The following is a 121,462-nucleotide window of genomic DNA, read 5'->3' on the forward strand; positions in this document are numbered from 1 at the left end:
ATCTAACTCTTAAGGAAAAATAATATAATGCTTACATCAGCCTATTCTACATTGACAACTCCAATATACTATCTAGGCACACATGGAAAATCATTAATTTAATTAGAACCTCGTCTGATTACGTATAATATCGATACACCTCTTAATGCTCTTGTTACTCTTATGACTTAGCCACACTTCACTTCCCTTATCTTAAAAGTTAGGATCTCTCATTTGTACCTCTCATATTCATTGCAGCTAACATCTCAATACCTCACCTACTCTATGTCAAGTCTACCAACCAGATCAGATCTCAAGACTAACATCATCACCCTCATGTTGCAATTCTTTTTATCACGACACTCATCGCAAATTCAAGATTAATGTTTATTACTAATCCCAGATATCAACTTGATTGCTCGCTTACTATACTAACTTACAACTACTAGATAAAAATTAAGAAACACTCGCCCACTAAAACCTCATAAAAAATAGTCAATAGTTATCCCTCAGTCTTCATACTTACAATTTACCGTCACACTTCCTTTCACAACTTAAGTAACATTTACCTATTCACTATAAATCATCGCCTAATTAGTACTATAACCCTCTGAATATTATAGGCTCCTGAATATTATAGGCTCTCCCTTAAAAATCATATGCCTGGCTTAGATCTATCACCTTATGAATACTATACTTTTCTATTCAACACCTACACTTGGTCGTTACGAACACAATGGCACATCATCATAAACTTCTTTCTAGTTAAAGTATATTTTTAATCATCCTAACTAGTAACTATTCCTCTACCTCATATCATGAACTTTATACTAGATTTTTATTCTTTAGTATACTCACAAAGTAAAACTCATCATTACACTTACTGGTTTATGACTACAACAACATAATTTACCTCATCATTATCTCCATTTTTTATATTACTATAACTTTGCATGTATCCTATTAACCCTGGGCACTTTTACTACTACTGCTTATAACATCGTAAGTCATACTGTCGTTTCGGATAAAAATACTACCCAAGCTCTAAAACACATTTCCTCATAAGGGTCTCAAATGAAACAAGGTTTAGAGAAGAGAGTCTGGGAGTAAATCTCTCTTTTAGCTCGAACGCACGATTCACATGAATAAGAGTGCATTTTTTTCGAATCAGAACACTTAAGCTCACTCACGGGCTTCTCTCAAGCCCCTCTGCAGTCTCATGACTTTCTCAAGACTTTTGATGAGAGTAACTCATCGATGAGGAAATGACTTTGCTTTTCAACTACCTTGAGTATGGGGGGTAGTCAAATGAATCTGAGAAACGCAGGAGTTTGAATACGTTCCTTATGACACACCTCTATAACACGATTTAGAGTATGAAAGAAGGGAAACTTTTGCTAAATATTTGTAGTCCCTTATTTATAGAAATGGGCCCTCACAATCATAAATAAGATCCTACTTAACACGGCTTCATGGACACTTGAACTATGTGCTCTGATACCAAATTTGTCACGATCCGAGCTACACCCTGGATATGGCCGGCACTCAAGAACCATTGTTGGCCCTCAAGCGAACCTTCATCTTGGCTGACTACAAGTGGAACACTAACTCAAGCATTATGAATCACTAAATAATTAACCAATATGATTAGTGTTTATAGGTTGGGAAACGGAAGGAAAAAAGGGCACAAAAGCAGCAGCTCGTGAAGTGAAGATTGGGTCCAAGTGCGAGAGCATGAATGCTCAAGTGTCAAATAGAAAAGGAAGTCAAAATGGAAAAATACACTGATCTATATCCATTCAGCGTCGCGGAGAGGGATTTAATTATTTCACCACACGCATATGTTCAAGGCAGAAGACTGTATATTCTCTCCGCATCGTGGAGAGGATAAGTTGATAAAGCTGAAATTGCAATACACCTCCGCATCGCGAACACAAGTCCTGGATATTTGCTGATTTTTCTCAAACTATAAATAGACTCCAATTTTATTATTTTAATTATTCTTTTTCTCATTTTTGGAGAATGACGACTTGGAGAGCTATCCCTTCTATTTTAGGGTTCATTCCTAATATTTACTTTATTCAATTTCTCTTATGATTATTGAATATTTTAAGATTGAGAATCGTATAATGAGTAGCTAAATTCCTTTTTTCTAGGACTACAACTACGGATTGATTGTATATTGTTAAATGTGATGGTTTGATTTTGGTTTTCGTTTGAATCACTCTTTTGTTCTTAATTTAGTATTTCATGATTGACCACCATTGAAATAAATTCATTGTCTGAATTGAACTCAGGAGAGGAATAGAAGGATAGAACGTGGGACAAAAGGAGCACGATCTTCTCTAGAATTAGGGTTTATTTGTATCTAGGATAGGGATATACCTAGAGACCTTACTTGGTTAATAGATAAGATAAAAATGTAATGTTCCGTAAGTGGTTCAGTCCCGCTCAATAATGTAGTTAGACTGCCAATTACGGTAGGCGATTAGAAGTCAGAGACCATGCTCATACATTTAACCCTGTAGCAGTGATTCGATAACTAGTTGATGTCCATTATATGATATAATATGCATGAATCCAAAGCAGGCAGCAGCCCTGGAATTTCCTAAGTCATTGTTTTAACTCCAACTTGAAATTGAATCATATTAGTTTACTTAGTTACTTTAAATAATTGATCACTCAGAATAATGCATAAATCTTTCTGGAAACACTTGCGTTAATTTATAATTATTGAAAAAATCACAGATAACCTAATCTTAAGTCTATGTGGGTATGACATTCGGCTCTTAAAAAGAGCTACTTTATTACTTGCACGATCATGTACATTTGCGTGTGCGTTTGGGCGCAACAAGGAGCCCTAAGTTGTGGAAGACGATTACTTATGTAACAACCCTCTCAGAAGGATGCTACCACTTAAAGGAGAAATCTAATTTATTGCGACATTTAAAAGAGATTAACAAAGGGCATATTGATTCTAGTCTAGTAGAGGAATTAGGTTCATAGAAAAAAAATAGTTAAAGAAGTGAAACCTGCTCATTTATACGTTAATTTGATGTCAAACTGAAACTGCGTAACATTTTATCCTATGGCGGAAGAACCCTTCCAAAATAATCTAAGCAAATAACTTACTAGGTTTTCGTGCATATTTCATCCTCACACTTAAAATAATATAAAAGAATATTACCAACTTCCAAGTACAAACATTTGTCGATTCATGCTTCACACAAACATTCAAAACAAATAGTAAATTTCGTGTATTACAAGACTTGAATTTGCACACCCCAAAAAGAACAAAACATATAGCCATACTTATATTACAACCCATGGTGACATGATCAAATTAGCCTTCAAAATTTCATGTAAATGTACAACATATAGATCATGTACAAGTCCCAAGATTTATGCAAACTATAGATGCCTATATGCAAATGTGATCTTCCCATAAAACTCGCAAAAACTCTGTCTCCTATGGCCAGCTTCAAGTATCCCCTCGAACGTTCCCTACGATAGAAACTATTCTAAGCATAAAACTTAGTGGTGTAAAAACTATATCTGTGGAGCCGCTAGATTCACAAAGTTACCTTTTAAAAGTCATGGACAACACAATAGAAACATAATAAATAAATCAAGTAAGCAATATATTAAGGGTATCAAGTTCTATACTTAAAGATCCAAGTGTCAAGAACGCTCATAGCACCATTTCCCAAGAGATCCAATATTAAGGCTCGCCCGATATATACATCATACCTTCACACCCAGCATAACCAAGTATCAAGAAGGACCGAAGCCCTGTATCAAGAAGGGTCAAAGCACAATAATCAAGAGAATCAAGAACCATATTAAAACTGGGTTCCTAGTTCATACTTAAAATGGACAAGTTCCATACTTAATACGAACCAAAAATCCAGAGTCAAGATGGAAAATAATCTGAATTAATAGGCATGCCTATAGTGACAAATCAAATCCACAAGAAGGACAAAGTCCCAAAAAGAATACCAGGTGATCAAGCAATTCGTACAAGTGGGTGAGTTACACAAGTGTCTTGAAAGTCTCAGAGAATATCAATACGACAATACAATGTGACAAGAAGTAACCAAGGTATCGAGATAACCCTTCAAATATACAAGCAGATAACAAGAGTACAAGTACAAGTTTATATGCAAACCTCGGGCTTTAGCATAGAAACAGTCCAACAAAACTTCAAGAATTCAAACCGTAGCCCGATCAACGTATCAAGGTTCTCAACTTGTACACGAGTATATATAACTTTAAAAATACAATTAAATAACTTCTTTAACTTCTATTAGCTCAATAATGTTGACGTAAAACAGGTTCATCATTACAAGTAAGCCTAGCATGTACAAATACAACTATGCTCCCAAAACAGTGAATCTGTCCAGCCTGGTACCTCAAGTCGCAACTTAGATTTGAAAAGGAAAAATGCAAAACTGGACTTTATATACTTCAATAAAGATGTAAGTACATCTCTTAAGGTTGCAAATAAATAAAAATCACCACAAAATATATTTTGTACAAAAAGATATATTGAAAACATTAACAGTTGATCATACAGGATTTCAAATTTCAAAATCTGAACAGAACTTGCCCTATGTTGTGTCCCATATTCCGAATCCATAACAGATAAATTAGAGTTTTATATAAACATAAGAGTTGTAGGTATACAAATTAGCTTTCCAAATCATATTTATTCAGTGTAAACGAAGTTCTAGAGAACGAGATATGCATAAAATACCAAACTACCTAGCTCAGAAACTGATTTCAGCACTTACCAAAGAGAAGGGTGTGTCTCGAATTCCAGCCAAAAGGACCAAGGTTTTCTTTAAATTTTGTGAGTAATCTGGTTAGAGGAAGTTCTACCGGTTTCTTAGAGTTAAGGAACACAAATTCTTAAAGAGGAGGTGTGAAAACATATATTGTAAAAGTGATGTTTATCACTTACTAGATATAGCCAAAAGTCAAAGTTGGTTGTCCAAAAGTAAAAAGTTTGCTGCCCAAAAGTATACATATATCCCAATATGTATATATCTCACCTCCCTTCCAAGTTATAAATAATTCCAATTAGAAAATTACATAAATACCCCAATATAATACCTTAAATTACAATCACAATTATGTTAAGCAAGTCTGCAAATATCATAAAATTTCAAGTTCCCAAAATGAGAATAAAATATTTGTTGTAATTAAGCAATGGTGTATCGACATCCGACTCTTGGTTAGTATTTAGGGGTGTTACAACTTCTGGGCGGGGATGGGATTTATTCATAATTCGGATAAAATTATAGGCCATTAGTAATTGATAATTGTTTGCATTGCTTATTTTTAACCAAGAACAAGTCAAGACATTTTGCAATGGGAAAGCTCGGGCTATTTAGAATTTTCAAGTGATTTGATTCGAGGTAGGTGATGGTTTTATGACTCCAATTATGTGTGTATGCATGCCTACTGTTATGTGTGTATGCATGCCTACTGTTATGTGTGTATGCATGCCAATTATGTCTGTATGCATGCCTACTGTTTTGTAGTCTCATTTGTGCAATGCGTGGTAAGGAAGCATATGAAATGAACTTGTAACTGCAATTTGTGGGTTCAAGTGGTCTTGTTCAATGTTCTATGTGATTATGCATGTTTATTGTGCTATGTGATTATGCATGTTTGATGTGCTTGTTGGTTGACTCGGGTATCATGTCGATATAGGATATTATTGGTTGGCTTGAATACCACTCATTGTAGGGAAACATATGAAATGAATGTGTGATTGTAACTTGTGGGTTCAAGTGGTCTTATTCATTGTGCTATGTGATTATGCATGATTATTGTGCTATGAAATTATGCATGCTTGATGTGCTTGTTGGTTGGCTTGGGTATCATGTCAGTACATGATATTGTTGGTTGGTTAGGGTACCGCGCCTAGTATGATTATATACGGTTGACTCGGATACCACGTCTGATAGTTTGTTTTGAGTTTCGTAAAAGGACCAAGTATATGCTTGAGGTTCCATGAGAGGATCAATGTTTGTATTATGATCATGTGAGACATTTTTATGGAATTGGTTGATTCATGCATTGTTGTTTTGTGACATGTGACTGAGAATATCAGTGTGACTGATAATTGTTGTTATATTGTATATTGCTTTGAGTTACTATTTGGTAGAGAATTGTGTATATATGTATATTTCACTGGTCGTGTGATCCTATCAATACACGATGATTTGTATACTAATAGTGCACTTGTTTTATTTCTTATTGAGTGCACCGAATCTTCCAGTAGATGATCCGAGACTTCAGTTGAGAGACACTTGATCCAAATTCAAAGGTGAGTTACATCTTTCGAGGTGCAATGAGTTCTTCCTTGTTTCTTGTCCATATATTCGTACATAGACATTAATAATTGACTTTATATTTAGTTTCTGGGTTGCATCCCCAATTGACTATTTTAAGTTTTATTATGATGACTTTCAAATCTCATGGGTTGCTTTCCGCATTTAGATGTTTTGGCTATTGGGTCGAGTTTATGGGGACCCAATTCTCTAGCTTACTAAATTGTTTCTTTATTTATGATGAACTTTGTCTCTTTAATTGGTGTTGCGTTGGTTTCGGGTTAGACTTTGGTTCTCCCACCATTTTGTTTAGTGTGGTGTTAATCACGACGGTCAAAATTGTGACACAAAGTTTATAAATCACCGTTGTTAGATTTAGAATAATTTAAGAATTGTTTTAAAATTATTTCATTAGGCTATTAGCTAACAAAATTTTCATCTATAACTATTTTATAAACCTACTCCATTGTTTCCTGCTTCAGTATTTGTCAATGCAACCATAGATGAGTGTTCATGTTTTTATTTATTAATTACAAGTTGAGACTTTCTTTAAAAAAAAAAAAAAAATATATATATATATATATATATATATATTTTATCATTTTCTTTATTTTATAGAACTTGATATTTTATAATGTCTTTTATTATTTTATGATTGAATATATTAATTTTGCATGAGACATCTCATGTAGATACATATTTAAAGGCCTAAGCCATCGATGACCCCTTGAAGTTGGCACGAAGTTTCAGTAAGATACCTCAACTGGACAATGTTTATTTTAGACACCTCATGTACGGTACCGCTATATCATTTTGACACTCTTTTTCCAATCAACAAAAATATATGAAGAATGTGTGTTACACTCGCAAATGACGTGTAAAGTGACAAATTAAACTATGACATTTGTCATTTGTGTCAAAAACAATTCTTAAACAATAAATTTTGAGTAAAAATAAAAAGTAACCAATGAATCAATGACATATGGATTTTTGCCCAAATAATTTTAAAAAAAAATTATCCAATAAAATTCCCTCACCCACCCCCACCAGTCTTCTTCTCCAAACACCCCAGTCCATTTGCAAAAATACCCCCCACCCACCCCACCCATTTTGCAAAAATATCTGCACACACCCCGTTCTCCCCCCCGCCCCCCAAGGTGATTTTCTTCTCCAAATACTTGCAAAAACATATGAGAAACATGCCAACCTACACATTGCTCCATTATTAGTGCTTTTTTTTAAAATATCTTTTTGTTTCTTTTTTCCCCTAATTAGCAGATTCACAAAAATAAAAATAAAAATTACTTCTATGTAAATATTCAATCCTTTTGGGAAAGAATCTCATAAATTAATTTACTAGTAAATCTTGAAATGGGTATATTTCTAAATTTCTAAAACAATTTTCATCATTTTTCAATTGTTTATGGTAACTATTTTGATTCACCATAGTTGGATGTTCGCCATTTCTGTTGTGTCGTAATTTTTCTATTTCTAGAAAAATCACTTTTTTGAAATGTTCTAAGTATAAAACAATTTGAGAAGTACTTAGAAAGAGTCGCCACTTAATTTTTTAAAGAAACTAAGAAAACTTATAATTTTCAAAGATTTAAACAGAAAAAATCATTTGAAAATACCAAAGAAGGTTCGGGGTTCAATTTACACTTCGAGAAGGGTTTAAGCATTCGAAGTGCCCGCTAACATGCGGTTGACCTGCGACTTGACTAAAATATATTTTTGACTAATTTTTAGAAAAAAAGTGTTTTAACATTAGAATAACTTACAATATATGATTAAAAAATAAGTTAAATAAATGACACATTTTATTTCATTTTTTTTATTTTTTTATTTTTTAGAGAAAGAGGTCCAAAATGAAACATTTGACACGAAATACAAGTGATTGAAACATCAATAAAACTAGATTAATTAGAATTTATTTTATTCACTTTGAAATAATAATTTAAACCAATTTAATAAATTAAGGAATACAAATCATTTTTTAATTAATTGACTAACCTTTTTGAGAAAAACGGCTAAGTATATATATATATATATATTTTTTTTTTTTAATTTAATTGGAAAAGTTTTGACTAACATTTTTAAAGTTTATTTAAGAAAAATATTTTAACTAAAAATAATAATTTTAAAAAAACGAGTATAATATGAGTAAATGAAGAGGCGTTAAAACATATATCTTAAGAATAAAAAGTTTAACTTAATTAGAAAGTATAATTTGATCAGCATATTTGATTAATAAAATAAAATAAATATTAAAAGTTAACCAACACAAAGAAAATAACTTATCTTTTGGGGAATCTAATTAAGTTAATTAAAAATTATAAAGTTAGAGTTAAACAACAAACAATAAATAATCATAATTAAATAATTACATAATTAAAGAGTAAGGAGGAAATGAATTTGGGCCAATTTCGCTGAAATTTTGGCCTTTAAACCAATCCCGTTTTTGTATACACCGACTGTATATCAGTGTATATGAGCGCATATATCAGCTCTTTTCATGTATCTCTTGCTTCCGAATACATGTATTTTGCTCCAGCCCTGTATTCCTACGTTTTTGACCTGTATATCAATGTATACAACTGTATACATCTTGTATACTACCCATTTTGGACGTTCGGAGGTTTGCAATTTCAAATTCCAGCTTTGTGTCCTGCCTTCAATCTGTTCATCATCTTTTCTACTTGCAGTGGGACTTTCTTGGAGCAACGAACTAGGAACAACGAGCAGGGGAAAACGATGATTCTTCTACCACGAAATCCGAATACTAATCACAAAAACAAGAGACTTGGGACAGAATTTTGACCCTTTTTTCGAAAACTTAAAATCAGAGAACCAAATGATAAAAATTCTTGAGTGTACTATGACTATCGCCAAAAAAAAAAAAAAAAAAACTCAAACTTCAATGTCTCTTCCTATGCCCCCCTTTGAATGAAAACTAAGAGGGCTATTTATAGAAGGGCGAAAGGGCAGATTTAGGGGGTAAAACCCGTTTGAATTTTGAATCTATCCATTCCTTTTCGAGCCAACAGTGGCAGGGATGGGGAAAATAGTGACTTCCGCGAAAAGGGGACGACGAAGTGATCGATTAGGGACTGCTAGGGTATGGGTTTGTAGAGTAGTTGGATGAAATTTTCGGATGCAGCGCGATTTCTGCTAGGATTTCGTCTGAGTCTGGTTCTGCGAAGAAGGAGAGTAACTGGGTGGGGTCGTCTGGCTTTGCACGCTGTTGTGGCTGAAGCGTTAATATTTGGTGGGTTATCTTTGAAGTGGATTGGGCCGGGTCAAAGGAGAAAAGGGTTGGGTCGGCTGGGAACTGCTGGAAGGGGAAAAAAATTAGCAAAAGATGTGGGCTGGGAATTAATTTGAATTGGATTGGAATTGGAATTGGGCTGATAAATAGGCCCAATTTTGAGTCTTATATGGGTTTAAGACTTTATGAAAAGTGGCTAAATGAATTGCAAAATTAGCCACCTAAAGTTTTTAAAATTTAGCCAATTTGAGTTAAGTTGATGACTTCGGCTAAACTTAAATAAGACGAATTAATATAATTAACTAACGAGTTTCTTAATCTTAACGAAATAAAATAATTAATTTACATATAAACCAAATGATTTAGAATTATAACTATAATTCAAACTAAACTAATTTAATAGAATATTTCATTAAGATAAAATCCTTTTGAGATAATTTTCGATATTTATAAAATAACGTGATTGTAAAAATATACATATTTATTATTTAATATTATTAAAATTATTAAAGGACGAAATTTCTTTAGAAATAACTTGAAAGTATTTTGAATAATTTTATAAAACTCATTAATTCAAAATTTATAACCATCACTAATAAAGTATTTAAAATATAAAGTCTTTTTGAGATGATTTTTAAATACTCATGAAATACATTAATCATATATATATATATATTATTTAAAAATTATAAAAGTGACAAAACTATTTGAAATAACTTGTAAACTATATATTTTTTTGAAGTTTTTATGAAACTAGTTATTATAAAATCGTTTGAAATTGAAGAAACTCAATGATTAATTTATATATTGGAGGGCCAAAATTGGGTGTCAACAGTTTCAGAAATGGTGGCTGAAAATGGGAAAGAAGAAGAGAAAAAATTTAAAAAGTCAACTAAAAAGGTTTTTCACATGCAGTCAATGAGTGTATTACACTCACTAAGCAATGTAAGCAAAAATTGTTAAAATGACACAACGATACCCTACATGAGGTGTCTAATATGAACACAGCCCAGTTAAGGTGTCTAAGTGAAATTTTGTGCCAAATTTAAAGGGTTACCGATGGATTAGGCCTTAATATTTAAAAGTTCACTATTGCAAAGCTAGTTATCTACTAGAGTTGCTTAAATGCAGATTGTAAAACTACATTAACAAATATGGGAGGAGACTAGTATTTGTATTTTTCACACCCGCTTAGAGATTGATTTTCTCCGCTCCATTCCACATAGCCTTAAATTCGCCCCGCCCCGTCCAATATATTGCCATCCCTAAACTCCTTAATCCTCTTAGAAGCTTAAAAAATAGGGGTTATTTTCTTAGGACTTTTGAAACATTGACCAAGCACAACGAACTACTTCTAATGTTGGTAAAAATGCATTTTAAATTGTTTAGTTAAACACAAACATATACTTTCAAAAGTACTTTATTTCTAAGAGCACTTGGACAAAAGAACGCTTTCAAAATAAACATATTTTGAAGTTTTATCAAACAAGCTACTCTGATCAAGTGTGAAGTTTAAAAATGAGTTATATATATATATATATATATATATATACACACTAGTTTTTTGACACATGTGTTGCACGTGATTATCAATTCCAAAAATATATGTTATAATAAATAATATTGCTTATTTAAGCGAAGATTTGAAAAATAAGCTTAGCAAAAATTATAATTGCAGATTCTTTTGTGAATGTTCAATGTGGATCGTCATATATATCTCTTATTCACGCAAACCTATGAAGATGGTCAATGGAAAATTTTATTAGTTAAATGCAATAATGTATATGTTTATTTCAATTTGATGAGGTTCAATCATGTAATTAGTCTTATCTCACTAATATTACCTTATAAATAATATTTGTTTTGTATTTTTTTTGTCATCTAACCAAATGTGTTTTGCATGTGTATTCCACGTTAAATTGTTTAGATGCCATATGAACATGTGAAGAGAATAACTACATTTTATATAGGGAAATTGGTATGAAATAACAAACTATTAATTCAAATTAAATGTTATAGCCATAGTTTATTTTATTTATAATTCGCAACAAACATCCCATCTTTTTGTCATCTGATTCGGTATACAAGTAGCCATGCATTTTCGGTATACAATTAGTCATTTTATACATTTCGGTATAAAATGTATAAAATGCGTTTGTATTTGTATAATACAAGAGAAAAGTGTATATACAAATACAAATACATATATTTTCGTCATATACACTTATAATTATATAAATACAGATCTTATTATACAAATTACAATGTATAAATGAATTTATACAAAACTGAACAATTTGTACAAAATTGGATGTACCTAGCGAATTATACAAATCAAAAGATCAATAGCAAACATAAAATTTGTTATGGAGCACAATTATGCAAACCATAGCTATAATATATAAATATGATTTTTATGTTTGCTATATGTGAAAGTTGTTCTTTTATATATTCACATATTTTCACATTTGTTGTGAGTTTTTTTTTATTTTTAAAAGAACTCGAAACATTTTAAAATATTATATTTTGAAGTTAGAAGATCTTGTTAACTTGATAATACATTTGTGACATATATAATACTTTAATTTAAATACAAATACCTATCCAAATATAAATATATATATTTGCATTAATGAAAATATTTATCTCATAAAATTAGCTATTAAATAAATAATGAAAATTCAACTAATACAAATGCCATTTTTTTCGTTTACCAAATATAACTCTAGTTTTGTTTCAAAACGTATATAAAACCACTCTTCTAATCTAGCTCACAACTTCAAGTATCGCTCACGGTTTTATACATTATTATTGTATAATTTTTGCAAGAAATATGTTCATAACTATCTATTTTATATAAAATTCATATTAGGTTTCTCAAAAATACATCTGATTTTCATGTATAAAATATATATCTAAATCGTATGTACATTGTGAATTTATGATTCTAATAAAGTACACATAAATTGTATAAAATATTGGAAAAAAGGTCTGAAATATATTTGAACTTTAATCGAAATTATTGTAACAATACCAAACTTTGGAAAGGACTTTTTTGCCCCTGCACTATTTAATAGTATATTCTAAAGGTATATATGTGTCCACGTAGACATCATAAATATTGCATCATTATAAATAGAAAAGTGTCCATGTGAACACATATATAGATTTAAAAATACACTATTAGATAGTGTAGGTGGGTAATAGGTCATGCTCAAAGTTTGAAATTGTTATAATAATTTCAATTAAAATTCAAATATATCTCAAATAATTTTTCCTAAAATATATAGATTAATATATTATATTGAGCTACTTAACGTAAGTATTTTCTCGTGTTATTAGAGGTAAGAGTGTAATTTTCGCCAAAGGCCAAAATAGGGCAATAAATCCCTCTTTGCTGTATTGAAAGAGCTGTAACTCGCCGGTGCGATTCTCCCTCTCTCTCGTCGGAGAGACGAAGAAGATAACATACACAGAGAGAGGAATGGGACGAGAAGGAGATTGGGAGTGTAGTAGTTGTGGTAATAAGAATTATGCATTCAGATGTTTCTGCAATAGGTGTAAGCAGCCTCGTCTCCTTGTTGACAACAAAACTCCTCATGATTCAAAGTGGTTTCCTCGAATTGGCGATTGGATCTGCACTGGTTTGTATCTTTCTATAGTTGTATCTGTTTTTCAGTTCTTTGATTGATTGTGCTAAGTTATGAAATTGTACTAGTAGTATATATGTGAACTTACTGATCGAGGTGATGTAGGAGTTGGATTTTAGTTGATTAGCATCGATAGCCGGTTTGGTCAAGCTTTTAAAATCAGTTCATTTTGTAAAGTGTTACCTCAAAGAAGTACTTTTGGTGAGAAATGGAAGCTAAGTTCCTGCTCACGGCTCATGTAATAAGCTACCCTCCAAGTAATAAGAAGTGTAGACCAATTAGTTCATAACAGAGTTGGACCCACGTGTGAGAGACGTTAACCCATGTATATACCTAATTAAGGATCATATAATTAAATGTGCACTCTTAAACACATAAGCTGAGTTGGTGCATTGGCCCAACATTGTTCATTGCGCTTCTTCGCAACTCACAAGCAGAGTGTGCTGAGTTCGATTCTAGTGTTGCATTTTTTTTTTAAAAAAAAGGCATATTAAAAGCCTCAAGTGAGATTTGAACTAGCAACCTCAAAGTGTACACCGAGGTCAAGACCATCCACCATAAGGTGAACTATGTTAGCTTCTAAAAAATGACTTATGCTAACCTTCGGGGTGGCCCAGTGGTTTGGGCTTGGGACTTCTATGTTGGAGGTCTCAAGTTCAAAACCCCTTGCCAGCGAAAGCAAGGGGTTAGCCTTCTGGGTCGAGCTCGTTGCATCGGGCTTGCCTACTGCGAGTTACCTCTCCTATGTGGTTTGCGATCTATTGCATAGGGGCGGGGATTTTACCCTGTGTGCACCCAAATGATAGCGGCTGCTGGTTTCCTTTGTCATAAAAAAAAAGGACTTATGCTACCCTCCATAAGCACTTACTTTCTCCCAAAAGTTTGACCAAATACAATAATTGATTCTCTAACAATACATTTATGATATCAATATATGATACTTTTGAAATGAAGGAGTGAAATAAGAGAAAATTGGGGCACTTGGATGAAAGGACATAAAAGTTACTTTACTTAATGTGTTGGCAAGGGTATTTTGTTGATAAGCATCTATAGCCGGTTTGGTCAAGGTTTAAAATCAATTCATTTTGGAAACAAGTTTTCAGAAAGTACTTTTGGTGAGAAGACAGAAGTTAAGTTCCCTCTCATGACCCATGTAACAAGCTACGTCAAGTAAAAAGTGTTGAACAATTAGTTCATAAGGACTAACATTGTATAACCATTCATCAATGGATGCTGCTTCTCAGATTGGGTAAAAAATGTAAACCTATAGCTGCAGAAGTAGGAATAATGGCACCGAAAATGACTGTTTTTGTAAAGTACCAATTGTATTTGATCAATAAATTTGAAAAGCACTTTTCAATAGCTATTTTGTTTGACCAAGCTCTTCAAAAGTGCTTCTACGTGTATTTATCTTATAAGTGTTTTTGAATAACTACTTTTAGGAAAAAACTGCTCTTTTTAGCTTCCGAAAAACAACTTATGCTACTCTTCATAAGCACTTATTTTCTTCTGAAGCTTGGTCAAGCACTATATTTAATTCTCTAACAGTACATTTTATGATATCAAATATTATAATTTTGAAAAGATAGCGAAGCAGCGAAATAAGAGAGAAACTGGGGCACTTGAATGAAAGAACATAAAAGTTACTTTACTTAATGTGTTGGCAAGGGTATTTAGGGGAACCAGAAAATGGACATTAATGCTAATCTACTATAGGTGAGTGACTTAATTTGATATAAAACAAAGTTTAATGACTTTGCTACATAATTCCTCATAGTTTAGTGCTCTTTTAAGATATTTATTCTTTTAAAGTCATATAGGACTACGAAAAGTATCACTAGTGGCTTGTATTTTGATATTGTTACATCATTTCAGTGGCTCGTGAGTGGGTGTGGGGTGGGTTAATGCCAAAAGAGGCATAGTCAATGCGAGGGAGTGAAATCAAGTATGTCTATGGTAAAAGGTTGCACTAAAATTCAACTTTTAAATTGATAATGCATTTCCAAAAAATAATTAGTCATAAAAAAAAAAATCTCATATAAGCATATATTTTTTTTATAATTTAAGTTGAATTTTAGATTTGGTTATTTTAATACATGTCAAAAGTTTGATTTTCAATATAGTTATTTATTAAAGCATTTACGGATCAAGTTAAATTTTTAATTATATTAAATGTCATTCTAAATTGAATGAATATCAATCTAAGTGAAGGATCTATTTATGTTTAAAACTGTAAGTATATTACTATATTTTTCTTTCCAAGTTAAATGATAGATTTATTTGAGCAAGTGAAAATTTTGATCTAGTTACTATAAAGGAATTGAAAGATTTTGGTACGTAATTAATGACCCATCAAGTTATATTCAGAATACTTAATCACTAATTGATAAATTTCATTTATTATATTAAATAATTTACCTATTTTATATTAAAATGTCACATTTGGTTACCATAAAACTCAGATTTGAGTATCAATTCAATATAAATGTTCTACTATAATTTTCATTATGAAAAAAAGATTACTTTACATTACAATATTTGGCTTGAAATTTTTAATTATCATGGTGAATAATTTTCCAATTTATGTGTATAAATAGTCATGAAAGATTTTGGTATGTAGTTAATAACCCATCAAATTATATTCAGAACACTTAATCAATAAATAAATTTCATTTAGTATATTAAATAATTTACCTATTTTAAATTAAAATTTCAGATTTACTTACCATAAAGCTCAAATTTGAGTATCAATCCAATAAAAATGTTCTACTATAATTTTCATTATGAAAAAAAGATTACTTTCCATTGCAATATTTGACTTGAAATTTAATTATCATGGTGAATAATTTTCCAATTTATGTGTATAAATAGTCATGATATTTCATTTTTTTGCAAGTCACATTTCTTGAAAACAATTGATCAACATATTCTATTGTATGCTAGCATGGAGGGTAAGAAAACAGCAGGACGCCAAAAAATTCCATTAGAGAAAATAGAAAAAGAAGCTGCTCGATATGCCTCATTTTCTAAACGTCGTTTAAGCTTATATAAAAAAGCAAGTGAACTCGTTCGAGAATGTGATGTCGATCTTAGAATATTTATTTCTTCTCAAACCGGTAAACCGTATTCATTTGTTCATCCGACTACGAATGCAGTCATTGATCGTTTTATAAATCCCACAACAGTAGATCTAGGTGCACAACTCGTTGCTGCTGAGGCACGCAACAAGGTAATTCAATACAATGATAGGCTAAATGAATTTGATGCAAGGGAAAAAGCTGCAAAGGAAAAAATACGTTCTATGGATCAAATGAACGAGGCTAGAGTTAGAGGTTGGTGGGAGGCCATGGACCAGTTCAATGCTGTGGACATAACCAAGTTCAAAGAATGGCTAAATACCGCTGAGGGTTTGTTAAATGTCCAATTGAAGCAGCTAGAAAATGGAGCTTCGTCCTCTGTACAATCCCCACCAGAGGATGGAAGTAATTGATCTAGTGCTTCACTAATATTATCGAATAATATATCTTATCGAAGCCCTATGCATCAAAATGAAAATTTAAATTCATATTATTATCTGTGCTTTATTTTTATATTTTTATATTTTTAAATTTTGTTATTTTGTTTCAATAATGGTACGTACTACATGTACTTTGCAATGATTTTTATTAAAGTTATTTTGTCTATTAGTATTTTTTGTCTCCTACATGTTAGATCTCTTAATATTATATTATGCGTTTGAATTATACGCACGACAACATATCAATTTTCAAATGTGTCGTAAAATATATTTGAAGCATGTCATGTCAAAATAGTCATTTGAAAAACTAAAGGCAACTAATAGTAAATGAAAATTTTGTCTATTGTAAAGTTTTTTAATGTAAAGCAAAGAATTCAATCAATATTTCTAAGGACTTCATGCTTTTAAAGTAATATATATAAATTGGCTGCTTGCCAATTTGTTTTTTTTTTTTGATAATGGTAACTGTATATTCACACCAAAAAGCCCATCAGGTAAAAGCTGATGGGGTGGGATTTACAACCCTAGAGGGCATCATCAAGACCAAAATCTAGATAGAAACTTTACAATTGTCCTATGAAATCAACTAAGCTATCTATCTCCCCCACTATTTCTTGTTTACACCAAAAATACAAAAAACTTATACTCTTCATCTTGATCTTTTGGAGACTGCTATCATGGCATCTTCCATAGGGTCCACCAGACACATGCCAGAATGCTTCTCCATCAATTTTCTTGTGATCCTCTTTTTTTTGTTTAAATTAGTAATGTTGTATTCCTCAGCATTAAGGATATGTTGTTGACCTCCAAAAATTCTTACATAGAGGAACTAGGGAGGCTAATTACAAAGATCCTAGCATATCTACTAGTTGTTCTACCTCCTTTATACATTCCTGTTTACACCAAAAATACAAATATGCAATACAATTTTCTTTAACTTTCTGTATGGAGTTTGATTTGTTCTCATAGCATCTTCCATTTCTTTCCTTCCATATTGACCACCATATGCAAGCTGGAAAATTCTCCACCACTTTTTTTGGCTTTTACTTCCTTTTTTCCTAATCCAGCAACTCAACAGGTCAGCAGTATGCTCTGGCATCGTCCAGCTATTACCAGTGAGCCTCAAAAATAAAGACCATAGTTGACCTGTGACTCCACAGTGTAGAAAAAGATGGTTGTTGGTCTCATTTGTCTTCTTGTGATCCTCTTCTCTCCACTCCTTCCCAACTTTGCAGCATATCAAATGAGGTCCTTGGCTTTACCCAACTTATCCCAAGTATATAGAAGAACATGTTCCACAGATTTGTGGCTGTTTTGCAATGCATGAATAAATGAGTGTTTATCTCTGCCTCTTGCTCACACATAAAACACCTTGAGCAAATCTAGATACCTCTTCTCTGTAGTACTTCGTGGGTTAAGCATGCTCTCCTGGTCGCCAACCAAATGAAGCATGAAACTTTATGGGGTATTTTGACCTTCCAAACCAATTCCCATGGCCATTTTGTTGTCATTGTCTGTCTAAAATTCAAGCTCCAGTAACATGGTTTCACCGTAAAGGACCCTTTGCTATGTATCTTCCAGATTGGCAAATCAGGACCTACAGTTGTCCCTGGGAAGGCATTTAGAATCTGCAGGAAATCTGCTACTCTGTTGATTTCCCAATCATTTAGTGCCCTCCTAAAAATCAAGTTCCACCCTTGAGGACTCCACAATTGTGCCACCTTATCCATCTGTTGCAGGCTCAAGATGTATAAGTCTGGAAAAGTAGTCTTCAGATCCTCTTCCCCAATCCATAGTTCATTCCAGAAACTTGTCTTTTCTCCATTACCAATTTTGTACTTCAGGTTGTTATTGAAAGATACCCACATTCTTCTAATTGTTTTCCACACTGAACATCCAAAAGTACCAATCACCTCCTCAGTAACCCAGCTAGTTTGAAGCCCGTATTTCTGTGAGATGAAACTCCTCCATAGTGCCATATCTTCACGACAAAATCTCCATAACCATTTCTTCAGTAAGCTTTCATTGTGTGCACCCAACTTCTTTATTCCCATTCCACCCTGTTGTTTGCTAAGGGTCACCGTATCCCATTTGACAAGATTGTAGCCCTTCTTTTCCTTTTTGCCTTGCCATAGGAAAACTATTCTTGCCTTATTTATTTTCTTCTCTATGCTCCTTGGTAAGGGGAATAGACTCATCATATATGTAGGTTGGCCATCCATGACTGTTTTTATAAGAGCCAGTCAACCACCCAAAGACAAGAATTGACTTTTCCATCTAGCTAGTTTCCTCTCACTTCTTTCCAAAACCTCACTCCACATTTCTAGTTCTCTGTGTTTTGCTCCAAGAGGCATTCCTAGGTATTTAGTAGGAAGGGATGCCACTTGACACCCTAAATTCTCATCTAGAAGCTGCATATTGTGCACATAGTTAACTGGGTAAAGTCAGCTTTTATGCCAGTTAACATGAAGTCTTGAAATGCCCTCAAAGATGGTTAGGATAGCTCTCAGATGCCTTATCTGTGGGACTTCTGCTTCAAAAAAATACTAGGGAATCGTCTGCATACAAGAGATGAGATATCTCCAAAGCATTGCCCATGTTTCTGTTAGCACAGAAACCTCTAATCCATCCATTCTCCGTTGCATTTCTGATCATGTAGTTTAGTCTCTCCATTGCTAGGATGAATAGAAAGGGTGACATAGGATCAACTTGGCTCAACCCTCTCTGTGATTGAAAGAAACCCTCTAGATTGCCATTTATTATGAGAGAACATTTCACAGTGGATATACAAAATTTGATCCAGTTAATCCATTTGTCGCCAAATCCCATATCTCTCAATACTTTGAGGAGGAAAGCCCAATTCACATGGTTGTAGGCCTTTTCTATGTCAAGCTTGCATAGCACTCATGGTATATTTTGTTTACCCTCGAATCCACCAACTCATTTGCCAGAAGAGTTGCATCCTTTATCTGTCTGCCCTTCAAGAAAGCCATTTTGTGTTCATCAATTAGGATCCCCATAACTATCTTCAATCTTTCAGTGATCAGCTTAGCTATGATTTTATAAACTCCTCCAATCAGACTTATTGGTCTGAAGTCTTTTAGCTCTTCAGCTCCATGCTTCTTAGGGATAAGTGCTACAAAATTAGCACTGAAAGATTTCTCAAAAAACTCATTCTAGTGGAAATTGGTTATTGTTTGCATCAGGTCATCTTTCAAGGTTCCCCAACATTCCTTGAAGAAGTGCATTGTAAAGCCATCTGGGCCAGGGGTTTTGTCACCATCGCACTGCTTGATAATACCCAATACCTCAGTTTCAGTATATGGCCTTGCAACCTGTCTTGTTCTTCCGGAGAGATTCTGGGGAAATTAGCAATATCAAAAGTTGGCCTCCAGCTTTCTGACTCAAGAGTATAAGTTCTCGTAGAACTCAATTATGCTTACTTTGATTTGTTCTGGCTCTTTGATTTCCTCCCCTTTTACTAACAATTTATCAATAGCATTGTATCTTGTGTGCTGTTTCCATCCTCTGAAAATTTTGTGTGTTATTATCTCCCTGTTTAAGCCATAGAACTCTAGATTTTTGTCTCCACCTAGCTTCCTCATTTTTTGCTAACTTTTCCAGCTCAACCAGGACTGTTGCTCTAACCATCATTTCATCTTCGTTTAGATTCCTTGTGTTTTGAGCCAAATCAATATCAGCCAATTCAGCTAGTAAGTTGTTCTTCTTGGTGCTCAACTCACCACAAACTACCTTATTCTCTGATTTTTTGTTTTAGCTTCCTGCTTAGTATAAAATCAGGGCATCCCCTCACTTCAAATTCACTCCACCACCTCTGGACTTGTTCCCAGAAACCATCTACTTCAAGCCACCAATTTTCAAACTTGAAGTAGGATTTTTGCTTTTCCCATTCACCGCATTGCAACAAAATAGGACAATGGTTAGAAGTTACTCTTGGCATAACCATTGCATTATTGGCTCTTTGGCTTTGGTGAGCTATGCACTTCCTGGTTATTTCTCTTTTTTTTTCTTAACTCACTTAGTTTCTTTGTACATCAATTAATTGCCTATAAAGAAAAGCCAAACAATGAGATTGAATATAGGGTGCATTATAAGCGTATGTTGTCATTAGGCAAATTATAGAATCCAAATGGACTAAATAAAAATGATGTAAATGATGTTCATGAGCAAATTATAAACCAAAAGCTACTAGTACTTGACTATTTTGAATTGTCTTTACCAGATATAGTGGTGGACAAGATGAGGAAAGCGAGACTAAGATGGTTTGGACATGTGAAGAGGAGATGCATAGACACACTAGTGAGGAGGTGTGAGAAGTTGGTTATAGAGGGTACGAGGAGAGGCAGTGGTGGGCAGAAGAATTATTTGGAAGAGGTGATAAGACAGGATATGACGTAGTTTCAGGTTACCAAGGATATGACCCTAGGTAGGAGGGTATGGACGGCAGGTATTAGGGTAGAAGGTTAGTAGGTATTGTAGTGTTGTCTTGCTTAGGGTGGCTGGTGTGTGCGATGGTATTAGTTGTGTTATTGTAGTTCTTGATTTTTATTTTTATCATTGTTTATTATTGTTTTTTTACTATTCTACCCTAGTAGACCTTTGCACTGTTTCCTTGTTATTTGCTATATTCTCTTCATTGTCTCCTTTATACCAAAATGTGTTGCACTTGAGCCCAGGGTCTTTCGAAGTAATCTATCTACCTCCACGAGGTGGTGGTAAGGTTTGCATACATTGTACCTTCCCAGACCTCACTTGTGAGATTTCAGTGGATTGGATATGTTGTTGTTTACCAAATATAGTGGAGGTTGTTATGCATTATTCATATTTTAAGAGAGATTGATTTGTTATGTTAAACTTTATAAGAAACCTGATTTCAGCTAGGTTGAGTTTTTTATGTTTTCTCCTGTCTGTTTTCATCTTGGATGGCGGGGTTGGCGTGCGTATTCTTGGCTTGTTTCCTCTTCCTGGATGCAATGTGTATTGCGTGTGTGTGGGAATGCTCCATTAGGTTGCACTAACAACAATTATGCATCAAGAGAAAAGTGCAAAAAATGTGGACAACCAAAGGAGGTAGCAGCAATGCCAGCAATTGCAATCCCTGGAGCATCTCTCCCATCTCATACAAATTATTTTGCCAGGACACAAGGAGGTATGGAACAAAGGTTGAACATTGGGTTCTTAGGACATGGAGCTCTCCAACAACTTCCCTTGAGCTCTAACTGGTCTCTGGGGGAGGCTGGTCAATACCAAAGCCAGCCTGCTGATCGGTATAGACTGCTGCAAACTCCTGGAGTTTCATATGCAAGCCAAACGAATCAGCTGCTTCCAGTTCCAAATGGATGGCGTAATGGTGACTGGCTCTGCAGTTGTGGCTTTCACAACTACTCTTCTCGAGCTCAGGTATTTGCAAATAGAACACTAAATACTTCCAACGTATCAAAAACCATTTTTAACTGGCAGTTTCATGTGGATGCCCATCTGCTCTTGTAGTGCAAAAAATGCAATGCTTCTGCACCTCCAGCTTCATCGTCTTCTCTTACCAGTACCCCTATAACAGGTTTGCACATCGTAAATCTTTCATTGGTTTTCCATTTAATTAATGAGTATAGATCACAAGCTTATACTTTTTAAAGTTAACTGAAAAAAAAAAAGCTTATACTTTATCCAAAAGAAATATATATATCAGAATGCTTATACAGTCACTGTCCTTATTTTAAATTTTTGTTGTGACCCTCCACCTTAGCTCCCCACTTTGTGCTCCCTTGGTTACTCAAACCTGCAACCTCAGGGTTGGAGGCTGAGGGTTCTTACACTTGAGCAGCCCTCGCTTGTCACAGTCACTGTCCTTGCAGAACTCTTTTTAACTATTTCTACTTTATAGCTGGCTAGTTCTGACTAGTTTTCCCGGTTTCATTTTAGTTCCTGCCAAACCATTGGAACCTATACATACAAAACATCTATTGAGCAAGGGCTTCCAATTAATTTTACTTGTGTTTGGAGGAAAAAGTGATGTGAACATTTGGACATGTTGATGTTCCTGAGCTGAATCTTTATTTAAAAAGAATTATATTTTTGCTGTAACATAGTTGGAAGTTTAAAGGGAAGCCGTAAGTTATGTTGCTTGGACTTGCTATTTTCTGGCTTTGGCATCTGTTATCATCTGTTGTTTATTATGCTTGAGTAGGTGATCTCACTATTTTGCTGATGGTACTGTTCCTTACTTGTATGCTCAGCACCGGTTTCCTATTAGTTGTCATGTTTTCTTCACTGCTGTTTCTCCTTTCCATTATGTTTTTGATTTGCTTCACTTCAGCCAAGGGTCGTTCGTAAACAGCTTCTCTACCTCCACGAGATAGAGGCAAGGTTTGCGTACACTTTTCCCTACCCAGACCCCACTTTGTGGGATTTCACTGGGTATGTTGTTGCTCTTTGGCAAAGAAAATTGTGTCTGTCTTTTTACCTGCACATGTTTGCTTTTAGTCCAGTAATCTGTGCATGTAACTGAACTAGTGTGATCTCTCCTGTCTTCCCTTGCACAATGAAGCTCTTGGAACTAAGCGATTAGCATCTGAGGAACTTGTTCATGATTGGGACAACAAGAGGCTGAATGCAGGGCATGTAAGGAACCATCTTCTGGTATTGATATCGATAAATTGATGTTATGGATTGTTTGGTTGACATTCTTATATTCTTTTATTTGAACTTATAGACATTTGGATATCAACAAGGCTATCCAGGAGCAGAATGGATGGGGGATTCAGGGGGAAATCAACTAACTGCAATCCCAACGATCTTCCCTAGAGAAAATTCAATGGTGCTTCCTTTGCAAGCCAACATGCAGATTCCTCGTGTACCAGCAGCACCTACACTCCTTGGTAAAGGGTAAGATTTTATTATGTACTTTTGCTTCTGGGTTATTTAGACTGACTAGTGGAGGCAGCAGAAGATACTCACATTTGTCCTTCAAACTGACTTAGCACTAGGATCATTTATTTTGGAAAATAGTAGTGCAACAATCACAGGATAATACCCCCCCCCCCCCTCCTCCCCTCCTCCCTTTGCTGAAGTGACATCAGGTTGTTGAGGATTATTGGTATTAGAGGAACAATTTTGTTGAACTTTGTTCCTAAACACCACCAAATTAAGAGGCCGGACAACAAGCCATCATCGAGAGTTTTTTGTTCCAATAGGAACAATTACATATTCTAATTGTAAAAAAGGTGAATAGGCTGTGAGGCAGGCATATATGACATCTTTACTAGGAATAGGAAAGAGAAAAATGGACAAGCTACAACTCGAAATCTATAGTTGCGAATGAAGGGCAAAAGATAAAGATAAGGTTAAAGTTGCCAATTCAAAAAATAAATAAAGATAAGGTTATGCTAGTGGGCTGTGTTACCTAATATGTGTGTTCTTCGCATCTGCTTAAGTTTTGTAGAACAGAGTTATTCAGTACATGTGCTAGTGGGAGGTAGCAGGTACCAGGTACGGAATTTGTCGAGGTGCGACTAATGGCATGGACACCACTGTCTTGAAAAAGATAAAAATGTCTGAAGTTTGATGTGATTTGAGGGTATTTTCAGTTTGTTTGTTTCCTTTTCTTTTTCCTCTTTTTAGCTGAAAATTCCTTTACTTATCCAATGACCACATTGAAAGACAACTGATAGAGGGCTTCTAGCAACCTAACAGGGCTTGTTGTACCTTATTATTAAGGGATATTCGTGCAATTACCCATTAAAAATATATCAATCTTTTGTTTGCACAACTTCATCTAATATGTTTCAGATCTGTATTATCACGATGCAACTGGCAAAACCAACTGCAAACTGATAATGCAAGATGACTAGCTCCAGACGAAATAATCATCGTCTACATCTAAGTACAGTGCTAGAGACCATTCTTTACACTCATTTTTTAAATTGTGTTGTTGGATGTTTTTCTCAGGGCAAAGCAATGGCGTGATGGGGACTGGATGTGCACAAATTGCAGTAATCATAACTACGCTTCTCGATCAAATTGTAATAGGTATGCTTCAAACTTGATTAATTAATTCTCAATTTGTTCAGAATTTTCTTTTCATAAAGGAGAAATCTCCGAGGGTCAGTGGTGCACCTCAATGGATAATGGGCTTGCTTCTGTACCCGTCTCCATTTAACTACTAGGCTTGTCTGCGGCAAGGTTTGAGCCAATGATGTATGCTTACACTCACATCACGCGTTGCACTCTTACCACTAAGTTAAAGTCTTGGGGGCTGCTTAATTCATAATTCTGTGAACCGCTAGTAAGCAAATGCTGGTAAACCTCAGATTACCTTAACTTCACTTCGATTACTCCAGCTTAGTTGTAGTTTCTGTTCTTTAAGGAGGTACTAGCAATTATTTTTAAAATTGCATTTGGGCATTTCATATTGCTTTGTATTCTCATTGTGATGATGGTCTTCTCAATCACATTTTCTTTTTTCTGATTAAAAATAAAAGGTTTTTCAATCACATGTAAAGTATTTAATGTTTAAAAAGATTCACCCTTCGGAAGAACAGAGGGAGGGAAGCGGTGTTGGCTTAACTGCATCACCTGAGATATGTAGGCCGAGAGACAAATATGGAACTGAGAAAACTTGATGAGGAATATCTATTTTGCTTGCAATCTTGATCCCCAACCATCCATTTTCAAAACATATATTTGTGTCTTGACATCTAGGACTTTTGCTTGTACAGGTGCAAAAGTGAGAGAGACGTGCCAGCTCAATCTGTTAGTGTTGCATAGCATTTGAGTTATAACCAACTTGAATTTGTTGTAGCTTTACAAGATACATTGGTATCCTCCTTTAAACTTTTTATCATGTTGTGTGTAGTTTTAGTAGATTTGGTGAACATCGAATGATGTACATTAGTAGATATGGTGTAAATTGATTGTTTTACCAGTTTTGCTTCAGGTGACCAAGGTACTCAAGAGAATAGTATCAGTATGTTCTCTATTTTATCATTGAACTGTTTCATCAAATACTCTGAGACTGATATTGCAAACTGTATCAACTTGAGTCATCTGATACATTTATATTGAATTGTCTGTTTTCCTGGTGAAAGCGAACATGAGATGCAATTGCTTCCTCTGTCTGTCTCTCCAGTCTGATGTATCTGAAAATGATAGTCTATTCGAGTATTTGCCAGAGGAAATCATCAAATTTGATACACAACAAATGAACAAGAATATGTTGATCATCTTCTCAATTCACATATATACATCAACAACATACCCCACTTGTGTAATTGCACTTGGTATGTTGTTGTTGTATACATATTCAATGTGTACAATTATGCATATTTAAAGAATATTGAACTAATTTACAGGCACTCTTTGTCTAGATTATAAAACAAATGAACCAACACATTCCCTAATAAACAGAAAACTTAGTAACAACCAATTATTCAATGGTAAAAATCTTTTCTTGAGACCTCTACCATTATCCTTATTCTAAATTCAAACTTAACATCGCTTTTGTGGTTATTTTTTTTTGGTTTCCCGCCTGGTATCTGTAATTGGGATCGGTGACTATATTTGGATTTTTTATGGGAAGTCCCACAATGGGGGTAAAATTATCCTTAACAAAGATGACTCCATATCCAGAGCTCGAACCGTTTGTATGAATATTAGTGTTCTTGATTTCCCTTCTTCTTGGAAAACAATCCACTAATCAAAGGGATTAAAGGCCTCATTTTCCTTTTCATTTTCTTCTTAAGTTGTGAAGGACTAGTCTCCATTTCTTTATTTACATGATCTTTGCTGACAATGATCCTTGTGAGTAAAGGTGTACTAGCAAATTTAACAGACCTCTTTGTCTTGAACTCTATCTCATTGTCATCTTCCTCTTGAAACTGTGTTCTGGCTTCAACTTTGGATGACGGATTCTCGATGAATTTGAGCTCTTCATCAATCTCAGGATTATCCAGCGCTAACGGTACTTTCTGCTTCAGTTCTCTTGTCTTCAATTGCTGTATCTCTCTTTTTGTTAGTTCTAGCTCTTCTTTTAAAGATTGAAGGCAATGCGCCATGAATGTTCCTTCTTCTTTACTTTTCTGGAGGTTTTGCTTTGTTTCTTCAAGCTCTACTGTTACTGGTGATTCAACTTTAGACTGGTTCTGTTCACCACTTGCCTTGCTCTGCACCTGAGATAGTTGAAATAATTAAGCTTCATGCACATACATTAGAGTTGAGGGCTTAAGTAGTTGTGTTTAGAGTGACAAAACTAGTCGATGAAAATAACGCCCCGTTTATCTATTAGCTTAGTTTATTTTGATCTGTCCAATTCAACCCAGAGGGTTGGTTTATGGCTTGTTCGCCCATTTCAGCCTAAGTAATGACCTGTCCATTTATTAACACAACTTATTTTGATCCGTCTAAATTCAGCTTTTTGACACTTTTAGTTGTTTCCTAAACTTATATTTCTCTCTTGTTTTCAATTTCATTAGCATTGTTGTTTTCATCTATGTTGCCTTGTGTAGTTTCTTTCATACAATAACTACGTCCCCAATCATTAGCAAGTTGGGGTCGACTATATGATTTTTTGCTTGACTGCATCGACTCTTACATGGTTAATTCAAAATGAAGTGTTAAAGTCAAAAGGAGAAGAAAAAGAACCTCTTTGAGTTGCTTGGCATAAATTTCTCCTGCCAAAAATTTCTCTCCAAATAACATGACTGCCTCCTTCACTGACCCGAATGGCTGCCTCGTATCGATCTCTACACGTCCCCGCACCACCAGTCCTCCTCCTCTTTCCATTTCTTACTCAGTCAGAACTCAATATGCAGGAAAAAAGATGATGAAATCTGGTGTTTGTCATTTGATGGTCTGAGTTTTGAATATATATAGACATGAAGAACTAAGAAAAAAAGTGACCATATTGTTTGTTACAAAATTGGTAGTATTATTACACTTTTAGTTATTACCTAATTAGAAGGTTAAAAAAATCATTTAAGATAGTATGGGTGGAGAGTTTCATATCTTGGCTTTCACTTCACTAGAATTATATCATATGTTTGTTAATTGATGTTGATATTGGTTTCTTTGTTAGTTGCCCCATCACATTCCAAATGCCTACTAATTAAACAATACTTTATTTTACAAAAACAAAAAATCTATTATCTATTTAGAAAATAGATTTTTCGCGGCTTAATTATATACGTCAGTTGCGTATGTTCTCAAACGTCTTTAAGTTAATACTATAAAATATCTATTAGTCTAGATTGGAACAAGGTTGAGGTTTTACGGCTTATTGGGGCTAATGTGTACAGTGTATAATTAAAAAAATGTGATATATTTTTAAGTTGTTAACTTATCTACATAATTAACACTTGAGAATAAACATAAAGTTTTCTTAAAATTTGACTTGAAAATATCTAATAAAAACATTATTATTTTTGTGTTCAAATATTTAATTAGAATAAGTTATAATTTGAAGATCAAAATGAAATTTAAGAGATTGTCGAGGTATTAAGAACCTATTTTCTATTGGCATGGGGCAATGAAAGTTGTGGTTCATAATAACCCAAAGCCCAAAGTGGGAAGCAAAAAAAACAGAAGTTGATGAGAAGGTGACCACACTGTATTACCCCCTTTTTGGGTGTTTTAAGGAAGGAAAATATTTTTTACGAAAAGTATTTTTTTAAAAAATATAAAATGTCAATTGTGGAATATTTTTTTCTACTTTTACTAGAGAATTTAATTTTTCTTAAAAAGTTATTTTTCAAAAAATATAATTGATGAAAAAAAAAACGAACACATGCTTCTTATACTCCCTCCGTTTACGTTTACTTGTCACAGTTTGATTTGGCATATCCATTAAGAAAATAATTGTTGATATATGTATTTTACCAAACTATCCCCTATTAAAGGTCTTGGAAAATAAGTATTTAATGATGAGGGTAAAATATTGAAAAAATTTATTTTAGGAAAAAATGACAAAGTAAAAGTGAAAGTATTAATGAACTAAAAATAAAGTAGGAGACTTCTATTTCAAGAGTTGACCCCATATTCTATATTAAAAGCTAGTGGGGAGTACTTACTATGAATTATTGCTACTAGACAAAGAATTGGTTAGTCCATCATAATTTTTAGATTATGATATTATTGAGACGAATTTAAAATATAAATTTAAAATATTTAATTTTTGAGGTTCTTAAATGAAAAATTAATTTATCGCACTTCTAAAATAAATGGATTTGGATATAATATTCATTGAAGTTTTAGTGGATTTTCATACATCTAACCCTTCTAGAAAAGTAAGACATTCCACATAGTTTGATCAATTCAAGGTGGAAAATGGGGTTGCTCCCTCGATAGAATAAAGTTGAGCCAAAAGATTTCGATTTAAGATAAATTCATGAGGGAGTGGTAGGTCTTTAGGATGTACTCCAGTCTTTAGAAATTGATTAATCGGTAAAAATAAATGTACTTGATGTTCCGTCCAGGAGAGACTGAAGTGTTAGTAGCCCTGCCAAAAAATGATTCTGATAGTGAAAGAAAACTCATATACACACCACTAATATGCTTAGTGCCGTAGTTATATTAAGTTCGAATAAACTCATTGTTATGTTGCATCCGCCACCATATGAACTCATCAATACTTGATATTTACACCAAATTATTTCAATCATTAGTAAGTAGTAATAAATGGAAGTAGTAAGTAGTAATAAATGGAAGGAAAAAACATATAAATCAACCATATATAGTTCAAAGGTAAAATAGTATACCAAAGACATAATTCCAACTTTTTCTTTAAGAAAAAAAATATTATCTTGTGTTTGCACATGGATAAAAACAAAAAATTAAAAAAGTGAACTAGATGGAAAAAAGAAATGGATGAATATTTTATTTTTATCTTTTGTTTTTATAAATAAAAGCATTGAAATATATGTGTTTTGCACTTCTTCTTTTTTTCCCATGTGAGTCACAAATGTTTTCCATAATTAATCCATTTTTTAATATTTGTTTTTCTAAAGTCATGGTTGATAGTCTTAACTCTCAACTTTAGGGTGTGTTTGACATAGACAAAAAATATTTTTTATGAAGAATGTTTCTGATTTTTTTTTAAAAAATAAGTAATTTTTATAAGAATGACAGTTTTTTATATTACCTTTTGAATATATCATAAATTTAATATTTTAAAAAATGCAATAATTAGGGTAAATTAGAAATTAAGTGAAAAATTATTTCTTAAATTTTTAAACTAGACAAATAAAAATAAACATTTGTTTTAGTATAGTAGATAAGTAATCGTGAACAGAGGAATAATTGGTGTATCTTTGGATTTAGAAAAATTCATTAATTTTGATCGTTAAAAAATTGCCATAAAATTATTTACTTTGGACTGGAAAACTCCCTAATTACCCAAACATTCCTATTTACTGATTCTCCCTATTGTTTGAAATAATAACATTTTATCTCACTATTTAATAATTTCATAGTAGAAATTTCAAGTCAGATACACCTAGATACATGTTTTTTGCTACCAGATACACTGAACTAGGGAGAGAGACAAGTGAGAACACGAGGGAGGCAAGTGAGATTATCTCACAAACGAATCACACTAGATACAACTTAGATACATGTATCTTATGTGATTCGCATGTATCTGGGATACCAAGTACGCAAGCGAGATGGGAAAGAGGCAAGCGAGATTTTGTCTATGTATCCCAGATACACGCGAATTCACTTGGATACAGTATATCTACAACAAATTACACCTAATTTTTACTTCATTTATCTGAGATACATGTATCTAAACGTAGCTGAACATAGCTGGAAGTATCTGAACATATCAAAATCAGATAAGACTTATAACATTACAAACCAGCGTGTATCTAAGTAATTTGCTCCGAATTTCTCTAAGTTGAACATTTGTCTCTTTTAAAACACCGACATTAACACTATAGCACCACAAATCCACAGACAATCAATTTTTGGTCCACCTGTAATAGTGCACGTTTTTTTAAAAAATTAATAAATTCTAGCAGCTATTTTATGTTCATATTTGAAAAACATTATTTTTATTTTCACAAAAATAAAAGTAAATTGTAGAGTATTAATCACCTAAAATAAAATGATGAAAAGTCACACGTTTTACTGTTCTCTTTAATTTTGATGTGTGAAAAGAAAGCTCATGGGGAGATTTATAAATATATATATATATATATATATATATATATATATATATATATATATATATATATATATATTCAACATGTTTCATAAAAAAATAATTATTTAATCAAGGGAAAAAGGACAAATATACCCCCGAACTATTGTAAAAGGTATGCAGATACCTTCTGTCATATTTTTGGAACATTGGTGCTCATGCCGTCTAAAAACTAGAGCATATATACCCTTTATACTAACGGACATATACACGTGTCATAATCTTATCCACAAATTTGACATTTATTAAATATCAGATCAACGGATAAGATTGGGCCACGTGTCCCTATTTAGTCTTCAGTTAGAGTGAAGTGTATATATACTCTAGTTTTTGGATGGTAGGGGCACCAATGTCCCAAAAGTATGACAGAGGGTATCTGCATACCATTTACGATAGTTTGGAGGTATATTTATCATTTTTCCCTTTAATTAAACCCCAAAATAATAAATAAAAATATATAGTTTCATAAAAAAAAAGTCTCATTTGTTTACGAGTGTGTATCATACTATAAGAGGCTCTTTCATCAAGCTTTACCTAAATAATTACAATAAGCATTATGAGTTTCTCCATAATGGCACATGAATCACTTGTTAGACTTTTCTTCTAATATAAAATAAAACGTTAAAGTCGACTTTATATTGATGATTCAAACTTGAGACTTTTGATTAAAACTAAAAAAAATATACTTATTATTTTATCACAATCTATGTTAATAGATCATCACACACTTAAATATACAATCTAAGCAGACATAAGTCATTATTACGTTCGATTCTTACTACTACTCATTTCGAGAAAAAAACTTTATGCGTGTAATCATAAAAAAGAATGAGACGCACCCACACATGAAGAATTTATGTAGTCTAAGTCTACAATTTGTATTTTAATTCAAAGTGGTATTTGGTAAACCTTAGATTTTGAATTTTATAAATATATAGTTAAATAATCATAAGATTAAGAATATTCTGGTACTAGTGCTTTTCTCTGACATTTTTTAGCTTTTAATTTAAAGTAAGTTTGTGAAGTTTTTAAGAAAAAGTTCGCATAATGTGAATGCTTTTTGTGCTAAGTACTTAAGTAAGATCCTATTAGTCAAGAAGATACTAACTATAATGAAAAATAGTGAGGTGAAGTGAATTAAACAATTCATTTTAATTAATATTGATCTAAAATTGAGAAATTAAACTCGTTTAATTTAAAAATAGCGAGATGTTACATGTAGCTTTATCTCATAGAATTATAGAAAAATGACAAAAACAACACATTATATTTAGGATAGAATCAAAATAATCCCTTAAATATATTCTTAAAAAGTTTTGATTATCTAATTAAGTATGTCAAAATTGAGTCCTTTTGATTTCCATCAAATATTTAACAAAGTCTGATTATTCAATCTTAACAAAAATTATGAAAGAAAAAATTTGACAAGAAATTCCAGATTTAAAAGTTCCAAAAACTACCCAAAATACAAGAAATACAATAGCAAATATTACACATCCAAATATGAGTTCATTTTAAATCCTATTTTTTTCATCATTCCCCTAAAATAAAAATAAAAATAAGAAATATTTTCTCAAAAAATATTTAAAAGATTAAAACTTCTCAGGAATATATTTAAGTGATTACTTTGAACCTTCCAGACATGAAAGATCATTTTTACTGTCATTTTATCTAGAGTGGTCATCTAATTATATGAATTAAGAAGAAAAAAGAGATATACTCCACTAGGTTGCAATTTTCAACGTATAGGAAGATGACTTGGACTTGCAAAACAGATATAGAAATTTGAACTTGTCAAAAAGACCAGGTCAATACCATGTGGCAAGGACAAGGATTGGACATCAATTACTTCATACTCCCTCCGTCAATTTTTATTTGTCATGTTATGTTTTTCGAAAATTAATTTGACTAATTTTCAAAGTTAAATTAGATTACGCTAATTCGATATTTTAAACAAAAAAATTAGATATTCAAAAACTATGCGAAAAGTGCTATAAATTGTAATTTTTTACATATCAATATGATGAAAAAATACATCGTAAAATGTTAGTCAAAGTTTTATAGTTTGACTCTAAAAAAGAAAACTATGACAATTAAAAGTGGACGGAGATAGTACTATGTAATTATTTTTCTGTCTCAAAATATTTGTCACTTTAAAAAAAAAAAGTAAATTAGATTCATTTTTAAAGTCAAATTTAGATTAATTTCATATTTTAAAATTAAAATTTAGATATTTAAATATAATATGAAAATATTATGATTTATATTCTTCATATATTAATGATAAAAAAAAATATATATAGCTTAAATTATTGGTCAACGTTCATAAATTTGAGCTCTCAAAAAATAAAATATGAAAAATATTTTAGAACGAAGAAAGTATAACTAGAAAACAAGGTATAGTTGAGATTCTTTTGGGAGGTATATTATTATTGGATATATTTCTCATTAGTGACTAGAATGTGAATACTTGTGTGTGATCAACAAGAATAGTGATAGAGTGATAATTATGTCTTCATTTTTAATCAAAGGTCTCAGGTTTGAGTCCTTCTGAATATAGAGTTTCCTTTGTTTGGAAGCATTTTATCTCTCAATGTGAAATTTTTTGACCCAGATTCGGATATTGTTAGACTCTAATATGAATACTGAACACTGAATAAAAAAAATTACGTGAGATGGGGTGGTTTTTATTGGGGGGGGGGGGGGGGGAGCACGACAAATATTAGTTGGAGTCTTGGACTTGTCACTTTAATTAATAGTGTTTGTATTTGAATAAGGCTAAAACCACTGGACTAGTGCTACTATCTTTTTACCAAACTTAAAAAAATGTTTTTTAAAAAGAAATATTATGCTCAATTTGCATAGATTAATTTATTTGTGTCAGTCTAAATTCATAGGACATATTTATTTTTGTCTATTTTAAAAGAAATATATTTTATTTTTAAAAAAATAAGTTTAAACTTTCACTATTTTTTTCTTAAAATTTATGTCTAATTAATCACAGTTATATAAATTGAAACGTAAAAAATATTAAAGTATGTGAGTCATTGCATAATAATTTAGATTAACGTGCTTTAGGGTCAAACTTATCGCTTCTACACACTTTAGAATTATTTTCAATAATTTTGTGTATTAAAGTTTAAGAACATGTTAGAATTATATGAATAACACCATATAAAAGCTTAAATGTTACTAATTTAGACAGTCTATATTTTGTATTTATCTTTTTTTGCTTGAACTTTTTTCAATATTCTTTTTGTCTACCAAAATATTATCGTGTTTTGTAAAGTACTACAAATATCAATTCTGCTTGGAAATCCCACCTGGAGCATGAACAATTTATCTTGGGGATCCAACATCGCGGTCTAATTCTGCTACCATGTTAAATGAATTTTGCGTCTAACTTTATCTCAAGAGTTAATTTAAAAGGTAAGAATTATCTAAGCCATATAAAGCGTCTAAGAAATTTGTTCATCTCCTATGTGAGATTTCATCATTACCATCTTAATTACGTCATACCCTATAAAAACTTACTTAAGTTATTTATTTATTATTATTTTCGTTTCAATTCATTTGACCTATTTTGAGTTGTCATTGGAGTTTAAGAAGAAAAAAATTGCATCTTGTGCTCTTAAATTAAAGATATGTTAAATATACTAAATTATTCTTTAATTTTATAGTTTTAAACATATTTTGAAGAAAATTAGAATTAAAAAATTACTAAAACAAAAAAATATATTTTTTAAACGAACTGTAAAAAAAAAAGTAAATCAACCAAATTAAAACCAGGGATTATATAAAAAGTTGAATATGGACTAAGACTCTATAATTGATTTATATATAACCTATGATGACTTCACATCTAAAGTTTGAACATCTTGTTTCCAATCACAAGGGGTTTGTTTGTATTATATAAAATAATTAGTTGACAAAATAATATTTTAATTATAAGGCACCAGCTGTACAATTTTAAATAGCACATTGTAAATCCCTCTTCCTTTTTTTCTTTAAAATAAAATTTTCTAATGTAACACCATTGACTACATCCAAAAATCCCAACCAAAACAATTATTTTAAAATTTGTATAGGAGATTCATAGAAAGAACTATGTTCTTAACTTATATGACTGTCAACACATACTCAAAAAAAATATTATTTTGAGGTGGGGTTTAGGTGGTGTGTGAGAGTGCATCTTCCAACTACATACAATCAGAGACGGAGTCAGAATTTCAGGTCTATGGATTCTAAATTTTATAAAGAACAACGATTTTAAAAATTATAAAACGCAAATTTTATTAATGAGATGCTAATCGTGTTTGAAAGTATTACCTTAGATATTGTTATTGTAAAAACTTGATTTAATAATATAAAGATATGAGTAATTTATTTTAAAGTTCTAAAATATTATTTTAAAAAATGAATAATTTTTTAAATATAAATTTTGAACATTATTACTATAATATTCAATATTTTTCTAAGTGAGATTAAAATTATTAGATTCACCATTAATATTTTGGCACCTAAAGCATGTAGTGTACTAGTTTCAATACGACCTTGAACCACTATTGCCTTCAAAAGTTAAAATTTCGAAAAGCAAACAACAACTATTTAACATAATCAATTATCAATATGTGGATAACCCTAGAATCAAATATTAAAAGTTAATTTTTGAATAGATAATCAAACAATGTAAAAGAAAACAAATAAGAAAAAAAATTGAAAAGGAAGAGGCGAGAGTACCTAGTACATACCGGAGATGGTAGCAATCAGATTAACAATAGAAGTTAGAACCCTAACTTTTGAAAATAAATTTGGATCAAAGTTTTTGAGTGTTTGAGTAGAAACCAATGGTTAGATGTTGTTTTAGAGTAGGACACAAACACTATTTTTCTGTTTATTTTCATTTACCAATTTTCTGTTTTTTAAAAATAAATAAATAAATAAATATGTAAACCTATGTTATTATCTTTAGGTTAGAAATTAATTCCAAAAACACTTTTTTAATTTACCAATTTTCTGTTTTTTAAAAATTTCTTATATAAACCTACGTATGTTAGAAATTAATTCCAAAAATATGGTGCTCAATGGGTTCAAACCCACGACGTGCGGACCGAGGGATTTCACTGGGTGCACTAAGATCACTGGGCTACTCGCCTCACTATGCTTGTGGGTTCGCAGTAAATTTATATGTACTTTATATTTGATATTTTAATACGAATATAGGATCTATGGAAAAGTCAGTGAGTTCGTCCGAACCCCCTTCTGATACCGTAGATCCGCCCCTGGATACAATAATATACTACTCCATAATGTGATTTTCCTAAAACACTTTTTTTTTCGTTTTCCACTCGATCATATTGGAGTCTCGACTAAATTCAGAACACACTCTATAGGACTCATTCGAGGGTGGCACTCCCAACAGATTTTTCACCATATCCAGGTGTTTGCAACAAATTTTAAACATATGGAAAATAAATCAACCATAAATAAAATATGAAGAAACAAGAATATTTTGTTGATAAATCAATGCGGGTACAATTTTGTTCTTCCATTGATTCTTCTCTCATAAGATATTTATTCATGATTCGAGGGTCGTTAGTGGCGTATATCCCAAACTTGGATGATTTGGACTTGATTTCTATAATTCGAGAACAGTTAGTGGTGCATTTCTCGAACTATTATGATTTGGACTTGATTTTCATAACTCGAGGGTCGTTAGTAGCGTATTTCTCAAATAGATGATTTGGATTTGATCTCTTTATGAATATTCCATGAATTTGTGGTGAAATTTTTGAGATTTTAATCTCTTTATGAATATTTCATGAATTTGTGATGGAATATTTGAGACCTCTTGTTAAGGGTGAAACAGTTCCACTATTGCACCACAACCCATGTCGATCCTAAAACACTTTATTATACACTCAAAAATTTCTATAATAATAATAATAATACTCATTTAGAAATTTTTGATAGATATAGGGATTGATTATTACACACATATAACAATATTTGACATTTAAATAGATAATTATTTTTTTACATAAAACCTATTGTTTTAAATATTACAAAAAAAATAACAAAATTATTTAAATTTTTAAATCTCAAAGATATGTAGACTTCACTAATGTAACTAACAATTAAAGAAGATTAATACAATTTCAAATATTTTGGGGATCCTCTAAGCTCGAAGAAGTTGTCAGTAAGTCAGTCAACCTTTAATAGAGATTTAAGCTCTAAGACATATTTGATAATAAAGATTACAGCTATTAAAAAATTAATACAATTTCAATAATTTCATAATTAAATGTTAGAGAGATTTAATCTCTAAGACATATTTTATAAACTACCTAAAAATTAATTTTATTGGAAACTTGATGGAATAGTAGCTTGTTTTGTAGATTTCAATTCTTGTAATGAAAGAAATATATCATGCATAGTGTATTAAAATATATATCAAAATATTTTATCAAACTCTCTAAAAATGTTATTGATAATCTTATAATTTCTAAAGATGATTAACTTTTATATTTTATATGACCAAAAAAAAGATATTTGTTGTAGGAGTTCGAAAGGAGGGCGTGGGGGAGGGGGTTGTAATTTTCCAAATAGCACTTTGTTAAAAATTAACGTTATTGTTGTCAATGGCGAAGCCAGATTTTCAACTAAGGAGTGTCAATATATATATATATAAAAATTGTTAGCTATGCAGTGTAATTTTCCGACGAAGGGGTGTTGGTCAACACCCCTCAAATGTGGCTCCGCCACTGTTTGTCATGGGTAATGATTTTTCTAGAGAGCTAAAGTATGATATAATTTTCCGACGAAGGGGTGTTGGTCAACACCCCTCAAATGTGCCTCCACCACTGTTTGTTATGGGTAATGATTTTTATAGAGAGCTAAAGTATGATATAAAAAAATTAATTTTGCGAAAATCGTGATTGTTATAATAAAGTATTGTTACATAAGAATGATGTTATAAAGAGGTCAACATAGATATAAATTTCTATTTAAATATAGATATAGAATTTATGTGTGTTGCAGAATATAAACCTGTCAAATATGTTTAGTTCAATCATAACATATTGTCCTCTTACTATTAAACCAACATATTAAAATCAAAATCAATGACATTGCTAAAACGGTCAAGGGGTTCATTTGAATCTTCGGATATTATAGTGTGAAAATAAGCTAAAATTGACATTTTCCGTTATGATTGATGTTTGGATTTTTGTTTACATAAGAAACGATTCTAGTACTGGAGTAATTAATGATGTTTAAAATTTATCTCAAATCTTTTTAGAAATCTCTTATATAAATTTTCAGCTCTGTCGTTAAACAATACACAATAATTTAATTTTCATCTTTTATTTTAATTATGAATAATGTGATATAATTATTTAATTAAATATGAACTTAACATCAACTTATTATTACGATTTAATAAAACGGTCGGCTGCATATTAATAGTTGGTGGATAAAACACAGGCCTTATATTTTATCTAAATTTCATAATGGGTATGTATTATTTTATGAAATAGATGTTGGTTGTCAATAGTGTATGGATGTTGGAGATCAGTGAGCTCGTAATGGAGAGACACACTAAATTGAGACTTTTAAACCTATAAATATGAGGCTAGGTCCCTTCTCTTAACTTAATCTAAAAAGTTTCTACATATGGTGTCACCCGTCATAAGCTAAAAGGGAGAAATATTCAACTTAGTTCGTTTTCTGTTACAGGTTGCTATGATGGATAAATGTACAAACCTTTTTCTACATTTATTTCATTATATTATAGATGTTCATGGTCTATGTGATTATTCTAGTTGTATTTCTCGATCAATCTAACACTTGGTATCAGAGCATATTGCAATAGATTTATGACCCTATTCATAAATAGATTGAAGTACTAATTAACTGCAAATTTGATAGCAGTTGATTTAGAAGCATAAACCCTAATATAAAGTTCTTGTGTCATGATTGTTAGGTTCTAATTTCAATTTGTAGTTTACTGGCATCTTAATTTATTCATGTATAGGATTCTAGATTTATATAATATTCTCTGAAACCAAGTGTTAGATTAATTGAAAAACACAATAACAATAATTGTATAGATCGAGAACCCCTAAAATATAGTGAAATACGTATATAAAGATACACACAATGTGTATTAATATTGTTGAGTTAATTCTTCCTTCTATAAATGAGTTAATTCTACCTTTATATTAATTAAGTATAATGCAAATGATACAAAATCAATTACGTTACAAAGGAGATGAACATACATATCTGTTCCAAAAAAAATTTAAAAAAGATTTTATGTAAATGTAATGTAATGGCTTTTTAATATCATTTACATTCACAATCTGTTTCTCAAAATTAACTTGCTTCTTTGCAACTCATCCCCTTACAAATCCTATATAAGAAGTGTCTTTGGTGAACATAAGAAAAAACACCAAAAAGAAAAGAAAGGGATAAGGGTCTGAAAAATATCCAACTTTGATCGAATTTGATGTTGCAATACTAAACTTTCATGAGGACCTATTACTTCTTTAGACTATTTAATAGTGTATTTTTTATCCCCCTGAACTATTTAATAGTGTATTTTAAAGGTATATATGTGCCCACATGGACACATTACTCTTTATAATTTTGCATTATTTTTTATATCAACGTGGGCAAATATATATGTTTAAAATACAGTATTAAATAGTCTAGGGAAGTAATAAGTCCTCATAAAAGTTTAGTATCACAACAACAAATTCGACCAAAGTTGAGGTATTTTTTAGACCCTTATCCCAAAAAGAAAACATCTTCCTCCTTTCTTCTTCTTAAAATATTTTTAACAAGTGATTTTGGACAATCTCCAAACTTTCAATCACGAGTGCACGTGTTTGAAAATAACTGTGAAATCTTGAGGAGTGATCGACTACAACGATTTGCGTCGGAGTTGAACATAAATCGCTTTCAAGATAATGGCTTACCACAATATAGTATTTGCGATAAGTTATTTTCTATTTTATAACTCGTGTCCAGTATCAATATTGTAATATTTTCCCCTACAAATATTGTTGTTTTATGATGTGATCAACAAAAAGTTAAATATAATGCCATTAGTGAAGAATATTAATTATCTGCATCAAATAGTTACACCTAACTAAATCATTAATATTAAAAATATTAAATTAAAATACAAATGTATATTAGTTATTCATGATGTTAAATTAAATATATATATATATATATTATTTTATTTTTTTATTTTTATTTTATTTTTTATATATATATTCATTGGTTTAATATAAACACCCGATACATATAAATTTTATTATCATTAGTTGTTGAGATTTTTCAGACTAATCATATACATATACTATCCAATATCATTTGAAGCAACATATATTTAGGATGAGAGTATTGGATAGGAGAGTCTTGAGAATGAATAGGCGCATTGTTTTAAAAAATGAATCTTCAAATGCACGAATTCAATTTTTTTTGAATTATAATGCATATATCAAACACCAAATAATCTTTTTTATTAAAGTTAAGGGTTTCAATTTTATTTATATAGTCAAATTACAATGTAATAAATAGATCCTATATATATATATATATATATAATACGATTAATCCCATCATGCTCAAGCTATTATTATAAAAATTGTGTGAGGAAAGAAAATTCTTAAATTAACGGTGAGGTCTTAATGTATACTATGTGTCAAAAAATAACACTACAAAAAAATCCTAAATTGCCAACAGATTTTACTAACGAATTAAGTTAGTTAGTATTCTACTAACAAATTACCAACATATTTCTAACTGAATTATATTTTAAAACTTAACAACGAAATTCTAACAGATTACCAACCAAAATCTTACTAACTAAGTATTTTAGTTGGTAAATACGGCGGGAAAAAATGGCGCCAAATTTAGCAACATTTTATCAATGGATTACCAACTGAAATATTACTAACGCACACCTTTTGTTGGTAATATTACCAACGAAGTATATATCGGTTGGTAAATATGACAAAAAAATGTTTATATAATTTATTAACATATTACCAATGAATTACTAACCAAACATTTACCAACGGCAAGATTGTGTTACTAAATTTACCAACCAAATATAAATGTGTTGGTAAATTAGTAACGAAATGTAATTTGTTGGTAAACTTGCCAATCAATATCCAATTAGTTGAAAATTTTGCCGACGAATAAAGATTGTAGTTAGTAAATTACTAACATCATTAAAACAGTTGGTAATATACCAATCGATCATTAATCCATTGGTAAAATTTACCAACATATTAATTATTAGTTGGTAATATTACATATGAATGTTTAGTTGAATAGTAACTTTTACCAACTGTGATAAAATTTATTGGTAAATTATTAATTCCTAACTTATATTTGAATAGTTGGTAAATTTATCAATTGAAGTTAAACATTTTGGTAAACCAGCGTCTAGTGTTGAGGCTTTCTTGTTCAGTTTGTGTTGTTAGGAGTTTTAACTTTTAAATTTTAGCCAAAACTTGACTTTGGTCGATATTTTTGGTAAACGTGCTCAGATTAGAACTCTGTCAGTGTCATTAGATTCGAAAGGTCATTTTTTATCTAACAGGAAGGTTGGTTCAAGTTTTGAGGCTTCCGTTTTTTGTTTGTGCCATTAGGTGTTTAAATCTTATGTTTTGGCCAAAATTTGACTTTGATCAATATTTTTGTGAACGTGCTCAAATGAGAATTCCGTTAGCCTAATTAACTCCAAAGGTCATTTTTTTATCTAATAGGATGGTTGGTTCGGATTTTGAGGCTTTCATTTTTAATGTGTGTCATTAGGTGTTTTAACTTATAAATTTTGGCCAAAATTTAACTTCGGTCAATTTATTTGATAAACGTGCTCAGATGAGAATTTCGTCAGTGCAGTTAGATGCGGAAGGTCATTTTTTATGTAATAAGATTGAGGGTTCGGGTTTTGAGGCTTTCTGTCACACCCCAAATCCGGATGTGATGGCACGTGTCCATTTTTCACCGGACACGTCAGCCTAACCCAACCACAACGATAGAGAAGTAGAAATACGAGAATAAAAGATAATAAATAAGCGGAAGACTTTAATTAACACTCAACACTACCCAGAATTTGGTTGTCACATGTACAAACCTCTAAATACAGAATTCGAATAAAAATATACAAGTCTCAGAGTATAGTTCTCGAATAGAACAAAACTGAAAGTAAAGATAACTTAAGGGCACGTCTGGATTGAACCGCTACCTCTCGAGTATGTCCCGAAGCTCAATCTGCTAAAGAAAATACTAAGCCAAATCTGAGAGAGCTGTCAACCTACACAATTGTGTAGAAGCAAGGGTGAGTACCGAAAACCACAGGTACTCGCAAGTAACTCTAAACTAAGCAAAACTAGCATCTACAAACAACTCCTTTCAATCCCAACCGAACCACCGAAACTTCAATCTAGCAGCAAACCAACCAACCTATACTAAACAGATCATATTCAACAGCCAGAACCAACAGTATATCCTCATCAACCTCACATCAACAAATAAGAGCAAGTATATCAAATTCCACATAAGAAGGGTAAACCGATACAATCCACACATCACAGACAAAGATAAGGCAAATGCGATGCAAAATGCAATAATGATGTCATGTAGTCGTGATGCATGTCTGTCCTACGATACACATCTGTTGACGTAATCAGTCCGCGCTGAATACTCAAATCAGAACCCATGGGGGCCACACATGGACTATGTATCACCGCCGGAACCAGATCCCATCGGCATTCAAATCGCTAGCCGGAGCAAGTCCATCTCATATATCTCTAGCCGGAGCTAGTCTCAACTGTGTCTCATATCCATCCATCCTCATATCAATGTCTCAAAACTCATGCAACAGATAGTTCACACATGGGATGAATAATGAATATGCACATGTCATCAATTACAATCATATCACGATCACATCATAGTATTACACATCATCTGTCTCAATCACAACCATATCACGGCCACATCATAGTATTACACATCACCTGTCTCAATCACAACCATATCACGATCACATCATAGCATTACACATCACCTGTCTCAATCACAATGTCTGTATCAATCATAGCCTACTCATGCTCTTCTATCCCCTCAATATCAGTTATCACATGACTTATTCAACAATTTCAAGTCACATATAACACATTTAGCTCGTTTTATTCCCCATCTTTCATTTACAACAATTTCAATCAACAAATAAAACCCATCCTCAATCCCCATTACTCCCAACACAATTAGGAAAGTAGTCATGCGTAGTCTAAGAGTTTTACAAAGTTTGGAAGCCACTTGCCTTAAAACGAACTCCAAAAGTTATTTGACTTGAGCCTTTCCTTTTCGAGTATAATCGGGATCATGATAATCTATTCAAACAATTATTCACAATCACAATTCGAGTCCAATGACAGCAAAATCAAGAAATTTAGGGAAAAAGGGCAAACGGTCCAAAAGTCTCATACCAAAAAATGATACCCAAATCTGGAAATTTTCGGTGTATAATGATCCTTAAAGTATTTGGAAGCTAATGGTGAAAGCCAATTTGAAAATGGAGTTGAAATCAATTCACAAACTCAATTTGAAGGAAAATCCACGTTCTTGAAGAAGCCTAAAATATTCGGATCCGAAACCCCGACTCGAAAATGAAATATCTCTTGAAAAACATCTTACCCATGCTTAGATAAGTTCAAATATGAAATTTCATCAGAAATGGAGTTAAGATCGACCTTGAAATTCTCAATTTATCAAACTTTAACTTTATCGGGAAAGTCCAAATTGTACGCGGTTAATATGATGAAAATAATCGATGAATCAATAATTTTATGTTAAAATCAGTTTACCCATAACATAAGGATCGTAAATATACCTTTTTCATCAAAAAGGGAGTCCAAATCGATAAAACCCCAATTTTTCCCAAGAGGTTTACAGATAGGAAAAAAAAACAGATAAAGAAATTATGAGAAAATGTCGAATTGAAGATTGAATACTAACCCTCATATTAGTTCAAGAAGAAACCCGTAAGAATCACTCCATTCCGATCTCTAAAACTCCCGATATGCTCAAAATACCAAATGAACACACTCTGAGATTTTTATAACAGTACATGACTGTTATGCACTAGAAAAACAGCAGTTAATCTTTCACTAAAAAGACCGTAATTTCCTCATACGATAGTGAAATGACCCGATTCTTTTTTGTAAATGTCTTAAATAATGATACGGACATGCTCGTTCAATCGGAGCTCAATTTCATGCTCGTTTTCCCAGTTAAATATCATTTCTACTCGCTAAACAATAATTTCTTATTTGCGATAAAAGTCCAATCTCGGGTTAGCGAAAATGCACCAAAATTTGTAGATAAGTCCTATATTTCATGCTCAAAATTTCAGAACCTTCGGAAATTTTTTTTGACCTTTAAAACTAATAATGAACCCTTTAGTTGCCATAATTTGCTGAAATAGTGTCAAAGCATCCAAGAAGCTTAAAAGCTCACCCAAAACTCATTTGGCACTTCCCGAACACAAACCAAATACGCTACTAGCTTGAAAATGACATTTCAGACTCAATGAAATCGTCGGAATTTGAATTTGAGGTCTCCTTGACCCGGTATCCGATAAGGCGTCAAGAAACTAACTTTAGGCTCAAAAACTCGAAACGCACTCGGGGCCTCTAAAAATTCAACCAAGACTCATTCTAGACTTAGAATCAACCCCTGAATCCAACGGTGCCCTCGAAATTCCATTTCGAGCACCGAAACCTCGTTTGTTGACCAAAGTCAACTCTTGATCAAAATTTCACAATTTTAGCAACTTAGGACCTCAAATCTTCGTTTTAACTCCAAATTCGACTCCGTAAATTCTCATAGACCCGTTTTGACATTCTAAAACTGCTGGAATCGACGAAAATCCGATTCGAGGCTCGAAACTCCAAATGTCTCGAAATAGCACTTTTAACCAAACTTTAACTCTTAAAAACTCAACTTTCCAAAAACTCAACTTTTCATCAATTTTCCTCCAAACCAACTTTGAAAATACAACAATTAGGACTCGGGGCAACTATCGGGAGGGGTAAAACGGTCATTTTATGAAAATTTCCAAAAATGACCTTTAGGGTCATTACACTTCCATTTTTAGTTTGTGCCTTTAGGTATTTTAACTTTTAAGTTTTGGCCAAAATTTCACTTTAGTCAATATTTTTGGTAATCGTACTCGAATTGAAATTCTGTCACCACGGTTAGCCATATAAGTTCAGTTTTGGTCTCATAGGATGGTTGGTTCGGGTTTTGAGACTTTTATTTTCAGTTTGTGTCATTAAGCGTTTTAACTTTTAACTTTTGGCAAAAATTTGAATTAGGTCAATATTTTTGGAAAACATGCTCAAATTTGAATTTCGTCAGCGCAGTTAGCTCTGGAAGGTCATTTTTCGTCTTATAGGATGGTTGATTTGGATTTTGAGGTTTTCATATTCAGTTTGTACCGTTAAGCGTTTTAACTTCTAACTTTTGGGCAAAATTTGACTTTGCTTAACATTTTTTTTAAACGTGCTCTGATGAGAATTCCGTCAGCGCGATTAGGTTTGGAAGGTCATTTTTATATCTAATAGGATGGTTGGTTCAGGTTTTGAGGCTTTCATTTTCAGTTTGTGCTGATAGGCTTAACTTTTAAATTTTGGCCAAAATTTAGATTTGGTCAATATTTTTGGTAAGCGTGCTCAAATTAAAATTTTTGATATAATGATGTGTCATATTGAGATTAATTTAACTTGTTGTCATAGATTTTGCATTGTTTCATTCAAATATGATTTATAAAATTGATATTAATATTTTTGGATTTATATTCGTGCTCTTAGATTTTTAAATGCAATAAATTAATAAATATTTTACTATTGGATAATCATTCAGTTAATAATATTTTGAACATATTGTCAATCAATTGCTAACATAACATTGAACTTGAATGATATATTACCAACAAACTAACAATTAATTAGTAAATTTATTAGAAAAACAAATAATCATACTAACATATTTAAGATTTATTACCAACAAGGGTTGTGGTGGAGTGGTAAGTACTCCTACATCCTTAACCAATAGGTCTCAGGTTCGATTCCCCTGGATACAAAGTCGCCTTGAATGATATATTACCAACAAACTAACAATCAATTAGTAAATTTATTAGAAAAACAAATAATCATACTAACGTATTTAAAATTTATTACCAACAAGGTTTGTGGTGGAGTGGTAAGTACTGTATCATCCTTAATCTAGAGGTCTCGGGTTCGATTCCCCTCGGGGACGGAGTCGCCTTTGTTAGGGAGCGCTTTACTCCCCAATGTGGGACTTCCCGGCGTGAATCCGGTTTTAGTCGGGCTCCGATGTGGGGTACCGGACACCAGATGGGAAACCAAAAAAAATAAAAGTATTTAAAATTTATTGGTAAATTACCAACAAAGATTTACTATAATTACCAACAGAATCGAATAATGAAGAAAAAAATTTACTAACTCCTTTTCAATTCGTTAGTAAAGGTACTAACGATATACTAACCAAAAATTAGTTGGTGAATTTACCAACAGAAATTTCAGGGCCATGTTTCAAAATTTTGTAACAACATCTTAGGGTGTTTACCAACCGATTTTTGGTTGGTAAATCGGTTGGTAAGTTTACCAACAAATTAAAATCGGTTGGTAATATTTACCGACGAGCCTTTTAGCAACAGATTAATATAAGTTGGCATTTGGTTGGTAACTCAATTTGCCAATCAATTTACCAACAAATTTTTTTGTTGGTAATTGGGGTTCCTTTTGTAGTGTAAATAATACTTAGAATGATAAAAATTATATTAATTACATATAATTATATCATAAATTCCATGTAAAATAATGAAACTTTATTTTCGACGTAAGAAAGAAAGGAACTTTGACTCATTCTTGTTAGCTTATCCAAAATAATAAACAATCAATTATGTATACACAATTTTCATTTAAAAATGGTGTTTGACTAAAATATAAGAGACTATTGTCATCATAAGCTTAGTTTATATTTCCTATTTATTTTCTTTGGGTGTGTTTGACACTATGAAAATCATTTTTTGAAAAAAATATTAAGAAAAATGTTATTTGATTGATGAATGAAAAAATAAAATAAATGATAGGTTAATAAATGAATAGGCAAAATTAAAGAAGGTCTTGATAAAATATTTGAATATTAGAGATCAATAATAATATTTTATTGTTAGTTGAAATAAAAAATATGAAGTATATAATATAAAAAAAAATAAATTTTACCACGTTTTCAATTTTCATGCAGCTTGCATCTCTTTAAAATCCTACGAGTTACTTCTAGTGAAGTCTAAATGTTTATTTTGACCACAGAAGAAATTTTTTGGTGTTTATTTATAATAAATAATAATAATAATAATATAAATTTATTTCATGTAAGTATTGACTGTGATTTGTATTTATGTGGATTAGACTCGAGCATTTTGATATGAGTTTAAATCCTATGTATTATTGATATAAAAATATTTATACAATCAATTAACTTATGATGTGATTATATATAAATATATATAAGCACTAAATGGTAGGTTAACAAAAATTGTAACTAATATGTTATTACAAATTTTATTTCTTTAATACGACAGATAAAAAATCATTGATAGTAAGAATTTTTATAATATTACTTTTTTTTTTTGCTTTATTAATATGAAAATTATAAATTAGAATGTATATCTGATTATTAAGATATTTTTAAATTTGAATTTCTAATAAATAATGTTTGTTTATCCTATCAGTATCTAAATTAAACATGTAAAGTGTATTAAAGATTATTCTCAAAAAATATTTGAGATTAGATAGTGAAATCAAGAAGAGATGAAGAAGCCATTTTGACCAATTACTCAACTCAGTCATGAGAATAACATTTTAGACCTCCAAATGTGTATGTATAATAACTTTTTTTTTAGCTATATTCATGAATTAATCATACCATGAAATTCTATGAAAGAGTGTATACTTAGAAACACGACAAGAATTAGGGGTGTTCACAGGTTGATTTTGGTTATTGGTCAAAATCTAAATTAAACCAATTTAATCAGTTTTAAAATTATCAAAATCAAATCAAATCAAATATAATATACATTTATCGGTTTGGTGGTTATCGGTTTTGGTTTGGTTTGGTTCGGTTATTCGGTTATAAACCATACACAAAAATAAAAGAAACAATTCATTCAAAATATGAAAAAAGTGACAACAATCCATTCATAACGAAAAATAGTTAGAATGACTTAAATTACTGAACTCTTGATCACTAAATTTATTATCAATAAAACTTTAAAATTCATTATATTGGCCTAGAAGGAAGAAACAATAACATTTTCAGTCCCACAAAGAATTGTCATAGACACTCATATACATGAAATCAATAAGATAAATGTTTCATCTTGGACGTTTTTGCTTTCAATAAGTAAATTATAAAGAAATTTTAATGAAAATATGTATAAGATCTTTAAAATTCTTTATAAAAATAATATATTAAGTATGTATATTAATAAAACATATGTATATAATTCATCGGTTCGGTTCGATTATTTTTTTGAGTTTTTCGAATAAAATCATAATCAAACCAAATACTATCGGTTTTCAAAAATCTAAAACCAAATCAAACCAAACCCAAATAAAATCGATTTGGTTCGATTTTTCGAGTTGGATCGGTTTTTATCCAAACTGTGAACACCCCTAACAAGAATAATAGAGAATTTATTTGAATTTCTGCCTAATGGATGTTTGATGGAGGTTGAATTCTTGTAAAGGTGGTTGGTGGAAAGAAGATGACGATAATAGTAATTGTACAATAAAAGTTGATAATTGTGATTATTTATGGTGATAGTGCGTAATTGTGTATAACAAGTAGAAATTAGTAATTACATAATTTATAAATAATAAAATTGTGCTAAAACCTCAATCTCTCATAAAATTTTAGCGACTAATATATTAATAATTTTAAGCTTTTGTACAAAATTGTAATAATTCTTGGATTATTCAACTTCATACTTCAAATTTTAAAATCATTTTAATAATTCGTCAATCATAATTTAACAATGAAACTCACACCTAGGGGTGTTCACGGGTTGGTTTGGATCGGTTATTGATTAAAACCAAAACCAAATCAATTTAATTGGTTTTAAAATTATCAAAACCAAACCAAACCAAATATAATATACATTTATCAGTTTGGTGGTTATCGGTTTTGGTTTGGTTTGGTTCGGTTATTCGGTTATAAACCATACACAAAAATAAAAGAAACAATTCATTCAAAATGTGAAAGAAGTGACAACAATCCATTCAAAACGAAAAATAGTTAGAATAACTTAAATTACTGAACTTTCGATTACTAAATTTACCATCAATAAAGCTTTAAAATTCACTATATTGGCCTAGAAGGAAGAGACAATAACATTTTCAGTCCCACAAAGAATTGTTATAGACACTCATATACTTGAAATCAATAAGATAAATGTTTCATCTTGGACGTTTTTGCTTTCAATAAGTAAATTATAAAGAAATTTTAATGAAAATATGTATAAGATCTTTAAAATTCTTTATAAAAATAATATATTAAGTATGTATATTAATAAAATATATGTATATAATTCATCAGTTCGGTTAGATTATTTATTCGGTTTTTTTGAATAAAATCATAATCAAACCAAATACTATCGGTTTTCAAAAATCTAAAATCAAATCAAACCAAACCCAAATAAAATCGGTTTTAGTTTATCGGTTTGGTTCGGTTTTTTTTGTTTGGATTGGTTTTTATCCAAACTGTGAACACCCCTACTCACACCATATTTTTGAGTCTTCACATTTAATATTAATATGAATTGTGGTTGAATGGTTGAAATCCCTCTACTCTTATTTGAAATTCTCCTAAAAATAAATCAAATTGTAATACACATATCGAATACCTAACGAGTACTTACTAGGCCGTGTGGAATACGCTTGCAAGGAGTGGACTTGGCTTCTACTCCCCAAAGCAAAACACACCCTAAAAAAAATCTTCAAACTACAAAAAAAATGCCAAGAACACCATAGACAAAAGTCACAAAATAGAAAGAAACCTTTTAAAATTTTTTTTTTCATAAAATGTGATTATTTTTTTTTCAACTTTCACCAAAATCCAAACTGGAAAAAATAGGGGGGTTTTTCATAGCAACCCCCTCCCCCGCACCCCTAACCCCCACTCCGCACCCCCTACCTTCCCTCTTCCTTCTTCCAAAAAAAAAGTCTCTTTGACCACCACCATCATCAACACCTCCCACCCCCCCCACCCCTCTCTTTCTTCTCTTCTTCCTCCTATCTACTTCAAACTTTCCTCTTAAATCTCCATTATTGTTTTCACATTCTCACCCAAATAGGGAGCTTCTCTTTTCTTTTGATTATATGTACAAATACATTTGTCTAATGATCTAAAAAAGATTGCATTTTTACATCATTTGACAAAATGGGTGGTTGTTTATCAAGCTCCAAAGTTAGTGGGTCAAATAGCAATACCCCTTCAACCAACAATACCACCACAAACACAAACACAACGGTAAATGTTCATCCAAACCGCAGGGAAACCTCAAAAGCACCTTCAACAACGGTTGTTAATTCAAGAAATCAAGAAGGGTCGAATTATAATCGAGGTAAAGGTAATATTAACCAGAAAAACCAACAAAAACAACCTAGGAATTCACAGCAGAATGTTAAGCCAAGTTCAAGAAGACAAGGTGGGGTTATTCCTTGTGGGAAAAGAACAGATTTTGGGTATGATAAAGATTTTGAAAAGAGATATACAATTGGGAAATTGTTGGGTCATGGTCAATTTGGTTATACATATGTTGCTACAGATAAATCTTCAGGAGATCGTGTGGCTGTCAAAAGAATTGAGAAAAACAAGGTATTACCATATCAAAAAAAGATATATTTTTCCTCTTTTGTATAGCTGATTTCATTTTTTCTGGTTAATCTTAGCAGCTTAGTTGGTTAGTTCATCCTTGTTGACTAGTGTTTGATTCCACACCTTGTAATCCCCTCCCCTGAAGTATAAAGACTTCATTTTTCCTATTGATTTTCACATGTAGGGGTTGTGGACAGTTTTTGCTTTTGAGTTCTAGAGGATTGTTTGTGTTCTTGTTTTGAATCTATTATGTGTTTCTGAGATGTTAGATTCTGATAGAGATATTTGGAAGATGGCAGTCATCAGTGATTCTGAAATCTTCTTTAGGCTCATCTTGTTCTTGTTGACACAGTTGTTCGGTTCTTAGAAAAGTATATCCATCAGCCACTCTAGTGTTGGTTTTGTTGGTAGATGCCTATGTTTTTTTAGTGCTATCTCATTCTATTGTACTAGCTTTTTCTGCCTGAAAAGGAGTATCTTTGGTGGAATCTTGATTTTTCCTGCTTAAGTAGTTATTGTAGATGGTTAATTGGCTAGAGACTGAATCTGTCCATGTAAACAGACATCATATTTGAAAAACATAGCTGCACTTGGTGGTTGATTGCCTTTTTGGGATTGTGGACTTGTAGTGATCTGAAGTCAACGAACTTCAGAGAATCATAAACTGAAGCCAATGCTGAACTATTGGCTTTCATGAGCAATTCTGCTGTTATTGTCTTGCTTAGTTTGCTGGAAAATGGATAACTGACCTGGTTCACATAAAAGCTGCTTTCTAGTCTATAGAGCACTTGCAGAATCTCTTATTTCTTATGGGTGAATGACTTCTCAAATGTTCGATTATCAATTGATCCATGGTGCAGCAAGTTTATGCTGTTTGCCTGTAAATTTAAAATTTCCTGGGTAAAATGTTCTGCCTGCTTTGTCTTCTATAATCTCCTCTCATCAGATCTGGAGTTTTCACCAACACTATAGGATGATGGGCCTATGAATTTTGAAAATACGAATTTCGAAGTGTTTTTTTTTGTTCTGTTGTCCAATCTTGTTAACTTTTACATTAATTGTATGATTATCTAGTCTTCCGTTTACCAGTCTATCACAGTTTCAATGTATCGTACCAATTCATTTTTTGCTGCAGATGGTTCTTCCCATTGCGGTTGAGGATGTGAAACGAGAAGTCAAGATATTGAAGGCCTTAGGTGGTCATGAGAATGTGGTTCAATTCTATAATTCATTCGAGGATGATAATTATGTCTACATTGTAATGGAGTAAGTTTTTTTAAAATCTCTCAGGTCCTGGTTTATTTCCCTACTACTAATCCTTCCACTTGAATGGCAAGTTAAGATTTTTCAGTTTTTGTTTTCTTTTAGGTTATGTGAAGGTGGAGAACTATTGGACCGAATTTTGTCCAAGTAAGTATTCTGAAATTACCAGTTTCAGTTGATTATTTGTGAGTTGCAGAACCCCGGCCCTTTATTCAAATTGCTGATTATGAAGTTTTACTGATAAGGGTTGACATAATTTGTCTAATCAGAAAAGACAGTCGGTATACCGAGAAAGATGCAGCAATAGTTGTACGCCAGATGCTAAAAGTAGCAGCTGAGTGTCATTTACATGGTTTGGTGCATCGTGATATGAAACCTGAGGTGTGCAAGCAGTTCGATACTACTTTTGGCTTGGTAATACTCTGCTTGATATTGCTTTTCTCAAACAAACTTTTTTCCTTGTAGAATTTTCTCTTTAAGTCTACAAAGGAGGATTCACCATTAAAAGCCACAGATTTTGGTCTTTCAGACTTCATCAGACCAGGTGATTGGTTCTCTGCCACAGATTTTGGTCTTGCTGAATTACTGATATTCTTAATACATCTGCCTAGTTCTTCAATGATCTGGGAGGCTATTGTTGTGGTTTTCTCTCGTAAAGTTATAAACTTATCATAGGAACCTTATATATGCAGGGAAAAAGTTCCAAGACATTGTCGGCAGTGCATATTATGTAGCTCCAGAGGTATTAAAGCGTAGATCAGGACCTGAATCAGATGTGTGGAGTATTGGCGTAATTACATACATTTTGCTATGTGGCCGTCGGCCTTTCTGGGACAAAACTGAGGATGGTATATTCAAGGAGGTGAGTTGCTAATATATTACGTGTAATTTAGAAACATCCAATTTTTGTTTCAACTTGGGAAACCTAAAGAAAGGATATCACAATTTTAGGGCTCTAATAGGGTCATGAACTTGCAGTTTTTGTATAAAAGTTACATGCATACCTTTGTTTGTCCTTTCAATAGTGTTTTTCAGGTTTGTTTTTACCTTTAAGTGGATTTTTGAAGTTAACACTCCCTTAATAAATCTCATCTCTTAAGTTACCAGTTTCAAAAGAAAATAAAAATCTCATCTCTCTTGGAATTTCAGAATTTCCATTCACTTTTTGTTGCATGCTCTCGTAAACATCTTAACTTTGATACTGTGATATTTTTTTTTTTGTGGACATTTTACTTTGTTTCACTTTATTCTTGAGTGATTTTGATCTAAAGTTTTCATCGTTTTCTCTTTTGAGTCAAAAGAAGCTACTGCTATTTATTTTGTTCATAATTCACTTTTGGTTGATGCTTCCTGGGAGAGGCTCTTATCTGAAGCATTTTTCTTCCTACAAGACATTTAAGTACTTTTACTTCTTCAAGAAGAACAATGTTTATATTGTGTAAATTCTTTGTGATTTGCCTGGTTTTGAATAGTTTCTGTAACTTTGCTTCCAAAATGTTAAGGTCCTACGCAACAAGCCTGATTTTCGTCGCAAGCCATGGTCTAACATAAGCAACAGTGCTAAAGATTTTGTAAAGAAATTACTGGTGAAGGATCCTCGCGCTAGACTTACTGCTGCTCAGGCCCTATGTAAGTAATATCATCCTGAATTTGTACTGTTAAGTTATATAAAGTTTCTCATATCAGCTAAGGGCTTTCAAGGGGTACATAAAAATCTTGGACCACTCCACCCATTTCCTTAAGGTTTTGAATTGGATGCTCAGATTCTTTCACATGGTATTGGCACCAACTTTAGCAAGCCTCATTCCACATTAAAGTTTGTGTAGGAAACCTAGAATTGGGAGTGTTATCAAAAGCAAAAAGCGCATAATAGCTCTAAGGTTTGTTGGGGATTTAAGCGCTAAACGCAAATAAAGCATGGGCTTTAATAAAAAAAGGTGCAAAGGGAGAAAAAATACAAGTACATATGTTTAGTTCAAGACTAATGATTATGAGCATGAATGACAAATATTTGTACAAAAGAATTGTATCTTTTTTACAATAAAGTAAAATATCAATGGCTTAGTGTCGCCTCTTCAGAATAGGCTCATTGGCAAGGAGAAGTGTGCCTTAGAACTTTGATGATAACACTAAAGTGCACATTAAATGAGACGAAGCGCTCAACATGTTATGAGCCTCATTTCAGGGCTTAAGCGCACCTTTGACAACACTGCACAACAGAAGGACGTTAAACCTTAAAAATCCCCACACCTGCAATACAAGAGCATCTGAAAGGGTCTATAATCATCATCTGTCTTAAGGTTTCGTATTGGCTCTTCACGTTCTTTCACAAGCACCAATTTTTCTTAGTGATTTTAAGGTGTTATGGTGATGAAAAACTCAGTAGCGCAAGGTTCACTTAAAAAGATCTGTACACTTTACTTTATCCATTTCATTCACCTACTTCATCAGCAATGTTTGGTAATAGATATCAATCATGGTTCTCCGTTCAGATGTACAGCTTCTGCATTTTGATAACTTATAGGCACAACTTTCAGATATGCAGCATATGCTTACTTTTTTGTAGTGCTTGGAAATAAGAGCATTATGTCGTAGTGTTCGAATAAATTAGTAAACAAATGTTACTGTGGTCGTTCCTTTAAATTTATTGATATAATGAACAATTGTTTTCAAAATTATCTACTCGAACATCTTCAGCACATCCATGGGTCCGAGAGGGAGGGGATGCATCTGAGATTCCACTGGACATTTCTGTTTTATCCAACATGCGGCAATTTGTCAGATACAGTCATCTAAAACAGTTTGCTTTACGGGTAAGTTCATTGCTTTCTTATTTCTTTGACCTTTTGTGAAAAAGTAACTTCAGATATACAAAACGTAAATTTCTGGATGCTGTTTCACTATCTTGCAGGCGTTAGCTAGCACACTTGATGAGGAGGAGATCGCTGATCTGCGGGATCAATTTTCTGCAATTGATGTGGATAAGAATGGTGTCATCAGCCTCGAAGAAATGAGACAGGTATTGCTCATCTTTCATGTTGGAGCTTGTTTCGTCCTTGCAACTCTCAATGGCCATTGGCAAACATTTGAGACATCTCTATTTTGTGTTATCTTGATGCAAAAAAAACTGTATATATGCCTTGATCAAAAACATTGTGTATGCATATATATATATATATATCGTCATCTGTTTGGTGACTTACCATATTCATTTCTAATGCAGGCCCTTGCGAAGGATCTCCCATGGAAAATGAAAGAATCACGAGTTCTTGAGATTCTTCAAGCGGTAAACTTATTTATCTAGGAATGAAGCATCAGAGCAAAACATGACATCTAATAAATAATAAGATAATTATTACTAAGTATAACGCTTTTGTTGCCTTAGGCTGTTGCATGTTTGGAACTACTTTAATAATGTAGAACAAGAAACATGTTCAAAAAAAGGAAGATAATAGCAAGGAATAGGAAGCAAGTTCTTTAGAAGTATTGGTTACAAATGCACCCGTCAGTGTTGTCTAGCAGTCAATGAAGTGGAATGAAAACCATGAAAGACTAGAGTTCATATCCGGTAAGAGGCCGAACATGTTAGGTGATTTCTTCCTCTCTGTCTGAGCATTATTGGGGCGAAGTTACCCGGTACTTGTGATGGTGGGAGGTGGAGACATTCAATGGAATAGTTGAGGTGTGTGCAAGAAGATCATAGCAAGGAATAGGTGCAAGTTCCTTAGAAGAAATTGGTTATCAAATGCACCCAAGAGTGTTACCTAGTAGTTAATGAAGTGGGATGAAAATCATGAAAGACTAGGGTTCAAATCCAGTAAGTGACAGATCACGTTAAGTGACTTCTTCCCATCTGCTTGAGCCTTATTGAGGCAAAATTACTTGGTACTTGCGATGGTGGGAGGTAGAGACACTCAATGGAATAGTTAAGGTGTGTTCACGCTTGTACTACACCATTGCTAAATTGGTGACCAAATATTTGGGGGTTTTCTTTGTGTCAGATTGTATATTCCAAATTGTTCCTGCACCAATCCTTGTTACAAACTTTACTCAATTGTCAATGCAAATATTGCTGCCAAGTGCCAACTAATATAATAATCTTTGTAGCTTTCATCATATGCAAGTTCATTACTTTCTACTATATGGTCTCTTCTGCAGTTCCGAAACCTAAAGTATTTTGTTCATTGCTTGACAGATTGACAGTAACACAGATGGGCTTGTTGATTTTCCGGAGTTTGTGGCTGCCACCCTACATGTCCATCAGTTGGAGGAGCATAATTCTACAAAGTGGCAGCAAAGATCACAAGCTGCTTTTGAGAAATTTGATGTTGATAGAGATGGATTCATTACTCCAGAAGAACTTAAAATGGTTAGTATCGTAGTATGTGATATTTTTACTGTCTTCTCCCAGGAGCAATGGTTCATAGTATCTTGGATGTCAGTTATTACCATTAAACATGTCGTTGACCAACCCTACCAATCAATTAAACTATTAACTACCCCTCAATGCCAAACTAGTTGCTCTTTATGAATCCTCTGTGTAATTTAGATGATTAATCATTGAAGGGGAGACTTGGTGTAACTAGTAAAATTGTTGCCATGTGACTTGAAGGTCATGGATCGGACTGTGGAAACAACCTTCTGTAGAAATGCACCGTAAGGCTGTGTACAATAGACCCTAGACCCTTGTGGTCTGACCCTTCCCCGGACCCTGCGCATAGTGGGAGCTTAGTGCACCGGGCTGCCCCTTTTATCATTGTTAGATTATTTTTATGCTGGTAGTCACTTAGGATTGAGCCGTGGTTGATTGGTTAAATTGATATTTCTGGTGGTCATCTATCCACTGCAAACCTCCTTTCTCAGGCGCGAGACTTGATTTGCTTTGCAAACCTCACTGAGACGGAGATTGGACAACTCCAAATCAACGCCCCCTTTGGCACCCCAAGAAAAAGACAGAAAAGAGAAGAAGCGAGAGTTGCTAAGAATTATAGCATGCTAACTCAAAAAATTACATGCTTCATCACCCTTAAGAGTGATCCACGGAGTTTAGAAGGCTGTGATTGGTCCAAAGGGCGGGTCACAGACGAATTTCTCGGTTATCAAAAAAAATTAAAAATAACCACATTAATATTTGGCATTCACTTACATGATGCTATTCTTTGCAGCACACGGGCTTGAGAGGCTCCATAGATCCACTTCTAGAGGAAGCAGATATTGACAAAGACGGAAAGATAAGCATATCAGAATTTCGTAGACTTTTAAGAACTGCTAGTATGAGTTCACCAACGGTGAGAGATTCACGGGGTATGTAGCTTTGTAAAGATGTATAAAACGGAGAGATGGACAGTGGGCTTCATCAGAAAATTTTTGTGGGAAGACGATGCTTGTATACATGTTCTCTTGTGCTTGTGCAAGTGTGCTGCATGTTCTCTACATGGATGGCTTCCGAGATGATGGTATTTAGAGACGTGTAGCTATCACGTGGCACTTTGTAGCTAGCGGTCGTCGTGCCAAGTATGTTTGTTGAGTTTCCTTTGCCCCCTTCATAAAAGAATTTGGCATGAAGTTGCTTCTTTTCCCTGAACAACCAGTTACAATGTCTTGTAATCTGGTAGTTTTACTGTATATTCTGTCACTTTTGTGAGTCTCCAGGTTAAGTAAGTACTCCCTTCCAAATTCTAATATTATGTCATCACTATAAATATGCCATCAATGTAAATTGGCTGTATCAAAAAGGTTTGTTCTGTTCAGAAACTGTTGCCCATTTCTGTACCATCTTTAAGTACTTTGCCAATTAACATTGAAATAGTCTATCGAAAACAATCTTTCTCTACCCCATAAAGATGTAGGGATATGGTTTGTGTACATCCTAACCTCTTCAGATTTCACTTGTGGGACAACACTGTTATGTTGTTGTATGAACTAGTTTGGGATTGAGACGTTATTTATTATGAGAGGATACAAAAGCTAGAGTTGTGGGCCTGTGTTATATGCACTATAATTACCAAACATAGCAAAAGTTTTAATAAATTACCAAATATAGTGAGAGTTAATGAGTAAAATTTACTCTCTATCACTGATAATGTTATATTACTAATACATAGCGAGTTTTGCCACATTTGGTAACTATCCAAACTATCGCTATATTTGATATTGGGACAATTTCAAATATATACAATAAAGTAATTAGTTTACAACAAATATAAATATGTTTTATTTACATAAAAACTAGTCAAAAGTCATATAAACTATAAAAGAGTAAATGACATAAATAGTCCTTCAACTATAGGAGTAGGTCTAAAATGGTCCCTGAACTATACACTTAACAGATTTAGTCTTTTAACTATTCAAAAATTTGTCAGTTTTGGTCCCTTAATTATACACTTACCGGTTTTAGTTCTTTAACTATAAATTTACCGATTTTAGTCCTTTAAGTATTCACAAACTTATCAAGTTTGGTCTTTGTCCATTTTTTTTAATACAAATAGCTTTGGTTTTTAATACGCACCATCCTAAACTTTGATAGTTTTTGTTCGAGAAACTTATCATGCATCATGCTAATCAATGCGAATTTTATTTAATTTACTGAAATTTCTTTACATAAAATAAAATGAATAGAATAATAAAATTGATCTATTTTTAAAAAAAGTTTAAAAAATTGCAAATCTACCATTTTATAAATCACCATTTCTGAAAATTAAACAAATTCCGTTCAATGAAATCGTTGGAGTACAAACTTTGAATTTAACAGATAATAACTTTTTTCTTTTTATAATAAAGTTTAACATATTCAAGTCATTAGTAACAATAATATGCTTCATTTTATCCTCTGTTGAATAAAATTATGATTTATATTTTCTTTCCTCGTGAATTTAATTTTAAATCGTTGAGGTTAAGGTTTTTCGCGTAAGGTTAATTTGAAGAAAAAGTAACGGAGAGAGAACCAACAGAAAAAGTTGCTCAAGGATTTAATTTCTCGAGGCATAGATTCTGTTAATATAAACCTAAGCTATTTGAATTAAAAAAATGGACAAAGACCAAACTTGATAAGTTTTTGAATACTTAAAGGACTAAAATTGGTAAGTTTATAGTTAAGGGACTAAAATCGATAAGTGTATAGTTAAGGGACCAAAGCTGACAAGTTTTTGAATAGTTGAAGGACTAAATCTGTTAAGTGTATAGTTCAGGGACCATTTTAGACCTACTCCTATAGTTGAGGGACTATTTATGTCATTTTCTTCTCAAACTATACGTATACAATGTATCTTGTCAAAAGTCATTAAAAAAAATATATTAACTATACGTATATGAGCTATACATTGGCTATACAGATGATACAATCGAAAAGTTGAATATTATTTAACTATACATGAACTATATACATTGACAATACATTATGATATACTAAAAACTGAATATTTTTAACTATACATGAAGTATACAACTGACTATTCAATCTTGATCAACTCAACATCACCTCAAAACAATCCCAAATTTTAGATATAAAATCTTTTTAGTATTTCAATTTTTTAAAATATATAATTTGCTTAAAATGATTCACGTTTGCGGTACGTTGAATTAAAAAAAAAAAGACAAAGAAGGAGACAAAGAGAAGACTAAGGGGTCGTTTAGCCATGAATATGAAATCATGATATGAAATTATGACATGAAGTTGAAGTTTTGTTTAGACATATGATTTGGACTTTTTTATGGTGTATGTTTTTTTCATAAACATAAAAATCCACAAGTTGTAAAACTATTAAAATTATCCCAATTCTTTATACAATCTTACCAAATAAACAAAAGTCAATAAAGGCATAATATACTATCACAAAAATATTCTAAAAATATACAACATTAATTGATCAAACTTTAATTCAATAATAAAAAAATAAACTTGAACATAAGTTGTAGTGTATTAGTCTTTAATATAATCTTCCCATATACTTCCTCCATTTCAAATTAATTGAATTGTTGAGACATTTTAAATTTTTCAGATTAACTTAATTGTTCAGTTTTCAAGACCACTTTTAGAGTGTTCTTCCAATTTTACCCTTCATTAGTTAGTATTGAAATTAGTGATTAATTAATATTTAATTATTTTAATCATAAATTTGAACATAATTAATAAGGGTAAAAATGAAAAGTTATGCCTAATTTATGTCTTAATCTTTCTTTTCTTAAATAGTGTGAAACACCTCAACAATTCAATTAATTTGAAATAGAGGGAGTAGTACAGACAATTTTCTCACATTGAACTTACATTTTTTGATCACATGACCAAGATAACGAATCAACATTATTACTTAGAGCCATTTATCGATCAATTTGATTTGTAAATAAATTTGAGCCATTTACCCCTTTTTTTGGGTTTTTGGAATGGGCTATTTTGTATTGGGTGGGTCATGATTAGAGCCGTCAAAATGGGCTTGGCCCGCGAGGCCGGCCCAACCCAGCCCTTGAATTAAGTGGGGTTGGGCTTAATTTTTTTGGCCCATTTAGGAATGAGGCTTTTTAGCCCAGCCTCGTTTGGCCCGTAGCCTCGTAGGGCCAACCCGCAAGCCTCAGAGGCCAGCCCGTGGGCTATTAATTTTTTAAAATATTTTTTATATATATTTTTAGTAAAGATTTTATCAATAAATATTTTTAAAATATCAATATAAAATCAAGACTATATTTTTTTTATATATCTTTTACATTTTAGGATCATTAGCCCACTAAATTTTCTTATTAGCCCAAGTTCATTGCTCCATTATAACTATGAATCTTTGACCTCCTTTACTTTTGTTTTATGCCTAATTTTTCACTTCTCCTTTATTGTCTTGTTTATGAAAATAATGATCATGTAATGTTTTTTTTGTTCGGATGAATCTTATGAATGTTGTATCTTGGCTATAATGTATTTGTTTTGTAAATATTCACTGAAGTATGTGTAATTCATGAATGAATTTATGTATGTATTGATGTCGTGTCCATCGAACATCGACGTTTGTATCCTTTCTAAGAGAAAAATGTTGTCCGTTTTTTGGTTGAAGGGTCAACCCGTCCCAACCCGTGGCCCGCTTAGGGCTGGGTTGGACTGCTATTTTACCGGCCCTTTAATTAAAAGGGCCAGCCCGTCCCAACCCATTTAACTCTCTAGCCCGTTACATTTTGACAGCTCTAGTCATGATTCATGAAAGAATGCTTTTTCATACATCTCAAAACGACGTCGTTTGTTTCCCCTCCTCCGTACGAAGAGTAAACAACAATGAAGGAAAAACTGTTTTCCGCACAGTTGCTTTACTACTACTGACCTCCATTGTCGGTTCTGCAATCTTCTGATGAATTGAATTGCATTGGAAGAAGAATGAAGATAGTGACGTACAACGTGAACGGTTTAAGGCCACGCATACAGCAGTACGGTTCACTTCTCAAATTGTTGGATTCACTTGATGCTGATATTATCTGTTTTCAGGAGACTAAGTTGTCGAAGCATGATCTTAGAGCCGATTTGGTTCGTGCTGAAGGTTATGAGTCTTTCTTCTCTTGTTGCACTCGTACTTCTGATCGTGGACGCTCTTCTGGATATTCCGGTAAGTTTCATGTTTAATATCTCCTTTTTTTTTTTTTTTTTTCACATTTGTGTTAGGGCTTGTGTTTGCAATTTGAAAAAAAAAACTATTTTTTTTAAGGGTGAGTTTTGGATAGCTTTTAAAAAAGTGCTTAAAGTTTAATAAAGAAATGGACTTTGGGTCTAAGGCTATCCCAAAAGCTTTTTGGGGAGGGTTATACAACACCATATAAGGAGCTATGTGGGAGAATCCAACACCCTGCACAGTGCACACCCAAGAGGACAATATAAGGTGGTGGGATGAGCTCGACTCTGATACATGATAAAAAAATGGATTTTGGGTTTAATTCAACCCAAAAGCTTGCTTATGAGGTGGGAGAGGATTTTCCAACATAAAAGGAGACCAAACACCCATCACGATGTGGGAGAATCAACACCCTGCATGCCTAAGACCAGATATCTGAAGCTCAGTTGCTCGGACTCTCCAAAAATGTTGCTGCACTAGTGTCGGATCCTCTAAAAATGCACTACTTTTGAAGGGTCTGACATGCACCTAATGTCATTTTTGAAGAGTTTGACCAACATAGATTTGGAGCGTGTACAATATAAGGTGGGGCCCTACATCGGGTAACTAATGAATTGGGATAAACCTGAGACTCTGATAACATGATAAAGAAGTGGACTTTGGGCCCTAACTAAACCTCAAAAACTAGCTCATGAGAGAAGAATTGTCCAGGTTCATATAATGAGACCAAACACCCATCCACAACCCATGTGGAAGAATCAACACCCCTTCACAAGTCCTAGACACCAACTTTAGGTAAACAATGAATTGAGATATGCCTGATCCAGATACCATGATAAAGAAATGAACTTTGTGCTTTATTCAATATCAAAAGCTAGCTAATGAGAGGAGGATTGTCCAAAGAGACCAAACACAAATCAACAATTTTTTTATTGGAATGAAATATGCCCGAAAGAAGTGGAGAGTTATCGAGTATTGGAGCGGAATATGAATTAGAGGGGAACATATGTAGAGGATTGATACAAGTGGCCTAGGTTGAGGTGGAGGGCCTGAGCGAGAATTTTCACTAAGGGGATTCAAGTATAAAGAATTAAATACACGAAAAAATCAAGGAGATTCAACATCTATTTTATATACATATAAATAATTGTGACGTTGTATACAACATTCAGCCTCCCTTCTTGAGGTGTAGTTGATTGTTTGATAGGTACTCTAAATTTGCATTATTCCATTCCGTGTCAATCTCAGCTGAGTTAATTTTTTCAATGAATTGTAGCTGAACTGATCTTAACCGATAGGGAAACTTTGGACTAGCTCAATTACAGGGTGCATATGGTATGGATGAGCAGCTCATTTTTGATAAATTTGCAGCAACTGAAAATAACCTGACACTGGAAAATGATTTCATCTGAGAACATTTTCGTCATACCTACAACACCCTGCATCTCTCTCTGTTTTCATTGTCTTTAGGATTATAAAAGTTTCTTTGCATGGAGGGCAACTGTTAAGGTTGTAAATGGAAGGGTTGATCAGATTCCTTAATCATTTTGTAGTGTCAAATTAAATTTCCTTTGTCCCTTAATTCTCTGAATGTGTCAAAGCTGGAAATTATTTTTTGCCTTTTTATTTTTTTCTCCCTAAAGAACTCGTTGAGTGCTGTTGATGTTGATGAAACATAGAGTGTCTTAAGTCTTATGGATTGGAAAGAAAATAATAAAATCTTGTGGATTGTGGATAATGTGTGATCAACAAGGATAAGCTACGCTTGGTGAAGCTTAAGGAATTTTTTTCTTGTATAATTTTTGACATTTCTCTTAAGACTTGGTATGTCTGAAGTAGGACAATGTAGCTAATGAAACAAACGATCGATTTTATGTCTATTTGTCCAGGTGTTGCTACCTTTTGTCGTGTAAAATCTGCATTCATGAGCAATGAAGTAGCTTTGCCAATTTCTGCAGAAGAAGGCTTCACTGGTCTCCTCGCAACATCTAAAGGATATGAACCTAGAAAGGAGAAGTGCCCTTCAATAGCTGAAGGCCTCGAGTGCTTTTCTAGAGATGAGCTTCTTATAGTTGATAGTGAGGGACGTTGTCTGATCACTGATCATGGTCATTTTGGTGAGTACATGCTTTCCACGAAAACGACAGGGATGTCTGATTCTTAATAGTAATATAAATCACAGTCTAAAGTTTTTTTTCCGAGCCTTGTCCTTCTCTTTTTTCAACTCGCTATGTGATATAACTCTTCAATTTTCTTAAAAAACTTTTCCTTAATGTTTTGTTGCACATTCAAGTATCTTATTTCCTACCACAGTTTGGTGATTGACAAATGTTTTCTTCTTGCAGTTCTATTCAATTTATATGGGCCCAGAGCTGTTCAAGATGACTCTGAAAGAATCCAATTTAAGCTCACATTTTTTAAGATGTTAGAGGTAATCAATTCCCACTTCGGTTTTCAAATTATGAGAACCTGAGAAGTGATATTTTCTCCTATTTTCGAATATAAGATTAGCTTTTGCTTTATTGATGAGGATGTCTTGCACCAAATATCTCAAGCATCCTGTATTCTTATGTGTTGTGTTGTTTTCCTTATTGGTCATAAGTTCACTACAGAGGTCCATTTGAAGTTTTAGTTGCACCAAATCTTAACACAGATTATTGGAATGAATGGGACCCAAATAGAGCAGAAAAGATATGGAGAATTCATATAAACAATCCCAACTAATTTGGGATCAGAGTGTATTTGATCTAAATGTTAACGTAGAAAAGATTGCTGTCACACACAACATTAAATATGGTGGGTGCAAAGGCTTAGAAAATGGATCTGAGTACTTCAGAAATCCTATTTGGACAATGTTGTGGGAATCCAATGTAGTTGCCTCATTGTTGTCATTTACCTAGGGATCAAAATCTCGACCACGGCATGACTGTGGCTTTGGAAAGTATCTGTGTTATCTGGGATGTAAATTTACAATTCTTTAGGTGGGAGAAGGTTGTTGTTGAACTCTCTTTTTTTTATATTTGTAGTTGTTCTAGTCCTTTAGGGTGTAATGGCTGAAGGATTGAATATATATGGATGTAGTATATGATGAAGGATGTTTGGAATCCGGGGAGCTAGTATCATGCTTCAATTGCTTGCTTGCTACATGGTACATTAGTTTTGTAGGTTGGTTTAATAACTTTTCGGAATAGGAGATGAATCGTAGCAGAAATTAGGAAGACTCCTACTGCAAGATGAAGAATCTTTTTGGGATTTCAGTTTTAGGAGGAACTTTCTAGACTGAGAAGTGTCGTAGTTCCAAAATCTAGTTGAGCTACTTCACAAACAAGGAACACCACAGAATAGCCAGGATGTATGGAGGTTGGAGGGGGAGAGGGGCAATGGATTGTTTTCTGTTTGGTCATTCTATGAGAAACTCCTTGTTAGGAAAGAGGTTGCATTTCAACATAGATTGGTTTGGATTCCAAAGGTACTGAGAAAGATGTGTTTCTTCCATTCACTTCTAAGAAGAGGAGTGATATTGTCGGTAGAGTATCAAAGGAAGAGGAAGGTTACGTACATTAGTTGGTGTTTTATGTGTAAAAGCTCGAGTGAAGGCGTCGACCATCTCCTCCTTCATTGCCAGGTACCCTTGAGGTCATGGTGAGAATCCTGTTGGTTTGGACCATCTCGAGTTATGCTAGACACGGTAAAAGAGTTAATGTTCAGTTGGAATTGCGATAGATGGAAGAGAAGACACAGGGCATAGAATGTTGCTCCACTAGCTCTTATGTGGGTCGTTTGGAGAGAAAACTAGGTGAGCTTTTGAAGATGTTGAGATGAACTTTATACAATTGAGGAATGATCTCTCCCTTTTTTGGTGCACCTATGAGGTTCCTTTGTGTATAGAAGATTGAAGGTTTTTGTAGAGAACCATATCTTTTTTGTAGGTTTTCTACTCTTTTCTATACTAACTGTATATGGGCGTTTAGAGTCCATACGTCAATAAAGATATTACTTCATCAAAAAAAAAAGGAAAAAGACATGGCTAATTCCTCAAGGATGACTTGGTCATTCTTCTAGAGCTCTTATCGTTTTTGTGGCATCTTGAGCCCTCTTGGTGATAGAAACTAGATAGGTGGCTATGGTTGGTGTCATCCTTTGGTGTGTTTGTTTACTTAAATTTCTCCTTTCTTTTAAAGAGAAGGATTGGAAAAAACAAGTTACCTACTATATTTTTTATAAAGGGACAAGGAAATGAAAGCATCAATTTGATTGATGTTTTTACTAACATGCTTTACGGCCGCTTATTTATGGTTGTTTAATGCTACTTCAGTGACCTGTACTTCTCTTTCTATTTTGTTAACCAATTATTTCTGCTATTTACACATACGTGCTGTCTTTTCATGGGTATTATGTCTATTACCATACTTCTTCATTGACTGCAGAAATTGCCTGTTATGTACATTGTAAACCTGCAATTCTGAACTTCACACTCTTTGCTTCATACTAGTAATCTTTATGTAGAGAAGATGGGAGTGCCTCATGCATCAAGGAAGGAGGATTATTATTGTAGGTGACCTCAATATTGCTCCTGCTTCCATAGATCGGTGCGACGCAGAACCTGATTTTGAGAAGAACGTGTAAGCTGTTTCCTGAAATTTTTTATATGCAATAACAGTTACCAGTTTAAAAAAAATAATATTTTTTATATGCACTATATAAATTAATTCTTTTGTATCATCTTTTAAGAACAATTCATTTTAGTAAATAGTTAATTTTCCCTGCGTTGCAGGTTCAGACAATGGTTTAGATCATTGCTAGTGCAAAATGGAGGGCGTCTCCTTGATATTTTTAGAGCAAAGCATCCTGATAGGTTTCTCTCTTTCTATTTATGTTTACTTTTGTAATTTCTTAATCCTCACTACACGGCAAAGGGGAAATGGGAGGAAATCATGTCCGATGTTAATTCCTATCTATCTTAATCATTCACTGCACATTTTTTCTAAAAAAGACACATGGGATGAGTTTTTCTTTGATTCTCAAGGTTAATTAAGAAGTAAGAGTATTCATCTTGATTTCCTTTAAATTTTGTATTTCTTGTCATCTTATTTTATGAACCTTTTGTTGACTTCATCTAGTATTTTGCTACAGAAAAGGAGCCTATACTTGCTGGTCACAGAGTACAGGAGCCGAGGAATTTAATTATGGTTCTAGGATTGATCACATACTTAGTGCCAGATCATGCTTGCATGGTGAGGAAACTCAGGAAGGGCATGACTTTGTTACTTGCAATGTTGCAGAGTGTGACATATTGATGCAATTTCAAAGGTGCAAACCTGGAAATACGCCAAGGTAAACATTTAGCTATTCATAATATGGAAATTACATAATTGCGATCTGTAATTATAGACAAGTGAGGATAGTTCTGAAAGATAATAATTTTACTTAGCAGCTCTATGTCAGTATTCCTTAGTTTGATCAGATAACCTGGATGCTTTGCTGCGATGGAAAGAAATGTGCTCTCTTAAATCTGTCATGTTACAGTTTCTGTTTGATCTGTCATGATGATTATAGCAAGTAAATTCCAACTAGTACCCTTAGTTATCACTCTTTTCCCGTGAAAATATATAGTGCAAAAGAGAACCTCTGGCAGTACCAGATGAGTTAATCACATACATGATATTGGCCAACTTTTATTGGGTTTTCAATTGTTCATTATTGTTCATGTTAGCAACTGTTATCACTCATGGTTGTCTGGTAACATGGTGATTGAGGATCTGGCAATCACACTTTAGATATCTACACTCCACAGGTGGAAAGGAGGGAGGAGCATCAAATTAGAAGGTTCTGATCATGTTCCAGTTTACATGACTTTAGTAGATATTCCTGAAGTATTGGAGCATAGCACCCCGCCATTATCTACCAGATATCATCCCCAGGTCTTTGGGAGTCAAACTCTTGGTGAGACTTTAGTCAAGTTACATTAAAATATCAATTTTCTTGGAGACGCTCTTGTGTTTGTTTAACTGGAACTTTTTTGATATAGATATCTCCTCACACAATTCACAATCACTTTATATCAAGTTTGATGTTATTGTTCCAAAATTAATTTCCAGAATGTTATAGAAATCTTTTGCGTGATGTGCAAATAAAAAGTATTGGTTTAATATTGATGGGGGTAGGTAGCAATCAAGCAGCAAACAATCGCTTGCAGCTAAAGCTGTTTTCTTCTTCTTTGGGCTTGTGAATGCTGTTATTTGGAGGAATTTAGTTAACTGACGGCTAGTTAATGTTCATGCTAGTTGCCTAGTGGATCAAATCAATCTCTTATTTCTTCTTCAAGTTTAAATCAATTCAAAACAGAAAGAGTAGAAGAGAAATCAGTCACTTAGATTTTCTTTCTCTCTCTCTCATTCTAAAATTAAATTAATTCATTTAGCAAGCTGTTAGTCTCAATTACATTTTGTCTCCCAGAAGAGAGGTCATCATAATATTGAAAACTAGAGGAAAGTCCTGGGAATTTTACTTTGAGAAAAATTAATTTAACTTATATCTTCTATTATGCCAAAGGCTTTTAAATAATTAGAAGTCAGTTATTGCAACCAAAAGGATCATGTATGATTGCCAATAAAGTGATGCGTGGGGTTTGTGATGTACATATACATTACTATGACTGATGTTCCATGTTTGGTCAAGTATAACTAGCTGAGTCTATCCACTCACCTAGTTGAGTTTATTTATCAGTCATTTAAAGGGTGCCCTCTTGACCATCATGTAAACACTAATAAATTATGTTCAGTTTGGTTTTTGTAAATATGGCGCAGCATTGCGCTCTGTGTTCAGTTTATCACATTGTAGTTTGTCTTTTGAATTTCCTTCTCAAAAGTGCAGTGTCAATGTTCACGAGAAGGCAAACAACTGAGCAAGTTATTTCAGAGGAAAGTGAAAGCCGTCAGATTCCAAGTCAGGAAGACTTTCTCTCAACTCCAGAGAAATATGGTAGTAGAGCTTCTCAGATTTCGGTGCTTGGCTCTCAAAGCAACGCTAATATTCTTCCCTGCATTGCGACCAAGAAGAAAGCGAGGCTTGGTCAGGGGTCTCAGCTCACACTTAACTCATTCTTCCAGAAACGCACACATAGAAGTGAGACTTCTAGCAGCAGCTTTGCTGATTCTAAACTTTGTCAGACAGACATATCTTATTCTCAGATTGAGCCTGATGGAGTGCCTTCTGCTGCTGATGAAAGTGGCGCTTCAAAGGACTGCAGATCAAGTGCAATTGACAATAATCAACATAAGTGCCAGCTAGATGCATGCGACTCAGATAAAGAGAAGAGAAAAGTGGCATTACAGGAGTGGCAAAGGATTCAGCAATTGATGCAGAATAGTGTACCTCTTTGTAAGGGCCATCAAGAACCTTGTGTTCCTCGGGTCGTTAAAAAAGCAGGGCCCAATTTGGGCCGCAGATTTTATGCCTGTGCTCGAGCTGAGGTATGCTCCATTGTTAGTGGATTGAGTTTAATACTTGGTAGCAATGGCGTAAGATATTTAGAATTACCAATTTAAGTTCTCTTTTTTTATGAAGTAGTTGTTTCATTTCTGGAATCAAGAAGATGGAAGTTACAAAAGTAATCAGTTGTTATCTTGATTACATTGTTTCACAGTTCAGGCCCAGAGAGCTAACCAAAAATATACAGAAGAACAAAAAGTTGAGGGATTAAGCTAGATTGAGTGAGCTGGATAATCTAGGAAGATAACAACACTATTTACAGGGGGGTGGGGGGAGTGTTCCGGCTAAAAAGATGCAAAAGGCATTTACATTTGAGAAGGTTGTTTGGAGTTGAAAAGCCATAAAAACATGTTTGATTCCTTTCTTTCTATAGACACCAAAAGATACAGGCTGGGATCATCTTTCAGAATTTCCCCATGGTCCTGTCAACTTTCCATTTACAACACCCTTCCAATAGCATCCTATACCCTAAGGTGGAGTCCAACTTAATCCAAGATTGATCGACATACTTTCAGCCACCGGATAGTGTAGGAATAAATGATTGATGAACTCTGAGTTGTGCAAACACAAGTAGCATCTATTGATCAATTGGAAGTTCCTTTTACAGAGATTGTCTTGAGTTAAACAGGCTCTTTTGAGAGCTATCAATGTGAAACATATAATCGTTCTCGGCAGCTTTGTCTTCCAAATAAGCTTCCAAGACTCAATGATTGCATTTGTTCACTAAGGTGTTTGTAGCCTATGTTGCTCGGACTCTTCAAAAATACCACCGGGTGAGTGTTGGATTTTCTAAAAGTAGTGCATTTTTGAGGATCCGATACGGATGCAACACCAACTTTGAAGAGTCTGAGCAACATAATTTGTTGCCTGCTTTGATGGTATAATAATGGAATATCAGGGTTCAGGAGAGACACAATGGCCATGGAGAACTATGTTGCTCGGACTCTCCGAAACTGTTGCCGCACTCGTGTCGGATACTCCAAAAATGCATTACTTTTGGAGTAGTTGAGACACCCGTTGGTATTTTTGAATAGTCCGAGCAACATAGATGGAGAATGATTTGGAAATCAAGGCTCCCCCAGAAGTGACTTGTTGCACATGAATTGCAGCATGAGGGTTGTTTAATGCAGGACAACTTACAAAGAAGAGGGATCTGTATTGCGACACTTGTGATCAAAATGTGTCTCATTTGCTTTTGCTTTGTTAATGTAATTGGTAGTTGTGGTGCTAATTCCAAAATCCTTTTGGGGTACAATGTGAAATGCCAAATTCAGTGAGAGGTGCACTGGAATGTTGGGAGGAGCAAAAAGTTAAGGACATTAAAAGGTCTTGTGTAATCCTTCCGCTCTATCTTTGGAATGTGTGAGTAGAACAAAATCTTTGATGTTTTGGAGGAAAGTGTAAGACTGCGCTGCTTGTAATATGGGACTTCTGCTGTCTTTTGGTTTCTAGTGTAAATAATATAATATACATAATCTGGGTACTCTTATGAACTTTTAGGACTCTGTTTTACTTAGCTACAAGAGTTCCAGTGTTATTTAAATGCACTCTCATCATTGTCAAGATAATAATAATAATAATAATAATAATAATAATAATAATAATAATAATAATAATTATTGTTGCATTGTCTGGGTAGTATTTAATAAAGTTATTTCTCTACTTATCAAAATGAAATGAATGATGAGCACCCAAGGGTGTGGCCTAGTGGTCAATAAAGTGGGTTGAGCACTGAGGTCTCAAGTTGACAAAACACTAGGTGATTTCTTCCCATCTGTTCTAGCCTTGGTGGGAGGTGTTAGGTATCCTGTGGAATTAGTCGAGGTGACGCAAGTTGGCCCGGACACCATGGTTATAAAAAAAATAAAAATGAAGTGGATGGCAGGTTTTATCGTTGCTGTAATTTTCGCGTTTATCTCTGTCGGAAGATACTATGGAGCTGAATGTGAAATTTGCATCTCTTTCTAATTTGTTTGACTTCATATCATCTTTGGGTTTAGCGACCACATTTTTGACATCCTAGAGTCATTGTATTATTTGCAAAGAGAATGAGTGGTAGTCTCAAGTCTCAACTCTCATGAGGTCTTTTCATGTAGCATCCTATGAATGGTGTAATTTATGTCTAATAGGAGATTTGCGCATGTATCCTTCTATTTTCCTGAATTTGTTTTTACAAAATCCACATTCTCTATCTCAGGGACCTTCATCAAATCCTGAAGCAAATTGCGGTTACTTCAAATGGGCTGCTGTTTTAAAATCCAAGGGAAAAGGAAAATGAAGTCTCCACTGCATATATTCACCTACATGATAATGAGAGTTCAGGTTAGCAAATTGCAGTTACTTCAAATGGGCTGCTGTTTCAAAATAGATTCAGTTTTATTTTTGAATCGGTATTAGCTGAAATTATCTAACATAATTTAGATGTTTATTTGGGCGAAGAGTTCTTCTTTTCTTTCTGCTATTGTATTCTTTGACATAATTACTTTTCAATTAGTCATCTTCTTTCACAACTTCACATTTCCTGCATGCGGGGGTATGAATTTCACATATGAAGTTTTTGGTTGATTGTTGAGCTTTCTAGTATTAATTTAATTGCCTGGAGTTCTTAGCTTATCAAATAAGTGAAAAGATGGATGATGTCTAACTGTCATACATATTATCATGTCCAAGATTTTAGAAGGAAATCATTAGTGACCTTTACAGAATTTTTATGTGTTACTAGAATTACCAAGTTTGGAAGTGTGAGAAATATATGGGAAAGATATTATTGAATTGTGTATCTAAATTGTTACATTGAGACCCTATTTATAGACAATACATTGAAATCCTTTTCTAACTAGGATTCCTATTCTTCTTCCTATTCTAAGTAGGAGTATATGTACATATTTCTATTCTAACACTCCCCCTCAAGTTGGTGCATACAAATCATATGTACCTAGCTTGTTACAGATGTAATTAATACGAGGATTTGTGAGGGACTTGGTGAAGATATCTGCAAGCTGATCATTTGACTTCACAAATTTCGTAACAATATCTCCTGAGAGTATCTTTTCTCTGACAAAGTGACAGTCAATCTCAATGTGCTTAGTCCTTTCATGAAACACTGGATTTGATGCAATATGAAGAGCTGCTTGATTGTCACACACAAGTTCCATCTGATCAATTTCGCCAAATTTTAGTTCTCCCAGCAACTATTTGATCCAGACTAGCTCACAAGTTACTGCTGCCATTGCTCGATATTCTGATTCTGCACTAGATCGAGCAACCACACTTTGTTTCTTACTCTTCCACGACACCAAATTACCTCCTACTAAAACACAATATCCGAATGTCGAACGTCTATCAGAGGGTGATCCTGCCCAATCAGCGTCTGTATATCCAGTGATATGCTCATGACCTTGATCCTCATAGAGTAGTCCTTTACCAGGAGCTTACTTTATATATCGCAAGATACGAACAACTGCTTCCCAATGACTATTACAAGGGGAAGTCATAAACTGACTTACAACACTCACAGGAAAAGAGATGTCAGGTCTAGTTACTGTGAGATAGTTCAATTTTCCAACGAGCCGTCTATACCTTTCAAGATTACTAAGTGGCTCCCCCTGTCCTGGAAGGAGTTTAACATTCGGATCCATAGGAGTGTCAATAGGTCTACATCCCATCATTCCCGTCTCCTCAAGAATGTCTAAGGCATACTTGCGTTGAGAAATAACAATACCTGATCTAGACTGAGCAACCTCAATACCTAGAAAATACTTCAATCTGCCAAGGTCTTTAGTCTGGAAGTGCTTAAAGAGATGTTGCTTCAATTTGGTGATACCATCTTGATCATTACCAGTGATAACAATATCATCAACGTACACAACCAAATAGATACACTGATTTGGTGCAGAATGCCGATAAAACACAGAGTGATCAGCTCCACTACGAGTCATGCCAAATTGTTGAATAACTGTGCTGAACTTCCCATACCAAGCTCTAGGAGACTGCTTCAGACCATAGAGTGACCTACGCAATCGACATACAAGGCTACTAGACTCCCCCTAAGCAACAAAACCAGGTGGTTGCTCCATATAGATTTCCTCCTCAAGATCACCATGTAAAAAAGCATTCTTAATGTCCAACTGATGAAGAGGCCAATGACGAACGGCTGCCATAGATAGAAAAAGACGGACAAATGCTATTTTAGCCACAGGGGCGAAAGTGTCGCTATAATCTAGCCCAAATATCTGAGTATACCCTTTGGCAACAAGGCGAGCCTTAAGCCGATCAACCTAACCGTCTGGACCAATTTTGACTACATAAACCCAACGATAACCAACAGTAGATTTACTTGCAGGAAGAGAGACAAGCTCCCAAGTACCACTCTTATGCAAAGCAGACATCTCATCAACCATAGCCTGCCTCCATCCAGAATGAGAAAGTGCTTCACCTGTAGTCTTAGGAATGGAAATAGAAGACAAAGATGATACAAAGGCATAATGGGGTGATGATAGACGATGATAACTCAAGAAGGTATAATGAGGGTTAGTATTTCGAGTGGATCGTATACCTTTTTGAAGTGCAAGTGGTTGGCTAGGAGGAGGCAAGTCCGCAGTACGAGCAGGGTCTGGCGCAAGACATGAATCATCTGGTACTAGAGCTGGACGCGGACGACGATGATAAGTTAGGAGTGGTGGCACTACATCTGGAGATGTAGAAGTAATCGCAGATTCCTCAAAAGTTGGTACAGGTAAAACCTGAGGTATGGGTAAGACCATAGAAACATTAGGATGATCAGAAGACGTATAGTAAGGCTGAGACTCAAAGAATGTAACATCAGCGGACATAAGGTAACGATGAAGATCATGTGAATAACAACGATACCCTTTTTGAACTCGAGAGTAACCAAGAAAGACACATTTGAGGGCACGAGGGGCTAATTTATCTTTCCCTGGAAGAGATTGTGAATAAACAATATCGGACAAAAGTGATTTATTACCAGAGATATGATCAGAAGCCCCTGAGTCCATGACCCATGATCCAAGAGTACTAGACTGTGACACACAAGCAAAAGAATTACCCGCAACAGAAACATCAGGTTGTGCAACCGAAACTACTTGTGGAGACGTTTGTTTATTTGCACGATATTGAAGGAACTCATCATATTCTGTCTGAGCAATATGAGCATTATTGGATGGTTGATTAGGTTGAGCACCATATGCTACTGGTCGAGATGTCTGTTTACTTGCGCGATTTCGAAGGAACTCATTATATTCCTTAAGAACAATAGGATCATAACTGGGTGGTGGACCATGCAAAATATAACATATATCACGAGTGTGTCCAGGTTTATGACAATGACTACACTTGGATCGAGGTTTTCCCAAACGCCCTCCCCCTCGCCGATTCTCCATAGACTGATATGTACGCTTTTCTGTGGTTTGAGATGCAAGAATAGAGGAGTCATCCACTTTGTGACTGGAAGGTGCAGCAAGACAAAGCAGACGAGAGAATAATTCATCAATTGAGGGAACTGTAGGACTGGCTAGAATCTGGTCACGCACAGAGTTATGGTCAGTAGGAAGTCCAGCAAGTGTAAGAACTAGAAACAATGTATGCCTTTGCTCTTGTTAATTTTCCACGTTTGTAGTGATAGGCATCAATGTTTCAAATTCCTCCATGACTGCCTGTACTTGTCCCAAGTAAGTAGACATATCGGATTCTTGTTTCTTTAAGTTGGTCATCCAAGATATCACATCATAGAATCGAGATATGTCATTAGTGTATAAAGCACGTGCCTTTTCCCAAACTAAATAACATGTCTGGGATGGGCGAAACAAGGGCATCAACTTAGAATCAATAGAGCGCCAAAGGAGACTACATAATTGGGCATCCACTTTCTCCCATTGTGCTTTGGCTTTTGCACCTTCGTCACTAGACTTTGTCTTTTCATCTTCAACCCAAGCATTGTTTGTTAAGTGATCGTGAATACCTTGACCTTTGCACCACAACGCAACTGAAGAAGCCCAAGCTAAATAGTTTGAACTTCCCATTAATGGTTCTGAAGTGATTGTAAGGCTTGAACTTCCAATCCCCGTATTTTTGGAGCCAAAAACATCACATCCGAAAGACATTTTTCGAAATTTGACTTGAAAAGAGCTGGAAACTGCCGGAATCTACCCACAGTGGCTTGAAAAATCTGATTTCACCGGGAACTCGCCGGAAACTGCCTGAAAATCACCGGAACCCTAATTCCGGTGATCAGATCTAGAGAAAACTGAATGGAATCTGGTCGGAAATACTGGGCGACCTCAACAGAAGAAAACAGCTCACAAAAAGATGACTGGAGCAGCAGTCACGCGCCAGCGCGTGGACAGATCTCGCCGGGAAGTTTCCACCTCCGACCGGCGCGTGGGGGCGCGTGGGGTGTTGTTTTTCGGTGGATCTGATTGGGGTCTGGTCGCCTGAGCTTCCCGAGCCTCGTGATGGTGTTGTCTTTCGCACAACACCTTCAGAACGAAAGATGACACAAATCAGTCCCAACCGTCGTCGCCGGAATTTGATACGATGACTTAAAATTTCTCACCAATGCTCTGATACCATGTGAGAAATATATGGGAAAGATATTATTGAATTGTGTATCTAAATTGTTACATTGAGACCCTATTTATAGACAATACATTGAAATCCTTTTCTAACTAGGATTCCTATTCTTCTTCCTATTCTAAGTAGGAGTATATGTACATATTTCTATTCTAACAGGAAGCAAAACCGTTCGTCGCATTAAGTTGGTCATTTTTAGGTTCTTAAGTATATTTTCCATGCTCTGAAGATATTGATTTGGTTTGAGAAGTGTTCATAAAACAAAACCTGGTGAATTTGGTTGTTAGTTTCAAGCTAGAATGATGTTGATTAGTTAGACATGATTAATTTTCTGAATTTACATGAATGCTTTCATTGAGATATGGATATTTTAAGAAATGGAACTTTGTTATAATTTCTGGTTAAGGAATTTAATAAAGAAAATGTAAGCTCACATAGGATTTGAAGTAATCATGTTTTTTTTTTCTTGAGAGACAATAGTCAGACTGGCTTATTAGACAAGAGGGGTTGCTCGGATGGTAAACACCCTCCACCCCCAACAACAGTGAGGTTGTGGGTTCGAGTCACCAAGGGAGAAAAAGGGTGGGAGCTTCCAAGGAGAGGTAAAAATAGACAAAGGACTGACATATTGGGACACTAAATAATTGACACGACGGAAGGGTATATCTGGGCCATTTGTGTAAAGACTAGAGTTATAAATATTTCACTTTTTCAACGAAGGGTATATCAGCTTTACAGAAACCAATTGAATTGCTATTCATTAATGGCTCAAAATGTCTATTAAGCTACCTGACTTTTCTGGCCACTTTCTTTTGCTTTCTCATTATAATTCTATGTCCCATTCTTCAGTCATCGTGGTGTATACACTTTAATTACAAAAGAGTGAAGAAAATATAATAAGTTGTACATTGTTCATGTTAGGGAGATATAGTAATCTACACAGCATGCATCTATCAATAGATTCCATCCTTCAAAAAACATTTCGTAGAACTTTTATTACTGATTAATTCCTTCTTTAGAAAAAACTTTCATTACTTCTTTCGTCCCAATTTATGTGGCGTTGTTTGAATATCGAGAGTCAAACATCTTAATTTGAACCCTAAATCCGGACACATAATCTTTAAATACTTTGAAAGAAACTTCAGTATTTGGAAACTATGCAAAAGAGTACTTTAAGACACAATAATTAACAATTCAAAGTATATATGTTATATTGAATAAAAAACTCGTTTGACCTCGAAATTCGACAGGTATCACAAAAATTGGACGGATGGAGTAACTAATTGACAAGTATACAGATTGATTGGATTGGTGCAGTGGAATATTCCATATTTCATTTTGTCTCTTAATTAACAACTCCCCAACAATAATATACTCTTTCCAAGCACTACCATTTCACTTTCCTCTCCTCCTTGTGATGCAACAATAGTATACTCATTTATTGATCTATTTTGATACTTGTTTGTTTCTAGAGACGGTAGAGTTATTCCCTCCTTCTCAAATTATTTGTCGTTTTAGAAGTTTAGGACAAATTAATTATTTTCCTTATTTCACCATTGTAGTTATTGTTCTTGAAGACTACAAATACCTCAATTATGGGGTGATGTTATGGTGGTTCAAATATCAACAAAGGGTAATATAGTTAAAAATTCTCCTAATTAATATTTTTTAAGGGGGTGGAAAGGAATCACGACAAATAATTTGAGACAGAGAGAGTGACATATATGAAGTTGTGAAATACATTAATTGTAAAGAAAAAGCCAACTGAACTGAAGTATGATGCCAAGAAAAAATATTATATTCAAAGTAACTATAGTGCGATAATTTTATGTGCTATAGGTGACTGGTATATTGCTGTCAGATTTTGATCCAAGTTGAGTTGTATTCTCTAGCCTCCTAGTTCTATATATATATATATATATATATATACTCCCTCTGTTTCAATTTATTTTTCATTATTTCTTAAAACCAGACAATCAAATTGAAACGGAGGGAGTATATATGAAACAAAGATAAGGTAAATTCTCCTTTCCCACCTTTTTTCCTGTATATCTTATTTGTAGTATTGCTTAAGACATTAGAAAATCTTTATCTGAATATCGTGATATAGCAACGTTCTTTTCTTGTTTCACAGAACTTAGCATCAATAATTAATGCCACAAAGGAGTGGTTTTGAAAAATAATAGAACTTTCATCATTTAAACTAGTAGTTAGTTACAAAACATTTGAAGGAAACACTGCTAATATAGTTAGACTTGAGCAGAAGATTTAGTGTAGAGTTAGAGTTGAATACCTGACTTGTCTGGCCACTTTCTTTTTCTTTCTCATGGTTATAGCTTTGTGTTCCCATTCTGCAATCATCCTGAAAAGCTGTATCGGTTTGCGAGTTGATGACATAATATATATTAAGGATATTCCAATAATGAGTCCACAACCGTAGCCCATCAGAACCGCTTCCCAACTTATCTCAAAGCCAGAATCTTCTTCTTGATCATCTAGTGTGGATGGAGTCGTTGATTGTGGTACATGACCACGACCACTTCCACCACAATCTTTTGAAATTGGAAAGCCTCGCAATTCATCATTCCCTTCAAATGAACCACTTTCAAACGTAGCAAACTGGTTTCCACTAGGGATGCATCCAACGAGATGATTGTGAGAGACACTTAAGAATCCAAGAAATGTCAGAGATGCAAGTTGCACTGGTATCTCTCCACCAAGTTTGTTAAATGAGAGATCCAATGATTGAAGCACTGATACACTTCCAAGTGATGTTGGTATATGGCCTTCCAAACTATTATGAGATAGGTTCAACAGAACTAGTGAGGTGAGATTTCCTATAACACTTGGAATGTTACCTTCAAATCTATTGCTTGAAAGATCAACGACTCTGTACATCGAAAAAATTCTAACCAGTTCTATGTTCATTCCTTTTGATGAAATTGTTATGGAATCTTTGTAATAGTAATCTCCAATATACATTGGGGTTTTCATGTTTTCATCAACTTTCTTCATGGCTTGAAAATTCTCCAAAAGATGTGTTGGTAAATCCCCATAAAATCCATTGGATGAGATGTCTATAATTCGAAGTTGAGGAAACAATCTCTTAGTCTTTGATGTTCTGATGGGTCCATGCAATTTATTTGATCTCAAGATCAAAACCATCAAGTTTGGTAGAGTTCCCAACCACATTGGAAATGTGTCATTCAACTCATTGTTTCCTAAATCAAGTACTTCCAGTCGCTTGCTATTGATCAAAGAATGTGGGATTTCCCCCTCTAACTTATTTCCACGTAAATTAAAGCTTCTGAGTGGATTTCCAACACTAAAGTTTGTTTGAATTGTCCCACTAAGATTATTGTAGCGCAAATCTAAAACCTCAATTGCGCTCATGTTACCAAAACAAGGTGGGATTGCTCCATTCAAACTATTACTTTCCAAATCTAGAACTCTCAGAAATTCTAGTTTGCAAATAGTCGAAGGGATATGTCCGCTAAGCTTATTAGGTGATATGTAGAAGTTCTCTATAGAACTTGGTGGAATAGGTAGTGACCCTTGCAGCAAATTGGAGTGCAAATCCAAGTCATAAAGAGAGTAGAGCAAATTAGACTTGACTTGATCCTTATCAGCCCATGAGAAACTATTATATGAAAGATTAAGTGTGCCTAGTCCACTCAAGTTTGAAAACATGCTAAAATATAGATTATCACTGAAATTGTTTGATGATAGGCTAAGAAACATCCAAGTTTTCCTGGTTTAGGAGTGAGTTTGGAATGGAACTTTGCAAGTAATTTTTTTTTAGATCTATCCAAAACAGTTTGGATTTGAACTCCTCAAGTTGGCCACTGAAGCCGTTATTGCTCAAGTCTAAATATTTCAGGGACGGAAGGGAGGATATCTAGGATGGTATCGTTCCATTCAAACTGTTTGATGACATCGAGAGTAGCTGTAGGCTTTCACATCCACTAACATCAGAAGGAATTGGACCTGTTAGGAAATTGGATTGAAGATTTAGTGATTCTAGTTGTGTCCAATTTTCATTGAATAGTCAAACAGGTCCAAAAAAGTTACTCATGGGTTCAGGTACATTTGTAAAATTCACACCATTTAGAGATAAATCCTTCAGAGATGCACTGCTATTCCATTTGGTTATTGGAAAGCTGACTGAAAGTTGAGAATTCCTTGATAAATCAAGCAATCTCAAGTTTGGAAGGTGGAAAACTCTTTCAGGTAATATCCCATATAATTGTGTGCACAGAAGACGCATAGTTGTTAAATAAGAAGAGAAATTTGGAGGAATGGTTGAAGAGATGCCCATATTGGAAAGCTCAAGCTCTCTTAATTCGGTCAAGTTCTTAAGAAGCTGTCCAAGTTTGTGCGGTCCAAGTGTTAAACTAGTTGAGTAACCATAGATACGAAGAGAACTTAGTTTAGAAAGATTAGAAATTTCAGAACGTATCTGACCTGTGAACGTCGAATAGGATAGATAAAGATATGTCAAGCTAGAAAATCCACCGAAATTAGGTGAAATGTTTGAGTCAGAGAAATCATTCATAGATAAATCGAGCCTTTTGAGAGCAGAGGGTTGGAAGATGCTACTGTTGGAAAGGAACTTGCCTTGAAGTTGGCTACATCTGAGGTCAAGCTCAATCACTTCGCTTGTCGTCTCATCACAATAAACTCCATCCCACGAGCAACAATCCGTGCTCGTATTCCATGAAAGTGTCTTTGGAGAAAGACCTTCACATTCCTCAAAAGTAGAAGCAAAAGGGTTGATGACAAACATCTTCTTGAATTCTAGAAGAGCAAGAGCTTAATATATACACGAGTTTGATAATGTTAGCGCATGAAAGATGAATGATTAGACCCACACCAGTTTGTTTATAGAGATTAATATTTTCAGGTGAAATACGTTATAGAAAATCACATTAATAACACAGATTAATCACATTAATATATACACATGTTTTAGTTTTTATTTGCCTTCAGTTATAGTTATAGGGATAATTGATGTGTTCCACACACCCACTTCTTTTTTCCCTTTGTGATTTTAGTTCTGATAACTTTGTATATGTATATGTTTAGAAATTTCTTAAATATTTATAAATATTTTACTATGAGCCCAATTATTAGTGTATATATTAATTTGACTTCTTTTATTGAACAAAAAAAATTGTCTAGATTTTGAAACCAAGCCGTTGAAATTCAGAGATAATGAGCATAACTCTCTACCGGTTTCCACTTAAGTACTATATCTAGTTCCGATCAAGATGATGAGCCTGACCATCTTATCTATTTTCATATAAGTAATATATCTAGTTCTGAATAAGATGATGAACTCGATAATCCACGTACTTAGTATTTAATATTTAGTTTCGCTTAGCATAGTGCTCAAACTTACCAAGAAGTGACAAAAATAAGATGAGCTTGACCATCTTATCTATTTTCATACAAGTAATATATCTAGTTCCGAATAAGATGATGAACTCGATCATCTACGTATGTATTTCCACTTTAATATTTAGTTTCTCTTAGCATAGTGCTTGAATTTACCAAGTAGTGACAAAAATAAGAACTTTCTTAAAAAAATAAATATAACACAAGCGACTCCGCTGGGGATCGAACCCAGAATCTCTGGTTTCGTAGACCAGCGCCTTATCCATTGGGCCACGGAGTCATGTTGACATTTGAAAGTGAAAACATTATATAACACTTTTACATCTAGTATTCCAATGATAATTTTTTTATTTTATTTTTATTTTTATATTGAGTTTCGGCTAATTTGGATTCACCTTGTGTAATAAGGCCTATCTAAGGGGAGGGAATGTATTTTCTAACATAACATTTTTCATATCTAAGCTTCAGCTCGAGACCTTTGGTTACAATTGCAGCGACCCTATCCATCCTACCACAACCTTTATCAGTGATTCCAACGATAATTTCTTCTTCTTTTTAAGTTTCTCATCTAAATTTGATTTTTGTATTGGATCCTAATTAATTTGAATTCACATTGTATAACTCTTATTTAAGAAGAAAGGAAGTGTTTTCAAACAAAATCTTTTTTCATACCCAAGATTTCAACTGTAGACCTCTGGTTAAATTTGAAGCGATTTTATTCATCCTACTACCACCCTTGCCGGTGATTCCACCAACGCTTGAACTCCATTGACTCAAGCAGCCACAAAAATCAAAACAAATTAAAAACTCACTACCTTTACTTTCTTCAATATATATGTTTTCCTCCATTGTCCTTTAATCACTCCCCTAGAGTTGTTTTTTTGTATTAGAAAAGTCCAAGTAAATCATCAGTAATTAGCTTATTGTAACACTTAATATAGCCAACAAATGTATAATGCATTTAAATTTTCGATTTTTAGAGATATAATATGCAGTGTGAGGGCTAAGGACTATAGAATAATAACATGAAATATCTATACACATAATTTTCTCAGCAATAAATTACATGTGTTTTTTTTTTTAATTTTAGTTTCTTTACATTATTGGTGTTAATTTAGAGAAATACTATAAATTTCTTAAACGAATTACTCTTAGCCCTTCACCCAACTAGCACATTCTTGAATGGGAAACTTATGTGAATGTACATTTGGGTTCTGAAAAGTCAAAAATATTTATTTTATGCAAAAAGTGCTTATTTAAAAAAAATTAAGGTGTTTGACTATGTTTTTTTACAATAAAAACAAGAGTTTTTGAGTAGAAATAGAAACTATCATTCATAAGCTAAAACAAGAGTATGATGCGCGCAGGCCTCGGCTGATGTCGCCTGACCTTGTCTGACGTTGCATGCCTGATGCGTTCAGACCTTGGTTGATGTCGTCTGGCCTCGGCTGACGTCACCTATCTGATGCGTGCATGCTTAGCTGATGTCGCCAGGCCTACGCGTGTGGGACGCCCATGTTGTCTACGTAGACCCGTATGCATCTCGATATGTCACTTGGGTTTAGGATCACACTCAACATCCCAAAAAACTTATGATGGTGATCATTATTGGGCCCTTGACATTTCATTAGGCATGAGAAATGAACTAAACGTCACAAAAAACCTCGCAATGAGACATCGTTATTGGACAACTTATTGGTCGGCATAGAACATATAGTTCAACACTTAGCGGCAAAATAGTAACATTTCATTTACGATGTTATTCTCAATACTTATTTTTCTAACACTTAACGTTTTTTTTTCTTCCAAGGAAGTAAGCAATACATAAACCTCGCTTTTGAAAAGTTAGAAATGATTGGATTTGAGGTTGGGGGATGAATCAGAGCGACAAAGGGCTGAATCTCAGTGGATCGTGCCAGCAAGGCCACTCTGCCACGTACAATACCCCTTCGCGTATTTAAGTCATTTGCGAAGGATTGTACCCACCGCTCGATGCAAATTGTACTTCAGGTCACTACGACGCTTCCGTCGCGACGACTTAGCCAACACATGTGCGCTTGGGGGCCATAGGCCCCTACTGTGAATCGGCAAAACGGACGTCGGGCGCATGCGTTGCTTCTAGCCCGAATTCTGACTTAAAGACATTAAGTCATAATCCAACAAACGGTAGCTTCGCGCCACTTGCTTTTCAACCAAACGCGATGATCAGTTGTGTGAATCAACGGTTTCTCTCGTGTACTAGGTTGAATTACTATTGCGACACTATCATCAATAGGGTAAAACTAACTTGACGGTCTAAACCCAGCTCATGTTCCCTTTTGGTGGGTGAAAAATCCAACACTTGGTGAATTCTACTTCGCAATAATAGGAAGAGACGTCCTTCTCTTTTGCATGTGGATTAGTTGATGTCTATCATTATTGTCAGAGTGACATCAGAAATGCTGTAAATTACAGTATTTATACAATGAAAATACATCATTAAGTCGATGTTGTGTGGTTGATTACATTTTTTACTGCATATATTTCCTCAAGGTAAGTTTGTTATCAACCTAAACTGCAGAATCTTCCTAATCATGTTTTTTAGTTGAGAGCAGTTTTAGATATAAAAAAGAGTCTCTCTAAAGTAGTTTATGTATAAGGAAAAGGATAAAAAATACTCCTCAACTTTGATTTATTAGTTAACTATACCCCTATCGTTAAAATAAAATTATTTATACCCTAGCCGTTACTAATTTCACCATTTATACCCCTTAATAGAATGGAAAACCCAAAAAATCACTCAATTTTACTTAAATTACCCAATTTTAATCCGACCCGACCCGACCCGACCCGCCTAATAATATAACCCATTTTTATTCATCTTTTAACCCTCGCTTCTTACCCATTTTTGTTCGTCTTTTTTGTAAGTTTATTGCATTGGAGTGGAAAAGGAAAACTTGGGCTCCGCTGCGGCTTGATGCTAATAGGCCATGTCTGTTAATAGGCCATATCAGGCGCCAAGATCTTAGACACAACAATGGTGCACTCCTGCACATGAGATTGATCATTAAATTCCGAAAATATTGTACCTTGTTTATGAAGAACTTGTCAAACTAAAATAGAGAAACTTTTCCTTTTTCATTAATTTAATATATATAAATGAAACCTTTTGATTTATAAATAGAAAGTAAAATTAAGTTTTCTGTAGCCACTCTAGACAGCGGTATTTTCTCATGTATGTTCAACTACAACAGTACTTATTTGTGCGTTTCTGATAACATAAATGCTTGAGTTGCACTTAGAGTGGTGGAAAGATTGTCAAAGATCACCTTCCACAACAATTCTTCTACTCCATTTCCACTGGCCAGTACTGATGTAAAAAATGGTCAAAATAGTCAAGGTTCAGCTTACTAGAGAACTTCAATTTGTTATATTCCTTGGATTTTAGAGGAGAAGAACATGCAGGTCTTTCATAGGAACAGACCGAAAATATTTCAAGTTTAACTCACAAATAAGGGTCCTAGTTCATGATCAATGTACAACATTATAACCTATCAATCAAATAGATGAGAAAAGCAATATCTGATATGCAACACTTACAAAAGAAAGCAAGGGGGAAGCTGAAAGCCCAGATGAGAAATGCAGGTGACAGACACCAGAAAGGTTGTAAAAGTAAACTATAGACCAACTAGTCCCCATGCAGTTACTGACCTTTCAGAAAGCATACTCTCATAGTCTTCATATCATCTATTTCTAGATAGCCATGATTGGTGGTACAGGAAGGCCAAATTGTGTTTTCACAGACATCTTTTATGCATGTGGCATAACCTCCAACAGTAATCCAATCAAAAGAATTATTGCTTCCACTACAGATTCTGGAAAACTCTTCAGCTTTTCTCAATAGCTGATGCTTTGCATAACTGACCATGCTTTTCTGAAACAAATTGTACTATAAGCAGGATGGCTCTCACAACAAAAAGACCACATCTCAAATATGGATATACAAGCTGTGGTTGAGTACACTGGGTATGTTTCTTATTAATTTACAGCAGTTTTGATGTCACTCCGACAATAATGTCGGACATCAACTAATCCACATGCAAAAGAGAAGCATAATCAGTGTCTTGCAAAGTCAGTCTACCTAAGTACAATTCACTAATATGGTCAGAGCATAAAGGGATGCATCTCTTATTCAAATTCTCGTGTATAGCACCCATTCCTGGAACCCACTTACTTCGATCAAACGAATCCAAATTAAGAAGATTCTGAAGTAACCTAATTCGGTAGACAATAGTATCTCTTCTGTCACAAAAATGAGCAGCACAACAGTAAGAGGGCTCATCAGAAGCTAATCTAATCAATGTCATCCCCAGAGAACCATCCACAGGATTTGGATCAATGAGATCATTATCTCCCATCATTTTGACTTCCCTTTCTGTGGGAAAATACATTTCTTCGACCCCATCAACATCAGAAACTTTCAGATCCTTGGTGTAATGTCTGATTGCTTCCTTCTTTGAGGACTCATGCTTCTCTGCTAAAGTCAAGATGCACGAGAATCTTAAATGATAAGATACTATAATCTTCAACTTTCTGAAGTTGTGGCAGCAGCAAAAGAAATCAAGCCACCTTCTCCCAATACCAGCATACCACTTGATGATATCAGCATCTTCAAGAACCATAAGTAAGCTAATCGGCCTAGGACGGCCCATATTATTTGTAAATCCAATCAGTTTGACTGCCTTCTTAACAATTTCTAAGGGCGCCTCAACTTTTAGGCATAACTTTGTCAGATCTGCCACCGTTTGATCAGAGTATTTCCGCTCCTCTTCTTCCTCTGCTATCTTTACTTGTTCCTCTAACAGCCTTTTTGCTTTGATGGGATTTAAGTACCTGTCAACTTGCTCTTGAAAGTTGTCATAAGCATCTACGAGTTCAAGGGGCAGTTGATCTCTGATCCTTTTCAAAGAAAGGAAGTCACCAGCTGAGAGCATCCGGTGCCATTCCCAACGATCATCGACAGATTCCAAAAAGTCTTGCATTACCTCTTCAGCCCAAGAATCAAAGATTTGGTTGACTTCACTCTCAATCTGGAAATCAGTTTTGAAACCATTGGCCCGCTTCATTTTCTTAAATACATGACTGAATATTTTCATTCCCAATTTCTTCCTATTACTCTCTTTAGCATTTCTCAACTCCACAGCTCTAACTTCTTTCTGCCGGAGGTACTTCTTCCTCGCCCTAATCGCCTTTTGTGACATTGGTGGGTGCAAGACAGACGGCTTAACTGCCTGAAGCTCCATCCCCAAAAATTCTATCTTCTCAGAAGTAGCACTATGAATAACAGTCTTAACCTTATCAATACCGAATTCCATATCTCTCTCAAGAATCTGCACAAGCCTACTCTTCAAATCCAAAGTCATCATCTTTGTCCCCGACGTGATGACCAATATCTCATCCAAATACCTAACTGCATATATCTTCAACGGCTTATAGAAAGCATTCCTCTGATATCCCTCAGCAAGGTCATTAGCATCAACTCTCGGATTCTCCCGACTCGTTTTAAGCCTTAGTTCTTGAATCTCCTTATCGAAACTATTAAAGTAAATGTTAATCAAAATTGAACTCAACCCACATTCTTGAGGAAACCCTCTACCTAAACAACAACCACCCAATTGAATACTCATTATTTCAGACTCAAATAACACTTTTATCAAGCCAATCAATGCCTCATCACTAATTTTCTCTTCCATAACCCTACACAACCTATCAACATGCTTATTTTCAAACTTTGCAGTATTCAAGCAAACAGTAAACCACCAACTGGGGTTCTCAACAGAGTTCTTAAGGTAACGAATAGCGGTATGTCTTCCCATATTAACACGTCCACCATAACAAAATGTCACAAATCTATCATCATAAATTGATTCAAGAACCATTCTTATAGCTTCAATAACTACTTTAAGCTTCAAATTAGGAAGCACAAGTGGTTTACCTTTAACTGAAGATGGAGGGATAGTAAAGCCGCAAACATTGACATCAAATTGATTTGTAGAGAGGTGATAGGAGAGTTCTTGAAGTGAGAAAAAATGAGTTGAGACAGAATCAAGAGTGAGGGTATTCTTGTCATTTGGTTTGAGATTGCGGCAAGCTGTGAGGAGGAAAGAGGGTAAAGAGACAACGTTTTGGAGGAGGTTGTGAAACTTGCCATGGTGATACTGAGAGAAGACGAGGTTTTTGATGTCTGATTGAGAAAGGATTTTTGTGGGGTTTTGGTAAAAGGGGGAAGATGAAGAAGAAAGGGTTGAAAAGTGGAGTTTTGGAAGTGAGAAAAGTGTAATCTTGGAAGTAAAGTGCAGTGTGGTTCTTCTGAGCATTTTCAGTTCTAATTTGAGGTTTGCTGCTGTAAATCGCCTCCGAGTGAAGAGGAACTGGTGTTGAAACTATCAGCTCGGCGCTTGAGCAGCTGCCACCGTCACCGGCGGCGGAAGATGCAGGTGAGATGAGAGATGAGTTTGATTTCTCCGACTAGGATCACGACGGAAATCACCGGCGACGAAATGTTCAATGTGCGGAAAAAATTTTAAATTTGTCTTTTCTTCTATCATATTTAATTACTTTTATTTTTGTTTCCCTTCCCTCTTCTCCCAAAATATTTTTATTTCTTTACTTTATTGAATGATTTTTTGAAATTCTACTTGTAGAGGATCCACATGTAACCGTCGATATTTTAAAAGGGGGTGAAAAATATATATAGCTTTCAAGGAACATTGTGTTTTCAATGTGTGAATGATGGAGGATCAGTTGGTTTCATTCAAATATTATTGGCTCGAATGAGTGTAGATGTTTTGAAGGAACTTCTAATTACTTCCATACACATATTTAAGTCTAGATGTTTACTAAACCTTTTTGCTTGGAGATGTAAATAGCTTAGTAGATCTTTTAGATTTTGGAATTTGCATATCAAAGAGAATCTAATGTGAGGGACATAAACGATTGACATTTTGTAGTCTCACAAGCATCAAACTCTTAACGAAATTCCAGTATGATTGATATCTTCAAGCAAACAACGTAACCTTCTTCGCGGCCTTTATATATAGTGAGGGAGAAGAACTTTGTAAGGTATGACTAATTCATAACACTCTACCAGTCATGAAAAGTGCCTATAAGGCCGGTCCGGATCGATCATAAACGGCAGAATTCTCATGCTATTTTTCTCCGACTCATCAAAAATATCACCATGTGCGTGTTGGATCCTCCGAAAATTCGAACAAATAGATGAATATCATGAGTGCTCAACGAGCTGCAAGGTGGAATGTGAAAGACAAAAGAGGCCATTGGCGCATACCTCTCAATATACTCGGATGCCCCACGCTTGAAATGAGTTCCACCAAAGTTGATCTTTCTCATGCACCAAATTTTGTCCACCTTTCACCTCTGCAAGACACTATACTTCACATTGCTGTCCCAGCTATCATGAACAATTAGTATATTTTTTCATAAGCTATCATGTAGTGTATGTTGAAACATACCAACATGGGAGATTTAGTTTTGCATAGTAATAGTGAGATGTAAATCTCACACCTCTTAATGAGTCAATTCCACTAGGCCTAAAATGAATTCCTTTGATTTCAAATTCATGACGAAATGAAACACGTTTGTGAGCAATCCTGATTTGTGTCGTACATGATTTTTTTCTCCAACAATCGTGAAAATAATCAAAGATGAAATCATAATTACGCGATTGTGTGGCATTAGCTTCATCGTCACTACCATTGACAAGTACTCCATGAAAAATTTCAAGAAGGTGAGGGGGGTCTTTCTCAATTATCACATTTTCTTTCATTTTGATGTCCTTTTGCTTATCGTAAAACATTTGGAACAATATCTTTTCTAAAAATATATTATTATCATACTATACAATGTACCTCCCCTAAAAAAATCAATAAGTAAATAATACTTACTAGTATTATAATAAAGACATCACTTCATCATGTATAAAAATAAAATTACTTTCAAATAGCTAAATAAAATATGATAATTTTGAGGCATATTACAAAAAAAAAAACATGAAGACCAATGATAAGTGAAAAAGTAATTTTTTTTGCTATGTATTTTTAAAAGAAATGTTATGTAATATATGATCACCCTCACGGTGTTACTAAATAGTAAATATGCGATACTATAACTTGTTATTTAAGTTACTCTCAATCTTCTTATTTATATAGATTAAAAAACTATTAAGTATCATTAATTTATTCAAGAATTATGAGGGTCAATAATGTTAATTAAAGAATTTAACACATAATTTGTGTAAGATCGGTTAGGCGAGCCCCAAACATTGGGCATGCTTAGGGCGTACAATTGGGTGCTTAGGACGTAAGTTTTACAGAACTAAGCCTCACACTTGAGTTTCAAGACGTTTTGCTAGTACCCCGCTCCGAGCCCAACATCTTTTAAAACACCGATTGATATAATATTGGTTGAAGTATTTTCAAATCAATTAACAAACATGAATTGTTACTCTCAAAAATAATATGTTCGAAGTACAGAAAATATCATAAGAAAACCTAACTTAAAAAACATTAAATACGACTCTGCTGGGGATCGAACCCAGAATCTCTGGTTTCGTAGACCAGCACCTTATCCATTGGGCCACAGAGTCATTTTGGTAGTAATGGTGAAACTAAATGAATTAAATTATATAGTAAGTACTTCAAGTGTATCAATTATTTGTGATAACTAACATTCTATTTGGATCGGATGATTGTTATATATTTTAATAAGGATAAACTATCTTATTAGACATACATCACTACTATATATACTAATATTATCTTTACTTTTAAACAATTATATATATTACCACTTTTAGTATTTTATACCATATATTAATATATTATTTGAAAATACTATTAGATACTCACATCCCTTAAAACTATTATTGATTAATTATCTGCTTAAATAACTCTGTCACTCCAAATCAACCACTATCTCTTAATTCTCCCCTCCCATGTTTATCACTCAATTATGTCTCCTACTTTCTGATTCAAGAATTTCACCTTACAATTTCATTTCAACAATAGTTAATCTACTCTCTTCTTCTCAAGATATCATCACCACAAATTCTCCTGAACCCAAATATCATTTTGTATTGTTCATTTATCATGAGTTCCAATCACAGTAACTACTACAGAGAAAACTTTCAATTCATAGTGGTCTTGATTGTTTATCTCCAAAAGAAATGGATCTTAGTTTTGATTATGTTATGCCACAGTGCAAAAGGATCAAAGGGAATATTGTAGAGAGTTTTTGTTTGTTGGTGTTCTTCTAAGACTTTCTTTGGTTACTGTGATATGGATGTGGTAGTACCAATATTACTTTGATATAGCCCTTGAAACATGTGTATCCAATAAGCAGAGGCGAATCCAGGATTTTAAGAAAACGGGTGCACCATTGCTTTAAAGATAAGATAAAAAAAAATTTATAATAACAATAACTAAGCGAGCAATACATAAAAATTACATTACCACAAAAAATATCATCAGTTTACAATTGTACTCGACGAGACTTCATATTTTGAAAACGATCTATAATAGCATCATTACTTACATTTTCAAATATCTTCCGCTCTATCTTACAAACCAAGCAGAATTTGGAGCATTAAACCACTCAGGATTAAATTGCCAATTACTAGTCCCAAATGTTGTTTTAGGATATACACGAAGTTTTGGTTGATAAGGCCCCATCAAAATATAATGTCTCCTCACAACATCTCGAATATTAGAATCATATTCAAAGATGGGTTTTCTTTCTCCGGGATCCCGTTTGAGACATCCAACCCCAAGAATACAATCAACATTTGAAGAAGAAGATGTAATTGTCTCTCTTTGAGCTTCTGGAGCTACATGTGAACTAACAGATAGATCGTTATTAGAACGTGGTTTCTTAATCAAAAATTTATCCATTTAGATATTCAAGGATAAATGTTCCTACAAATTCAAATAACTATTCAACTTAGTCACAAATTTAATTAGCAAATTTAAAATAAAATAAGAGAATCGCATATCTTTCACAATAAAAAATAAGGGAATCACACCCTTGCAAGTTCAAATAAAATAGAGGAATCACAATCCTTGCAAATGTAACTAAAATAGAGGAATCACATCCCTTTCACATTTAACAATAAGAAAATCACACATTCATAATAAAAAGAGGACGTATGCCTCTTTTGCATTCGAAATCACATATTCATAGAAAGAAGAGGAATCACACCCCTTTCACATTTAAAAAAATAAGGGAATCACACCCATTTCACATTAAAAAAATAAGGGAATCACACCCCTTTCACATTAAAAAAAAGGAATCACACCCTTCAAAATTGATAATGTAATATGAAACACATTTCTTACAAGTTACATCCGCAAAATATGTAAGTTTGAGATAATCAATTCTTTAGCTATTGATGATTTCCTATTATAAGTAATGACAAGATTTTTTTATATGAAAACCCTAAAATTAAAGTGATATATACATACATATATATTTTTTTTATCTTGTTAGTTTGTATATTAAAAAGAGAAATCATAAACTAAAATTACCTTAAACTTTGACAATGATGATTTCTCTAAATTCTTGACTTGAAGTTGGAGACTTGAAGCTTCTTCTTTGTGTGGAAAATAGAAAACAAATTTGAAGAGAGAAGAAAAATATTGTTGGAACTTGAAACTTGAAAAGTGTGTGGAAAGGAAACTTTTGAAGTCTTTGACTTTTAGAACTTTCAGAATTTAGCTATTTTGTTTAATGAAAAATGTGTTTTTAGTTAATAAAAATAAATTGCAGCGAATTGGGGCTGCCTGGGATCGAACCTGCGACCTGTGAGTTGAAATTTTGCAGTGGTACCAGTGAACCATCCAACCATTTTGAGAACGGGTTCAACAAGTTTTAATTTAATATATTCTTTAATAATTATAGAAGTAATATATCGAGTTTAGTCGGATGACCACGGGTGCGGGTGACCCAAAATTAGTACATAAATTCGCCCCTGCCAATAAGTAGTAATCTTAATTAATATCCGAGTTGTATTTTTAGTAATGAGGTATCTGAACATGTATATATATGTATCCACTATATATTAAATTTCGGATACATGATTTTTAACAACACAATGATATTAATGATACGACAGATACTCTACAGTCGTGATTTGTTCATAGATTCATGTGTTTCAACTACATTTCATATTTAGATACACATAATTAAATGTATATGCTTATTATGTATTCGAGATACATGTTTTTGGATATAACGTATGAAATTTAGATACACATAATTAGATGTATATGCTTCTTCTTTTTGTATATTCCATATTTAGATACACATAATTAGATGTATATGTTTACTATGTATTCGAGATACATGTTTTTGGATATAACATATGCAATTGATATTTGATACATCAAATTCATACTAGATACATATAAAAGATACATGAAATTAATATATATATATATACATAAAATTAATACTAGATACGTATAGCAAATACATGAAATTAATGCTAGATACTTCTATGATACATATGAATGTACTTGTATGGCACTCATGCATCTAAATGTTTAGTTTGTTGGATACATCATATATTGATAATAGATACATCAAATTAATGAATTTATTATTTTAAGAGTAATAATTTGAAATTAATCAAATTACATTACCAAGATATACATGTTTTATCTTATATTAATAATATTAATGAATTTACTATTTCAAAGAATAATAAAATGAAATTAATTATCTATGTATTTTGAAAATCCTCAATTACTCCTCTAATTAAGGAAATAAGTTACAACCAATTAATTTAAATAAATAAATTTTGTATCTCAATTTTAAAATTCGACAGATACATGTATCTCATGGATTCGGACTCATGTATCCTAATCATAAAATATGGTAGGGGAAGTAATAGTTGAAACTATTGGGAATCTTAATAATTAAGACTTAAACTAGTGGGATTTATGGGATTTGCCCTTTTCATAATGTATTGTATTGTATTATATAGTACTATGTTATTTTAATATATATAATATTTGAATAAAATATATTATTATTATTTTGTCGATACATAATATCACACATCAACAATTTGAAGGATAAATCAACAAGAAAAATATAGTACGAAAAAAGTAGGGTAAAAGATACGATAGGATTATTAAATAATAAGTAAAGAAAAATTAAGATAACAACGGGACCACACAAAATCTATCGTCACACAAAATGAAAGTTTTCTTTATTACCTAACGATGTAGTGGTAAGGTCTGTGTACGCATGACCCTCTTTAGACACCATTTATGAGATTCCACTGAGTATGTTGTTGTTGATAATGATATATTTAACCATATGATAATGAAATTTAAGTAACAATCAAAAACAAATATATACAACCACAAATATAGAAAGCTTAATCTCTCCAAAATTATTTATTTAATATTTTCACATATATAAAATTACATTAAATTTATCGTTGTAATATTTGCTAGTGGCACTTTGTTTTTTTTGGGTAATTGTGTTACCTCCTCTTCTTCTCAGAAATTTCTGTTGCTAGCCAGTTCTTGGTTCCTAATTGTATTTACTATAACTATCAACTTGCTTTTATGTTTCCAAAGGGGGCTCGAGCCATTTCTTTGCTAAGAAAGAACTTGTTAAACCCTCTCTTTTGCCCTTTATTGCTTAAACGAGAGTCTAGTACATTAAACTTTTGTTATATGTGGAGTTCAGAGAATTGGACTTAACTATATAAAGGTCTATTGCCATTTATTACTTTCGTTATGTTTTTTCTTGAGTTGGGGGTCTATGAATGGAAACAATGTCTCTATCTTCCATGGTAGTTAGGGGCAGAGTTAGGTGGAGGTTCATGGGTTTGAACGAACTCGCTAAATTTTTCGTAGATCCAATATTTGTATTCGAAAATTAAATAAATATATATATATAGTAACTTGTGAACCCCCTAATAACATTGATTGACAACTCAATGGCAAGGAAGGGACGTACATTGAAAAGGCTTTTCAGACTAGTGTTGTGGGTTTGAACCCCGAAAAAGGAAAGCATGTTTTGCGATATTTTTCTCTTATGTTCTAAAATTTAGAACTCCAAACTCTTAATTCTGGCTCTACCTTATTTATTAATTGGTAGGTGCTAATGTCAATGTATACACTAACCTTTTCCAAACCACACGTATAAATTGCACTGATATGTATAGGGATGGCAATTGTGCGGTGCGGGCTGAGTTTAACCCACAAAATTTTTAATCCGCCTCGCCCTGCTTCGCATAACAATTTTTTTCATTTTCAACCCGTCCCACCCCGCCCCGCATAGACCCGTCCCACATAGATCCGCCCCGCATAATTTTTTTAATATTTAATTTTTCTAGTTAAGTTTGATACTAAAAATAAATTCATTTTTCATTAAATTGTTTTAATTTAATAGGATGGTGACTTAAAATTTTAGTTTTTAGAGGTCAATTGGGAAACATGTCAGAAACTGTGTTATTTTTTATTGAACCATTTTCATTTATTATCTTGAATATTTTAGTAGCTTTAATGAAATTATCTCAATAAATAATGCTCTATCACTCTTATAACATGTAAAAAGTTAAAATTAAATTTGAACCCACATAAAATCACATATACCCGCAACCCGCTCCGCCTCGCATTTATTTTTAAAAAATCCACTTCAACCCGCCCCACATAACCTTAAAACCGCCCCGTTTTGCATAGCCTTAAACTCACCCCGCCTCGCATTTATTTTTAAAAAATCCACTTCAACCCGCCCCACATAACCTTAAACCCGCCCCGTTTTGCATAGCCTTAAATTCACCCCGCCTCGCATTCGCTCTGCTCCATTGTCATCCCTAGATATATGTAGTTATTGGTTTATATAAGGGGTTAAGTTGAAAGATGTAACTCAAGTAATAATCATATAATAACAATGCAAGAAATGTAACATTTACTTTTTTTTAAAAATAAAAAAAAAAAGATACTGCTGAATTTATCAATCCAATAATTCTTTTGTGTGGGTCATTTTATTCTGCAAGGTTTTTTCCTTTTTGGTGCGTGTGTGAGGGGGTGAAGAAGAGATGACATGACATGATATTATAGCTCTATAAATTAGAATACATAATTTATAAACGTGTCGTTTGAATTTGATCTTAATTGATATTTATGTCTTCGAATTTTGGATTTATTTAAATATAGACTATAAACGATTAAATCAAAATTATATAAAGATGAATAAGTAGACATTAGGGGTGTACATGACCGGGTTGGTTCGGGTTTTTCAAATATCAAATCAAACCATTTGTGTAAAAAATTTAAATTTATAAACCAAACCAAACTAATAAAATTTGGATTTTTTCGGGTTTTTCAAATACCAAACCAAACCATTGTGTCAAATTTTTAAATTTATAAATCAAACCAAACTAATAAACCTCAGATTTTTTTAGATTTTTGGATTTTTTCGGTAAAGTTTGCATACAAACATATAATTATCTTGTGCTCCAAATATTTCTTTAGTCCAACCAAAATACAATTATCCAAGGTGTTTCTTAAGAAAATAACACAAAATATGAGATGAGTACTGATGATACTAAAGTAGTCAATAAAAAATAATAATGAAATCATCATATAAAATAAATATTGCAAAGTCATAATGAAAATGATCATAATTTAAAAGTACTAAATCATGCTAAAATAAGTTTAATAAGTATTAGTTACATTACTAAATATTTAAGGAAAATTAAAATTAGATTATGTATTTTAATTGTCTAAACCAATGTAAAACTAAAGAACAAATATTAAATATTATTGTCATTCTGAGTGTTGAATTGATTTTCTTTTTGCATTAGTATTAATTTGATTTTGATTCAAGTTTTATTATAATTATCAACATCTATGAACTATAATCTTTATTGGACCATTCCGAATTCTAAGTTTTAAACTTGAAATAATATATTAAAAGATAAAAACTATGAAATAGTATAAGAAATATTTTAAAATTATATCAAAGTAAATATTTTTATGTATAAAATAAAATTTTAAAATTACATATATAATGTTGGGTTGGTTTTTTTTAAGTTAAAACCAAACCAACCCAAATATAGTCGGGGTTTTTTTTTTCAATACCAAACCAAGTCAAACCAAACCACTAGTCGGGTTTTTTTTTCGGTTTGACTCGATTTGCGGTTTGGTTTGGTTCTCGGTTCGATTTTGTACACCCCTAGTAGACATACACATTATATTCTACATAGATATACAAATCAGTTTAAGTGTATCTCACACGAAATGCTCACGTAGGGCGCATGTGTCTACATGTTCAACTTTATACAAGTTTAAGTGTCTACTTATACACACCAAAGATTAAACGATAAAAATATCATCTCAAATCAAATTAAAAAGTACATTTATGTGTTATGACAAATTAATAACTTTGAGCTATTTCTTCTTCTACTTTTGGTATATATGAGCTATATATTCCTATACATTCCCTCCATTACTATATTGTATTGATAGATTAAAAAGAAAACTAACTTATATACTATTTTTTGCATATTCATAGTGAAATTTTGTGCTTTGTTATGGGTCACTTCAAGAGTGATTATTGAGTACCGAAATTCAATATCATTAATTAGAAATCTCAAATTTTTGATAAGGAGCATTTTCTCTCTAATGAATTTTATGTGATGCAGATTTAAATTAATCAAATCAATAAATTTCAACGAATAGTAGATCTTCAAACTCTTTTTTATTTTTTTTATTTTTATGATTCACCACCAAGTTCTTTTGTGTTATAATAATTAAGCATATAGTAAGGTTCACAAGAAAAAAACATGCATCCAACAAGTAGGACATAAGCCCTCTCTAGACCACTCAAATAATTTTAGAATGTCCTTCTTAGTAATATAATATTTCCAAGAAATTCTTTGTTATCAATTATCTCTAAAAAGAGTTGAGTGACCATTTTACACTGACACATAGAAAGTGTCTTTTTCTTCAATCTGCTTTTGAGTTCTCAGATTCTTTCCGTTATAACAGTAACAATATAATTTTATAAATTAAGTCTGAAATAAGATAATGTGTACACAATTTTATATTGTGAAGAGGCTGTTTTCAATTGACTCTAAATTAGAGTAAGATTCTTTAACGATCGTTTGACTTGAATATAAGTTATCATAAAATTTGTTATGATGAGATAGTTATGTTGGGATCAGTTATGATAAAATTCTTTCTTATTTAGTGTTTGGTTTGTTGTATGTAAAATAATAATATGCATTGCATAAATTTTAAGAACAAGTCATTTGATTACAAAAATACCCTTCATTTTATTTAGTTTTTATATTTTCTTTGTAAGTTTTAGTTATTCATTCCTAAAAATAAAACTTTCATCTTATTTAGATTGAATTTTTTTGTGTGTGCATTCCCATGATAGTATTGTATGTATAAAATTTTCTTCTTATTTAGCTTAAAAATAGAACTTCCATCTTAAGTTTGTTAAAGTAAAAGAGAATTGATGAGAAATCAAAATATAAATAAACAAAAAAATTAGTCAAATAAATTTATAAATAAAAATTATATTTATATAGTGTACTTTTTAATAGAAAAATATGAAGAATTATCATAAAAATAAAGAGTAGTGAAGATTGTGAATGTTATTTTACATGGTATTAAAAACAATACAAATATACATGAATGTGAAAATATGTGTAAAAAGGGTTTAAAGGGATGCTTTTGTCATTTACATATTTTATCTCGAGATAAGTTATTTTGGAATTACTATACCACCTAAGGGGATGAATAACTTATCACAGTACTAATTATTAATTCTGAGATAAGCTATTCTGGACTTATCAACCAAACAATAAATTAAGTGACACTATAATTTAATCCCAAAACTATTTGATATTATGTTTCACACGAAAAAATCCGGAAAATGTAGAATGAAGTACCTTTTTTCCTTTTTAACATATTATAATGTCTTGTTGGTAGGTTGAATTATTAGTTCAATGATTAGGATTGAGGAATATTATAATCATGAATCCGTGAATGATATAGAGGACAATCAAATTGTAGTTTGCAAATATGGTAATTAGCGAGAAGATCAACAAATAATGGTAATAAGTTGATTTCTGAGATAACAATTCGATTAATATGTATTATCTCACAATTTCTTTTATTCCAACTTTTTCTAATAAGGAAAATGATTTTCTGAAATACTCCCTCCGTCCCATTTTATGTGAGGTAGTTTAACTCGGCATGGAGTTTAAGAAAGAAGGGAAGACTTTTAAAACTTGTGGTTCAAAATGAATGGTAGAAATTTGTGTGGCTGTAAATCATTTCGTTAAGAGTAAAATAAACATTTTATAGTTAAATTGTTACTTAATATAGAAATGTGTCATTTTTTTGGGGACTGACTAAAAAGGAAAGTAAGTCACATAAATTGAGACAGAGGGAGCAATAATTACTGAACATCTGAAAAATCAATTTTATTCCATCAATAGCAAGTCAATTTGCAATTGTGAGTAGTTTTACCATCACTAATTAGGTTTTTACATGTAAGAATAAATAAAAGGGTAATTTTTATACATGCACAAATGTTTACCAAACGGATAGACATATTGAATTAAGAAGTTTATTGGTTAGTCTAATCAGCTTATAAGCTTAATCAAATATCTTCATAGTTACTATTACAATTACTGTTAAAATGAGTGTCATTTTAGACCACTTGAGAGATTTTGTAGCGATAATAACATATTCAAGCAATACACTAGTCACTCCTAAGTTCGGTGAGTGGGATGTCAACAACCGAGCTTCAATTGAGGGATTCACAATAATCAGAAGTAGAATCAAAATTCAAAATTTATAATCAAATTATTTATAATCTATTTTAGTTATTAAATTCACAATTAAATATTTATTCGCTTATCTTTATTTCAAGCTTTTAAAAGGCACATTTATATAAAGCCTAATTAAACAGAGATACTTTATGACTTAGATCAACTCTTGGTAGATGGCATGTTTAACTTCATCATCTTTCCGAAAAATTTTGGAATATTTTTTATAGAAAAAATTTCCTTATTTTACACCCAATGTGAACTTCTTTGAATTCTGATCTAGATGTAAAATCGTCTTTATTAAGGTGTGCATTATTTTTTATATAAATTTTTTGGCATGAGTAACTCAATTTTTTATCGATTTTTAATTATATAAATATCGAACGTTGGATAAAAACAAAAAGAAACACATGGGGATGTGGACAAATTTATCTCTTTGGATATACTATATGTTATTGCTATGGTGCTTCTTGGAAACATCAGTGTAGCAAGATGAGGCCAAAACTATACCAATCAACACTCTCAATACAGAGATTGATGTAAATATATTTTTTTAATTTCTTATTCTATTTTTTTGATATTTAGTTTGAGATTTATAATAATAATAAAGTTCAAATGTAAACTTTATAGATTTCTATATTATAACGATTTAAAATAATACACAACTCCCAATTGATCAAAGAATGATAAGCACATGTACATATTCTAGTTGTAAGTTGTAACACCTGATTTTCTTTTTTAGTTTCCTATGCGATGTATAATTTTCACTTTATGAAAGCTTAGACGAACTCAAAATTTATAATTTATGAGTTTCTATAATGAACTTTTAAATAATATATAACTGGCAATTGATCAAAGAATGATAAACACATGTAAATATTCTAGTCATAAGGCATGATTTTATTTTTTTATTTTTTATTTGATGTTCAGTTTTAGTGATCTATTCCCATCAGTGGCGTGGTGGATCTATGATTTTCATTAAGGGGTGTCAATGATTGTAATAAAAAAAATTATAACAAGGCTAGTAGGGCATGAACACACAACCTCGTGGATTTTTTTTCAACCCCTTAACCAATAGACTAAACCTTCAACTTGTTTCAAGATGTGTCAATTCTTGTATATATATTTATTAAATCAAAATTTAACCTCTATATACAATGTAATTTTCCGGCAAAGGGATGTCGCTTGATACCCCTTGACCACGGGTGGATCCGCCCCTGATTCCAACATAGATGGATTAAGAATATAAAGTTTAAAATTCAATAATATACAACTTGTTGAGTTCTTAGTCAAATATATACAACAACAATAATACCATGTTCAATGTAATTCTACAAGTGATATTTGGAAAGATATATAGGATACATGCAGATCGTATTTCTACTTTTGTAGGGTAGAAAGATTATTTCTGATAGACCCTCGACATAACAACGCATTATGAAAAGATGGAATAAGAAGACGTGTTTGCAGAACGAACAAGATACATGTAGAGAAGGAGGAGTTGGCAAAGTTAGACAAAATTGGAATGGGCATAAGAATATGTATTGATGTACCATATCGGCTAATGCTCCCAGGTTGATGCAATGCATTCCGTCAGTTGACTGAAGACTTGATTGTTGGTATATCGATCGATCCAACACGGATTGTAATAGGAGAGGTTATAATATATTTTTCTTTTTTTGACAACTCTTTAATTATAAATTTCCACATAATTTAATATCATAACATTAATGACATATTGATAGTTGATACAATATTCTACCTAGCTTTAGCTTAAAATCATAAGATTTTTTTTTAAAATAATTAATTTCTTAATTTTCGTGTTAGATTAAAACTAGACAACAAAATTGAAATGGTGAAAATAATTAGTATATTAGAGCTCGTATCTTGTCATGTCTCAACATTTCTGGGGCATAATATTAGAATTTGATAGCGCCATATTTTCTTAATTAAGCATGTCTAAACATGCAATTATTATAAGTATTTTGTGCTTGCCGGAATAGAATTATATATGAAAAGAGCAACGAAAAATGTTTTTTTCTCATCGAGTATTTGTTGTCTTGCACTAATTTAATTTATGTACACTATTTTAAAAGGAAAAATTGACCGTTCGATTTTTGTGGAATACACATCAAAAATCGATGATAAATTGTTTTAGTTGGTATCAATAACCAACCAATGGCGTTTGACTTTTTCAATCGCACTTGATTGGTTTGTTCTTTAAAAAAGTATTATTATTTTTGAAAAATGCTAACCAGATTTGGTCGGTTTTCAAATTACACAATTATAAAAAGCATCATCTGAAAATCGAGCTTCCGTCTTTAGTGTGATGGATACTTCTTTTATCACTAGATCATTGATGCTTCTTAATATTTATACATTTCGAACTCATTTTTTTGCGAAAGAAACTTGCGAATTAGGTCAATTATTTATTAAAATAATGTTGCAAAAATCTACCTAATTAATTCGTCCATACACTTTTTATTTTTTTATTTTTTTTTAAAAAAAAAAGATAAATCCAATCGATTTTTATCGGTTGATTTTCACCATTTTTTCGTAATGGTATTGAATAATGTTGTCAATCAAAATGTAAATTTATTTAAAATTTAAACTGAAATTTTATATAAGTATCCACTAAATGACAAAAAAAATCATTTTAAAGCAAACTTGCTTATTCCTTTTTCTTTATCAATCTCCTTCCTTCTTTGTTGTTTAGCTAGATAGGAAAGGTTTTTATTATCTTTATTATTGATTCATCTTCAAGGGGACCATATTATAAATTATGTAAACGTGAAAACAAAAGTGGTCGAGTTGATTGTGTAGTCGTACACGATCTAGAGGCAGAATCAGGTAGGATCAAAAGAATTTATTTGAAATTTCGAACTGCCTTTAATTTTTTTTTTTGTTCACTTCACTTCTTTATATTTTGAATCATCTTATAAGTTAAAATGTTGACTCCATTTTTATTTATATATAATTAAAAATATTACATATATATATATCAATTTTTTATTGACTTTCACGTATGCTTATTTTTTCATGTTATGACCCTTTTTTTTTACTACATCCCTAAATCAAAGCTTATCTAATATGATTTACCTTTTTACTGTGATTGGTAGATTATCGCACTAAAACAAAATTCATAGTACGCATACATATCTTAAGGATAGTGCCCACAAGTCCCTTATCAACAAAAAGTAATAACAATTGGAAAGAGTTCACGAGAAGTATTCAATTATTGGGAATTGGCTTTATATTTAAAAATTACATAAAAAAATATTATATATAGTATTTACAAATAGAAGTATTCAGTTATCGGGAAAAAATCAATATACATTTAATATCAAATTAAGATCAACTAAGACAAATAAAATTACCACGACATGAACATTCTTTTTTAGCAAGAATTATTGCAATAGGATTAATGCATTCCTTGTGAAGTATGTGTGCATGTAATCCTACACATTTATTTGTTGTCGATTGGAAGTTGGAAACTGATATTCAAAAGGAAGGATTGCTTGATTATATTATTAATTTTGGAATCGATATATTTTGTGGTAATTGCGTTGAGTATTGCCCAACAAATTGTTTATCAATTACCCAAGAATATAGATATTACAATAATTGATAATTAAAAAATTTTAAAATGCATAAATTTTTTATTGATTCTCAAAGTTCTACAATGCCACGAAATTAGAGGGAGTAACATATATTATTTAACAATTATTATAAATTATAATAATTAATAATTTAAATATTTTTAAAACATGTATAAATTTAGCTGACTCTCGAAATCTATCAATGTCACATAAATTATAAAAGTAAGCAAAAATGAAATGGCATAAAATAATTTTCACGCATTGCAGTATCCATTAAACGACACAAAAAATCATTTTAAGCAGACTAATTGTTTATTCCTTTTTTTCTTAATCAATCTCCTTCCTTTTTTGTTGTATAGCTATATAACAATTAGCAAATATCTTTATTGATTCATCCTCGAGGGGGGGCCAAATTATAAGAAAATTTTTGAAAACGTGAAAAACAAGGGTGGTCGAGTTAATTGTCTAGTCGTACACGATTTATAGGCAAAATCAGGTAATCAAAGGGATTTATTCGAACTATCTTCGACTTCTTCATATTCTAAATTCTTTTATTAGTAAAAATGTTGATTCTATTTCTATTTATATATGATTAAAGATTTTTTTTTTTTTACATATATATAGGAAATACTAAATTCTCTTTCATTTTTTTGTGTGCTTATTTAGGCCTCATTTGTTTTCATTAAGATTAAGACCTCTGAATCTGAATGCACGTCTGAACATTAAGATTTGCATTAAGAGCTAGATGTCTAAATCTGAATACACATCTGAATATTAAGATGTTGTCTTCAAATCTGAACACTGAATGATTATTATTTGTTTTCAATATCTGAATGTGCATATGAAATCAAACATTATATTAATAAAATGTTATAAAAAATTCATTTCAACAAAAAATATTACTTTTTAATTAAAAAAATATCATAATCATCAAGCATCACATAAAAAAAATCATGAATAAAAAGTATTTTATAGGCACAATATAATATCGAAAAGTTCAATAAGTATGATAAATACTAGTTGAAAAATAATAAATACGGTATCACATTATCAACACCTAACATATATTTTGGCTAATTGGAAAAACTAAAGAATTCTTATCTTTTTTCCGATAACCTTAATCCAATTCTCTAACTTGTGAATTGGATACTTTCACAAAATATACTTGCACATGTATTGTATAATGACTCTTCCCATTCAAGTCCATCTAATTTTTTCATATATTCTTCAAATGTAGGTGCACTATTTTTTTAATTAGTAACTCCAGAGCAGTAATCATCTTCTCATCAATTTCCAATTCAGACGAATAAGTTTTTTTTCTTCCCCAAAACTTTTTTCCAGCTGAAACTGAAGATTGGGATGGAGAATTATAAAGAGCTCCATTATTTTTGTCACCAACTAGTTCAACAACAATAATATATTAGTGTTATCTCACAAACGGATTTGATGATCAAAGAGTCTCAATAAAATTATTGGCCTAAGACAAAATTCTAATAAGAGACCTCAAATATGTATACATAGTTATTATTTTTAATTATTAATAGCATTTTTTTCACTCAAAAACCTTGATGAACATCAATACACTAAACATATTATTGCAACAAGTGTTCTTGACAAACATTAATACACCCTAAGAAAATTATTAATATAAAAAAATACTTGTAAAAATTATGAAAACTTACCAGTTCAAGAGGAAAAAATTGGTGTTTGATTGAGAAAAGAGAGGAAGAAAGTTTGTAGTTGTGAGAGCAAAAGTCACCAAAGACCGCGAGAGGCGATACATTATTATTTTATAACTTATTAAATAAATCTAAATGATGTTAAGACTCTCCTGTAGATCTGATCTGTCTAGATCTTTTCAGATCCATTAAGAGGCTTTTCGAAAAAGAAACAAATGGACTTAATGGGCTGAATCTGAATCATTCAAATTCAGACCTAAAAAATAAACATTTAATAGACTGAATCCGAATGATTAATATTCAGACCTCCATTAAGTGCAAACAAAAGAGGCCTTCTTCATAGTATGACCCCTCTCATAAATATTTTGATTCTAATCAGTGAAGCAAAATTTATCTAATGTAATTTACCTTTTTATTGTAATTAATAATTATCATACTGAAGAAAAATTTATCGTACGTACATATCTAAAGGATAATGACAACATGTCCTTTGTCAATAAAACAGTGATAATAATAATTCATGCATGGAAAGGGTTCACGAAAAGTAGTTCATTTTATCGTCCTATAGTAATATTTATAATAATGAGGCCAAGCAAATGTATTTATATGATTTATCACCTCTTTGCATTATTGGACTCGAGAAGGAATCTAGGATTTTTGTTTTGGTGATGTTGATATTAACGGTGAAGTGGTGGAGTTGGAATTTTTTATAATTTTTTTTTTTATATTAAAGAATAGTTTGTTGGACAAAGTATATTTTATGTTAGTAAAGTTTAGAAATGGATCGCACATGTGAGTGTAACGTAGACAATTCTATTGTAATATATACCTTAGTTGATATAGTGATGTTTTATTTATTCCTTTTTTTTCTTTGCTCAAAAACCTATTTCATCCATTTCATTTTATTTTTTTTGGAATTTGAGGGTAATTTACAATCGTTATAACTTCTGCGAGATCCTCTGTCTTTCGAGTGAGTATTTTATGATGAGCATTCACTGCGCACTGAGTAAATCCACCACTATGTAAGAGCCTGAAAATTATTCTAGAGATGTAAACTGCACTAGACAAGCCATGTGCCCATGTTTATATATTTAAATTCTAAACCGTTCTCGACTAATAAAAATAATAATTAGGGAAAAGAAATCTTAATCATAATAACTATTGCCATGACGGATATTGATTGAGTGTTTGGAAATGCAATGGTTAAATATATGAACAAATGAAAATAAGAGAAAAGAGGAAAAAGAAAAAATTAGAGGATTTTTTTTTAATGGTTAAATTGGAAACCGAATAAATTATTAAAGACCAAGTGAAAATTAAGAACAATTATTTTATTAATGTAATATATTTCAAATTAATAAATTAAATAAAAAATATATTAAATTAAATTGAATCGATCGATAAGACCAATTAACAAATCCCAAAAAGCCATCGTGCTTACCACTACTCCATCATTAATTCAATGTGAACTAGCAGTTCAAGATTCATCACCTGATAATTTATAATATAATCAATTTAATGTGAGTTCGTGTAATTAAAATAAATTCGATAAAGGATCACAAAAATCTTAAAATAATCACACTACTAAAAAATCACTACTTTTTAATTAAAATTTTCTATTGAAAAATATTTCGGGCTAGTCTCAATTTTCCACAGATATTTTAATTGAATTATGAGGAAAGAAAAAAGTCCAAAGGTTATTCTTAGTATTTCAAAGAAAATTTGTTTTTTACCATGCGTTTTTCCAGTGAACTAGTTTAATGAAAATGAAATAAAAAACTCATGTTTTATAATACAATTTTTTTTAATAATTCGTGATTGGAAAAAATCTTTGTTTAATTCTAGTAATCAATATGTATAATGTAATTAAATACCCAATGATTTATGGTACGATATTTGAATAATATTGGTATTCGGTTTTAAAATATTATATTACTATCATATTAATTTGATTTGGTATGGTTTGGTATTTTGAAGTTTGATTTTGGTATTCTACGGTACAATAAATCAGTAATTATAGTTAATTTGTTCAATTTCGATTAATATATACTCGTATAATAGAGTATTATGATTTTGACAATTAAAATAGTCTTAGTTGTATCATACTAACATACATGTAGAAATATATATTCAAAATAAAGTACAAACAACTCATTTTATTAATCAATTAAATTTTAAATACATTTAAATCAAAATAGAGTAGTCAAAGTTTCAACTTCTAAACATTTAGTTTATACTAATACTAGGCTGCATATTTGTTTGTATTTTAAAATAATTATATGTTTTTTACGTAACATATACTTCGGTATGGTATTTGATATTTCTATATGTTATTTCTATATACCAAATACCATATCGAATACCAAAAAAAAAATTAAACGTATACCATATACCATATCAAATACTATAATATCGAAATCACGGTATTAAAAAAATTAATATGATATGATAATTCGGTATATACCATACCATGGCCACCCCTACGTACACTAATATTATAATATTAAAATTTTGACATAGAAAAAATTGATATTTCAAAATAGTTCAGTATCTACCGAAGTATGTATAGCCTTACGAGTTAATGGTAAAAAACACACCTAAAGACTAAAGCATTTCGATATTTTGAGTTTCATACATAAATATCATGTGTGTAAATTCCTAACTGAACTTTCACTAAATGTTTATTGAAACATACTTAAACTAACTATTAGTTATTCACTTTTCTTACCTGGAATTTCAAGTATGAAACTCAAACGATCAATAGTTTAGCTTAAATGTATTTCAATAAACATGTTATAAGTAATAGTTCAGATAAAAAAACTCACACATATAATAATAAAAATATAAAACTTGAAAAATTAAAATATTTTAGACGTATTTTTTATCTTTACGTTAACCATACATGTTATGATTAGAAGGGAATTAGGCCCATAGTGTTTTCAAAGTGCTACATACCGTTGTGCAATCAACAGACATGGAACTATAACTGAAACATGCAAAGGCTAATCAACAACTGCGCCAGCCAGTCTCCAAGTGGGCATGTTCAGTTACAAGGACATGACATAATAATTTCATTTTATTTTTTTATAATCGTGACGTTCAGATCAATATATACGTATTTCAATTAATTTCATAAGATATTTATTACCTTTCACCGATAATAAGTATTAAATAACTTATCATCAAGATCAGAACATATGAAAAGAAATCACCTAACTCGCTTCATTGATCACTAAGCTATACTTTTTAATAACCGAAAAAATAACAATTTCGTTATAAATAAAATTATTTTACATTTATTTTATACGCTAGGTATTGGGTCAATTAAGAGTAGGACCACAGATCGAGGCCATCAAATAATAGTATTGTGCAACGAAGAGATCGATAACCCACATACGTCGTAGTGGAATAATTAAGATATTTTCACTTTTAATTAGAGATTTTAAGTTTGAGACTTTGAAAATAAAATTTTTCTTATGAAAGTGCTATGAGAAATGAGTGATGTAATGCGTAAATTTGAGTTTAATCCAATTTCGATATAAATATCGAACATCGAATAAACATCTCAAAAAAATAAATGAAGAAACCTGCCAATGCGCAGCAGAATCTGGCATGTGACAGGTTAGTTCATAAAGTGAAATATATCCCACATTGTCTGTGACCTAACTTTCTGATCTACATCAGGCCATGCAAGCTGTTTTTTTTTCCTGTGATTTATATTCCGTATTCGATTAAATTTGAATTCGTAAAGCTTATTTTTTAAAACGCCACTTCCAATGAAAAGATTTAAATTCTCAAAAACTAAAACTCAAAATATCTCAATCATCTCTTTGCAACTCATATTAATCACGCAAAGGTTAACTAAGATGAGAATTAACATACTGAGTCAACCATTAAATAACTGTTTAGTATTAAACCAATCAAACTCTTGCACACACAATACCCTCTAATTATTGACTTTAGCCGAAAGAACTTGCACGCGAGCTTCAGCTATTTCGAGGACAGTCAACTACTAGACGGTTCGATTAGTCTTTCTTCCTATATTCAAGTCAGATGAATAAATTGCACGTCAATATTGTTGCGGGCCTCCACCAGAGTTTCCTTTGACTTCGTCCCGCTCAGGTATAGTTCACCATCTATCCGATCCCGACAAGTATGTTCACTCTCGAACTCTTCCAATGGTGTAACCCTTAGGGTTAATTTTAAAAAAAACAACAATAAATCTTAGTCAGATTAAATTCAGATTTACGTATTGTAAGGTCTATATTTTCAATAAAATTATTCTCATTTTCTAGACTCAAACTCGCCACATGATGGAGAAATCGCAATCATCCAAATAAAAAAAAATGCTATTAAACTCACAAATCACTCCAATAGCATCTCACTCCAACTCCATTGCCACATCTTCTTCACTCTCCAATATCAAACTTCTCAAATGTACACAAATCTTCCATTAAAACTCACAAATCCAAAACTCCACACTTCATTTTTCTAAGTTCATTTCACCATTTTTCGCCTCCAAAACCTCGAAATGAACTGAATACACACTTCATTTTTTGTATTTTTTGATCTAGCTCGTTGAATTAACTCTCAAATCTTTCGTTTCAATTTGTCAAATTTCTCCATTTTGATAGGATTTAATGGCTGACATAGTGAAGCAGATCTTGGCTAAGCCAATTCAATTAGCAGACCAAGTAACAAAAGTAGCAGACGAAGCAAATTCATTCAAACAAGATTGTGCAGATATCAAATCCAAAACAGAGAAACTAGCCGCGCTGCTCCGTCAAGCAGCGCGAGCTAGCAACGATCTCTACCAACGCCCTACGAAACGAATCATCGAAGATACTGAACAAGTACTCGAAAAAGCCCTATCAATCGTGTCGAAATGTCGAGCCAACGGGCTCGTTAAACGTGTTTTCACTATCATCCCTGCTGCTGCATTTAGGAAAATGACTTCTCTACTGGAAAATTCGATCGGTGATGTATCGTGGCTCCTCCGTGTTTCTGCATCGGCGAATGAACGGGGTGATGAGTATTTGGGGCTGCCGCCGATTGCTGCTAATGAACCTATATTGTGTTTGATTTGGGAACAGATTGCGATTTTGTATACTGGTTCATCGGATGAGAGATCGGATGCTGCTGCGTCTTTGGTTTCGTTAGCTCAGGATAATGATCGGTATGGCAAGTTGATCATTGAAGAAGGTTCGTTGAAATTCTCATTTCTAAAATACATGATAGTTAATTATAATTTGTTTGCGCTGCTCAGACTGAAATGGACTAAACATATGGATCCCAATAATTTATGTGCTTTTTCTGGAATTGAACCCAGGACTTCTGTCTGCTTTGATATAGATCTAAATTGTGTTGAAAAGTTTTAAGATATGTCATATTAGAACTTTAAGGCATTTTAACGTAGTTAATTATATTATATCTGAACAGGTGGAGTCGGACCGTTGTTGAAATTGTTGAAGGAAGGGAAATTGGAAGGTCAGGAGAATGCTGCTAAGGCAATTGGACTTCTTGGACGCGACCCTGAAAGTGTCGAACACATGGTACATGCTGGCGTTTGCTCAGTGTTTGCGAAAATCCTCAAAGAAGGTCTGATGAAAGTTCAGTCAGTAGTGGCATGGGCAGTTGCAGAGCTCGTTTCACATTACCCGAAATGCCAAGATCTTTTTCAGCAGCATAATATAGTCAGGTTACTGGTTAGCCATCTCGCGTTTGAGACGGTTCAAGAGCATATCAAGTATGCTATTGTCAGCAAAGCCACTTCGATTCACGCTGTTGTTTTGGCAAGTAATAACAATAGTAATGTGAACAAGGCGAACGAGGATGATGGAAAGATTCGTGTTCCACATCCATTAGGGAATAATAAGTCTAATCAGATGCATGATGTGATTACCACCACTATGTCGATGAAGGGTCTAACGAAAACCCCTCAGGAAAATCTTGTCAATGGTGTGAACCGGACGTTGAATCAGCTTAGCAAGATTAACGGAAATAGCAACGTGATGAAGCAAAATCATGTCAATCATCTGCATCAGAACACTGTTTGTTCAACCGGGGCGAGTAATAAAGGGAGGGAAAATGAGGATCCTGCTACCAAGGCTTATATGAAGGCGATGGCTGCACGAGCATTATGGAAACTTGCCAAGGGAAATTCCTCAATTTGTCGCAGCATTACTGAATCACGAGCACTGCTTTGCTTCGCAGTACTCCTGGACAAAGGAACAGACGATGTTAAGTACAATTCATCTATGTCCATAATGGAAATCACAGCAGTGGCAGAACAAGATGCTGATTTGAGACGGTCAGCGTTCAAGCCTAACACAACAGCCTGCAAAGCTGTTGTTGATCAATTACTGAGAATCATCGAAAAAGGAGATTCAGACTTGCTTATTCCATGTATCAATGCTATTGGAAACTTAGCTAGGACTTTTCGAGCAACTGAAACGAGGATCATTAGTCCATTAGTCAAGCTACTTGACGAGCGCGAACCATTAATCTCCAAAGAAGCAGCATTAGCCCTTACAAAATTCGCTTGTTCAGATAACTACCTTCACAAGGATCACTCCAAGGCCATCATAAACGCCGGAGGGACAAAACATTTGATTCAACTTGTTTACTTTGGTGAACAAAAAGTTCAGAGTCCTGCATTGCTTCTACTTTGCTACATTGCGTTGCACGTTCCTGACAGTGAAGCACTTGCTCAAGCCGAGGTACTGACAGTGCTCGAGTGGGCCTCAAAGCACGCGTACTTGAGCCAACACGAAAAGGTAGAGAGATTGTTGCAGGAAGCAAATAGCAGGCTTGAACTATATCAATCTAGAGGATCAAGGGGATTTCATTGACTTGTAATAATGATAAAAAATGTGTAGAATTTGTATGTTGTTAGATTAAATTTTATGTTATCTGTTTTTATTTTGCTTTTGGTTTGAAGTGTACATAAGATTTGTCTTTTTAACCCTGTTCTAGTTCTGTAGAATAAACTCCTAATTAGATCACCATTTGATTGTAACCTTTTTGTTACAGAATTATCTGTATTATTGCACAATAGACTCTTGTGGTACGGTCTTTTTCTGAATCCTGCGTATAACGATAGCTTAGTGCACTAGGCAGCTTCTTTAATTTACATTTTTTTTTCTGGATTTCTTGTTCTTCTTATGGGGATTTATTTCATTATTTTTCCCATTTGGTGTTCAATCCCTGCATTGGAGTCCAACTATTCTGGATTCACCCATCTACTAGTTGGAATTAAGATTCAATCTCTCTGGTCCCTATTATATGGTGTTTTTAGTTTCACATTTAGTCCAAAATAAATGAATTTTTGCATGATAAAAAAAGGTATTAATTTTTTAAACAAAAATTTTTTGATTCAAGAAATCTCTAAATTTATATGACCAACCTCAACTAGTTCAACAAACAACGAGTCATATTTAGATTAATTGATTTATATTTGGTATTCTTATAACAATATAAGCTATATTTTTCAGAGGCAAAGCCACGATTTAGATTAATTACTTTATACTTGGTAGTTTTAAAATAAAATAAGCTTTTTTTTTTTTTTAGATTAATTGATTTATATTGGTATTCTTATAACAATATAAGCTTTATTTTTCAGAGGCAAAGCCACGATTTAGATTAATTAATTTATACTTGGTAGTCTTAAAACAAAATAAGCTTTTTTTTTTTTTTAGATTAATTGATTTATACTTGGTATTCTTAAAACAAAATAAGCTTCTTTTAGATTAATTGATTTATACTTGGTAGTCTTAAAGCAAAATAAGTTTTTTTTTGAGGTAAACCGCGATTTAAAGTTTATGATTTATGAATTTGCTATTGAATTCATAGCTCGTTTTAGTTATTGAGTTTGTAATGAAATATTCATATACATATTTAAATGGATTTCCTAATACAACATAGAATTTGAATAAAACTTACTTGTTACGATCCCAATTAGTTTAAATCTGCATTACGTGAAATTCATTAAAAAAAGTATTTTCTATTAGAACTTTTTCATTCTCATGACTCGAACGAATGGATGGTAATGTTTCCCATTAATTTATTTGATAATGGTGATTTTACGTACGTACTAATGTTACATAACAACCTATCATTGCCACTAGCTGCACATGTATAAAAATTATTAGATGAATAATTCGTAATAACATAGTTTTAATAAGTGAGGCACATGTCCACCCTTCTATAATTAATGATATTTATTATTCATATCGATATGGGTTATAATGCGTTAGTGAGATTTTAATCAGAGGTTTTAAATTGATATTTTTTTAGAAAAATATTTGTTGGGATGCCACTTCATGAATAGACCTTATAATGCACGATCTGATTTAATTGAATTTTTAATACAAGCTCCAAACATCGAATGAATAACAAAAAAATAATAATTCATTATTCATTAATATATTATGTCCCCTATTATATGTATTCTTTTTCTTGGATATTACACTCTTTGTCTCAAATTAACTTAACTACCTTACTATAGCTTAAAATAATTTTATTTTAGTAATTCAAGATTAAAGTTGACTATTATTTTCAATTATACACTTCTTCTGTCTTATATTACTTGTCCATGTTATTTCAAAAAAGGTTTTCCAACCTTTAATTTCAATTCTTGATATTGATAGTGATATATAAGAACAAAACGATGATTCACATTTTGGACTACAAAGTTGCTCATCAGATTTTACTTTTGGGAATTGGTAACTTGAACCTTATATATTAGTCTTCACTTCTTCAGTCCTTTTGTTAAGCTTTACGTTTTGGTATAATAAAGTTATTTAGCTCAGCTGCAAAATCTGTTATTAGAAATGTTTCTTGTGTTTAGAATCATAACACAAGATATATCTGGTAATATATATAAGAAGGGACAGGAGAATATGGTACACAATAAGGATTATATCTCATCGGAAGGATGTACAGGTCAACATTGCCAATGGTGGAAGACACAATGATAATTGAGTCAATCAAATATTTATGATTTTTTAACATAATTTTAATTCATATACATGATATGAAATTCTTTTTATTGAGTTTCCGAGAATTCGTGCCTAAATTTTTGTATTCATTCAAGACTTTAAGTATCTATACCCCCACCCCCTACCCGCCTTGACTTTTTTGGGTGATTTACGAGAATTACTATTGAAGTAGGTGATTTTGAACTTTTGACTCTACTTATTTCTTAGGCAAAATTTCAAATTTAAACTTTAAAGATTTGCTTATAAAGAAAGTAACAATCACAAGTTCAAAATCACTTATTTTCAAAACTATTGAATGTAATTTGTGGACTTCTCCTTATTTGAACTTTTGGTCCAAGTGCCTTTATTGATGGAAAAATTACTCAAACACATATCTTATTATATCATAATCTCTAAAATTTTCTATCATTTAAAAATATTTCAAAAATTCCCTCTCGGATACATAATTTTCCTCTCGCTGATATATCCATATTCCTCTCGGATACATCCCTTTCTTATGTATCTAGATCTTATCCCCTCTCTGATACATTCCTCTCCTTTCGGATACACCCTCCCCTATGTATCCGAATGTCCTATCCCCTCTCTGATACATCCCCTCTTCGATACATACCTCGCATATATATATTCGGATGTCTACTGATGTATCCGGAAGTTCAGTGATGTATCTGAAAGTCTAGTGATTCTATAAATTTTAAGGGACTTTTGTTATTTGAAAAAAAGTAAGAAAATAATGCAATTAGCTCTTAACATATGAGATTTATGTAAATTATACCTTATTGATGTAGTCCACTAGAATAATTAGAAATGGGCCTGAGCACAACATAACACAACTCTTAATGAAAGAAGAAGAAAAAATGTCAACAATAGAACTTATTTATTTAATTTTAATTAGGAAAGTTATTTTTACTTATTTAAGGAACTTATTTTTATAAAAATAATAAATTAATTAATCAAACATGAAAAGAAATCAATGAACTTTTCAAAAATTATTTTTCTTCATATCAAACACAACCTTTACAAAAGAAATAATCATTCACACCCTGAATAAATGATTAAGAAAAAGGTTGACTAAGTCATAAAATATGATCACGTAACTTTATTATTGTACCCATGAAATTACAAAGTTATATTTCGTCACATTAAAATAACTTAATTTTATAAACTATAGCAATGAAATTATTAAACACTTTTCTCACTACTTCACTAACTTCTTGATTATCCACTTTGCCTTCTCTGTTTGATAAAAATAATAATTTGTAATATCAATATGAATAAATTGTAATTTTAATATTAGAAGATTGTTTTTGAATTTTAACGTGTACATCCAATTTATATATCGGTCTCTCCAAGAATATGAATCTCCAGAAAAGATTTTCAGTTCAATTTGTTTTTTTTCCCTCTCCACTCGGACCAATCCACCGACTCAGATTATCCATTGACACGAACCTCAATGACAATGAATATATTAAGATTTGAATTTTGAATTGAATTAATGCCTCCCTCAATATATTGAAAAATTATGAATTTTACCGAGAAAAACAATATATTTATATGACAAAATAACGCTCACTAGCTATTTTTAGCCACTTAACTGAAAAATAATTATTGTTGTGGTATTTTAAATTTTGCCAGTAAAATTTAATGACGATGTCATAAAATATTATTTGTGAAATTTGAAACAACAAAAAATGGTTATATTTTTTATTATTAAGGTGCTAAAAATGGTCAATTTGTTTAGAAGGGACAATGATGCCATTATGACTTCGCTTGCTATGAGAGATGGTAAATTATGCTGAAATTATGTCACCACTTTATTATTTTGTACACATAAAAAGAAGTAGAAAAAAGTCCATTTATTCCTAATTCATAAGATTTGTTGAAACTATGTGGTCACTTTTTATATAAAAATAATAATAATTGTAACACACTTATAAATGCCCATCGATTCCTTCATATACACACACCTTACTATAATTTTTAGCTTTCTTTGTACAAATACAAGCCAAGATTGATGTCTTTTTTTTTTTGAGAAAATTTTTTTGGCTCACCAACTTGATTCTTTCACTTCCTTGAAGTCGATTGCTAATCGTTTTAAATTCTCTATCTTTTATCCCTTAGATTTTCACAAATTATCTCCTCCCCCCCCCCCCCCCCCCACCACACACACACACACAACCCCCCTAACAATCTTCTTGGTTTTCATCTTTTCTGGGGGCATGGATCAATAACATGTAAGTTGAATCAAACATATGTGTCAATTTATGTTTGAGGTTAAAGGGAAAAGGGTGAAATTTGCCCTTGCACTTTGCGTAATGATCCAAATATTATTTTTGAGTTGTTCATATTGTCACTAAACTTTGAAGATTAATGCTATTGTTATGCCAACGCTATCACCATCTTCTTCTTCCATACTTAAAGCCTCCCATGACTAGGTAACTGATTTGATTAGACGGATGAGGAATGGTGGTTGACAACAATGCCGATTGAATTTGGATTATTTCAACCAAATTTGGACGGTTCCGCATAGTTCAATGGCAAATTTGACCTTTTTTTCCTTATTGAAATGACTTGTGTGTTGAAAAGCTATTGTTTTTAGTCAATATGGACAAATTGAGCTAACTTTTACAACGATAAGATAGATTTGTCTTCCAACTTTTATAGAGGAGATAATTGAACTATTTTGCAAAATACAAAAAGCAAATTTACTTTCATGTCTATAGGAAGTTCATGAATGTTATTACTAATACAAATGCATTTCTTTCTTTGATCTTAAATTTACAACTCAATTAGTTCATCAATTAGAAATTTCACTACTTTTCCCACAAGTATCTATGTCAAAAGGTCTACTTTGTTTGAAGTTAAGTTAGTTTAGACAAAAAATTAAAAGTTTACAATTGGAATATCAATTCTTTAAACTTCAAAAATCCATCTTCAAAAACTAATTGAAAAATCATTAATGTATAAATGAAAATGATCAAAAATACCCCAAACGTTTAGAATATGACTCATCAACTTTTCACTTTTGATCTAAAAATATCCTTAACCTTTGTTTTTGGCTCAACGTTACCCTTCCTTCACCTTCTGATCTACACACATCCTCAATCTTTTTTTCGCTCTAAAAAAGAACTGAATTTTCACCTTGTTGATGAGCGTTCGATTCCCCACATTCAAATCGGACCCAATTTTTTTTTCAAAATCACTTTAAAAAAAAGGGACCAATTAAATTAATAATAATTTATTTTTTGAAAAAAATAAAAAGGAAAAAAGTTCAATGTCCAAACTTGGCCTAAATTTTTTTTATTTTTTTTTAAACCTTTTTTGGCCTTTATCCTCATTCAACTAACCAAAAAATTGAACCAAACCCTAACTAAAATAAGGGATCCAATAAGCCCTAATGCAATAAGGCTTAACAATTTAGCCTATAAATTCTCCCTATTCCCATAGAATTAGGGCACAAAAATTTCATCTTTTGATTGTTTGATCGATTTTGAGCTCATCCATCATCAATGGCGGCCGAAGGTACTCGATTGACAGGGGTTGTGTCTCGGTTCAGTAACCAAAAGGGTTACGGTTTCATCAAACCTGATGATGGAACCGAAGATCTTTTTGTTCATCAATCTGAGATCAAATCTGAGGTGGGGTTTCGTTCGTTGTATGAAGGTCAGAAAGTTGAGTTTATGGTGACTGGGAATGGGGATAAGTATCAGGCTGTTGAGGTTACAGGTCCTGATGGAGCACCTTTGGATGGAGGTCGTAACGGCGGCGGTGGTGGTAGGGGTATGGGTCGTGGTGGTGATCGGAGGAATGGGAATGGGTTTTTGAGAAGTGGGGGTGGTGGTGAGTGTTATAACTGTGGTAGGGTGGGTCATATGGCTAGGGATTGTGATCTTATCAGTGGTGGAGGAGGTGGCGGCGGCGGTGGTGGAGGAGGTGCGTGTTATACTTGTGGAATGACGGGGCATATAGCTAGGGATTGTGTTGGTGGTGGTGGTGGTGCTGGAAGTGGTGGAGGCGCCTGTTACACTTGTGGAATGACAGGGCATATAGCTAGGGATTGTGATCGTAGTGGTGGTGGTGGTGGCGGCGGCGGTGCTGGAAGTGGTGGTTGTTACAATTGTGGTGGACTTGGGCACATGGCTCGAGATTGCCCTAGTGAGAGACGTGGCAGCGGTGGTGGTGCAGGTGGTGGTAGTGGGGCTTGTTATAATTGTGGATTGCCAGGTCACCTGGCAAGGGACTGTTCACGCGAGAGTGGTGGCGGTGGTGGTGGTGACAGATTTGGGAGATCCGGTGGTGGCGGCAGTGGTGACAGGTTTGGGAGATCTAGTGGCGGCGGAAGCAAGTGCTACAACTGTGGAGAAACTGGCCATTTTGCAAGGGAATGCACCAGCCCAGCTGTGAAGTGAGAAAATCTTTTAGGGGAAGAGTTGTCATGTACATGATCTTCTCTTTTTCTCTTGTCTTCCTATTTAGGAGTATTTAATTAATATGGATAATACAGACTTGTTTCTTTTGTTACTTTTAGTTTCCTACATACATGCATTGGTAGCTTTTAGGATAACAAATTAGTTGTTGGGATTTGCTACAAACTGTTTCTGTGATGGAAAGTTTTGATTTTTGTTGGTTATACAAATATATAAAAAGCTCGGCTTTGGATTTGGAATTTTTGGGTTTCTCATGGTAAATTTCACTTTGGATTAATGTTTTATGTCCATTAATATTTTCCCTCTTTGATGTTCATGCTTCTGCATTTTGAATTCATGGGAAAAGTTGTGAAACTCTAGCAGCTTCAATTTTTTGCTCGTATCTGAGATGTTTCACTTCTTTATTTGTAGTGATTATGTCTTATGTATGCTTTATGTCTCTGTGGGTTTGGGAATGCCCGGTGCTCATCGAGTGACGATATTCTGCCATAGTCCTAGAATAGTCTTTCTGTTGCTTAATCACGGGGAGATACTGGTGATTGATTGAGTTTTGATCTATTCTTTAGTCAATGGATTCTGTTTAGGTTAGGAGATTGCCTTTGGGGGTTATCATTGAGTTGTAAGTTATGCAATTGCTTTCTATTGCTGCTGTACTAGCTTTGGTTTTTCTTGCAGTTAGTTAGAGATAGTACTGAACCTTAGACTCTAAATATGGACTGAAGTTACATGAACATTCTTGGTATTGTTGAATCTTTTGATCTTGCTAAACACGGTAGTGAATAGTGATGTGTCATACTTTGTGGTGTGGTACTGAAGCTTGAATATCTGTGTAAAGTTTACACAAAATGTGTTTTTTTCCAGTTGCCAGCATATAATTAAATGATTGATTTTCTTTACTCAAAGTGAGAACTGAGTAAAGGGACGAGTGTGTGGATCCATCTTAAGGTGGCTGTTTTACAGTGTTGTTGCCTTGGCTATCTCAGGACCGTGAAGACTTTGCTAAGTGTTTCTCTATTTAGGCTGCATATTTGGACTCAATACATATGACCTTGTCTATTTGATGCCTGATATGGAGTATGAATAAAATTAGTGTCTATACTCACTTGTTTTGGAATACAATTGTGATAGGCTCGTTAAACAAATATTTTGAGTGCTAGTAGTTTAATTTCAAAATAAAAATAAAATATTTTTAGTGCTAGTAGTGATGTAGCAAGGAATAGAAACAGAAAATAATAGTGCTAAGGATTAGTAGTTAAACGATGAATTCAGCTATTAAAGTTTTAAACGATGAACCATAAACTTTCTAGATAAACGAAGAACTTGTTAAATGCTTGCCTCCAAATCTCCAATGGGGGATAGTCTTCCTAGTCAAGGGGTAGATGAAGATCTTCTTTCAACCACTAAGTCAGAGGAAAATGTGAAGGTTGGGACTCTTTCCTTCTCGGAACTCTCAAGTTGTCTTTAGTTTATCTTCACTATTAATTTTATCACATCAAATTCTGTCAAGGTTTTGAATGAATATTTGCACCTCACTGATCCTAGTCTCCTCCATACTAGTGTGTTTAGATGACAATCAAATATTGTCGGGTGGTAGGAATGGTGTATGCGAACTCATCATCCCTTGCAGATAACAGTTTGTAAACAGGCAGTGTTGTGCTGATTCATTTTTGTTCTCTGGTCCTAATTCTCCAGAATTTGAGCCAGAGGGTCTACCGGAAACGACCTCTCTACCCCACTAAGGTATGGGTAAGGTCTGAAGTACATCCTACTCTCCTAAATCTCACTTGTGGGATTACACTAGGTTGTTGTTGTTGTTGTCGTCCTAGTTCTCCAAAGTGATGTTCTAACTTAACAACTGAAATGATGTATATTCCATGTTTCTGTTTCTGATTCCAAATTATGTGTTGTAACTAGTAAGTACCATCTTTTTAGCATTGGCATCTAAGTTGCATGAACTCTTCACTTTCGTTGCCGCACTTGTGTTGGATTCTCCAAAAATACACTACTTTTGGAAAATCCGACTCGCACCCATTGACATTTTTGAAGAGTCCAAGCAAACATAGATTGGCATAACTGGTGTTGGTTTCATAATGGAAGTTTTGGTGACAAGTTGAGCTACTAAGAGTAGGCATGATCAAACTTCTAGTAAATAAGAGACTATTAGAGGCAGCCTGACTTTAGTATATAGATCAATTTGTGTGTCAAGCTTCACTCTGAATGCCTTCTTGATTGAGAACCTTGAGACATGGGTCAAGTTGAACTCATTGCCATCATTAGCATTTTTTTTATGACAAGGAAAATCCGCAGTTGCTACCCTTTGTTTGTGCACAGGGTAAAAGCCCCGCTCTTATCCATTAGCATTTTCCTCAGACTGAAGGTCAATCCATTGAATTGTTCGAGTTTGACTCAAGTTTTGACATATACTTATGTGGAGGAATCAATATCAGAAATAGAATCACTGTCTACAATATCAGCTTGGTTGTAGACAGTAGGGATTACAGTAGGATAAGCAAATTTGATTTCTGATTCTGCTCGAGTCAAGGGTTTATCGGAAACCACTTCTCTACCCCTCTCAAAGTTAGGGGTAAGGTTTGCTTACGTTCCACTCCCTTCGTCCCTACTTGTGGAACACACTGCATGTTTTGTTGTAGTTGATTAATGATTCTGCTTTAGATGGAAGCCAAAAGGAAATTTGTGGAGTATATATGCATTAACTATGCAAGGTTTAGGCATTGAAAAGTCAAATCAAATCGACGACTAGTCGCATAATTTGAAAAGTCAAATCAAATCGAAAAAAAAAATTCTGACTAGGTCAGGTTTATTTTGATTTGGTAACAAAAATAAACTGAACCAAATCGATAAATTAAATGTATAGTTTTTAAAAGCTGACTTTTAAAGATTTGATATTGGATTTTCTTTGAAAACATGAGAAATATTTATGTTTCTCTTATTGGATGTGATATTATTTATTTAATAGAATTGTGTAGTGCATTCATTTTTATTTACTGCTTAATTTAATATGTAGTCACTTAAAAATGGAGTGTTATTAAAATTTATCAATCTATTTGTTCTTTGCAAGATATATTGAACTCTTATATAATTGTTGAATTTGAGATGGAGTATTTCAGTAATTTTTAAATTAAATATAGTGTATTGTCTTTTAGGTTTATATTGAGTTGTGTTTGATTATTAAAATTTAGTTAAGTTCAAATGCATGCATTATTGAAAATTATTGTTAGACTAATTACATAGCTATTATGTGTTCAATAGATCATATATTACTCATTTTGTCAATTATTATTATTGATTTGGTAAAAATCGACAGAACCAAATGTACACCTCAACTTTGAAACCCCACTTGAATCTAACACCAAAGGTTCAAATTGCCTTGTAATTTATGACACTGCATTTGAGTTATTTTATGAAAAAATTATTTAAATACACAATTTATTTTATTATATTTTTTAAAAAATTTCTATCATTTGAAAAAAAATTACAAAAATTCCTACTGTCTCCTATTTTCGGATGATGTACACAATGTATCGTTGAGTGATATATCCGAAATCAAGATACAATGTATCATGTATTTGGATTTCCTAAATTTAAGGGATTTTTGTAATTT

At 32.9% G+C, this 121,462-nt stretch overlaps 7 protein-coding genes, 2 non-coding genes and 1 pseudogene across 11 annotated transcripts; 5 read left to right on the plus strand and 5 right to left on the minus strand.

Moving 5' to 3' along the window:
• The first annotated feature begins 12,964 nt into the window (after positions 1 to 12,964).
• On the plus strand, positions 12,965 to 25,837 carry LOC125830222 (ranBP2-type zinc finger protein At1g67325). Its single transcript, XM_049509431.1, has 7 exons — positions 12,965 to 13,232; positions 21,785 to 22,176; positions 22,267 to 22,333; positions 23,321 to 23,394; positions 23,486 to 23,658; positions 24,721 to 24,801; positions 25,491 to 25,837. The coding sequence occupies exons 1-7, from the start codon at positions 13,073 to 13,075 to the stop codon at positions 25,537 to 25,539; spliced, it is 996 nt and encodes a 331-aa protein (XP_049365388.1). The 5' UTR covers positions 12,965 to 13,072; the 3' UTR covers positions 25,540 to 25,837.
• A 532-nt stretch (positions 25,838 to 26,369) lies between these two features.
• On the minus strand, positions 26,370 to 27,588 carry LOC125830230 (WEB family protein At2g17940-like). The gene is made up of 2 exons (XM_049509437.1): positions 27,412 to 27,588; positions 26,370 to 26,939 (listed from the first exon to the last, which is right to left on the minus strand). The coding sequence occupies exons 1-2, from the start codon at positions 27,550 to 27,552 to the stop codon at positions 26,424 to 26,426; spliced, it is 657 nt and encodes a 218-aa protein (XP_049365394.1). The 5' UTR covers positions 27,553 to 27,588; the 3' UTR covers positions 26,370 to 26,423.
• Positions 27,589 to 50,342: 22,754 nt separating this feature from the next.
• Positions 50,343 to 57,969, plus strand: LOC125830219 (calcium-dependent protein kinase 28-like). Of its 2 annotated transcripts, none has more exons than XM_049509425.1 (12): positions 50,343 to 50,959; positions 52,095 to 52,225; positions 52,328 to 52,369; positions 52,468 to 52,603; positions 52,688 to 52,766; positions 52,915 to 53,084; positions 53,725 to 53,851; positions 54,920 to 55,035; positions 55,134 to 55,241; positions 55,446 to 55,508; positions 56,418 to 56,591; positions 57,388 to 57,969. In XM_049509425.1, the coding sequence occupies exons 1-12, from the start codon at positions 50,522 to 50,524 to the stop codon at positions 57,532 to 57,534; spliced, it is 1,731 nt and encodes a 576-aa protein (XP_049365382.1). In that variant the 5' UTR covers positions 50,343 to 50,521; the 3' UTR covers positions 57,535 to 57,969. The 2 variants fall into 2 exon arrangements, with proteins under 2 accessions (XP_049365382.1, XP_049365383.1); XM_049509426.1 differs by having other exon boundaries at positions 52,492 to 52,603.
• Positions 57,970 to 61,505: 3,536 nt separating this feature from the next.
• Positions 61,506 to 71,624, plus strand: LOC125830217 (DNA-(apurinic or apyrimidinic site) endonuclease 2). 2 transcript variants are annotated; one of them, XR_007443132.1, is made up of 9 exons: positions 61,506 to 61,797; positions 63,690 to 63,917; positions 64,146 to 64,231; positions 66,307 to 66,422; positions 66,575 to 66,655; positions 66,934 to 67,134; positions 67,595 to 67,743; positions 68,669 to 69,272; positions 71,489 to 71,624. XR_007443132.1 is itself a non-coding variant. In XM_049509424.1 (9 exons), the coding sequence occupies exons 1-9, from the start codon at positions 61,572 to 61,574 to the stop codon at positions 71,567 to 71,569; spliced, it is 1,767 nt and encodes a 588-aa protein (XP_049365381.1). In that variant the 5' UTR covers positions 61,506 to 61,571; the 3' UTR covers positions 71,570 to 71,624. The 2 variants fall into 2 exon arrangements, 1 of the variants encoding a protein (XP_049365381.1); XM_049509424.1 differs by having other exon boundaries at positions 68,674 to 69,272.
• Positions 71,625 to 75,631: 4,007 nt separating this feature from the next.
• On the minus strand, positions 75,632 to 85,183 carry LOC125830166 (receptor-like protein Cf-9 homolog; annotated as a pseudogene).
• On the minus strand, positions 81,484 to 81,556 carry TRNAR-ACG (transfer RNA arginine (anticodon ACG)). The gene has a single exon. It is a non-coding gene; the product is annotated as a tRNA-Arg (tRNA).
• Positions 85,184 to 85,300: 117 nt separating the features above from the next.
• Positions 85,301 to 87,684, minus strand: LOC125830214 (nuclear intron maturase 3, mitochondrial). The gene has a single exon (XM_049509418.1). It carries the CDS (start codon positions 87,630 to 87,632, stop codon positions 85,344 to 85,346), a length of 2,289 nt encoding a protein of 762 aa, XP_049365375.1. The 5' UTR covers positions 87,633 to 87,684; the 3' UTR covers positions 85,301 to 85,343.
• A 2,163-nt stretch (positions 87,685 to 89,847) lies between these two features.
• TRNAR-ACG (transfer RNA arginine (anticodon ACG)) lies at positions 89,848 to 89,920 on the minus strand. The gene has a single exon. It is a non-coding gene; the product is annotated as a tRNA-Arg (tRNA).
• A 19,137-nt stretch (positions 89,921 to 109,057) lies between these two features.
• LOC125830216 (uncharacterized) lies at positions 109,058 to 111,302 on the plus strand. Its single transcript, XM_049509423.1, has 2 exons — positions 109,058 to 109,619; positions 109,857 to 111,302. The coding sequence occupies exons 1-2, from the start codon at positions 109,058 to 109,060 to the stop codon at positions 111,266 to 111,268; spliced, it is 1,974 nt and encodes a 657-aa protein (XP_049365380.1). The 3' UTR covers positions 111,269 to 111,302.
• Positions 111,303 to 116,730: 5,428 nt separating this feature from the next.
• LOC125830226 (cold shock domain-containing protein 3) lies at positions 116,731 to 118,079 on the plus strand. The gene has a single exon (XM_049509434.1). The coding sequence runs from the start codon at positions 116,923 to 116,925 to the stop codon at positions 117,820 to 117,822; it is 900 nt and encodes a 299-aa protein (XP_049365391.1). The 5' UTR covers positions 116,731 to 116,922; the 3' UTR covers positions 117,823 to 118,079.
• Positions 118,080 to 121,462: the final 3,383 nt, after the last annotated feature.

The sequence above is a fragment of the Solanum verrucosum genome, unplaced genomic scaffold (assembly GCF_900185275.1).
Source record: "Solanum verrucosum unplaced genomic scaffold, falcon-dt-bn FXZP01000072.1, whole genome shotgun sequence".
Taxonomy (NCBI): domain Eukaryota; kingdom Viridiplantae; phylum Streptophyta; class Magnoliopsida; order Solanales; family Solanaceae; genus Solanum; species Solanum verrucosum.

Coding starts and splice junctions, on each gene's coding strand:
- LOC125830230 (XM_049509437.1), bottom strand. CDS start 27,552: ATGGAAAGAGGAGGAGGACTGGTGGTGCGGGGACGTGTAGAGATCGAT. Junction 26,940..27,411: donor ATGCCAAGCAACTCAAAGAG/GTTCTTTTTCTT, acceptor CAACTATCTCAG/GTGCAGAGCAAGGCAAGTGG.
- LOC125830217 (XM_049509424.1), top strand. CDS start 61,572: ATGAAGATAGTGACGTACAACGTGAACGGTTTAAGGCCACGCATACAG. Junction 66,656..66,933: donor AGAGCAAAGCATCCTGATAG/GTTTCTCTCTTT, acceptor ATTTTGCTACAG/AAAAGGAGCCTATACTTGCT. Junction 69,273..71,488: donor ATGCCTGTGCTCGAGCTGAG/GTATGCTCCATT, acceptor TCTCTATCTCAG/GGACCTTCATCAAATCCTGA.
- LOC125830216 (XM_049509423.1), top strand. CDS start 109,058: ATGGCTGACATAGTGAAGCAGATCTTGGCTAAGCCAATTCAATTAGCA. Junction 109,620..109,856: donor CAAGTTGATCATTGAAGAAG/GTTCGTTGAAAT, acceptor ATATCTGAACAG/GTGGAGTCGGACCGTTGTTG.
- LOC125830222 (XM_049509431.1), top strand. CDS start 13,073: ATGGGACGAGAAGGAGATTGGGAGTGTAGTAGTTGTGGTAATAAGAAT. Junction 13,233..21,784: donor TGGCGATTGGATCTGCACTG/GTTTGTATCTTT, acceptor ATGCTCCATTAG/GTTGCACTAACAACAATTAT. Junction 23,659..24,720: donor CCTACACTCCTTGGTAAAGG/GTAAGATTTTAT, acceptor TGTTTTTCTCAG/GGCAAAGCAATGGCGTGATG.
- LOC125830214 (XM_049509418.1), bottom strand. CDS start 87,632: ATGCTCAGAAGAACCACACTGCACTTTACTTCCAAGATTACACTTTTC.
- LOC125830219 (XM_049509425.1), top strand. CDS start 50,522: ATGGGTGGTTGTTTATCAAGCTCCAAAGTTAGTGGGTCAAATAGCAAT. Junction 50,960..52,094: donor AAAGAATTGAGAAAAACAAG/GTATTACCATAT, acceptor TTTTTGCTGCAG/ATGGTTCTTCCCATTGCGGT. Junction 52,226..52,327: donor TATGTCTACATTGTAATGGA/GTAAGTTTTTTT, acceptor GTTTTCTTTTAG/GTTATGTGAAGGTGGAGAAC.
- LOC125830226 (XM_049509434.1), top strand. CDS start 116,923: ATGGCGGCCGAAGGTACTCGATTGACAGGGGTTGTGTCTCGGTTCAGT.